This window comes from Lichenostomus cassidix, chromosome 5 (genome assembly GCF_008360975.1).
Source record: "Lichenostomus cassidix isolate B80296 chromosome 5, HeHo_3.0, whole genome shotgun sequence".
In the NCBI taxonomy this organism is placed as follows: Eukaryota; Metazoa; Chordata; class Aves; order Passeriformes; family Meliphagidae; genus Lichenostomus; species Lichenostomus cassidix.
Genome location: NC_139486.1, coordinates 9,654,229 through 9,797,479, shown reverse-complemented (window position 1 = coordinate 9,797,479; position 143,251 = coordinate 9,654,229). Strand labels below are relative to the sequence as shown.

Below are 143,251 nucleotides of genomic sequence, written 5' to 3'. Positions count from 1 at the left end.
AGTTCTCTCTTCTTCTGATCTATTTCATCTTCTGTGCAGCTACAGGCTTCAGCTGCCTTTGAAAAAGTCTAACCTGGTTCCTGACCGTGCCAAGTGAGGACAGTTTTATAGGCTTCCAGCCCTCTTACGTAATCCTTCTCTCTTCTGGGAAAATAATGTCAAAAACTTCATACATAATCTAACCACAACCACTGGGGGAAAACCAGGGGGATTTTTGGTGTTTTCTAAATGATTATAACATCCCTGAACTGCAAGTTATCTAAATGACAATCCTATCAGTTTAATGGAGTTGATTACTAATAGTTTCTATGAAGCATACATCCTTTTCCACCCACTCCACGTGCTCAGGCTGCACCTGAGTTATTCTTTGGCAGAGAGATCACATTTGGGTTTGAGGCCAAGTTTTTCCCATCTCCCAGCAGGCCTAGTGCTAGCCACCAGGGATGTAAAGGCCCAGAGAATGGGTGTCAGTTTCTGTGTTTTAGTAATGCCATTCAGAGGAGATAAGAGTGATCTCAGCCTTTTGGAATGTACAATATTCCAGCAACTATGTGCACTGTTATATATTGTTTAAAATTTATATACACACACATGGATATAAATGGCATAACATTGCAGCATTGCCATTGTATATTCATATGTGTGTGTCCATATGTGTATGGACACATATAGATCTGTTCACCAGCCAATCTCCACAAGTGAAGAAAAAGGAAATGTTTGTCTGCTTAGCACGAGGTCTGTGTTGGGCTGCTGAAGGTTCTGACCAGAAACCTCAGAAAAAAATCCTGCACAGAAAATATCCTATAAATCCAAGAGCTTGCATTTCAAATATTTTTTTGAAAGTCCCTACACTGCTGTGAGAACTTGGAGAGAAGTTGAAATGCTGTCCTTACCACACCCTCCTTCCAAGAGAATTATGAACTGGGTTTAATTCTCCATTCTATTATTATAAAGATTAAATCAAGAACTTGAGGATTTTCATCAGCTGAGGACAGTTTTTATTAATTATTTCAAGCTGTATTGATTCAAAACCATACACTGTGCAACAATGATTTTGGGGATATGATTTTAAGGGGTGATTTTTCCACTCATCATCTAGATTGTTTCAAATATATGAATTCATATTTCTGGGTTTAATGCCTGTAGTTTCTTCCAAAATTTTCTACATTTTCATGATAGTAAAATTCCACTAGTTTCCTACTTGAAAACCAAGTAATGTTATGTTGTTCTGGCTCTTTTATCAGTGCTTAATTCCACCAGCATGTTTTCACAAAGCCGTTTGACTCATTAGTAACAATAGGGAGGAGGAAATAAATACATTGCATTTGGAAAGAGAAACAGAAATTCCAGCAGTGGTCACACATTTGAGCTGCTGCCAGTAGGAAATACTGATGTTGAAAAATGCAGTGTTTCCCCAGCTTGTGAAAAAAATTCAAAATTGAGAAGCTTTATACACATTCTATTTTGACTTTAATATTTTTTGCTATTAATTAAAATGTTTCATTTGGAATGTTATAGCTGCACAGTATATGAGTACAAGATGGAGTAAGAGGGTCAGTGCTGAGAGAAGCATTCCAGGAGTGCTGAAACACTTCAGCGATATTTTCCCATGAAAATTCCAACACAACATGTTTATGTTTCACTTCATCAGCATTTTTGCAGCAAGCCTGGCTCTAACAAAAACCATTTCCCTAGACTTCTCTGTGGAAGGAAATTAGATGTCAAAGTGCCAGTTCTGAAGGCAAGACTCTGCAGTACACAGATTTTGAACACACATACAATTGCAGATCATGCCCTAAGCTGTGGCAACATGATCTATGGGGATTGCTGTGTTTTCCCAGAAAGCTTCTTTCAAGGGAATACAATACAAGCCTGTGGAAAGCAGAGAATGACTGCAGAGATGCACGGACATCCTGAGGCTAGGACCAGCTCTTACTCCATGGACCACTTGACCCACTCAATCAAGGGAATGTCAGCCACTCCCCAAGATGAGAGAGTCCTCAGGGCACAGCCCACCCGAGCACTGCAGCACCAACAACCCAGATGGCTCCTCTGTCCTGCCTTCCCCTCACTCACAAACCAGAGCCACCAGTGTGTGTAGGCAGAGCAGGCTGTGGTCTCCAGGAGCAGGCAGCCAGGAGCACCCTGCGAAGGGACAGCAGGATGGGGATGCTCAGTCTGACCAAGGGTGCTGAGCCCAGCAGCAGCAGGAGGTGATGCCCCAGCAGAGCAGCAATCCATCATCATCCACTCTGCACCCCCCTGCCCACAATTGCTTTGGGCTGAAGGATGTTGTCACTGAGGGGAATGTGCTCCACCACGAGGGGATGTGCCACAAAAGGAGCTGCCCAGGGGCCACCAGTAACCTGCTTTTGTGGGCCTGTGTGCCTTAACAGCACCTGCAGGGTGTACAGATCCCTCCCCTCTGTTTCTAATGCTTTTTTAATGTTCAGGCTAAAATTCTGTGGTTAAAACAAGAGGATGACTTGAATCTCTAGGAACATCATCTACCACAGTGCTGCCATGGATGGTGTTATGCCAAGAGAGGCAAAGCTCACAGGAAAGCTACACCTTTACATAAAAGTGTTGAGACCAAACTAGAACAGAGGCTTTTCACTAAGAGTTTACGTAATGCAAAGAGGATTGTTTGCTGTCCAAAACCATTGTTTTGGGCAGAGGAGTTGGGGCACAGCTGTATTTTATCTGCTCCTTCCATGGGGTCCTGAGCTGCTCACCCAAGGGCAGCCATTCCAAGCAAAGAAAGGCAATAAGAAACAAGGACACAGGACAAAGAACAAGGACAGTTCTTCTGAACAAACTCCTTTGTCAGGTATACCAAATTACTTTCTTCTTCCTCCAAAGCCACTTGTTGGAAGCCAGCCCTCCCCTTCTTCCTGGTGTTTCAATGCCTCTATTTATCCACAGTGGTATGTTCTCTAGCAGGGTCATTCTCCCTGCCCTGACCCTTGCTAGGCTTACTGTGAAAGACGAGCAATTTGTCTCCTAGGAACATCCCCAGCATTCAGGAGTTTCCCTTATTGCCTGAAGCTCCTGGAAAAGTCCACGGCCTCCCCACATCACTGAGACTCTGTCTTCCTATCTCGGAAAAACTGTAACTCCTTTGTCTTTGGGATTTTCCATTAAACAAGTGAATATCTTGGATAAATTTTTATATTGTTTCCGTGTTGACTTAACTCTTTATCTTGCTGTTTCCCATTTCTTCTGCCTATATAGATAAAATCTCTTCATAATAAGTGGATTGTGTGCCTGACTTGAACAATAGCTGTTTGGTCTGGATGCTAATCGGATGAAGTCAGACTATTAGCACTACAAATTAAATGACTTTGCAAGAGTCCAATTACATTAATATTTCAATTCCAGCAATGCAGTGGTGCTCCTGCTTGCTTTGCAGGGACACTATGTGAACACAGTCAGGCATAGACAATGGAAACTTTGTGCTCAGTAGCATCTGTTATATGAAATACACTTGGTCCTAACAGGCAGGCAGATCTGCAGTATCTGGAGAGAGAGGTTTTGCACCTCCTTCTTTATTTCCAGAACATGCTGGTGCTTTCCACCTCTTTGAACCAAAGGCATGAAACATGGCAGAAAGGGGTATTAATTATGATGAGAAAACATGCAGAGCATGGCACAGAAAGATGTTGGCTCCTTAGGATTTAAATCCTAACAAAACCACTCTGTGAGGCTATGCTGTAGTCCGACAATGTGTTCCTCCACCTACACATTGCATCTTTGATTTCATCAGCAATCAAAGAACAAGTCTGTATTCCAAGCAAGGCCGGTTCTTCTGGAGAGAGAGAAAACAAACAAACCAACAAAGAAACAAAAGAAAAGCATCTTCCCCTCCCATTTGACATTGCAGCTGGCATTGCCACCACAATAATATGCAAGAGATGACTTTGTCTATTATGCAGTTAGATGTTTATCATCCTGTGGAAAGTGATATCATTCTTATTTCCTGAGGATATCTCAATTTCCTAAGGAAACAAGACAACACAGCCAGAGGCTGAGTCTATCTCTATATTCATGTGATCACCTGCCCCACTGCACAAGAGTGGATTTTAACTCAGTTTTAACCAATTTTAAAGCCAGTTTTAACCAAACTGACAGAAGGTGGCTGACACAAAATACTACATCCTTACACACTTCATAGACACACATCTGAGACGAGGATAGACCTTCACTGCCCCTGCTGAGGAAGAGAACACAGCATCAATTCAGCCTTTATTTCACATCAGAGACTCCACCTGGCAGCTCAGTCTGAAGGTACACAAACATGGTTTCCCTGCCTCTGTTGCTCACCAAATCCCCTGTACTCTCCAGATAACATGTGTGTTTGTGCAAGAGCAAACAAAGCAGCACAAATATTTAATACAGGCAGCCTCTCCTATAACAACAGGCAAAACACAGTTGCTTCCCTACCGTGATTCCTGGCCCCAGGCTGCAACCTCTCACCTCCTGAGATCTGTGCTACCCCCAACAGGCCACAGATTTTGGACCAAAAGCGAAAGAAGGAAGCTTCTTCCTTTTCCTTCCCAAGTGTGTTTTCTTGAGTAGCTTTTCTCTGTTTAGCCACTGATTTTTATCTCATTTTGAAGAAGTTAATCTGAGACTTCTGTCCTTCTCTGGATTTGTCTGAAACTGGAGGAATTTTGTTTATGAGGAGGGGACAGGCAGATGGATTGACAGAGAGGCAGCACGGTCCCAGCACTTTCAGCAACCACACCAAAGCCCTAAGGACAAGTTCCCCAAAGAATTGGATGCTGCTCTTCCCCCTACCCTGAACACTGAAACAAAACATTGTATGTGATATAAAATTTTGCACCACCTCTGTTTTTCCTCTGATTATGGGGACCTCATTTTGAACTGACCTCAATTTTCATTTAATTAGTAACCTACTTTGTTGTTCCTTTAGAACATTTTTAGCTAATTCCTGGGGATTTTGCCTAATTATGTTTCTTCTTTTCAGAATGAAACAAGTATTGTTTTAAGGAAGATGCTTCCCCTTTTGACAACAATGGCAATATTAGTAATAATGAATAAATAAAACACACAATCGCCACAATTTTGAAGATGAACTGTAGAGTGCCAAACAATAGGGGAGTTTGAAGCAGCCCTAAAAATTCTTGCATTGACAAAATCTTAATCCACATAGTTAGAGAAGACTAAGGCAATACTGCTGGAGTAGCAACTTAGGTTTCAACGAAGTTTTCTGCCACAGAAAACACCACAGTGCTGAAGGCTGCCAGTCTGGTCATGTCCTAGAAGAGCAGTCACCCAACAGCTTGGTTTCTAATCTTATGAGCTATCTGAAGTTATCCAGAGAAGGCTCCAAGGGTAGCTTTGCCAGAGGAAATCTACAGTTTAAATCCTACTTGGTCTCCTAGGAATGGAAAGAGCTTTTTTAAAAAATAAATCATGGATATTGTTTGTGAGTGTGGTGAAGAATGCTTTACCTATCAGGTCTCATTTTAAGATGACCCGTGATTTTATCAAGAGGGTTTTTTTTTGGAAAGTTTGTATTAGGAAAATTCCATCTACATTTGGACAGACAAGCCTAAAATTTTGAGTCTCTTCATTTGCCTTAGATTGACAGGATTCCTCTGTGCGTTTTTACATCAGTTCTTACCAGCAATAAAAACTTTAGGTTCAACTTCACAGGAAACTTCCTACACACATCTGTACCCACAGCTCTACACAGAGCAGCATATGCAGAGACTTGGGACTGAAAATCCACTTGACATCATTTGCATGCTTTTTCTGCTGCCACAAGAGGCCAGTGATTGTGTAAATTCTAGTCTCCAGTGTTTCACCCCCACTGTACTGACAAGGCTCCATAGGCACATCTGCGAGACACCATCTGGAGGCTAAAAATCATAGCTACAGATCAGCTGCCAGGGCAGCCTGAGACCTCTGACAGGAGCTGGGCACATTTCAATATTAACACAATATCGAAACTCAACTGTTTCTCCACTAAATATTCACTGGAAGTGTGTCTGGCTAAAAACTAAAGCAGGAATATTCCATGCACGTGCACTGCCAAAGGGGCTATTGGATGGGCCATATTGATATATTAATATATTTAATTAAATGTATATCCATATATCACCACACTGACGTATGAATATGTAATGTAGTAATGTATAGATATATTAATAAATTTATTAGTATGGGGTGGGGTATATTCACAACATAACTCAGGGCCCTTATCCTCATGGCTGAACAGATTAGGACAGGAGGTAGAAGAAAAGAGTTCAGCTTTTGTATAGACACCTAATATTCAGAAATGCTCAGCACCAAGTATCTCCTGTTGTCACTTCTGGACAGCCTGAGCAAGAACTCCATTCCCACCCCACAGTGAGCAAGAACCTGGTTTGGCCAGTAACCCTGGTAAAGCTCAGGGTATCCAGGAAGATGCCAAATCATGCTGTTAAAAGGTCAGTTTTAACAGATTTTTGCAATCTTAACACTGGAGCTAGCTAGCTCCAGTGAGGGACTTGTTACACCAAGAGACACCCAGGATGGTCCTGGGAGAGAGCTAATCATTGTCTGAAACTACTTCAGAAAAATACCCTGAGGAGGAACTCTGCATGAGCACAAAGAGAAGCATTAAAATTTTATTAACATCAGTTCAGGCTGAATAAAGCAGACTTCCCAAATACATGGTGATAAAACATTTACACAGCATCACTGGGTTTTCTTCCAAAACCAGAAAAGCATTTAGAAGAGAAATGTCACTGGAAAATTCAGCATTGTTTCATGATGTGGAAGCTGCCTGAGAATCTTCAGCATTTTCTGACCCATCCTTCTCCTATAGGAATGAAAGAAATATCAAGAAAATAAGAGATGGGCAAAACCTGGGGAGGGAAGCATCAGGAAAAGGCAAGGTAAAGGAAAGGGAAGAGCATTTGTAATGCACTCATTTGCTGTCAGTATCAGGATGTATCTCATCTTTCTCTTGCTTCCCACATCTCAGCAGAGTGGAAGGAGTGCTATATAAAGATCCAGAGACACTACCCCAGCTCCTGAGAGCTGCACAGCACCAACTGCCAGCACACTGGCACTGTTCCTCTGCCGCCTCCTTCGCAGCCACTCTGCCGCCTTCACTCACAGAAAGATTCTCCCTGCAAAGGAGAAAGATGTGGTCCTCCAGGAACCAAAATTAGGTGACTTGTAAGCATGTTTTTAAATTATCGAGCAAATTGAAAAAGGAATCACTATTTTTTTCCCATCACAAACAAGTATGTTATCTGCATTGTTATGACCTTATATATCCAGCACCTGTTATTTACTGGCTGTCAGGAGATAAGACTCTTGAAAATTAATTTAAAAAAAAATTAAGGCCACATTCCAACAAAGGATTTAAGTAACTGACTAATTTCTTTTGTTTCAAAGAAAATATTCAGCTTCTTAACTGTATACATCTGTTTAGTGAGCAGGACATAGTGGTGCAGAGTGGTGTTTGTATGCTCCATGACTACCTGACAACAAATGCCTTGGAGTCAATAACCTCTGAAAATCACACAAACTGCAAACCAAGTTAAGACAGGTGATCTTGACACAGCACTGCTGGATTTGCAGGCTGCTGCTTTGGAGCTTGTCTGTTTGAATAAATGGGTCATTAATGGTATTTTCTGCATGAAGTTTTAATGTAGAGCTTCCAAGCCAAGTAGTGGTTTTATGTTCACTGAAATCTCCTTGGCTATTACCACACTTTTCACAGTTCAATATACCTTAGGTAGGCAAAATGGGTAAAATAGCAGGAAAGATACAGGCTTCCATGCTCAAAATGTGTTTTATATCAGGAAAAAGACAACTGCACTGATTTTGTTGATGAGGATAAGAAGATGAACGAGGCACTGCCTAGCCCTGATTCCTACTAACCTTACCATGGGTAACAATTGAGGTCTACATAAAAGCAAGGCCAAATAAATATAAAATAACTTCTGGATAAAAATGTCTATGGATCGCACTTTGTACAAGTGGGACCTGAGTCCTTCATGTCTGCAACTGCCTTCTCCCACCCTTTGCATGTATAAATAAAATGGAGAAAAAGCATATTAACATTTTCCTTCCTCTTCCTTCCCAGTCTCAAGGAGCCATCACACCCAGATAAATCAGGAACTCTAAGCTGGACTGTAATTTTATATAAAGTGCATAATAGAACAGATCTTCTGTGGTGCAACTAATTCCAAGAAGAAGCAGATGCACCTTGTGATTATTAATTTATCGTAATGTTTTTGAAAGGAAGAGACGGGGAGAGATATTCATATGTATGGCAGGTAGTGAGTAATATTTAAAACCTTTGGCATTACCATATGTGCTTGGAAATAACTGCCAGTGCTGTTAGTTGCTATCATTGATGACAGCATGTAAATGACTATGTAATCTGCATATACAATTAAATAATTAGATGCCATATGTAAGAGCAGTTATTTATAGGTGCAGAATCAGAGAAAAAGTTCAAATCCCATTTTTATAATGTATGTTCTCACGAATCAGATCCTCTCGATCATAGATACAAATCTTCATAACTGAGTGCCCTGTCTTAGGTTAAAAATCACAATTAATACCTCATAGTATTTATTTTTCCTTGTGATGCATGATTCAGTAATGCCTGCATCGAGCTTGCTGGCAGGATGTTATAGCTGCTGTCCACAAAATGCCTGTCAACTTCTGGAGCTCACTATGAACAAAACAAGCCAGGGAAAAACCCATCCCGCTGAGGGTCTGTCCACTGCATTCAGTAAAGGCTTGAGCTATTCTTATGAGCAGCTGACCTAGATTCTCTGCTTGAATGGGAGCATTTCCCAGCATCAAGGCTGCTCAGAGTCAGAAATTCATGTATCACTTATCATGAGAGACGTGGAAAAAAAAGAAAGAGGATATAATCTTAAGGGAAAATGATGGCATCTGTTTGCCATAAAAGCTTTATCCATAACCCCACAAAGCACTCCAGGACACACTTCTGCTCTCATCTCAGAGTCTGGAAAGGGCTACAGCCCTCCTTACAGCACATGTGACAGGCCAGGCAGCCACGGCTCTGTGGAGAGGCTGAGATGTGCCAAGGCTGTGGAGGACATGACCGCACAGCAGGGTGGCCCGCTTGCTGCTCCGGAGCCACCTGCAGCTTTCCGGCAGCTCAGAGGCAGCTCCTGCTGGCAGCGAGGCTGTGCTGGATCACAGCATGCCAAGAGCAAATGAGCCAGAGAGGCCTGCTGAGCCCTACACTGCCAGGCCATGGTGGGATCCAGCTGCAGACACTGCACATCCATCACCCCTGGGAAGCTAGGGAGACCTCAATGAGGCAATGCCATGTCCTACTGGTGAGCCATGCAGGACACCTCTGCTTCTGCCAGTTCTCCAACACATGGGAAGAACATCCTGTGGCACTCAATAACGTAAAGATAGTGGTAAGCTGAGAGGGACACAAAGATGGGTCAGCCCTGGGGAAAGGACCTTTTCATCCTGCTTCTGCTGCTGATCCACTTTACCCTCATCTGCCCGAGATCCTTCCACATGCCTGTCCCAGTAAACTTGCATATCAACCAATAATACTCACAAGATCAGTGATCTTCAAGGGTGATCTCCAGGAAATCTAAGTGAGTCCATCACTGTGAGGGATGCTACCTTGATACCAGCACTTTATGGCTGCTGTCACTGTTGTCACTGGTGCTGAGCTGCCCATAGAGAACAGTTCCAGGTCCACGCCAGCACTTGAACAACATCCCTTCAGACAGGATGAGAAGGAGCTGGCAGGCAGGGATGACTCTCTCATGTCCCTCAAGGTATAGCTCCTGCTCCAGGGCTATGCTGCCATGCTGACCACAGGGACAAGGACAAGAGCACAGACTGAGTCCTTGGGGTGGGCAGGAGCTGGGCAGTCAAAAGTGGTTTCCTCCAATATCAAAATGTTTCAATCTGCCCCACAGATGAAGACAGAAAGCTAAACTCACATATACAAATTCAGGTTCATAGATTACAGAGATATTCTGCCCATTTTCTGGACATGAACATCCCAGACTGAGGCTGCAGAAGAGGATTTGTGCTTATGTGGGCTCTCACTGACTGCACCACACAGGTGCAGCTGACACATCCAGCCCACACAGAAGGCAAGTGACTGCTGTGGGCCATGCTGCCAGCGAGCATTCCCCTAGCCCCTCTCTGAAACCTCCAGAGGGGCCACCAAGAACCACAGAATTGTGGAATGTGCTGAGTTGGCAGGGACCCACAAGGATCATTCCCCAAGCAGTCAAGTTCCTGGCCCTGCACAGGACATTCCCAAAAGTCACACCATGTGCCTGAGAGTATTGTCCCAAGAAGAGACTATCAGAGCTGTTTAACCACCTCTCAAATCAGATCTGGTTCAGCAAATGCAAATACTCCATCAGGCAATGGGTTTTCCTCATCAACTTTTTTTTCTTTGCATGTGGGCAACATGCAAACTAGGTCAGTATTATTCCTACCAAAACACTTGCTATGGGTGTTATTTTTAGAAAACCATGTGATTGTCTGACTTTTATTTATGAGCACACAGAAAGATCCACTGTATATTTTCCTGTCTGTCTTGTTTGGGGTGGTTTGTTTTTTTAGTTCTTTGGGTAGGTTGCTGAGATCTTGGGCCTCTTTTGAAAAGACAAAATCACACTATCAAGAGACCTTGCAGGTCACATGCCTTGGCGGTCAATGAAGCAAAACACAGGCAGCAATGAGCAAATCAAACCAGACAAGAGCATGGAGAGACTATGAAAAAGCAAGACAGTGACTCAGGTAACTAGGGATGAGGATATGGAGCAGAAAAGATGCCTGGGGTTACGGGAGATGGGGAATCAGGCAGAGCTGGAAGGATAATGGAAAATGCACATCTCCTGAAAGGGTATACCCAAGACCTCAGCAACCAGACAAAAGTCAGCAGGAGAGCCCAGTTCAGAGAACAGAAAATTTGTCCGGAGATTCAAGTTTATTTTCTGAGAGCCCTTCTTACTCCTTGGCACAAACAAAACAAATAGAGGAAACAAAATCCTGCAACAGCTTTTCATTCAGCAGGTTAGTGGTCACAACCTGACACATATCCATCAGACAAACAAGCCAGGGGAGAGGGCCCCAGGAGGTAGGACCTTCTGTGTCCAGGTCTCTACTCACCTAGCTTTCACCTGGCCTATGTGGGGAATCCAGAGTTTTTGCCCAGTGCTTAAGTCATCAGACTATTCCAGTTCCGAGGAGGTGAGTCCTTCCACTAATGGTGCATGACCAGTGTGAAAAAGAGTACATCTCTGTGGATAACCCAGACTGCTTCTATAAGCAGAAAAAAGACAAGAATAGGCAGTGTCTTTCCTTTCAAATGAGTGCAGACATCTAAAATAGGCCAGTCAAGCAGCACACCAGCACTGCCTCATTCTCTTCATCAGCAGCAGAAAGAATTCAGAATGAGTAGCTCAGGCACCAATATGTGTACGTCAGAGCAGATGAGCCACAGTCTACATTTCCAGAAAATAACTGCAACAAAGAGTGTCAGGAACCCATCTCCAGGCCCATGGGGTCTTCTGACTTTCCACTCACGTGAAAAAACCAGATGTATATGATCTGTGAGGGCACAGGGTCAGCTGTAAGGCTGATGAGTCACGGCCACGATGGGCTGCAGATCGCGCAATGGAAGCAGCACTCGTTGCTTGCTAGGGTGAGTCACCTCAGCAGGAGGGAAGTTCCACATAGAATCCTTCTTGCCCACCTCCCCAGAACACCACCACCAGCCCAGAGCTTCTGCACAGCTGGGAAACACCTCTGATTGTTGGTTTCAAAGCTGAGCGAGGGACATTGGAATTTGCTGCTGAGAGGATGAAAGCATGGGGACAATTTTCTCCTGCCACGGAGAAAGGGAAGAGGTTGAGCTGGCTGGGAGAGTTTGCTGACATCTGTTCTGCCTCTGTCTCTGCCCAAGACCTGCTGAGCCAGAATTAGGGCCCTTTTGGGGTCTTGAGTACTTTGGCACCACCAAAACATTGCAGACACTAAAATTCATTAAAGTTGTTTTCATCTGTGTTTTGCAATTGATCTCAAGCCCTGAAGCTCCCATCCCAAGCATCTTTCCTTCCTCAGGTAACTGCTGGTACCATCTAAGTACTTGCAAAAATAAACAAGAACTTCAAAAGAAGCAACACAGGCAAACACAAAGACAACTAGAGAAGATCCAACTCAACTTCCAAACTCCAAAAAACATTTCTTTCTCCAGCAAGACCATGCTGTCACAGAGCATCAGGTACACACTGCAGATGGAGCTATATAAACTATGTCTTCCATGCAGGGCAGGCAACAGCAGGTTCTCCTGCAAACATAAGCAGCACAAGTGAACAGAGAAGGGGCAGGCCCTCTTATACATGGCACAGCATGGGAACTCAACTCTGTGTTTAAGAGGCAGAAAGTGAAAACTATATTCAGGGATGCTCAGGGATATTTTAAGAACATGGGACATATTCTGAAAGTTAGAATGTCCTGGTTGATACAAGCTGTCTGGAGGGTTAGCCATGCTTTGCTACCTCATCATCTAACATTGATATGCTCCCTGTTTCTAATATTGCTCCCAGGATAACCAGTGGTCTGGGACAAACATTATAAAAACAGCTTCTTATACCCCAAATTTTCCATTTTTTCCTCATTCCTCCTGTAATACTCTCACACAGATCACCTCTGCTACCTGTAACCTGCAATACCTCGCATGTGATGTTGCATTGAATTTTCCATAACCATATTTTTTGGGGGATCAATCAATCCACAGATACTTAATCAGTCACTGACACACACATTCTCTATCTATTGTTTAAACCAGAGAGCTAATACTGCCTTGAAAAAGAGCTGAAAGCAGCAATTATTCACTGCACTCATTAGAGGCAAAACCAGATTTCCAGCCATTTCAGTTACACTCCTGAAATTATGCAGTTAGTGGTTGGTGCCAGAGTCCCGTTTAGCTCAAAAGCCTTTTGTAACAACAACAAATAGCTTCTTCATTTATCTGGCTTCCCTTAAGAGGAAGAACTCATGTTACAAGGGAAGGGCTACATAATCATGCCTTACTAGCTCAAGGTACACAGGACTTTCACAAGTCCCTTAGAAATTTCAGTATTCACAACACCCATGAAACTTATGAGTGGCCCAAGGAAAACAGTCTGATCTTGGTAACAGAAGTAGTACTAATGAGTGGAGGACAATGGGCACAGGCAGGCAGGCCAACAAAAAGCAGAACTAAAGGTGTAACAGGAGCCAGGTTATCAGCTGTGCTGTAACAGGAGAGCTGGTGCAGGCCTGCTCTGTAGCCCACCAGCACCATGCATGGTATCTCTGAAGGTCACAGAGCCACCCCAGAAGCTAAAGGTGTTGCAGAGGTGAGATATGCAATTCTTCTATTGCTGCTAAACAGAAAGCACCAGTCCTCTCCTCCTCTTAACAAAGTGATGTTCCCGTCACTGCTACCTTTCCTCATGGGAATGTGCATGTGTCATTCCAGTACAAAGCTGCTGGAAGAGCAAGTCCAAAATCCAACATCCAAACATCCACATCCAACTTATACTTTAAATATCCCTTTTTTCTATTTTTTTTACAAGCATGAAATTCTTTGTGTCTTTTTCAGAGAGGGTAATGTTTTATTTCAAAATAGCCTGCCAGCATCATGAATTTTACATGACAGAAGCTCCATCCCACAACTTATTTAAACCCCTCCTTGTTAGTCATCAGAGCTCTGATGCTTCAGCCAGAAGATGTGGCACATCCCATCAGGAGTCCTGGCACAGGGTCTGACTAATGCTGTTCACAGGCCAATCTCTTCTCTCTAGTGACCACCCCTGAAGCACAGCCTGCCTCAAAGCATTGCCTTAGAGGAGACAGATCTGCTGCATCAGCTCCTGCCTGCAATGTGTCCCACAGAAATGCCCCCCCACCACCACCCCCAGCTGTTCAGAATACACAGATGTGAGCAGAGATTTGGCAGGTCTAGCAGAGCATCCTATCTGCTGCAAGGCCTCTGGAGGTCACAGATAAGCAAACCCAGGCAAGGAAAATGCTGCGGGCATAGATATATAAGCAAAACAAGGCAGGCAGCAGATCAGACATGTTTTCCCATGATTTTGCACGTAGTGCAGAACTCAGTTGATGACTGTGGAGTTATACTTGGTAATGAGTGTTCAGAAAGCTCAGATTTTACAGTAAACCAAATGTATTCAGTTCTCAATTAGCCATGGAAGATTAGCTGGGTTGGGGATTAACCAGACACTCCCTCCCCATAGCAACCACAGCTACAGCACCACAGCACCATACATGAAACACGAGCCCCTGGGCTGTGCCCCACTTTCATCCCAGCAGGTTAAAGCTGTCACCACTCAGCACAGAAACCGGAAGGCTTTTTACAATCCTTTCACCTGTAGAAGACCTGAATAAGTTCTTATCCCCTAAATAATATGTAGCCTGTACTAGCCAGGATCGGTTTCATCTTGGTTACTCCATCCCACATTTTCTTCAACGGCTGAAAGCCGATGATATTTACATGAACCAGCCAACACTAAAACAAGAACACACCATGTAGCCTGCAAAAGCCGTCCCAAGCATTAGGCAGCTGGTGTGCTGACACCATTGCCTATGTGCTGAGTAATGATGTCTCACTATTTCTTTGTGCTCCCATACCCATCTCTTTCCATCTGTTGTTCCTTGGCATCCATTTAGATCATATGCTGCTCAAAGCAGGGCTTTCTGTTAGCACCTAGGACATAATCTGTGACAGGGAACTGCAAAAATCAGTCTGATTGATTCATGTGAGTAATTGGTGAACTGGAGTTGATGCCATACAAGGACGTGTATGAATGGGTTAAGCATGGCGTGTCTGGATGGAAAACGTGACTCATAAGTGTTACTAACATTATTCTTTCTCATGTCCATAAACCTAAGTAAGAAATGGGAGAAATGGAGTGGGTAGAAAAAGACAGCAGGCTGGCGGGCAAGTATCTCTCAAATACAAATGCACTAAATTACGGGTATATAGATCAGATGCTGAGAAGAGCAGAGCATTTGCAACTCCTACACACAGCCCCATTTCTTCTCTTATAGCTATTAGCTTTGCAACCTTCTCCGTTTTGTTTTTGCTTCATCTTTCACATACATAGCCCAGGACTTGGATCTTATCTTCACATATCCCAGTGACTTCCTGGGATATATGAAGTCACATATCATGTCATGTGCACACACAGCTACACCCACATATTGAGGCATCTATTTCTCTGCCTTCTGTACAAGATGATATTGCAACTACACCAGTCACCAGGACAACAGACACAGCCTGTCAAACTGATAAGAAGTTGGTTGGTTGGGTTCATGCTCTGAAAGAGAGCAAGACAGGGGCAATAAATGTAATACACAGCAATGAACTGCAAATGACATTTGGTTTTCCCCTTAGGGAGCTGAAATGAGAACGAACATGAGAGTAACAAAAAAAGAAGAGAGTCTGAAGAGGCTTGCTTTTTAACTTTTAAAGCTCCACAGTTAATGGGAAATGGAAAAGATTCAAGAAAGGCACAAGACTGGAGCACAGACATGGGGCTTACCTCAGCCCTCTCATGAAAAGGCAGATGTTTTGGGTCCACGTAGTCCCAAATTTCCAAAAGTGACCAAAGCTACTGTCATGCCAGTGGGCTCAGAAGTTGTCACTACTGGACACCAAAGTAGGGGACAACTAAAAGAAATAAGTGTTTACATTTTTCGAATCGCCTTTCACTAACAGCAGCCAGGATTCCTAAAAGACTGTGTACCTCAGGCCAATACCCAACATGTCTCCTGGCTGGATCTGAACCCTGCAGGAAGAGGAAGCTATCTCTTCCAGCAAAACAGCCCCACCAAACAGTGCCGAGCTGAACCCAGAATTGGGGTGTCCCATTCAAGAAAGCTATTTTGCCAAACAGGCATTTGACAGTTATGGAAGTCAAGTCATATATCCAAACTTTTTAATTCTGTCAAAGCTCAGGGAAGCACAGAACTGGTATCTCTGATGTTCCAGCTTACAACTTCAAGGTCCAAAGTCTGACCATTTTGCCAGTGCAGAAATAGATATGAAAGATGGTCTGAAAAGAAAACCAGTTGTAACTCGAAGTGCAGTCTTTTTTATCATGTTATCAATAGCCTATGGCAGGAGTAATTTATCGAAGTGTTAAAGCCTTGTCACAACAAAAAGGAACTGCAAATACCCAGGTGAAGTACAAGAACTCTGGTAAGATTATCCCTCTAAAACTGATAAGAAACACTCCCCTGTCTCTTTGAGAGATACTCATGGACACAGCAGGGCTTCAACCAAAGCAAGACTTGCATTAGGTGTGTTCAAAATAAGGTCTGAAAATCCAGGTCACACTGGTCAAGCTGTAATCTAAATGGGAACGGGGAAGCAACACAAATACTGGCAGACAGCAGCAAGTGATAAAGGGGTAGGTGATGGTTAAAGGTCTCCTCCCCACCTTTGCTCCTCACTTCTTCCTAAACACAAAGACCTTGAGTAGATGTATCCTGTCTCTCATCTGTGATTCAGCTGTGAATTCTCATGATGGAAAGGTGCCCCAGCATTCAGACACCCTCTCCATCTCCTAGCCTGCATATAAGGGACAGAGGAGCTGCAAGCCAGCTGCACAAACATCTCTGTTTTGCCTGGGGATGAGATACACGCTATGGTCCAACACATTCAAGGCCTTTCTAAGCACAACAAACAATGCCAAGAAACAGAAGAATGTCATCAAGGCCATATAGTTTGGTTTCTTGCATTTTTTTTGCATCTCACTCAAAACGGGCAGGCATAATGCAGGGGAACAAAGAGGCCTTTCTCAGCAAGCAGCGTGCTGTGTACTCCTGGGTCACCTCAGGCGGCTGTCTGTCTGCCCAGTCCCCTTTACCCTGTTTAGATTGTAGCTGCATCCTTTCAGTATCAAGATGTGGATACTTAAAGCATGCTCACCTTTGCCCCTAGCCACACACTGTTTCTGCTTAGCTAATGCTTTTCTTGGCAGGCTCAGCCAGGCAAGTCAGAGTTCAGCTTGCACCCCAATCAGCTGAAGCACAGATGACTGGCTCTGGGAAATACTGCCGAGGCACGGCCAAAATGAACTGAAGTCGCTTACGAGGAGCTGCAAATTGCCCTGTGTTGGTACTCAGCCAGTTTGATTCTGGCTCATGACTGGGCATCCAGCCACAACCAAAGGACAAATCAAAATAAACAAACCAGAAGTTTCTTCTAGGGACATATTATGAAGAAATTTTCAAAGCAGGATTTAAGTACAGAATACTGTCTGTTCGTGCCTTAGCAGCATGGACAGCACAATGACAGGCCCTCCAGTCAGTGCCAGTGGGAAACGGACAAGATAAAACACACAGAACAAGAGTTAAGACATATATGGCTTTTCACAGCCCTTGCACAGCTCTCCTGTATAAGCAATGCATGCCAAGCTTTTAAAAGTGGTCAGAGGAAATGGCTGAAGCTTAGCTGGTCCTGAGTACAGGCTTAAGACTCTGACTTTATTTTATCTGATATATTTATTTATTTGTTGAGAAGCAGTCATTAGTTATCACCCCATGAAAGAGACCGCTATGGGAAACCCATGACTATTAACTCTCCTTTGATTCATGTGTTCTCATTAGCAGGTCTTTGGAAGAACATATTGCACAGCCTTTTGTGCAATAGCCCTGAGCAGAGTCCACAGATGTAGGGAGACACACCTCCCCAACACTGATCATGTCTTCCAAAGGTCCCTCAGGAGATATACTGAGATAGGTTAGAATCAGTATGGGAAACACAACACTATTTGCAGATCTGGAGCACGATAGGTAAACAGGCAAAAATCAGGCAAACCTGCCACACTCAAAGTAAGCTACAGAGCTGCCTTTAAGCCCTTTGCTAGGGTAAGGGAAGCCCTCCATGGCTCACTCTATAGCAGGTTTGTGCTATAGAGTGACTCTCAAGCAGCTTAGCCAGCAGGCTGGGACTTGGCAGCTCACCACTACTTTGTCCATTTCCCTGCTGCTCCAGGATGTGAGTGAGCTCTGAGTGATCTGCCTGCACACACCACAGCACATGCCTCCTGTGCACCAGAGTTAGCACAGAGATGGACAAGGTGCAAGGGACAAGCTGTTCACTCCCTGCCCATCCAAATGTTTTTCAGGGTGCAGAACTCTGTAGCTCAGGACTCTCTGCAGAGGAACTCAGTGGGACACCTGTCACATCTGTGAGAGAAGAAATTTCAGCCTTCATCTGTATGACTCAGCTGTTTACTGCTCTGTGGGAGCAGCAGTGGCACTGAGATTCACAATTTCTTATCTATAAAACAAAAAGAAGTTTTATCAAATGGCTACCAGTAAACATCCTTCAGGGCACGTAGACCCACACAGAGACTTACCCTCACAGCAGATAGACTAAACTATCAAAACCCCTTGCTGCAGCACTCCTTGTCTCAGTGCACCAGAAAAAAAAAAAAGCAAGTAGCCTTTCTTAAGCCACATTAGGTGCAACCAGTCAATAGAACTGGATACCTGCTAACAAAACATAACCACTTACAAGCATATGCCTTTGAAGACAGAAGTATTATATCTATATGTCCACAATCAGGGATAAATGCATGGAGCCACTACCAGGAAAGATGCCTCAGAAGTAAAGTGTCTGAGTTAAACTAGCACATTATCCACAGGTATAAAATGCTGCTTCCCCATGGACTTGAATGAGATCACATGTATTTACACATGACCTTCAAGATCCCACCTGCACCCACACATCCTTCACAACTTCATCTGGAAGAGACTAATCACCATCACCTGGTCATCCATTAATCTGTCAAATGGTTTCAGCTGGGTTAGAGTTAATTTTCTTTACAATGGCTAGTACAGGGATATGTTTTGGATGTGCAAACAATCAGAAATGAGAGGAGCTGTGTATTTATTACACATTTCTGAATAAGTCATGCCAAATATCTAGGACAAACAATACATTAAGCCCTAAAGAACCCTTTGAAAGCTTTTTGTCTGCTGGAGGCAACAATGAAAAAGTAACATGATAGAAAGGGAGCAGTAAATCATTCATGAGAATAATTAAAAACTAACTGTGGGTGAGAAGCAGCAAAACAACACTGAACACAGCCAGCGTATTTTTTAGTATCTCAGCTTTTAGAGGTTGGAATTGTTGGGAGGAACTTTAAGAAGCCCTACTTTGTGTTCTTTACTACAAAGAAGACATAGCAGATAAAAAAATCTATGGAGAACTGTACAATCACAAGTTGCAGCTTATTCAGATGCCTCATGTCTATATCAGGCACTGAAGGCAAATGCTACTGTGCTGGAAATATGTGCAAATCAGGCTTGAGAAAAAGGCATATTAAGGACACTGGTGAAACACATATAAATTAGACTAAGTGCTGAATAATGCCTTTTACATGTGATTTCACTTACATGCACACAATCATTTTGGAATTCTAAAATCAAGTTCTGAAAGAATTACAGTGTTAAAATGTCCACAGCTATCACATAATGTAATTCAGTTGTTGGTGCCATAGCTTCGCAGATGAGTATGGCAGCCACAAATCATGACATTGGCAGCATTTACTTTAGATCACTTCAACTCTGTGAAAAGACCTGTTTCAGGAAAGCTTATATCCTAAGACTATCCCAAGTAAAAAGCTCAAAAACAGGCAATGTGGATAAGACTTTTTCTTCAAATAATACCCTTGAGCTTCAAGGGAAAATTCACCCTACATTATGCCTTTGAGCCTTCACTGGCCCAACTATGTATCTTAAAAATTTTGGAAAACTAATTTTGGAAACAACTCAAGGCAGTAAAATCCCTCTAAAAGTTTTGCCTTCCGTGTCTCCTGGGTCATTGTCAAAAACAAAAGACTACATTAGGTCAATAAAATCATGCCAGACTTTACATTTTACACCATGTTTGATCTGGATTCATATTCAAGGATATTTTTAGCCTCATTTCTTAAAAAAATGAGATTTATGCAATGGTGGTGTGTGTGTGTTTGTGTGTGAGTATCCACCTGCCTGTGTCTTCAGCACCATTTACCTGTTCCTGAACCCCCTGCATAATTCCAAACACAGTGACATTCACAGGTAGAGTGAGACATTATTGGTGCTTCAAGTCAGCTTTTATTAGGTGTCAAAGGATCCCCATAGGCTAAAACCAGACTTCATTTATTACACCACTCTTGGAAACCATGTGTGTTATTAGCTATTTCAGTATTGTTACTAGTCTATGTAATACCATAAGCATACATAACACTTGGCATATGCAAACCATAGGACAAAGTTTCTGCCTCAATTTTCCTATTTAAGTATCACTCCCCCTGCCTTGCTTTGTAGTTTGGCAAATAATTTACTTTAGTAATATAAATATTTGAGCTGTAAACCACCAGAGCATTCAAAGCCTTTGGCACTGCTTGGCAGTCATGTATTATTTGCTTCATTACAAAAGGTAATCCCTGTGTTTTTATTAAGAAGCTGGCAGTAGCTGTACTCAAGCTGCTGGCCCAACATACCAAACAAGCAGCAAATTCTCAACCACGATGTAAAAATTCAGCACTTTCCTCTAAGACCTGTAGTTCCCTGCAAAATACCTTCAAGGTTGCAAGAGAGGCAACTCTTCAGGGATTTAGAATCAGACTTCGGAGAAAAAAATGTTTTCTGTGATGTGCCTGTCTGTTTACAAATGCACAGCACTGCCCTACCAGCCATGCAACACTTTCAAAGGTTTTGTTTTGGAAAACATGAAGATTTTCCTTTGCCTTCAAAACAGGCTTTTCCTTTCAGGACAAGCATTGGGAATACCTTATCCTCTTCCTAGATCTGCCAGCAGAAGCACAAACTTAATCCCTACATGGGCCTCAGTACTGCCTCCATACCTCAGCTCTCCCAGCAATGCCCTCGTATTGTTCTAAAGCAAAGAAACTCCTACATGCTCAAATGAGCAGAACAGGTGAGCAAAACTTACTGCCAGCAGCAGCACAGACCCCTAGAAACAAGCTCAGCAGCCACATTTCTGCACACAGGACAAGGACCTTGAGAGCACTTAAGATCTCCAGGGTCTCCCCAGACTACAAGGAAGTTTGGAGATAAGGTCTCAATACCAGAGGCTACCAAACATTTCCCTTAGGAAAAGTAAAAAGCTAATAGATCATGCCAAGTGCTCATTACTCTTATTTCCCACTTAGAATCAACATTTGCTGGGAAATCTATACTGATAATCACAGCACTGGCTGCCAGACCATCACAAGCCAAAGAAAAAAGATGAAGGAGGGTTAATCTGTGGAGGAGGCAAAGCACATGACAGCTGCAGAGGACCTGAGCAAGTCCTTTAATGAAATGGAAGTGTAAACTGCTAAAAGGATACAGGAAGAGAGATTTAACACACAGGGAGATTTTGATGTCTGAAGTTTGACTATGGCAAGAAGCAGAGAAATGTAAATGCAGTGGTTACTAGTGGGCATAATGAACAGGCAGGTAGCTTTCAGAGCATGTTCTCAGCTGGAAGCTGACTCCTTATCTTCCACATCCACTTCTTTCAGCAACCATATAAATGTAGCAGGCAGATTTGCCAACCACAGGCATGCAACTGCCAGGTAATGGTAGTGGTTGCCAGTTAGGCCCATAGCCAAAGTGCTACCTGGACAAACTGAAAAAACCTGGCTTCCCTGATTCCTATCATCAGCACATCCACCTACTGCTGAGACACACAGAGAAAAGACAGGACTCCAAGGCAGGGACTTCACTGCCATCAAACACTGGTTCATGTTCTGCAGAGAAGCTGTTTGCCTCTCCTTGCTGAGTCAACTCTCTTACATAGGCAGACATACACTGGAAGAGGGAGGGTAGAGGGAACCTCACTGTGTCTATTGAGATGACAACACCAGATTTGGGGCAGAGCTGAGCTCATGCTGTCAGGGAGCTCATGCCTTTCAGGGCACTCAGACCCAAACCCTAGCTGGGAGATTTTAGTATTTTTGCACAGCAACAGAAGCAACAAAAGTAACTACCATAAGTAATGGCTATATGTGTGTCTAACATCACACACTTGTTCTCATGTTTTTCTCTGTTTATTAATTCCTGGACTACTAGTAATAGCTAACAGGAATGATGGTGCTACAGAGCATGGAAAGGAAAGCATTTCACAAAGTGAACTTCCCCAAGACGACCAGTGAGGTGACAGACAAAAACAACTGTGAAGCTCCGGGACAGAAAAACCAGAATCAACCTCTGCCCTTGTGACTGATCAATGTCTAGTGTCAATCCCAATGGATTTCGAACCCATGCTTTCCTAAAGGTTACCTATTCCAACCTGGCATGTAAATAATTAAACTTTCTCTGCACATTGCCAAGATAGGAAGAAGAAAGGCTATTGCTATTCCACACAACTATAGATAAGCTTGGCCCTCCTTCCATCTCCTGAAATTACAGCCAAAGCCATGAAGATGGCACGACGAGGAATCCCTTACTCAGGTGCTAATGCTCCTGCCTGCACTGGATGAAATAGGAGCTCTGAATGAGCCACTGGGAGATAATATACACAGTGGAGACAAAACATTCTTCAAGGCCAAGGTTACCAAGAAGGCGTTGAGTGGTTATGTTCACAGGGTTATGTTCACAGCCAGCCACACCACCGACAGAGGACAAATTCGCTGAATAAACCACTGACAGGACACAAAGTTGCCAATCAGAGATAAAAAGACATGTGATTTCAGCACCAATTTGTGAAGATTTTAAATATGTTAAGAATTTTAATAGAGTTTTGACTTTGTGCATTGTCACAGTCATTGACTCTTTGTTATTCCTATTGAAAACTGGCCAAGGCAACATAGAACAAACTTGGATTGTTCAGGGCTGAACTCAGCAACAATAAAGGATTTCTGTGATAAGGAAATGCACCCTAAGTTCAACTGTGGAAAACTTCCTATTCGTAGACATGAAGCCACTCACAAAACCTGACTTATTAATGCCATTTAAAATGTCATACCTACAAAAGTATATATAAAACCTACTTCGTTTCTGTCAACAAAATGCAGAGTACACAAGCAGTCTGTATTTTGAAGGCCACACAAGCAATGTGAACTATGAACTTCAGGGTTCATGAAATCATAACATTTTAAAGTGAGAGGAGAGAAGATATTTTTCTCTTATCCATACCATGAAACATTAAAATGAACAAACTGTAAATATTGAGATTCAGTAAACATATTTGGGATCCAACATTTAATATTAATGAATTTTCTCCTCAGGAAAAATCAACAAGTAGGCACCATGAAGTCAATAATCCACAATTTTAGTCTGGTTTGCATAAACCAAGAGAATGTTGTGTAACTTCACCTGGATGAGACCTTTTTGTGGAAGAAACACCATACTGAAAGTACATCTTCAACTTATATAAATTTATAGACTATATATATATATATATGTACACCATCTATTTCTTATTCTACTAATCATAACTGTTCAGAGTTATTCATTATGTCAAATAGTACCAAATCCAGGGTCTCTTTCCCAGCAGCTAAGTGGTGTTGGCAACAGAATACTTTAACACTCGTAATTTATTAACCCCCTAGGTGTTGTAACACTGAGCTAAAGCCACAGACAGGAGGCATTTAGCAAGTTATATGTGCCACATATTTTCACAGCAAAGGATTTCCCGCTGTGCTTTTCTTACCTCCCACTTTTTTTATTACTTTTTTCCCTCATGGTAACTGCCAAGCCTCACATACTTTGGAGCTGCTTCCTTATTTTACCCTAACACTCTCTCTCATTTCAGAAAGTGTTGCTGTGCATTTATCCAGGAGACATTTAACATATCCTGAAGAATTTTTGCCTTTTTCAAATGCTGATAGTGAAGTCCAAGACAAACTTACATGATGGACTCTTGATCCCTGTAAGTGTCCAAGGCCAGGTTGGATGTGGCTGGTCCGGTGGAAGGTGTCCCTGCCCATGTTGATGTGTTAGGACAAGATGATCTTTAAGGTTCCATGATGCTTTATAGAACAGTGTCCTGGCTACAAAGACCAGCTATTCCATATGCTGAAAGGAGACATAGCAAGGACAGCTGCAACAAGGAGGGTCTCGATAGAAAACACTGAGATGTGCACATTTATATCTGGTTGCTCCAGCTGAGGGAACAGGATTTTTATTGTTATTGTGTTCCACTGGAAGTGGCAGTAGCCCAGCTTTTGTGACTTCCAAGAAAGCCTCATTTATCAGCCACCTTCCTGAGGGCAGTTCTTTTGCATATCAGACCAAAAATGTTCAGTGTGTACTCCAAGGTTCAGCTGGAGGGATGTCACCTCAGACCACATCAATGTGATATCAAATTCAGCCAGGAAAACAACATGTCAAAACTAACTTCAGGCATGAAGAAATTTAGAGTATATAACATTATTTAACATCACAACTAGTTTTAGTGTCGCTCCGTCTCTTTTCCTCCATACTCCCACAGAGCCATCAAGAAACTTTACTCAGTAAGACAGTGACAGTAACTGAGGAGCATTGTTCTGCTGGAGAGTGTTTGTAGGGGTAAGAGAGCTGGTTACCCACTCTATTCATAGTCAGGAAAAAAAGATTTGCCACTTGAACATTATTGACACTCTAAAATACCCAAAACATAATTCCTGTGATACTGGAAGAGTGATGAGGGAAGAAGATGGGAAAGAATGGATAACAGGGGGAAAAGGACGAAAGTTTTCTGCTTTTTACGTGAAAATAAGTCCATAGACGCACTTCATTCAGGGTCCCAATTCAGCCACATAGGCTAGCAACATTTCCCACTAAGAACAGAGTACATGCGTGTTGACAATTGTGTCATCCTTTGTAAGGCAGCCCAGGCACCCAGAGCCACCCAACGCTGAGTCTTTATGACACTGGAGTTAAATAACAGGCTCTTTCAAACACCCCGAAAGCCGGCTGTGCAGGAAAAACACAACTTATTCAGCAACTTAATTGCTTTAAATTATTTGGAAAATAACTTGTAACATAGTTTCTGAGATGTCACGCATTGTGTCACAGCCCTCCAGGGCGTCGCTCGCCGCGCCGGGGCAGTGCCTCGGCAAAGCGGGCAGGGTGGCGGGGCCGGGGGAGGCCAGGAGCGCCCTCAGCCCCTCAGCCCCTCAGCCCCGAGCGCGCCGCACCGGCCCGGCCCGCGCAGCCCCGGCCCCCCGCCCCGTGCTGTCTCGCGAGACTCGGTCGCTGTAGACGCGATGTCCTTCGGGGCACTGGCGGGGGGGAGGGCACGGGGGGAGGGAGGAAAAGCGTTGATTGATAGGGCTCTTCACCAATGGGCAGGGGGAGCGGCGGGGTCTTAGCCAATAGCTTCGCTGCAAGGCGAATGGTGAGCCAATGGCGATAGCGGGGGGCGGAGCGCGCCGCTGGCTGATTGATCCCAGCTCTGGCGTTGTTCAGTCGGAGCGAGAACATTCTAGAGGTGAGTACGGGGCAGCCATTGCCGGGTCCCGTCCGCCGCCCCCTCCTGCCTCAGCTGCGCGCCGCTCGCCGCCTCTCCCTCCCCCTTTCCCTCTTCTCCCCCCTCTCCTCCACCCTCTCCCTCACAGGTGCCGCCGCTAACGATGCCCCTGATTGTGTCTTGCCCGCAGATTGCCCGGCACCGCTCTCCCTGGTGATACCGCCCGCCCCAGGACGCCGGGACCCGGAGGCTGCGGCGTCCGCCTCCGCCTCCCTCTCCGTCTGGATATAAGCGCCCCCTCGGCCCTGTTCTCCTCTCACAATCGGCTTCGTCGCAGCCCGGGGCGAGCAGCGTTGGGTTTATGTCTTTATTGGACGAAAACGGTGAGTGTTAGTAGTGGGCTGGGGCGGGTGAGGGCAGCGGGGTGAGGGTGGGGGGAGCGGGCGGGTGATTTAGGCTCGGCTGGGGCCTCAGGCTGCCGGTGAACGGTGGATATCGGCAGAGGTTTTGTGTAACGAAGCGTCCGGAACCTCGGCGGGAGGAGGAAAGAACCAATGCGGGGCGGGGAAACAAACAACAAAAAAACCGCACAACAGAATTCAAACCTGAAAGCCGTAGATCGTCAGCTGCAGGGTTATTGTTTGTTTTCGCGGGGGGGAGAGAGGCTTTCTCTTTTTTAAAATTACTTATTTATATTCATTTCGCCGCCGCCATGCGACGAGACAAGATGGCGGCGGCGGGGCCGCGCCTCCCGCGCTGTGGCGGGGGGGGGGGGGGCAGTGGCGCAGTTCCCACCGGCCCGGGGGGGGGCGCTCGGCCCGCGCTCCCAGGGGCGGCCCCGGGGGGACACTCGGGGGGCGGCCCGGCCTGGGGGGGCGGCGGAGCGCCCCGTCCCGCGGCGCGGCGCATGCGCGACCGGCGGTGACTCCCCCGTGGCTCCCAGCGCTGACTCAGTGCTTAATTGCTGCATTTATGACTCACCGCGAGCGGGGCGGGGACGTGGCGCTGTGCGGCAGGGAGTCGGTCTGCCTTCCCGCTCTCCTCCGTGCACGGCGTATAGGGGGGTGGTGCTTGGGATGAGGTGTCGTAGGGACCAGGAGAGGGAGCTTCAGCCTGCAGCAGACATATGCTGTACTCTGGAAGGAGGGAAAAACGGCACGCTCCTTCTGGGAACTCGGTCACCGAGAGAGCTGCTTCCTCAGCACTTCTGCAAACGCGTGGTCAGGTTATGTGGTGGCTCTTTTTAGACATCCTGGGGAAGGAAACCGTGTGTTTAAAACGGAGTCCGCGGTGTACTTTTTGCTGAGGAAGGGTAAAATTGCATCAGGGCTAATGTAGGACACAAGGCACGTACAAGTCTGCTTATTGTGTAAGGAAGTTGTAAACCTGACCAGAGGGACTCGGATCGTGTTGCACCATAGGCACGCTCTTACACATAAATACTAATAAGGTTTTTTTATGTGTCAACGCTTCTGTCATTAACGATAACAACATGATGACGTGTCAGAATAGCCATGCTCTGTAGTCAGGGTTGCCTGTGTAGTCAACCAGTTGTGACTTAAGTACTCATAGATCTGATTATAGAGGCACGTGTTAATTTAAATATGTAAATACTCCTCAAGGCAACGTTAATAATAGGATTCATCCTCCTTCCCCTTCCTCCCCCTCCTCCCTTCCCCCAAGAAAAAAAATCAACTGGAAAAGCTGCTGCACTGCTCTGTACCTCTGCATTGCTAGGCTTTCTACAGTGAAGCAACTTCTGTCAGACTTTATCAGGCTTATTGTTAAGTCAGAACTCAACAGAAGCTGCTATGAGAATCCATAAGTGAGAGGGAGAATTACGTAATTTTCAATTCTTTTCCACTCCGATCTAAAAACTGGTAAGCCATGTAAAAACTATGTTGGGCTACAGATTGCTGCTGCTTCATCTTATATTTCTCAATGTTTTGGCAGACTTCAGTTTATGTGATGGGTTCATGGTACGATGTGGAATTTGAAACTGATTTCCAGATCTTTCTCCTGATTTTCTGTGCCCTTCAGCCTGAACCATACCACATGACCCTTATGGTGCAAGTCACTGGTCTGCATAATAAATCAAGGAGTGTGCCCTTTCTTAGTGATCCCAGAACTCCTGAGGGAGTTGATTGTACAAAAAGTAGTTCTAAGGTGTTCAGTGGTTTTAGGCTAGTAAGAGAGGGTGGAAATCTTTGTAGTGTAGCTAAGGAAAAGTTCCTTAGCAGTATAACCCAAGGCTGTTACTTTCAGTTGCACAGGCTGAAGAAAGCCATAGCATAACAAATGTGCTTTTACCTTTTTCTCACCCTAGATATAGTCCCTTACATAACTTTGTAGTAAGAACAGATTGATGTACATTAAGATAAACTTAATTTTTTTCTGTTTCTTCACACTTGCAGAGCTGTTGCGCAGCCACTGGTACCTGTATTGGGGAAACATAGCATACAAGCAAGAACCTTACAGCCTCAGTGGCGAAAATTTTTTCATGTCAGAGACCGAGAACTCTTGCAGTCGTTTATGTCATCCCGTCTTCTCCAGACAGAAGATACCAAAAAACTGCAATCAAAGATCTCTTCATCTTATTGATAAAGCTACTAATAAGGCAAAATGTCTGTCAACGTCAACCGCAGTGTTTCAGATCAGTTCTATCGCTACAAAATGCCCCGTCTGATTGCCAAGGTAACTTCCGAAGCAGCAGCTGTAAGCAGGGAGTGTTCTCCCATAACTGCTTTTTCTGGGGGGAAAGAGAGGTAATGGTAATGCTTGGCCACTTCGGGCAGGGAGGGTGTCTGCTCCTTTGGTCCACACTGTGCACGTTAGGTCTTGTAAGGAGATGATCTTCAAAGCAGAATTTTGGTGTAGTTTAACAGATAATGTACACTGGGTCTGGCTGTTTGCAGGCATTTAACCTTAAAACGTTATTTGATTTCTTTAGGTGGAGGGCAAAGGAAATGGAATAAAGACGGTTATAGTCAACATGGTTGACGTTGCAAAGGCGCTTAATCGGCCTCCAACGTGTAAGTAGTAGTGTGGAATGACACAACGTTTTTTAATGCTCTTGTTTGAAATGGTAGTGTTAGTTAGCTAAAAAAGCATTTATACTGTTGCCTGAAGATTTGTAAGAAAGAAATGTGATTATCTCAGGATGAAATAATGAGCAGAAAGAAGTAATAGCCTATTGACTTGCTCTTTAAGAATCACAATGAAGAGAAGTGTTGTAGAGCTTTTAATGCTTTCTTTACAGATCCTACCAAATTTTTTGGTTGTGAGCTGGGAGCACAGACCCAGTTTGATGTTAAGAATGACCGTTACATTGTCAATGGATCTCATGAGGCGAATAAGCTGCAAGACATGTTGGATGGATTCATTAAAAAATTTGTTCTCTGTCCTGAGTGTGAGAATCCTGAAACTGATCTGGTGAGTGCTCTTTGTGTTAACAGTGATGCTGAGAAAGCACTATATTAGATGTTTGTGGAAGCAGTGCTATAAACAGAAAATCACGTACACACTCTTGCACCCTTTGGGAAGGTTTTACATCTCTAACAGTTCCTAACTTCTGAGATAAATCGCTACTTCTAAACTTTCTCTCCAGGGGGTAATACCAAGTATTTAAACTAAATGTGCCTTAATCATTTGAAGATGATAATGTCAACATCAGGTTTAGATTTTAATGTATAATTGTTCTGTAAGTGGTAAATTAACTGGAGGTTGTTCTCTCTTTACAGCATGTCAATCCTAAGAAACAAACTATAGGTAACTCTTGCAAAGCCTGTGGCTATCGAGGCATGCTTGACACAAACCATAAACTCTGCACGTTCATTCTCAAAAACCCACCTGGTAAGTGCCTTTCCTTACTTGTGGGGATAAAGAGAACTTCTGTATTACTGGTGTTACTGAAGTAGAAAAATAAATAGCTTGCATCTTACTGAAATGTAAAAAGGCACCAGCATACTCCTAGAGTATGTTCGGGGATCAAGATGAAGTAGCTGTTCTGGTAGTTTCTTCCCTCCTTCTACTGTGTCCTTCCCAAGTAGAGCTATTTGTTAAAAGCTGGATTTTCTTGTGCAGGACAAAACTTAGGAGGAAGGAAAGCAGTTAGCAGTAGCTCATGGCAGTTGTTCCTTTGAGTCAGTGGGAAGTGTGAGAGTAGGAAGTTAAAACTGTAGTATAAATGCAAACTGTAATCTGTGCAAGCAACACTCTGTAGTAAGCATCTAGTTGCCTGCTGCAATTTAAGCTTGCTAGAATAGAAAAGTCTAACCTATTCCAGGGGTCTCTGCTTTGTGAGGTCACCTGTTATATAGACTTGGACAATCTTTGTGACAAACAAGACTTGGAGTGCAACCAGAGGTTTCCCTACTGGATGAACGTCTTCCCTGAATGTGTTTGGGGATAGGTACTACCCATAAGTTGCAGCTAATGAAAGCATCCAGACCCACTTGGGGATTTGGCAGAGGTGCAGGGACTTTCTAGTTTGCTCTAGTTCATAGAACAAAACATTAAAATTCACTTGCAGAAAGTGGTGACACTGGTACAGGAAAGAAAGAAAAGGAGAAGAAGAACAGAAAAGGCAAGGACAAAGAGAATGGTTCTGTGTCCAGCAATGAGACACTTCCACCCCCACCACCAGAGGAGATTACTCCTCCACAGGTTGTGGTAAGTAGAAGGGAAAGTGGGGAGATAAGGGTGTGTGGTGTCTTGCTCAGATTTAAACCTTTGGAATCACTGGCATTCCTTGCTAGTCAACGTTGCACCTTAAAGGTCTTACTCTATGCAGAACTTAGTGCTGGAATAGAAGGGTCCCTGATTCTTCTCTCTGGCAGCTTTGTCAGCTCGTTAGTACCAGCATTTGTGCTCCTTGCTAAGTGAAAGCTACATATCCTTTATCACTCCTTTTCAGATACTGGGATTGTCTGCTGTGTACTAGGTAGAATGGTAAAACTGCAGTTCAGGTAGCCCTACAGATGTCTGTAGATTCAGGTCTAGCTTCCATTACTTCTTTCCTGTGTTTGTACTTTATCCATGATCTTTGACTTGCAAATTTTACTATAAACATTTCTTTAGTTTAATAAAAATGCTGTCACATCTGTGTCATTTCTATTCTCACCTAAAATAAGCCTGCAGTAATATTGTGTAAATCTCTTGTTTTGCTTTTGTATTTTAGGAGGAGGAGGATGATGATGACTGGGGTGAGGACACAACAGAAGAAGCCCAGAGGCGTAGAATGGATGAAATCAGTGACCATGCAAAGAACCTCACACTTAGTGAAGACCTGGAAAGAACTGTGGAGGAGAGAGTCAACTTACTATTTGATTTTGTAAAGGTAGCTATTGTCTGATTGTTTGCTTGATGTAACCATTCAGCCATAGTGGTACAAAATGTTTGTAAGGAAACTACAAACAGCCTGCGCAAAGCTTCTGCAAAGTACTGGTTCTGCCAGCGGTGGGAAGGGAAGAGTGCAAAAAGCATTAATGCAGACCTCAAGTGGCATTAAAGTGTTTCTCTCTGTACCTGTTTCCCTCTAGAAAAAGAAGGAAGAAGGTGTCATCGATACTTCTGACAAAGACATTGTAGCAGAAGCAGAGAGACTGGATGTAAAGGCTATGGGCCCACTTGTTCTCACTGAAGTCCTTTTTGACGAAAAGATTCGTGAACAAATAAGAAAATACAGACGTCACTTCCTTCGTGTAAGCCATCTCTTCTGCACTCATTGTGACAACTGTTTGGAGGTTTTTGTAGCAGTTGTTTGATACTATGGGGAAGAAGACTTTTTGTAGTGTTTTACTTATAAATTTCTCAGCTAGGGGGAACTGCTGGGAAGGATAGTTATGAACTATTGTAAACTTTGCAACCTCATAGAGCTGCTTCTGCTCTCTGTTCAGTCTGGAGAAGAGGGTAAAAAAGCTCATTCAATCACTTTTGTTTTTATCACAATTCTAGTTCTGCCACAACAACAAGAAAGCTCAGAGGTACCTTCTCCATGGCTTCGAGTGTGTGGTAGGCATGCATCAGTCTCAGCTTATTTCAAAAATACCACATATTTTGAAGGAAATGTATGATGCAGATCTTCTTGAAGAAGAAGTCATCCTTGGCTGGGCAGAAAAGGTAAAGGGCAGTGTGTAATGTACTGTAGCAATTAAATACCTCAAGGTGTAGCCTGTTGCATCTGCCTTCTCCATTCTGGTGTAGCTTGTGCAGTGAGAAGCCTCCTTCCCAAAAATGGGCTGTGGAAGGCAGCAGGCGAGGTTAGAGTTCAATTTAGGCAGCATTTGGGTACAGTCTGGTGTAAACCCCTTCAGTGCTCACACAAAGTCTCTGTCTTTCAGGCCTCAAAGAAATATGTTTCAAAGGATCTTGCCAAAGAAATCCGTGTCAAAGCAGAACCATTTATTAAATGGCTAAAGGAAGCTGAAGAAGAATCTTCCGGTAATGAAGAAGAGGATGAAGATGAAAACATAGAGGTAGGAAAGACTTGTTTACTGTCAGCAGCTTCAAGGTTGCACTGTTCCTGCATGCTTAAGTCATGTAACCTTGTCCTGGTGCACTCTGAAATGGATTACTTGGGGTATTACTGTGCGTGTTTGGAACAGGAGAAAAGCTCCATTTACAGTGGTCTGTCAGTGTTGTTAACTGTTTTCAGTTGTCTACCTGAGATCACTGTAACAACTGCAATTGCACCTGGACAGCCCAAGACTGTACCATTCCACAGTGACAGTCTCTTGCACAGTAGCAGCTCATGTAGTGCAAGGTTGACAGCAGGTATCAACGGCCATGTCTCACGTTCTAAGTGAGTTAGTGGGGGTCTGTTTGTTGGTTAAGCTGATGGAAGAATAACTGACCATTTCCCTCACAGTTTAGGCCTAGGTAAAATCTGTTGGTTGCACTCCAGCTGGCTGTGGTTGGAGTGTCACAGGAGTTGTTTGGGTGTTCTTCTCCCAGTAATATAGTCTCCACTCCTGGGTATGGGATGCTGCTTCATCCAGATGCACGTGCACAGCTCTGCCTTAAAAAGCCCCATGATAAGGGGCCATGGTTAGGAGGGTGGTTGGGTGTTAAAATTACTCCTCTGCTTAGTATAGTAAAACAAAGTGTTTTGTCTCCACAGGTGGTGTACTCCACAACTGCCAGTGTACCTAAAGTTGAAACTGTGAAGCCTGCAAACAATAAAGATGACGATATCGATATTGATGCCATTTAAAGTGATGCAACATAGCTTCCAGCATAGTAATGCAAACTTCTCTGCATTTTCTGCCAGAAGTGTGACTTGTATGTGCACAAGCTGAAATGGCTTAACATCCTGCTACTTTGTACTCTAAAATGTATCTTTTTACTGTGACTGGTCTTGTGTAACTAAGCCTAATACCAAGGAGTCAGCACGTCGGTGAACTGATCTAGTTTGCAACTGGCATGTTCTATTTTGTTTTTCTAACTTGTGTTGGACACATACTTGGAGCACATTTATACAGTTGTGGAAATAAAGGATTTGGTTTTGGTCAATCTTCATTTGTGAGTCAACCCCCTTATTGCTTTTCCAAGTAAGTATTTACACATCTCAATGAAATCTGCAAAGCTGATCACACAATGACAGTGTCTTAAATGGGACTGAGAAAATCCACCTTAACCCTAGAGGCTGTTCCAACAGTGGAGATTTGAAACCTGGGCAAGAAGCAGGTGTTGGGTAATTGGCAGTGTGCAGCTGCCAGTTTCTTAAAACAGGACAGCTGTCTGTATTCTGATCTTTGCAGGCTTGGGTTTTTTTAAACAAACTCACTGGTGTTCACTACATGAGTTGGGTTTTGGCTTGGTTTTTTTTTTCCTTTCCTGTGGTTTTCAACAGCTCCAACTCCAGAATTAAAGCTGCAGGAGCTGGTACTGCTGCAGTTGGTGTGTGCTGCCCTGAGGAGCTGGCTGTTGCCATGTGTCCAGCTGTGCAGTGTCACCATGGTCAGGCCAAGTGGTGTCCAGCTCCATCCTCATTTGGGGAGAGAGCCAGAGGAGGAGATCTGGCACCTTGAGTGCAAAAGTCCCCGAAGTTCACCTGCTTATCTCTGGAACTGAGCGTCCTAGATGTAATGTTGAGGAATCGGGTTGCTTTAGGAACAGGAGAAAGAAAAACATGGTCCCTCAAACTCAAGAAACTGGTATGACGTGTTGTGTTGCAGGTTTTGGCCAGGGAGGAGTTAAGGGTGTGGGTTTTGGGTTTTTTCGTTAGATGCAGTATGAGAAGTTTTGAGAGATCAGGGCTTCAGCGTGCACAGTGAGCTGCTTTTTCTAGTCAGGTTGTCCTTGCAAAGCTTGGAATTGGTTGAAGGCAAAGATTGTGTTTGGATAGTTACAGCAGGGGTGACTTGAGCTGCAGATTCGCCTGTTCTGCAGTGTCTGTTGCGTTGCAGGTGCCCCTGGTAATGAGTTGTCACCTGGCACCAGCAGGTGTGGCAAACAGCACTTGAAAAATGGGGTAAAGCTGTGAAGCATTTGAAAGTGCCCTTTTATCTTAGGTGGATTTTGATTGCAGTAATACAAAACCATAATCTTTTAATTTAGAGACACGTTTATTCCTGGCTTCTTTTGTGTAAAAGAAAATGTGTTTGCTATTGGGTTTAAACCAGGCTTGTATTTCCAAAGTGTCCATTTTCATGCATGTTTGGGAACCTGGAAGATAGATTACTAAACTCCCTGTGTGCCCTCTCAGGAAGACACCTCTTCCTCCTGGTGTGGGCACATGCCTCCCTTGTGTAACTGTTGTGAGCACACCCTGATAAGTGTTTACCTCATGACCAGAAGGTTTCTGTCTGAAGTATGTTTTTTTGTGGTGGTGGCTGCTCCCAGTTGTGACAAAGTGAAGTACTGTTAGGGGTCTTCAGTCCCTTTCAGGGCAGACTTGATGGCAATTGCAAGCTGCCGCCAATGGGGATAATCCCTGAGGTTTTGGTTTTTTCCCTCAGAATGCAGAGACTAGCAAGACACACCTGTTCTTTCCACTAGGGAAACTAGGAAATAAATCCACTCAAAAAATGTTTTTGTAGGGTTACCGAACTGATGGTGTTATACCAAAGCTGTAGGATGGTAGATTCAGTGTAAGTGTGGAGGGACCATGCAGGGAATGAAAGTGTTCTTGTGTGCAGTAGCCCACAGGTGGATCAGAGTGAGTGTATCACTAAGTGGTACCCTAATTTCAGTCATGGTGGAGGCTTCCAGAAGTACTGAGGCTGCCACTGAAATTCCTGATGCTGAGTTACACTTCTGACCCTGTTTTCACATGCATGTTGCTGTTTCTGTCTCAGATCGTTACCCAATGATTCCACTAGCTCATAAAAATTGAGTGTTTGTTATGTGACTATTTCTTTAGGGAAGGAAGTCTGACTTGAAAGTTTCATGAGTCTTTGAATGTATTGCCTCTGCTATCTGATTAACAAGTACATCTTCAAAAGGTAACTTGGAGTTCAGATAAAATCTGCTCCAAGCTTCAAAGGTAGACTTCTGGCACCCGGGAAGCAAACAGTGTTGGGTGATTTCCCTCACTTGGTGCTGTACCATCTCTCTGCTAGGAAACCTCAGTCTGAACACTTCCATTGGGCAGGTGGAGGGTCTCGTGGCAGATCCATCAGCCTCAGCTTTACAAAGTGTCATTTCCCTGCAGAGCCTAAGATCGAGAGCTTTGCTGCAGTTTGGCAGCCTCTGGCAGCAGCTTCTCGTCATGCAGCATGACAAGGAGCAGCTCAGCTGCCAGCTTTGCTTGGGGCTCAGCAGCATCAACCAGTTTGAAATCCCAGCTGTTGTACACATAAAAGTAAAACCGGGCAATTTTTCTTCTTATCAGTTAGAGCCTACCAGTTGTCATTGGAGGCCAGTGCCTCCTCAGCTGGATCTGGTAGGATATGTACTAGATAAAAGTGTGCTTTTGCTTCTGAGCATGCACAGCTCAGGTTTGCGGTGAGGCAAGGACTAAAGATGGGAAAAGTGATTTGAAGGGATTGCACTAGGCGCAGCAATGTGCTCAATGTTTTCTTTCCCCTTGCTGTGGTAGTGGCTTTCCTTGCCAGTGTAACTGTGATGTGGAGCTCCCACAGAGGTCACCTCTGCCTGGCCACTTGCATGAGGCAGTGCCATGAGGCTGTCATTCCTTCCCACTAAGATCTGCCCTGTTCATTGGGGTAAGAGGCTTGCCAAAAGATCCCAATCTCCACCCAAGTCTAAAAGGTCCGTTGATTTGTTGCTGTCCAGATGTACAACAGAGTTTAAAAGGTTGATTTATAACTAATAAATCATGCTTAACATGTGGGTGTATTCCAGTTGTGCAAATTCTGAACCTTGCTGCTTGAAAAGAAGAGGTACCTCTGAAAAGTAGTTAATATAGCAGTCTGCAATGAAATGTCCTTCATTTGAGGGCTGCTACTAAGTAGTAATAAAGATCACAGGACCTCTGCGCTCTCAGTGAAACCAGCAAATGGAAATGGCAAGGAGAGATGGAACAAAAGTAGCTGACCCACCAATTAGTCTTTCCAAACTATGGCAGCTATTTTCTCAAACTAATTACTCCCAAAGAGCTTCAGAGGCCTGTTGCTGGGGATTGACTCCTTGGCATTCAGTAACACCACTGGACCGTGAAGTTCTGGAACAGAAAACCTAGAAGTAAAGACAGCAAAAAGCAGCTTGAAAACAATGCTCTTTTAAGCTTTATCTGAGAAACACTGCATGGTTAAATTTCAGCTTAAGGTTTATAAAGTTGTTGGAGCTGTTGGGATTACTTATGTGCTTGACAGTCTCCTGGCATTGTCTATGTTTTTCATTTTGGAGATGATCAGCACAGCCCAGGGCTGGGCACAGACCTGCCCATGAGGGTGCACAAGCTTTACAGGGACCCTTGCTCAAGTGCCAAGGTGTCTTGATTCCAGATGTCTTCTGCCAGGATTTTCTCACACTGCTCCTTCCACGTCACTCAGCTCCAAGGTTACTCGGCTGCACCACATTGGAGCTTGAACACAGGCAGTCCTGCAACTGCAAGGAGGGAAAAGGGGTTGCAGAGCCTGTTCCTGCTCCCAGATCCCTGACAGTTTCTGAGGCTTGAGCTGTTTTTGATGGTGCTAATCTCACCCCGTTACTGTGGTGTTAAAGGTATTTTCTACACAGTATTTTCCCGAGGGGGAAAGAGATCATTCAAAGGAGACCTCTGGTCTGGGCATAGAGTCATAGGCACTACAGCCCTATATTCCAAATGAGGGAAGTATCAGCACCAGGAAAAACTCAACGGGAGGATTGTGTGGGTGTTTTATTATTCTCTGTGAATTTTTGCTTGATACTGTTTTTTATATTTATCTGATATTAATAAAACCCAGATAACTGCACTGACGTCAATGGAGTTTGGCTTTGATTCTGTGCAATTAAGGTAGACATCTGACATCTTTAAAAGAAACATGAGCGAAGTATACTTCCCCAGGAGAATCCCATCCCTGTGTTGTCAGGGAATTGTTAATAAATTATTTATTAACTAATAATCACTCTTGTGAACAAAGTCACGGGTATACAAATCGTGAACAGAGTAGTTCACATAGGAAAAGACTAACTAAAGAAGTAAAATACTGAATGAGAAGACGAAGGGTGGTCTCTGGGGTTGGGAAAACTGGATTTAAAGGCTTCCATCTCCTGCCTCCTTTGTTCCTTCAGCCTGTGCTCATATTCTGTATCACAAGCTAGAGGAGCTGGTAGTCCCAGCTGGATGTGCTGTTGAACTTGGGGTGGTTGTGGATGGTGGGCAAGCACACTTAGACAAAATGGGAAACAGGAGCACAGCTCCAATGACAGAAAACCTGCTCTGTGTGGGGGAACTAATGGCATTTTAAACAATCTCTTTCAGATTCTTATTTATCAGATGACATTTTTTACAGGAGCTTGCATTCTCCATGCCTACTCCATGAACAGGATTGGCTAGATTTTAGTTTTGATTTATTCTGCTGAAAGATACCTATAAAAGATCCAGAATGCAGGAGGGGTAATTTTAAGCAAAATAAAAAAAAAAAGCCCTTGACTATTGGTGGACTTCATCAAAATCCCAAGAAACAGTCTAGGTAAGATGAACAATGTGGTAGCTGCATCCACTCAGGCTGCTGTCAGGAGCACACCACCTCCAATGAGCAAAGTCCCTGCTTAGGGGAGCAGTACAGAAACAGGAAAGGGGGAAACCCTCTGTGAGGAAAACAGGCTGGATCCCATCCAGTGGAGGTCACTGAAGAACAAACCTTCACCTTGCAGCCAAACGGAGGAGCCAAAGTTTTAACAAGTAGCACAACTTGCTGGAGGTGAAAAAACCCACCACAAAAAGCAGTGACAGATAGAGAGAACTAAACAACTGCAAATGCTGACTAAAAGTCAAGGAGATGGAGGGGTGATGAGTCCTCCTAACCAGCTCCTGGTCAGTCCTGATACCAGAATATGGGAGCAAGGCATTCGACTTGGGGGAAAAAAAATGCCATAGGAAGCAAGAGGTGCTCCTGAAGCCCCCAGAGCTGTGCAGATGGGTAACCAACCTCGGTGAATCTCCTCACTTGCACGGACCTGGGGATGCTCTCAGTTTTGCATGGGCAGGTTTGTGTGCCTGGGTGAAACATCTGCTCTGGACACATTCCTTGGAGAGGACAGGAGCATGTGGAGAGACACAGAGAAGCCAGGCTCAGCACCACAGGCATGGCTGGCTGCATCCTGGTTTGGGTCAGTGAGAGGGAAGCCAGGAAGTGAAGGTAGCTATGGTGTGTGGGTGGTGAGGATTGAGAGGTGATCAGTGAGGCCTTCCTGTTTAGTAACACCAACAGGCTTGTCCTGGGCAAGGGGGTGGTTTAATCTGAATCACTGAAGGGGAACTGCGTGTTCCTGGTGGGAGGAAAAGTGGGAGAGAAGGTACCTGTCTGTTGTGAGAGCCTTTCTGGGGGCGTTCAGGGATGTGCACTAGGGAACTGCGGAGCTTCACTAGCGCAAGGCACTAACTGCTGCAGTTCAGGTTTTTTGCAGTCTTTTATGATATTGTCTCTGCCTTTGTTCCTTTTTTTTTTTTTTTTTTAACCTCAGCACTGTGGGGTGGGACTGGGAGACAGAAAGAAGCAGTGGTATCACTAATACCAGAAAACCTGCTCTGCAGGAAAACCTGCAGATGTGTGCAGGATGGGGAAGGAGCGGCTGCACTCATGACCCAACCTGCCCTGCACGCAGGCTAGAGGGTGATGGGAGATGACAGGCTCCTTCCTCTGTCCTCCCCCTTTCCCATGAACCCATGCTCAGCCCTGGTCAAAGAGACAGCTGCTGTTCAGGGCCTGACTTGATGACCTTCAAGGAAGGTTTCCTCCTGCCTTTCCTGCTCTGTGGGATTTGCTCTGCTTTGGTGCCAAACAGCCTGTGCCTTGGTCCAGGGCTGATCAGCAGCGCTGTGTTTGGAGTCTGTAAGAGGGATTCCTGTAGCTGTCAGAGGTGTCAGAGCTGACATCGTGGGCCATGCCCGGCAGAGGCACCAGAGAAGCCACCGGTGCTGGGAATTTTCCATGACCCACTTTTCCCCCTGAAGTTCTGTTTCTTGACAGTGGCAAAGACCCACATCCCAGGAACGTCCCCAGGCTGCAGAAGGGATCCCAGCCGGGACTGTCGCTGCTCTCCCCATCACCGTAACACGGGCAGGGCCCCTGTATGTCGTGCTGGGACACAGCCCGGGCGGGCAGGCACGATGGGGAGAGCACAGGGACACATTTTGACCCTCCACAAGGCCCGGGTGCCACCCGTGACCCCGAGCGCCCCGCCGGGGCAGGGATCAGCACCCTGTGGGGCGCAGGGATCGGGGATCGTGGCGGGGACTGCGGGCTCAGGCTGGGGGAACTGGAGCTGGGCACTGGCGCGGCTCTCGGAGAGTGCTGTGGGAATGCGGGGTGCCGGGAATGGGGGTTCCCGGGAGTGCGGGCTGATGGGAATGCGGGGTGCCGGGAGTGAGGGTTCCCAGAAGTGCGGGGTCCCGGGAGTGGGGGGTCCTGGGGTTGTGGGGTGCCGGCGATGAGGGGTGCCAGGACTGCGGGGTCCCTCCCAGGAGTGCGGGGTCCCGGCCAGGAGTGCGGGGTCCCTCCCAGGAGTGCGGGTCCCAGGAGTGCGGGGTCCCGGCCGGGGGACACCGCTGGACACCCCCAGCCCCAGCCCGGCGCCGCCCGAGGGGAAGCGGCCGCCAGGGGGCGCCCGGCGCAAAGCGGCCCCGAGGCGTGAGAGACACGGGGAGAGCGAGAGGAGAAAGGATAATAAAAATATAAACCGAACAGAACCAAAACAACGCCAAAACATAAAAACAGGGGGGGGAAAGGGGGGAGAATATAATAAAATAAAAATAAGGGGGGCAAGGAATCACGTGAAAGAGAGAAAAGAAAAATATGAAAAGAAAATAGAAAGAATAAAAAGAAAACAGAAAGAAATTTTAAAAAAACCAAATAAACAAACAAAAATGTCCTCCCCCTTCTTCCTATTTTCACACTCCTGAATATTGCCCGGCTACAGATCTACCAGGGCTGGGCTTCTTCCCAACACCCACTGAGCTCATGTGGCCTTATGCACGTTTTTGGGCAATAAGTGCAAAATTCCCTGTGTTGGATGGACAGGGGGTTCCCGGCCCTGACCTTGCACCTGCCCCTGCTGGGGTCACACCAGTTGCAGGTGAGATGTAGGGAGCCTTAGGACAGGGGGGTGGCACAGTGGCTGCCTTGTCACCCTCATCCTACTTGGCTTGGTCATTGCAGTGATGGAGCTATCTCTCCAGAAGGAAACAGTGGGGAGCCAAGCGATGGGGAAGGGCTTGAGGGTAGTGAAAATAATGCTGTATTGAAAGTACTGTCAAGAAAACATTTGAGAGAGAGAGCTGCAGCTGCCTCTCCATCACACACAGTCCATGGGTATATCCATGTCACACTCAGGGACAACTTGCTTTTTTATATCCTCCAACCTGTGTCATCAGAATGCTCTTAAAACCCTGGCCCATTTAATCACAGTGTACACACTTTGAGGTAAAAATGACGCCTTTGACATCACTGGGGGGAATATTCAGGCCACATGCAGCCTGCCTACCCTCAGCAGCACTTTTACCTGCAGGAACAAACACCTTCATCTCCACATCTCTATGTTACCTGACTCAATCCCAGTAACATGTATTGTAATGAGCCATTTTGCCATCTGCACTCAGCCAAATGTCATGTGAGGAGATCCTGCACATACAGGCAGTTGCTGCTTTGCCTGCATGGGTGCCTGCCCCGCCCTGCTGATGATTTGGGGTGTTCAGATTTCCTCCTCCAGCACGGGTTGTGTGCTGGGAAGAAGCTGGTCCCCTCTCCCATGCAACAGTGACTCACCATGCAACACCCTGCAGCTCCACAGTCTCCCCTCCATCTGCATTGCTGGTACCCAGGATGCTGTAATTAAACACCTCTGAAGAGCTGTGCTAGCATGGGCATACCCAGAGCTGCAGGGAGCCACAGGGAAAATAAAACTAATGACAACACCATCCAGCTTCTGCCTGGCGGTGCAATAGAGTGAATCTGAGAATCCATTTATTTCTCTTCATTCTCCTGTGATGTTATTTTTCTGTGATCATGTTGCTCACAGCAAAACTGAAATGAAAAGCACGAGGGCCAAGAGTATCAGCCATGCAGGAAGGGAGAGCTCCCTACATGATCCTGCCTCAGGCAGCTCCTGGGAAGCAGGATTGAGTGTCTGGCTTTGCTTGGGCAGTGACAGAGGTGGTGCAGGGTGGTGGGGTGGGCTGGTGGAGGCTGAGTTATCCAAAATCTTGCTGTTGGCATCTGGCTGCATCCATCTACCTCTGCCAGACACAGCAGAGAGACAGACCAAGCCACTACTCAAAAATCACCTGCAAATCATCAGTGAGTGCAAATCCACTTTTCCTGATAAATGAAGACACCAGAGGGGTTTGGGTGCTTTTACAGAATTTTTTTTCCCAGTCTTCCTAACTTCTTCAAAGACAAGCATAGCCTGCTTGTGGGAGGACTTTAAGGTAACTGACAGACAAGTGAATTTATGGCCTTGCAGGCGTCAGAGAAGCAAAAACCTGATTGTCTGAGTCAGATTTGGGCAATTTTAATGTATTTGAGCTCATCTTGCTTGACACCTGCAAGATCAGATGGTCACAGAAAGGCAATGTGGCCACAAATCTCTCCCTGGGACCAGCTGGACACCAAAGGCAAAAAGGCAGGTGAATATCATCCTGGAGCTGGGTGATGGATGCTGTTTGCAGGGGTAGAGTGAAGACAGTGACTTGTGTCACCCTCAGCAGCACAAGGTGGCTCCAGGAGGGTCCCTGCAGGCCCCTTCCCTCTGCTCCAGGGCATCAACTCCCACCCCAGGAGGGGATAGCCAGACCCTGCAAATCTCAAGGTAGTCCCCACATTTCTAAGAAGCAGGGGTTTTTTGTTTTGTTTTTGTTTTTTGCCAAAGCAGGAATATGGTGAGACTTGGGTCTCCACATCCCTATTTTCTTGTTTGGCTCTGAAATGTTAAACCCAGGTCAGGGCCTTAAACTATCCTTTGTTTAGGCTTTCTCAGGCAGGTAATTTCTCTGTGCTGGGCTGTTGATGGGGATGGCAGGTTCCCCCTCCCTGCTTTCCCTCCACCTCCCCAGCCTTTGATCACAGCAGCTCTGGAAACTAACCTTTGAAAATACAGTCATTTCATGGATGTGTTGATTAGGAAATGAAATTCCAAGGAGCAAATGACAACTCAGCTGCACTGCCTGACTCTGCAAAGCTGGAGCTCCCCACCAGGAAATGTATTCTCATATTTTTTTGACACATCCAGGGTGTTGTATCATTAATAAAAAATGCAGACAGAACTTCTTAAGAGAAAATGACTTCCAAAGAAACTGCTTTTTTTTTTCCTAGTTTTTCCTGTGAATCTGTAGGCTTCCTTGAAGACAGCTCAGTCCTTTCTCTCTTTTGCAGAGCAAAATGAAGCATAGGTTTACCCTGGAGCAGTCTCTTCTGGGCATAGAGAAAGACCCCAGAGATTTGTCTCTCCTAGCATGCTGTTAATCAAGGTTTTCAGCTTCCTAAGAAATTGGTGTTACTGGGGGACAGAGAGAGGCTGTGGACCCTCATGGTTAATTCTACAGAAAAAATAACACCAGCCTTGCAGTCCTGTGAGGACTGGATTCTGTCTAGTTCAATCAGCAGGGATAGGGAGGGGTCTTGCTGATTTGTCTGCCTCCACAGTAGCCACTCCAAGCTTTTCCTATTCAAACACCCCAAAATCCATCTCTGAGAAATAATACTTTTCCCCTTCCCTTTTGTATTAATAGCACTGTGCTTTTTTGAGTGCTATTCTGAGTATATCAGCCCAGGGTGGGAGAATGCTTTGGGTCTGATCATCTCAGTTTTGTTGCCGAGAAAGCAGGACATTCAACAAGGGTGACGGCAGAAGCTGGGCTGGTTTGGTTTCAAAGTGGGTTCAAGGAGCTCCTTGAGGCTCCTCAAGGCTCACAGAACTGCTGCAGGAAGGGAAAACCCAAAAGAGGCCATGCCTGTGTGGAGCAGCTATGTGTGGGGCTGAGGGGTGGTTCAGACCCACTGGAGGGTCATATTTGCAGCAGGGGGTGGGACTTTGCAAGTATCTAGATTTGCTTAATGTTTAAAGATCAATGGAAGATTGCTCAAGAAGGCCTGAAAATAAGATGGGGTATTTGGAAGGACATTTTTGCAAGGAAGAAATAAATACCTCTGCAGGAAGAAGATTGTTTGCTGGGACACAAAGGAACACTCAGTGTCCGGCTGGCACTTCAGGTTTCATGTGAAAACGTTGTAAAGGGCCTTCCTGTAAAAGGCAGATCACTTTTTCCTGGGGAAAAAAGGAGTAAAGAAGAGCCAGGGAAGTGATACAAAGAAAACCTGTCAAAGCAAGAAGCCAGGAAAAGCAGCTTTACAGAAGTGCTTTGAACTGCTGCACATGCTGTGACAGGGGATGTATCAGAGCCAGAGAGGTTAAAGCATGTAAGATGAGAGATGATGCTGGCCTAGACATGAAGGGCCTTATCCTACTCTTCTCCAGTTTGCATATCCAGAAATATCCAAGCACACAGGATAACAACAATTTAAACACTGTGAACAGAGGTACACGCCAAACATTTATCCCTGTAGACCTTTCTACCCAACACAGAACAGTTAAAACTATTTCCCTCTCAATGGGTTGCCTCCTTTCCCTGGGTGCTGTTCTAAAATCACCCAGAAAAAAATCAAAAACAGGTCAGCTCTTACATCTGTAGCTCGTTCTGCACAAGACATCCCACTGGGAAGGGAGTTTTCCTGGTGATGGCAGGAGATCCATTTAGAGATCCCCAGCACTCATGCTGCAGCAGCCCCTTCCCCTCCCACTGCTCCTGCACATGGAGGCACTCCAGCAATGCCAGAGGCTCATCCCCTGCAGAGGAGGGGGTGAAGGCAGAAGTGGGGCTGGAGGTAGGGATGCAGAGTGGCCACAGGGGGGGAGAAGGCTGAGCAGCCCCAACCCTGACTGCATTCCTACTGCTCCAGTTCCTCTGATTGCTCTCACCCATTCCCATCCCCATGCTATCCCCATCCCCACAAAGAGCAGCTTGCAGGTGACATCTTTGACACCTCCAGCTGTCTCTCTGCACATCGCAGCTTTTCATCTCTGGCAGCTAATAGCAGAGCACTGGGGGAAGGGAACATATGCCAAAGCAGCTCATCTGAGGTGCCTTCTTACTAATCACATTACCTACCTACCCCCTAGCAAGAGAGGGTTTGATACATGGCCAGGGAGGTACCAGAACATCTCTCTCTCGGTGCTGAAGGGGATGCTTTTGCCTCTGGGTGGGTTGCAGGAGGCAGCTCTGTGACAGGACAGGGAATGGAGCACCTTGGTTTGGAGGGATACCCCAAAAAAGCACGGGCTGGAGGCAGCCAGGAGCACACATTCCCGACAGAAGTCCATAGTGGAGTGTTCAGGGTAGGCAGCTGCTGTGCAGCATGACAGGGCTGGAAGAGAGGCAGGGGCTGAATTGATCTGCAGAAAGAGCCACCTTCCATCTCTGCTGCCTGCAGGGCGTTTGCTGAAAGTAACAACTGAATCCCGACAGCCTGAGGCAATTAGAGGGTATGAAGCTTGGGCTCAGCTCAGCTGCAGGGAATCTCACTACCCTTATTCTAAAGGATTCCGTTTGTAGCTCCAAAAAGCTCTTCACGATAGATCCTCGTGATGGCTGATCCTACACAGTGAATGCAGGTGTCAGGGGTGAGTGATTCAGACAGCAGCTGCAAGGTGATGGCTTTGCCCGTCCGAGGGGAGGAGGTGTCCTGGTAGCCTAGAGGAACCCAAGGGAAGGTGAGGAGCTGAGCTGCCAGGTGGTGCTGTCATCATCTCCAGGTCCTGTCTGCTTGCAACTGTTCCCTCCTGATCTCAGCTGCATCCTGTCTCAGCCATAATTTCAAATGGAGCTGGTGCCCAGGACCTGGCTGTGAGAATGTGGCAGTGCTGAGCTGTTGTGCCAATTGGGACTTGGGAGATACTGCAGAGCAGTGATGGGGCTACCTGTGTGGAGTGGCTCATGAGCATCCATAACAGTGCCATAACAGTGCCAAATCCCTCTCCTAGCCTTTCACTGGCCAGCCTGACAGAAGCTGAGTAGCTGTGAACTGGTGGCCCTGTCCATCTCTCAGTGCACAGGAAAACATGATTTCTGCATCTTTTCCTGAAATACATGGGAGTGCCAAATGTGCAGGTTTGCTTCTTCAGAGCCTGTGCTTGTGTGACTGTTGGCTCTGGTGTGCAGCTGCTGGAAGGAGCTGAGGATGAGCCTGCATAGGAGAGAGAAATGCTCTCCAGGTTTGCTTTCCAGCTGGGGGAATCCTGACCTGCTTCTGCTCTCTTCTGATGGAAAACTTTTCCATAACTCCTCCTGCTTGTGTTTGGGACTCCTGAAACCCCTGCCCACAGTGAGTGCTCTCACCTTTGCATGCCTGGAGCCCTTTGGGGTCTGTGTCCCACCAGAGGATTTACTACAGAGGGTTTTCCAGGGGCTGTCCCCTTCCCTACTCTGTTTGCCACTACCCAATTCATTGGCCAGAGAAGAGGCACGGGCATGCACATGTTTCAGTATGTGTCTCTTTTAAATGCATTTATTTTTAGCTTGTTTTTGTGGCCCTTAGAGGATTCCACAGGAAATCCTGCAGCCATGGGATCATGAAAAGCTCAGGTTCCCGATTGTGTTACATACGTTAACAGAGATGTGATCTATACAGGGTTTTTTAAAAAGCAGCTATAAATACTTCCTCCAGCTGCACCAATATCCCCTCGTCCCTCTTTCCTCCACAGCACCTGTTGACACTCATGTACCCAGTTAAGATTAGCTGCTTCACAGGAAGGGGAGCCCTGACTCTGGAGCCATCCCTCCCTGCCCTTAGCAGGAGCACCTGGCTGGCCTGTTTTGGGACACGCCTTGGGCTGTCAAAATTTGTCCAACCCCAAAGGGCTGACTCCCCTGATGGGTTTGTTTGGCCCAGCAGTGGTGTGGGGCAGGAGCCCCAGGAACCAGCCCTGTATGGTGTGGTGGCACTTTGCCATCTGAGCCCCAGGAGCTCCAGGCTCCTGGCCAGGCAGCTCCACCACAGCAAGGAGGTTGTCAGTCCTCAGCCCTGCTTCCTTCCCAAGCCCAGGGCTCGTGTGCACACACACATTTTGTTCTGCAGTCATAGAGTGCACTGCCAAGTACATCATTTCCCTTTCAGCTGGGGAAGCTGATGGCTCTTTCACACAACCCCTCTGGGCTCACCAGAACAAGTGATGCCTGCAGGGCTGGCTGCTGTTTGTGAAATATGGAGATATGCATGTATGGAGCTCGGGTACATGGCACCCAAGCGTGTGGGAGGTATTTGGGTTCTTTTGACCAGAAGAAGAGGGGCTTTTCATTCATGAGAGATGGCTCTCTGTCTCCTCCCTGTCTTTGAGCATTGTGGGGGAAAGGTGTTGCATGGGGTGTCCCACACTGAGATAGAACGTGCCTGGAGGTGACACCTGCCAGGAACATGTCCCACCCATTACATGATACATGCAGCCTCCAAGCTCAACCCTGAAACACTTTTCCATGGAGAGAAAACCCCAGCAAGGTGAGAGGGAGCTGTGCAAGGGGCCAGTCCCTGCTCTCCTGCAGAGATGGCAGCCCATGCTGATGTCCATGGCAGACATTGCTCAGCAAAGTCCAGCTCCAGGCTGTGCCAGTTTTTTCCCAGTCCATGTGTCACCACTCTTGGCTGCTGATGAGTCAGTCCCTGGCCCTGCTGGGTGCCTCCACAGCAGGCGTGCTCTGCTGCTCTGCAGAAAACCTCAGCTATCAGGGGAGACTGTAATAGAGAGGCTGCAGGCAGTGTTCCCCTTCCATGCTGGGAGGGAGCCAAGACTTTCTGAAAGGTTTGTTTATGCAGAAATTATCCAAATCCTGACAAGAGATTCCTTCATTTGCCATTTTTCTCCCTACATAAGAAATAATGCCATAACCCTTCACACTCCTCTGGTCCTGGATTTGCCTGAAGAATCCATCCTGGAGCCAGGAAGAGCTGTCTGATGAAACTTTAGCTGAACCTGAAACACAAAACATTGGCTCTACCATGAGACTTGATGCACGAACTGGAAGATGCATTCAGTTCAAAGTTAGAGCAATCAGAAATTCACCCCATCACTTGGAAACTTTTCCTGATCCCCACCTACACTCTCCTAAACTACACATCTGAGTGTGCCACACTCCCAGGCTGGAAGCTGGGTTGTGTCCTTCTTTGCCAGTGTGCAGGATGGACTGCAAGCTGAGCAAAGCCCTTCTGCCCAGGTAGACCCTTCTGAGATCCTGATGTGGGTCCCTTACAAGGGGAATCACATGTTGTCAGTCCTGCTGTTGCTGTACTCCAGTAGATCCAGAGCTTGTACAGATGGGATGGCAGTAATCCAAGGAAAGGCTCATGAGGAGAGCAGAGAGTGAAAAATGGGATTATGCAGGCTCAGCTGATGGAGAAGGCAGTGAAGTCAAAAGCAGAAGACAGAGGGCTTAGAGGTAAATTAATTCTGTTTATGTAGATCTGAGGTTCATCTGAGGTGTGGTGGTCCAAAACACCACAGTGAAGCCCATCCTGGGGAAGATGTCGTCACACACCATGGGACATACAAGGACCGCCCTGGTCCTCTGACTGACCAAAGCCTCCTGGATCTGGAAAAGGTCTTGCCAGAAGGATCAAATATAAGGAGGGGAGGAAAAGGAACAGCAGTATTTGCTTTCTTCTGCCCTGCTCCTCCCAGGCTGTCGCTTTAGTCAGGGCTCCTGACAACCCTTTCAGATGAAGTGTACTCCAAAAATGTATGCTGGGGTTATGTAAGACTCCAGTACCTTTGGTGACTCACACGCCTTGTCCTAACATGCAGCTCCCCACAGCCGTTGTGTAACCTCACTGGGAAAGCATGCAGTGGCCAGCCCCAGGGATGGGGAGCTGCTGTGGGGAAGGGGAGCTGCTGTGGGGATGGGGAGCCATGGCCCCAAAGATCTTCCTTCCCAGGGAAAGGCAAACCCATTGAAAGACCATCCCATCCCTCTCGTATATGGAGATAAAGGAGTCCTGCTGCAGTGTTGGTCCTGCAACTGGAGGGACAGTCAGGGAAATGAAAAGTGTGAGATTCATCAGACTAGAAAGTTTGTGGTTGGCATCCAAACCTGGGGTTTTCCCTGTTGTGTGCCATACTGAAAGCTCTACTAGTGCTTGTAAAGGAAGGGTTCATTGATAGGAGAGCAAGGAGATCTTCTTTCCTTGTCCAGGAACCCTTCCTCCCATACTGAAGGAGCCTGAGTTGTCTCTTGTTTAAGCATGGAAACATCATGATAAACTTTGCAGCCAGCTATGGAGATACTGGCTGTCCCTCTGGCACAAAACAAGGATCAGGCTCCTGGAACTTGCAGTGGATGTGTGAGCACAGCAAGAGGCCGTGAGGGGGGTGCAAGCACCCAGGGGCAGCAGCACTGGCAGTGGGGACAATATTCCCAGCAGCAGGGTGGGGACAGGACATTCCAAGGGTGTCAGGATGGATAAGCCCATGGAGGCAAATCACATGTGCCTCTGTCTCAGTGTGAGGGGCTGTGAAGGCGAGGGGCTGTGCCTGTGTACTGGGGAGCTGTCTGCCCCAGACTCCTTGCAGACAGGTCCAGTCTGCCATATCTTGCCATCTCCTGGGACTACATCCCCAGCAGCACAGAGCAGAGGGACCTTGTGCAGGCCTCACCTTCCCTCCTATTCAGTCTGCTGCTGTTGGAAGGACACAAGTTTCATCTGGGCAGCTGTACCTTGGCATTTTGTGTGGCTGTGGTTTGGTTTGGTTTTTCACCCTGCCCATAATCTGTGTTTGAATGTGTGTGCCATTAATCCAGCTCAAACATCTCAGTCCCCCAAGGCAGTGGAGTTACTGTAATGTGGGTATGTTCGAGGAAGGCTGAGAACTGGCAAGTCAGCAACAACCTCTGCTTCTCTGAACTCACACTGCCAAGGAAGTTCAGACCTCATCCTGCCTTGCACTCATGTCTCTCAAAGAAATCAGAGGCAATGAACAGCATGCTGCAGGTTTGGGTGCTGTCTTGTGACTTCAGGGCCAGCTCATCAGCTGGGACAAGTGAGGGTAGCTGCCCTGAGGCAGTCCAGATGAGCAGGTATTTTCCTGACATCTTGCCAGTCCTTGATTCCCATCCAGGACTCCACACCTACCCCAGCCTATCTTCTGGCACAAAAGTGATGGGTTTGAATCATGCAATGGATTTACAGCCTGGCTCATAAGCTGAACTGAAAAATAAAGTTAAAGAAACTCTTCTTGTTTAACTGGGGATCTGGTTTCCACTGTTTTGTAGTTCTGCAATGGAGAGACAACATATTAGGGCTGAGTCTTAGCTTCAGGACTCCACTTTTAGACTTGTATAAAATCACAGTAACACAGGCATCAGACTCATTATTTATGATACAGTTATAAATTATACAACTTTGCCCCCTCAGTCCATAGCTAGAAATCACCACTTCCCACATACAGCATATGCAATGCTTTATTTTTAAAAAATAACTTCCATCTTTCTAGAGAGTAAAGGCAGAGCAAAAAGATGAATTAATGTGACCTATTATTAAGTTATGAAATGCTTACAAGCCCACAAAATCATGCATGGATTCAGCTTCCTCAGGAAAGAGGACAACTGCAAAGGATTTCAGAGCCAGCACCTTGCCTGATGGAAAGCAGAAGCCACTGCTTTCAGCAGGAATGTCTAACTGCAGAATTGGCTCCCAGAGCCAGCTCACCATGAAGCCCAGCCCTGGTGGTGTTGAAGGACACTCATGAGAAGCAAGCCAATTATTTTCCCCGATTAATAAGGCAGAATGATCCACAAGTTTTGTTCTAATGGCTACAATCACACAGCCACCAGGAATCAAGTCTGCAGGAGCATGCCCTGCCTTTGCCAGCCTCGCAGGCTGCTTGGGCACAGGATGTCTCTGCTGACTGGCAGCACTGCCTGCTGTCACCATGGCACAGGGTTCTTTCTGTAAAACCTGTTCCAGACATATTTTGCCAGACTCTAAGCACCAGGGCTGGCCTCAGATGTGCCAGCTGGCTGCCATGCTGGGAGATCTTGGTCAAGGTAGCTTGGCAAGGGTGAGGCTGGCAGATGATACATTTTGTCCCTGATGTCTTGGGAAAGCTCTGGGATGAAGAGGTAAAGAGAAGACATGTGGGCATCCTGGGAACAGAAGGGGATGGGGTAGGATGGGGTAGGATGGCTGAGGATGGGCAAGTTGGGGTAAGGAGCTGGGGGAAGGGAAGGAGTGGACCTCAGACTACATGGGGCAGAAGGAAAGAGGAGTCCCTTCTCCACATTAGGATGTGTCCCCTGCAATGGCTGGGAAGAACAACATATTCCCATCTGTGTTTCTCCTCCATTGTCAGCTGAAACCTTCTGGTCCTACCTCTCACATTGGCTGATGCTTTGTGGATGACAGCCTTCCACTGGGGCAAACACATTGTTAGATCCTGTCACACCTCTCCCTGGTGGCCTCTGCACTGTGGCTCTGCTGCTGACCATCACCAGGGCATAGTGGGCCTGCTGGGGACTCTTGTGTGCTTTGCTGGAACCCAGGAGTGCCCCTGCAGAAGTAAGCATGTGTGCAAGTGACCTTCAGAGAGCCGAGGTTACACAGCCGGCTGCTCCAGGGGTAGGAGAAATGGAGCAAAGCTGCCTCTGCAGGTTTCCCATTTCACTGTTTCCTCAAGGCTCCCCACCCAGGCTCATCTCCGTGCACATAATGGATGGTTCATACCAGCAGAACAACACCTGAGCAACAATCCTGCTCAGAGAGATACCTAAAGCAGCCCTGTGCAAGCCCTAAAGCAGTTCAACTGCTGAGTTTAGAGGAAACCAGCCCATTCTGTTGTGCTAATATTGCATTTATACTGCTCCTGGTAGAGGTACCCACTGTAACCCAGCTAACCCAGCAAAGGGGATTCCTCTCCCACACACAGCTCTGTTCCCATGCTGGTCCCGTGTGCAGGGGCCTCTGCAAAGGCAGCATGCAGTCCTGTAATTAAAGCCTGGATCCTAATGTGCAAGTACAGAGAGGCCACATGCTGGCTGATTTTCTTTGTAGCTTGAATAGAGTTTCTTTAATGTAGGTGGGTTGTTTTTTTGGTTGGAGGGTTTTTTCGTGCGTGTGAGAAACATAAATAGGCTTCATCTTTTATGCATTTCCTTGTGCCTTCCAGACCCAGAGCTCCATCATTTGACATCGTTTCTAGTTTTGAAAGACGCATTTACTAGAAAAAGATATAAGGGTGTTTTCATTGCAGTACATCATATTCACATACATAAAATATTAAAAGCAATATAGATGAACCCAAAAACAATGCAGCACTTTAGAAAATAGTATTAGTCCTTTCCCTAGGTGTTAGAGAATGTGATAAATCCTACTCTGCCAGACATTACAGTCTCCATGGACTCCCAAAGGGAGTGTGTGTCACACTTAGAGATATCAGGAGGGTCTGTTATGAGGGGAGGAGATTTCCTTCTATGTGCATGCTGACACAGAGGAATATAAATATATTTATGTGAGTGTATGAATGCTTACATAGCATTTGTCAGCACTGCCAAGGTGCATTGGTTGTGTCTGCCCCACACCTCTGTCTCCCAAGGACAGAGTGCCTTTCCTGAGTCCTCTCCCAGTCTGTGATGGGTTTTCCCAGAGAAGCCCAGAGGTCCTGAAATCTGTGGCACAGTGCCACTGAGAGGCCTATGGGACATGGCAGTGAATGGCAAACGTAGCACAGTGGAAAAAACACATTTTCCTCTAATGGGCAGCCCCATTAAGGGAGCCCTTCAATGTCCTCCAAACATCCTCGCTCAACTGACTGCAGTCAGACTTTGGCCTCAGGTGAGCCCAGGCTCAGTCTCAGGTGACTGCAGGTGATGCCTCTGACCTTCAGCTGTGTCGCCTGGAGACAAGTGCCCTCGCAGGTTATCTCCCTCATATAAGAAGGCAGAATTATTTTCCTCCTCTTAAAGGGTGTCCTAGAGCCTCAGCCCCTCAATGACCAAGTGCAATATTCACTGAAGCCCAGCAATATGAGGAAACAAGAACTCAAACCATGCAGGATCACACCCAGTGTGGGACCTAATGTGGCCTCTGAGTTCACTCCTCTTTGTGAGAGGAGCAGATTTACTCAAAAGGAAAATTCTCCCAGGGTTAGTGCCTGCATGTTTTTCCAGCTGCTAGCTCTCTCCCCATCCCTCAGATCCATGTGCCTTTCCAGTCAGCCAGCTCTTCATTCATGTCCACATGTGTGTTCCCTTCCTCCTCTCCCACTGGGAAGCCTCCCACAGCCCACCCAGCCCCTCCAATGCCATCCTTCCCTTCCCCTCTTGGGGCAAGGCAGCAGGAACCAGCACTACTCCCATGTTCCTGCTTACTGGGTTAAAACCATCTCATCTGCTAATGTAGATACACAGAAGTGCTTTCAACAAAGCTGTTTGAAAAATAGGAGCAAGCACTTACTAAATATTTTAAAATCTGCAAACTCTTCTCCATTCTGTTATCTTCCACTTTTTCAGTCTTCCCTGTCTCCCTTCTCTTTTTTCTCTTTCAAATCATAAAAAAGTTTTATATTCATAATTATGGGTGTCTCTTTTTCATGGGTATTTGATTCCATATTGCTGCTGAAAATAAAATGGTAAATATAAATGGTTCCTAAAGCATTCAGAGTTCTACACCCCCATTTCTCTCCAACATTATCTTGCTTTTCAAAGTCAGACTGAAAAATCTATAATTATTATGAAAATTTTAAAATACATTTAAAGGTCTGATTCCTCGAAGTTCAGGTGGTTCAAGCTTCAGTAGCCACCAAAGAAAGTAAAACCAGAACTGACAGAAAATATGAAAATCCTTTTACAGGCAGAAAATGTTAATGGGAAAAATGTTAAAGGTGTTAATAGTACCAATGCCATATTCAGCATCTCCCATAAATGGGGAAGGGAATGTTACTGTTGGCAACCCTAGGCAATGACAGGAAGTATTTATTGGCTCAACGGGATCCTATATTTGCAAGGGTAAATCCTGCCAGCAAGAATTATCGCTCCATTGACAGACTAGCTAAGGGGCCAGGGAGAAGGTAGGTGGCAAAGTGGGCATTCAGTGAGGGCAGGGGAGGGGTGCAGAGCCCACAAAAAGCAGCACTCTGCAGGCAAGAGGGTTCCCAGGGCTCCCCTTCTGCCCTGCTCAGAGCAGCTCATGGTCGCTCTGATGGTATTTTTATGAATGGTGAAAGGAGACTTTGGTCCAACAAGTCATGGGAGAAGTACTGGGCTAAAAGAGAGCAAGGCAAAAGGGAATAAAATCAATGAAAGGCAATTGTTGCTCTGCAGTTGTAGCTAGATGCTTGCCTGTAAATCATGTGATGGTGTGTAACATGAAAAGAAAATTGATGCAAGTTATTCAATGGGGAACTCCACAACACGTGGAGAAAACTCTTCAGCTGTACATCACAGGCTTGATTTTCTCTGCTCAGAATATCTGCACCATGCATGGACTTCACTGCCAACAGGGACTAGTCATTTATTATGGTTATATAGCACCAGGCACTTGAAGCAAGTCCTACAAAGCTCTGTGATTCATACAGACCACAGACCTAATCCCAAAACATTTATTGTCATCAATGAAAAAAGGCTAAGCTGTGACAGGCACTCTTGGCCAGGAAGAAGCAGAACTGGTGCCCTGACTATTTTGGGACAAAGACATCCTGTTCCTCCAAAGCCTGATCTGGGAGGACATCTTTCCCACTGGGAAGCACCAGCCAGGCTGGCTGCAGGGGCGGCCAGGGGGAACCTGGCCCTCTACAGTAATTTCAGATGCCTGCTCAGATAAATACAGATGCAGATGAATAAAAGACTCAAATTTACTATATGTGTGAGTTTGAAATGATCGTCTTAATTCTGGTTTTTTATTTTGATAATGTTAAAGCATTCCTTCTAATTCATTTTGCTCTTCTATGCATCTCAAAAACTGTCCCATACTTAGATGATAAAATATCCCCTCTCTGTCCGAAAGTGTTTTTATGTTCTTGTGTGATGTGAATTATAATCAGGATCAAGGCAACAGCATTAATGTGATATTTTTCCAATTCAATTTGAAGCTTTTGACCTTCTACCCTTTGTAGCCATAACACTAGGTTGTGATACAGAAACTCAGCATAAGCATGCAAATAAAATATTTCTTCTTTGCTTTTGCAAAGGTTGTTTATGATTATAGAGTTAATTCATTGTTCAACCCCCTGTTGTTTCAGCAGCACATATAATGTCGCTTTGTCTGGGTAATTATCAAGGATGCCTTCAACACATAAGCACAGCACTACAGCTGCCTGTGATATCCAGTCAGTTTTTGGGCAGTGGGAAAGCTCCAAAGGAAAGCAGATATTAGAAAAGGTTTCAGAAAAGGTAGAGAGAAGGATCTAAGTAATTATAGGCCTGTCTCCTGACACGAGTCCCGGCAGTATAATGGAATGACTCATATGGATCTAGATTAACAAAGAATCAAGGGAGGAAAATATCATTAATGCCAATCAACAGGAGTTTATGGGAAGAGACCCTTTCAAACTGACTTGTTATCTTTCACCAAGGAGATTGTGAGGTTGAGTGATAAACGCAACACAGCTGATGTAAAACACTTGGACTTCTTTAAGACCTTCAACTTGTTGCAGCAGGACATGGTGATTAAGAAACCGGAACAATCCAAAGCCAACGTGACACATATAAATTGGTTGTCTAACTAATCATCCCTGAGACACCACTGTGGGGTTCCTGGAAGGGTGTTCAGGGCATTGTGAGCAGCAGGCACTGCTCCCTGGGTGCCACCCTGGGACCTTTGGCTCAGTGTCCTACCCCAACCATTTACCCAGCCCCCAGCTCTTGCACTCCTTCCCTTTGTTTGCTGGCAGACACTACTAATCAGCTGTGTTTTCTCAGAGTTGTTTATTTTTTTCTTTTCTCACCCTGGATGGCCTGCGCATTGTGTGAATTTTCAAGGTGGCAATTACTCATGAACAATTTTTTAACATCAGAAAAATGCAATATGGTCCTATAACTCTGCATAATTGGTTCTTCATCTTCACCAACTGATATTTTATCAAGAGCTGTAAAGAAACAAAAGGATTACTGATAAGGTTTGTAGATGACACCAAGACAAAGAAAAAAGGTAGAAATTGAAGGATGTGTCACCAGTACAAGCAAACCAGTTTGCAAAATTGCATTCAGATGAACAATACACATTTGAGTACAACTAAAGGTAAAAATCACACCTGTAGGAATAATAATAAAGGGTAGTTTCAATATAGGAGATACCATATGGAGGAGAAGGGTCAGAGGTACTGAAAATGGCACATGAGACACAGCTGGATGTGAGCTTCCAGAGTTCAGAGCTGAGGGGGCTAAACGGGTTCTTTGGCTGTGGCATCAGCAAAATAACCTATGTCATCTCTGCATTTGGGTTTTGTGTTATTACAGCTGAAAAACCATGTTCACATCTTGTACCCACAGCACAAACCAATGGATAAGGTAGAGGTGAATCAGAGGAAACATGCATACTAGTGCTTACAAATTGGAATAGGATGCCTTTTGATGACAGACACCAAGACTTCAATCTCTTCAGTCTCTTAAAGAGATGGATGTGGCCTGAGCTGGGTCCTGCTTTGGAGTAAAAGTCTGATCATCGATGAGACAAAAGCAGAAAAGATCCCATAGCTGGAAGATGTCATTAGCAGGCATATCTACAGCAGAAGAAAAGCTTTCTAAAAGTGAGGGGGAACAATCACATGGACAGTCTTCCTAAATTGTTCACTTATTCCTTGCCTCTGGTAATATTTAAATAAAAGATACGATACAAATCAAACACAAGCTACTTCAGGGAAATACACAGAGGGACTTCAGGGCTTGGTTCTGCTAAAAGTTGGGAGACTGTATGAGTAACAAGCTGTGTTTTCACCTAAAGTGCCTTCAGAAACTACTGAGGCTCAGCCCATGTCTGGACCTCAACACACATGCTTGTATTAACAAGGTGGATTTAACAAGTGTGGGCTATACCAACTTTTAGAATAACCTGTACCAAAAAGCCCTAGAATTTATCTTACTGCTACAAAACAATTTCTTCCCACTAATGCTTGGACATACCAATACTTAATTGGCACTTGAAAACATGACAAATTCTGTAGTCATCTATTCTTTTCCCATCATTGTGAATGGAGTCTTTGATTCAGTATCAACCACACAGGAAATTGCATAGGAGGCACAGTATTGTGCCTGACTTAGATGGCAAAGTATCTAGGATGTTGCTTTGGTGGGGTCATGTGCTGGTAGGAATGGGAGAGGCTTGCTATAAAACATCTATTCTAGCTTCAAACGTATGGAATCCAATTCAGAGCTAGCATCACCATCAACTGGCTACTTGCCCTTTGCATTGCCTTTGTAACCCACATGGCATCAGGGTCATGGAAAGCAAAGGAGGTATTTTCAATCCTCTACTTCTCTAAACACTGACCTCATGCCAACCCATGAGAGCAGTGCTCTCCCCCATCTCTCTGCAGCACTGTGATTCTGTCCTGGAGCTATGATCCATACAGGCATTTGCGTCAAATGGTGGTGGAATTAGTGCAGGTCAGGCACTTGATGGCGATCCCATCATGAAGGTTCACATGTCATGCACCACACCATATGGCTCTGCAGGCAAAACACAGCATGTCTGGCCCTACAGGAAGGGAATTAAATGAGGTGTGCAGTTCAGGAAACACCACTGTTCACTCCTGTTTGCCCACAGTTGCAGCCCAGCACCTGAACCTCTACTCACCTGAGGAATGCGGAGCAGTTGCAGTGCCACAGCCACCCTGCTGTCCCCAGGCACTTGTATGGACCAAAGCGAGAAGTTAACACATGCAAAATCTTCTCCCACCTTTTAGATCTCAGTCTCTGTTGGACATGAAGCTGAGGAGGAAGATCTGTTCCATTTCCAATGTTTTCTCTGCTGTCAGCACCACATTTTGATCTGGCCTTGCAGCAGGTTGCACTTGGGCCTCATTATAACTGAACATGGACTATTGATTCAGGTTGCAGACATTAACCAGTCCTTTTCTATCAATAGCTTTGTCATCAACATTTTAAAAATCACACACTTCTTCATATCATAAAACACTGTTAAGATTATGTATGGTTTGGAAGTTAAGATTTTAAATCCAAATACAAATACTGATTTCAAACACAAGGAACGACTTCAGTTCTAAAGACCACAATAATGGCAAAACTGTCCTGGAAATCTTTCACTGCATGGTATTACCTTAGAATTTCTACAAGAAAAGAAAAGGCATTGGAAATAGAACAAATAATATTAGCTACATCCCAGTGTATGTGACATATTTTAAAATGTGTTTTTCAAAGGCTTAAGCAAATAAACCAAAAAGTTTAATCGGGGCTAACAACTATCAGTCAAAACTGGAAATTTTGTATAAACTAAAATGATTTCATATCTAAGCAGACTCCCAGCTGGTAAGTATTGTCATAGCTGCAGAACACAACCAAGTACCTATAACAATTACATTAGCTGATTCTCTACTTGCCTCTACCAACTGATGTCTTTCAGTCCCCAGCCTTTAAAGAGAGATGAGTGGAATACAAATTCCTCAGTCAGTTCTGCATTTGTAATCCTTCTTCCAGAATTGAGATTCAAAACCTGTGCATATGAGTACATTAAACTTAATCCTTATGTTTTGCCCAGCAATTGTAATCAAGTTCAACATTTTTTGCTCTGATTGCAAATGCTGTTAGAGTATTCTGAGGTTCTTAGTGTGGCTTTTAATGTCCAGAAGAAAAAAAATTCTAAATTCTTCACCACAATGATATTGTTCTGTATCACATTGTTTTCTCTGTGTGGTGACAGCCAAAAGAGTGACATAAAAAAGGCACCTAAACTAGCAGAATCTGCTTCCTGTATGTTTTTGAGTCATATTCTCCAGCTCTACTGGCACAAACAAGTTTTTATAACTGCCAGCACCATAGCCAGTACAGCTGAAAGAGCAAACTGCAGCTTATTCTGGTAATATACAAACATTACCATCTAAGTCCGCCTTACAAAATCACTGTCACTATCACTAGTAATTAGCACAAGAACCAGAAAGCAGGATATGATTACCAAGCTGCTTCTGAGTTTTCAGAACATTTACATAGGAAAAAAATCAGCTTCTGATTTGTAAATATGGCTTAAGTAGTACCTGATAATACACAGAATATTTATGGACAACAAAGAAAGAGGAAACCCATGCAATCAGCTTTTTCCTATGGCCCAATTTCTAAGAAGAGCATGAATACACTTTGAAATTAACGCACCAGTTTAAATGGGAGAAGCAGAATATAGCAACAATGAAATATAGAAGAAAGCACCTGCTATGCAGTTTGTCATTCCCTGTGCAAGTTTTGCTACACAGTAAAACCAGCTCCAATCAATGTTGTCCTTTAATGGCAATAAAATAGCAAAATCAGCTACTGTTATTTTTGTGGTCTCAAGCACTTCTTCAAAAGTTCTTACTTCAAAACCACTTTGCCAATCAAAAACATGACTCTGAAAGATACAGTCATTCCCCACACCTCCCCTGCTCTCTGTCCCCTTTCCCCAGCCCCTTTAAATTTGCATTGCAAGTATGATGTGGACTTTATCAAGGGCAATAGTGGAACTCCTGCTGTATCAACAGGCCGAGGAATTTCATCCAAATATCCACCATTGTCCAGTTTGGATTTCATTGGAGTGACTACTGCTTCCATGGAAAGTATGAAAGAAAGGCAAGTATGTAAAACACAATGCTAAGTTTAATGCCTCTTCATGCCTGTGCACAGAACTTCCACAGATCAGGACAGGCACACTCCTAGGTGCAAACAGCATTACGTGTGCTGCTCACCTGCTGCCAATCACCCCAGTGCAGGCAGCCCAGCCTTCCCATGGTGGCTGGAGCTCCCACAAGTGCAGGGTGAGAGCACTAGGCTGGGTAACAACCTAAGGAAACCTCTGCCCATTTTTTCTCCCTTTTTCTGACTCTGTCATAACTCAATTACAATTTTTTACAAACACATTGTAAAGAACATATTCTACTGGCAACCAAAAAGAAAAAGATGAAGCAGCAGACCTGTGGCAAAAGCAGAGTCAGGAGATCTGGATACTTTTCCTGGCTCTGCTTTAGACTTCGTGACTGACCTTGACAAGCCAGATAGAGACAAATCCCACTCCTTGCTCTGTGCAAAGGGTCCTGCCTGCTTCCTAGGGAGAGTGGCTCCACTATGAGTATGTATTGTCTGAGCAAATGCACACATGGATGTGCATGTACACACGGAAATGCAAACGTTTCCACAAGAGGTGAGTCCCAAAATCCAAAATTCCTGCCATTAACACAGAGTAAGACATCAGCTTAATGAGAGAGGTAGGAAGGAAGATCTGCAGGTCAGGTGTTGTGGAGCATTTTGTAGTCCTGTTGATGAAGTAACAGACATGCAACTTTACAGGGTGGTGTTCAAAGGCCATCTTTCCTTGCTTATGTCTCTAAAAGCAAGGGAAATATTACCTACATCACAGTATGGATTTCAGGGCTAAACTGGCAAGTATTTATGAGAGCCATAAAGTTTGTCAGAGAAACTACACTTTAGAAAGACAAAATGTTACTGCTAGGCTGCCAGATCTGCAGATATGCCAAGTTTCTACAAATCCCACCAGATCCAGGTTTTTTTGTTTTTTTTTCTACAGAGGTTCATATTTTCTCTGTAAAAAAACCCACCAAAAATAATAGGTTTGGTTTTGAACCATCTACATATCGAATATACAGAAGTTATTTCTCTTTCTTGTTTTTCATTCAAAATTAGATCTGCTCATGACTATACCTATACGATTTCAAAGGGTTGTGCAGAGTAACTACTGGATATACAAAGAATGTTTTGATAATCCAAGCTTCCACCCTTCTTCAACAAATGAGCATCAAGCTGGTATGAAAACACAGTACTGTAACACTGTGCGGGCATCTGACAGCACCAGGTGAGATCTGCCAACACAGCCTCAGACCCCCGCCAGGTGTGAGCTCCCTTCTGTACCACACACCACCCTCTGGGCTGGGAAAACCCAAGAAAAGGGAGGACATGCTTTGGCAGATTGCCCAAGGACCAAACCCTGAACATGGCTGACCTATTCCTGGACTGCCCAAGCCGGTGTCCCTTCCCCTGGCTGAGAACAGGCAGCAGGGTCTGTCCCCTTCCCCAGCTGAGGGCTGGCTCTGCAGGCAGATCTGCCATACCTCCAGCCACTCTTTGCGGCTCCATCCCCTCTGCCTGCCCCAAGGTGCTCCCTGACACCTGAGCTCCCCACTGCACCTAGCACGTCCTCTCACGCGGAGGAGCCTGCAGCTCCCTGAGGGCCTGTTTATAGAATCACAGAATGTTAAGGGGTTGGAATGGACCCCAAAGATCACCCAGTTCCAGCCCTCTGCCACTAGCAGGGGCACCACCCACGAGACCAGGTTGCTCAAAGCCCCATCCAACCTGAGCTTCAACATTTCCAGGGATGGGGCATCCACAGCTTCTCTGGATAACCCGTTCTGGTGCCTCACCACCCTCACAGTAAAAATTTCTTGCTAATATCTAATCAAAATTTCCCCTCTTTCAATCTGTACCAATTACTCTTTCTCCTATCACTACAGTTCCTGAGGGAGAGTCCCTTTCCAGCTTCCCTGCAGCCCCTCAGATACTGGAAGGTTACTGAGCTCCCCACAACCTCCTCTTCTCCAGGCAGAACAGCCCCAACTCTCTCGATCTGTCTCTGTAGGGGAGGTGCTCCAGCCCTCTTAGGAACTTCGTGGTCCCCTCTGGACTTGCCCCAACAGCTCCATGTCCTCCTTGTACTGGGGACACCAGAACTGTGCCCAGTGCTCCGGGTGGGGTCTCACATAGGCGAGCCCCACTCCGAGCTGTACCGCCACGGGGCTGCTCCGGTCGCCGGAGGACGCGGGACCGATCCCCGGGAGGGCAGGGGCCGATCCCCGGAGGACGCGGGCCGGCACGGAGGGCAGGACCGGTCCCGGCCCCGCGGCCCCCACACACGCCGGGCGGGAGGCGGGACCTTCCGGTTCATGTCGGCGCTGGGCTGGCGCGGAGGAGCAGCGCGGCCATCTTGGCTCGTCAGGGAGCGGCGGCGGGGCGGGCGGGGGGCAGGCAGGGAGGGAGCGGCGGGCGGGCACCCACCGAGCGTCCGCAGCCCGCGGGGCGCCGGCCTTCTCGGAGCCTGGGGCGGGCCGCGATGCGAGCGGCAGCGCGGTGAAGCGGGGCCGCGGCGGGGGAAGGAGAGGGCAGCCCCCCGGGCGGCGGGCCTGCGCTAGCCGTGCCCCGGCGGCCGCGGAGAGAAGCCGGGCTGCGCGGCGCCCCGCTGCCGCCTCCTCCCGCCCGCCCTGCGCTCACCCCCTCCCCCCCGGAGCCGCTCCCTCGCCGCCTCCCTTCCCCCGGCTCCATCCCTTCTCTCGGCTCCATCCCCTCCCCGCTGGATGAGGCGGCCCCCTCCCCGCTGCTGACCCCTGCGGACCCCGGCTGTAGGATGAGCCCGAAGGACTCGGAGGGGGCGAGGCCGCTCCGCTCCCCGAGGAGGATCTAGTGGGGGGGCACCGACGCGACGCCGCCCCCCGCCAGGCACCTCGTCCTTCATGGTGGCTCCCTGCGACCACCATCTCGGAGCAGACGCGCAGCCCGGGGCCCGTGTGTGTGTCTGTGCGCGCCGCCGCCGCGGCCGCCCGAGTGAGGGAAAATGTCCACTCGGACTCCATTGCCCACGGTGAACGAGCGCGACACCGAGAACGTGAGTACCGCGGCCGCGGGGGACCCGCCGCTCCGCACCGCACCGCACCGCACCGCGCCCGGCCCCGCCGCGGGGGCATCGCCCTGTCAGCGACCGCGCTCCGCCCGTGCGCTGCCCAAACTGCCGATTTATTGTGAATTTATAGGGGTTTTAACCCCTCTACAGCACGGCTCGCCTGCTCCTTGGCGTTTGCGGGCGTACCTCCCCCCCGAACCCGGTGTCCCCTGTTTAATTCCCCTTCTGCTATTCGAGTGTCGCAGGGTTCGAGGAGCGGGTTGGTTATGTCGGTAACGGGGATCCGCGGCGGGGTGGGGAGCTCTGGGGGGCTGCTGCCTTCTCCTGATACGCCAACTTGCTGCTAAAGCACCCGAATAAACCTCTGGTAAACAGATGGGAATAATTCTGCTTGGCTAGGGGTGGGCTAGGTGACCTAGATAATAGGCCTCTTCCCTGCTTAATTTGCAGGGTTCTCGATGGTAATGACGCTGTTAGGCTAGTCACCTGTTCAGATGACATTAAAAGGGTTTCTTTATTGGAATTACCCTTTGCGCAAGGGAGCCTGTTCCCTTCACACTATACACCCCCCCCCTTTTTTTTTGTTTTGTTTTTTTACCTTGACAAAGCCAAGGTTTAGGAATTGAGACTTTATTTACAAGATTAAGTCAGTCAGTAACAAAGGTCGTATGTTAAAGGAAGAAAGAAAAAAAAATAGTCCTACCACATGAGCATATAGCAACAAACGAAGCTCGGTAGGAGACTCCCTTTCTGCAGATAGAAACTGCGTTTCTCCTAAGTTAAAACTTACTTGATCCTGGTGTATCCTGTCTAACCATTTTTCTGCATAGGCTCTGACACATCCCCAAATGATAAACACAAGGGAGTTGTCACTGTAGTCTAAAATGAGTTGAACAGTGAACTTCGTATTCAGCTTTTTGTAAAGGGTATCTGGGTATCTGATATTCTTTACAAGATAGATGCTAAGCTTGACAGTGGAGGCTTTTTTTTTTTTAATTGCAAGGACTTCTTATGTTTTGGACTGGCATAAAAGGTAGAAACTTTGGTTAAAGATCAGGAAAAACTGTTGGATTGTTCCAGACCATAAATAGTCCGAGAAAAGTGATGGTAGCCCCATTGTTTAAAACAAGACCAGACAAAGCGTTAGAAAACATGCTGCATGGAACAATTACTGCATTACTAGGGATTTAGATTTTATTGACATAATAGGCACTTCTAACTTCTGTGATCTTTATTTGTTTTAGCACTACATGCAACCTGCAGGCTAAGGGCTGTATTGAACAAAAAGCCAACTAAGCATATTTGGTTGTAAAATCTCAATGAGCTTCCTGTCTTGTGGAAGAAAATAATTAAAATATTATGCGGCCCTTCCTATGCCATGGGGAGAGTTGAAGTTGAAACATACTCTACAAAATATTATGCAGAGTTTATTTGGATAATTGTTTTAGTCTATAACAAACCTGACTGGGGTTTTCAAGCTTCATGTGAATGCGTGGAGTCCACATAGTAAATAATTTTAGAAAGTGTTCAGATCAGATTCCCCAATTAATTCAAGCTCTACTGTGGATAACTTAGTCAGTGGAAAGACTTAATATGTGCTCGAGGAAACATAATTATTCACATGCTGTGTGTTCTAGCACTTGAAGTTAGATTTTTACATGTCTTCCACTTAAGGCACCTTGTTCTCACTTCAAAATATTGGTCTAACACTTCTGTTTAGTTATCTTCATAATTTGACATACATGGATTGTCTTGCTTGCAGATGAATTGCCTTAGGTTTAGAATAAGGCATATTTTTCAATTACTGTATTTTATGCTGGTATCCACAGAAATACCTGTAGGTATTGATATTGACAGAGAGTGATTAATCCAAGTACTCGCCAGAGCCAGTGAGCCAAGTCCTCTGGTACAATACCATATACCTCAGGAAGCTCTCTGATGTTTTGGCCATCAGCTATCTAGAAATTTACCAAACTGTATTCTGTTCAGCCTCACCTAAAAACGAAATTTTAAATCTGACATTTAGTTTGTCTGAATTACCCCTACAGCTGTGGACACCAGGTCTCTTTTTTAATACCAAATGCAATAATTTTGATACTTCAGCTAACTGTTCTTCCACCCCAAACCTGGGTGTGTTGTGTTGCCAGGTAAATTGAGCCCTTGATTCATTCTCTTTCACATAAGAGAAGTCTATTTAGTTAATATTCAGAGGGCTCTTTGAAGAGGCTTAGGAGGTGCCAAGGTATTCAGCTAGCCTTTAGGCCATGGTTGTGGACCCCATTAATGCCTTCTCTCTGCTTGGAAGGTTACCACTGCTGACAAAGGCTTGGCTGGTGTTGAATCTGGTTGAAGTGTGCTGATCATAGCTTATCCATGCCTATACTTGCAGTTTTGAAAATGAAGTTAGCCTCCAGAATGACAGTGAGCGTAAATTATCATTGTCTGTGCTTGCAGTTAACCACGTTCAGCGGTTGGCAGGTCCTGTTGAACAAAAAAGGTGTAATTGCCAGTACTTGACTTTTTTATTTTTTTTTCCTAAGGGTTCTTATCAAGACATGCTGAGGTGGAAATACTATCACAGTGACTTTCCCCAAAAGCTGCTCAGAGCTACCAAGCCTTTAGTGCCTTTGAGCTTAAAGAATTTGGCTCCAAGTCACCTGGTTTTGAGAGGAAAGGCATCCCAGATGATCTGTGATCATAGGAACTTCACACTTGGACAGTTGGAAGCTGGCTGTTGGCCTGCGATGAGCTGGCTCCTCACCGCAGACAGAGCGGTTCCTCTCTGGCCATGTCTTGTGCAGCACTGGCTGCCAGCTGCTTAGGGGACAGAAGTGCAGGAGAGGATCAGATCTTTTCTGTCTTTTTCAGAAATATGTGCTGCATGTGAGAGAGAAAGCAAGAGACCTCCTTCATGCAAATCTGGGAGACAGGATAGACACAGAAGAAGGACTTTAGATGACAGAAGAATGAGTAAACCTGTTTTACTAGTGATGAGAAGGGAGAGAAGATGGAGGAGAAAATAGTGTGGAAACACAGTGGGAAAGGAAGATAGAAGGTGGAAAACAAAAGATGAGAGAAGTCACAGATGAATGTGCATATGGCAGGATGGAGGACAACCAGTGACAAAGAAATAGGAGCAGAAGGAGCAAGATTGTGAGGAGTAGGACAACTATTCATTAAAAAAAATATTCAAAGAGTGGGAAGATGATAGCAAACTATAGATAGAAACAAGGAAATACAGGTGGTATGGAGGTTGGAAGATTACTTTTTTTAACAGCACAAAATAGAAAAGAAAAATCTTGGATTAAAGAGTTTAATTAAAACCTCTGTGTTCATTGCACAGCTGTGGTTTTTTTGGGGGGAAAAAAGGGTAACTGTTTTGAATGTGTTGGTTCTGCAGGCCATTCTGAATTAAAAATTTAAGTAATTTGAGGAAAAACAAGACTAAAATATACTCTTATCTCCATGACTGTGCCTAATGTGAAAAATTTGCTATTGAAAAATGCCAGCATGATGGCAACTGTGCTTGCACAAAAGGATTCTGTGCAGCAGAAGTATTACCTTTTTTTTTTAAGGTTTAGTGAAGGCATGGTTAGGTACAAAAATGTAATTTTAAGATACTAGGAAGGTTAGTGCAGTATGTCTTGGTTTATTTCCAATTAACTATGAAATGCATTAGGGCATTTGCAGACAATATGCAAGCTTGCATTGTTCTATATATTATTTATCAGTCTTCTCCTATTACAAATAGATCTGTAATTGGAATGCTTTCTTCCGTAGCATGAAATCCTGTGGGTTTTTTAAGAAGGGACTGAGGAGGGAAGCGTTCCTGTGGCCAAGAGTTCTGACAGATTTTCTTCTACAGGACCATCTACATTCTTCCATATTTTTCACCAGTTGTAATAAATGTTCTGGTTTGAATTAAATCAGGTGAAGGTGGCAAAATAACTAGAAATAAAAAATATTTTAGGAATTCACCTGGGATGTATTTTTTTTAGTGCCAGAATTCCACAGAGCAGAAAAAAATGCTGATGCCCGATAGGCCTGGTACTGTGTACTCAGAAAATACCTGGTAAGGCTGCGTGACATTGCAGGTCACCAGCTGCTAGTATTTTCACATTTTTACAGTGAGACATTTAATTCTTAGCTGTGCTGAGCAGCCTGAGCTGCGGTGTTTAATCAGTTGGTTTAGTCCACTCACGCTGATGGGAGGCTGCTGGGGGCATCAACCTCGGGTGCCTCTTCCCACCCGCGGTTTGTGCCAGCACTGATTATCACGGGCTTTGTGACGAGTCTGGTCAGCTCTGATCTGACTGAAATAAACCCTTAAGAAAAGTGGGGTTATCCCCGTTCTGTGTGGCTGCAAACACAGTGTCCAGTTCACGTGGGGAAGGTTAGAGATGCCTTCCTAGTGGTTTTGTTTTGGTTTGAACTAAGCCAGTCGGAGCACAGCACCTTAGGGCTAAGGTAACTTGGATTGTGCCACAACTACAGAGATACATGATTACAACAGTGTAAAGACTGATTTTTTTGTTCCTGGAAACAAACATTTCCCCCCCCTTTTTTACATTCTTTCAATAACTCAGATACATAATTACAACTGCAAATTGTGATGATTGTTCCTGGAAACAAATTTTTTTCCTTTTTTATATTGTTTTAATAACTCAGAGAAACTAGGTTGTAGGACCTTACTCCAGAAAATGTTACAAGGTTAGACCAAATTCATTAGCATCACTGAATGTGACTTAACTTGTGGCCTTAGAAGTAGCAGTCTGAAAAACAGAGCACAACTGCAGAACTTAGTGAAAGAAAATGAATGAAATACAGTATTTAGTACACTGAACTTCATAGACTTCTTTCTTGCCTTTGTTACCCACTCACCTGGTATCCTTACCTGCTCGATTCTCCATTTTAGTTCTAGCCCAAAGACATATTCATGTTGATGTAAGCGGACAGTTCCTGTTGACAACATGTCTCAGGTGACTCAAGTCAAAGGAATTCAAAGAGTGGAGGCATTTGTCTCTCCAGATCTCCATTTCATATGATATATAAGTAGCATGTGTCTGTAACTTCCTCTTCTCAGTCAAGTAATGCTGCCTCATGGGTGTCAGCCAGGTCAAAAATGGAGGTCACTTTTTTTTTTTAGACTCATGGCATATCAAGGTTGGCTCTGCTTAGCCTGGAGATCATCTGCCACTAAAATTCTTTAGAACATGTGATAAATAGGTGCTTACTGCTCCTCAAATATAAACCTGAAAAATACTGAGTATACCTGTGGTAATGCTCCAGTCAGTCTCCTGGATGAAAACCTTGGGTTAAGAGGAATTCTTGGCCCATAAAGCATCAAGTTGCTGAGCTCTGTATGTATGTATATACATATAAACAGAAATTGACTTTCAAATAAAATCTGTTCCTGCAGGGTTAAAGCCTAAGCAAAGTTTTCTATCTGCAAGCTCAATGTGGTTTTCGAAAACCAACTGTGAGGTGGTTGGGTTTTTTTCTTTTTTGTTTAGCATGTAATTACTGACAGTGATGATTCTGGAAACAACTTAGTTGGCAGTATTGTTGATGAAGAATAGAATATGGTTGGCTCTTTAGCTATTATTCCCCAGGCTGATGTCAATAAATATCCATTTTAATCAGCAGTAAAGGAACTTTGGCTGGAAAGATATGATGAATGTCAGATCTTGATAATGTGAAGCAACAAAAGAGCTTTTAAAGAGCTTTTCCAACCGGCACCAGACTTATCTTTTTGATTATATAAGCAGGATTTCTTCACTGTTGTGTTGTTCAGTGCTAATCACGGAATTACAGATTCACTCACTTTCATATGCTGTACAGACTATGAACCAAATAATGCCAAACACATCGCAGAGGCTGTAGTGGTTTTACATGGAAGGACTCTTGAGCCAGACCCTGTGTGTCTGCAAAGGGGAGCATCCTTCCTTTGCTGAGGACTGTTGGTGCTTTGCTGTCAGCACTTCCCCACTCTGGTCTTCAGGGCAGTGCTGCATTTCTCACTAGCAATTGCTACTGCAATTGCCACTACTGGTCAGGAGCCAGAATTAGGAGTATGCAAGTGTTGCTTTGGGTAGCAGTGTTCCCTCTGCCAGGTGGAAGTGTCCCTACTGTCCATCTCCACCAGGCTGCCCAGTGTAGGGAGTTGCATTTCTGTGCTTGGTTTGAGCTGGAACTGTTGTGTCCTGAGTGTTACTCCTCGGTTTTTTCCTTTATTTTGCCTTCCCCACTGAAGTGTGGAGGAATTAGGAATGTGTGCCAGAGGTATAGCCTCCATGTGCTAAAGGCTGTTTACTCTTCAGGTTCCCCCTTTAAACTGGTTGTTTGACAAATCTGACCTAATTAAACTGGCCACTCGTTTTCGTGAATGTCATACCAGTTACATGAATGAGCACTGTGATAAGCTGAGAAATGTGCAGTGAAATCTTCCCCTTTTGACAATGGAAGCATCCAAATTAGTGTTTTCTCTCCCTTAATGTCTGTATTATATTTCTAGAAGGTCTGCTTGTCTCCCTTGAGGAACTCTGGCCCTTTCAGGTGTTCCACTTGATCACAACATCCATAATGGGTGGGCTGTAACCCACTTCAGTGAATAAATCTGCCCTCATGGGTTGATAACCTCAGTGCCACTTTAGGTGGATAGCATTTTTCTTTGTAGGAGACCATTTAAAATTCTGTGAGATGGAAGCCATGACTGTTTACCCTTAATATTGATTATGTAGCAAGCTAGTCTAAAAACTGCCTTTTAATTATATGTGCTGGAACTAAATAATGGGTTATGGAAACATCAACATATGCATACTAGGTCTGACAAAATCCACCTCACTCCATATCCTGATTTGTGCCCTGATCACTGGTAGGAAGGAAGTAAAACAGGACATGTACAGGACATCTTCACTTGATGTATTCCTGTTTTATAATCTAGGAAAATAATATAATATTTCATAATATATGATGATTTAGGGAATCCCAGAGCAGTAACTGATGTATAAACAATTGTGGTTGAATGTTTGCTGTGACACCTTTTGGTGGTTGCCAGAAACTTAAGTCTCTGTTTTGGCTTTCCAGCAGAATTCCTTCGTCAGCAGTTGCAGGATGCCCTGCTGTGCTGTTTCAGGGATATCTGTGCTCAGTAAGATGCTACCTCTATGCATATCCTTAAGGCTACCTTTTTTCCTCTTACACTGAGTAGTACTCAGCAGTCTGTGTGTTCTTAAAGATGTTGATGAAAATGGAAAATAAAATGCAACACATTATTAGGAAGGGCTGGAGTGAAATTTTGTCTCTGCATTTAAATTTTTTTTTAGTTTTCTAAAAAAACAAACTATGGTATGTTTCCTGGTAAGTTTTTCTATAAATAAGAGTGCCAGTGGGGAGTGCATAGCTAGAAATTACCATGTATTTATATATTGTGTGCCCAGGCTAAGGTAATGAAGCAATTTAGTGTCTCAAATGTTCATCATGTCCTGGAATGTTTACATTATTAACATTATAAGGTATAGGCTTTAAGTGCTGTTTTTTCTTATTACAATTAAAAAAACAGAATGAAATGAGGTTGTCATGATTGTTACTGATCTGACAGCTTTCCAAGAAATTCTATAATATCACTTTGTAGTATTTCTTACAGAGGTGAGGTAACAGCTAAGGTAACAAACATTCCTAGAGACTTTAGTAAGATTAAATTTTATTAGTTCATTTTGGCTGATTATAAGCTAGTTCTCACTATTGTATTAAATAAATACTTTTTAAAAGTTGATGCCATTTGTCCCCCCCCATTTCAGAAAGAGTTTCCTATTTACTGTAATTAAATATGGATTTTTGCAGGTCTTGGACATTCTAATTTCTTACTGTTTTTCAGCTCTTCGATTGGATATCAGAGTCTGTCTCTTTCAGTTTTTCGTCAGCTTTTGGCACCTTCTTAAGCAGTGCAAGAACTTTGATACTAGTTGTCCCCTGCCCTGTGTGTTCCTAATGCTCTGAATGTTAAGATATCTGAAACCATATAGATACTGGATAAAACTAACATCTACCAAAAAGATTTCAGTTGTCAGCACCCTCATACTTCATTTGCTTTTTACTTTTTTTCCTTTTCTTTTTTCTTTCTCTTCATGCTAATCATTATCTGGCTATGAAAGGATGTCGGCTCATCATTGGGGGAAGGCTTTTGCGAAAAGGTGGGTTTTGTGTTGTGTTCCAAATATAGTTGTTCTTGGGTTCAGTCCTTCCCTTGCAGTAAGGTCTCTCACAAATGGAGATACTTTACTTCATTTCCTTCTGGGTTGAGTAATAATAGGGTGGGGCTGAGGGGAGGAGGAGAAGGTTTATTTTGGGGCTTTTTTTTATGACAAAGGTTGTCCTGTTGGCTTGAAGATGGATGGTGCAAAAAGAAAAAAAAAAGAACAAACCTTTAAAGTATTTAAAAGATTTTTAAATGGAACCTGATGCATGCCAAGATATGGAAGAAAGTGTGTTCTTTTTATGAGTGGATTTCAGGAGACCTTTCTTTTAAAAGAGGTGGTGACTGGCAAACCTGAAGTTGCATGAAGTACCCAGTCTAGCCTCAGTTCCCCTCTATAGTGTAATGGTTTTGCTTTACACGAAGACAGATATTTTGGGAATCACTCAGACAGGGTGAGTTCATTAGCAAGTGTTATTCTTAGACAAAAAGCACCTCACCTACCACAATGGATGGAAACTTATCACAAATAAACACATGCTTGTTTTAAATCTTACCTTTTTAAGACAAAGCCCATTTCTTCTTGAAGCCATATAAACATGGACCTGGAAAAGACGCCTGAAATTGAACAGAGTTTGTGGGGTCAGTGAGATGAGGGAGGCAAAATCTGCAGATTTGAGGGTCTACTTGGGAAGAGAAAAATGACCTGCATCTCATCTTGGAGAGCAGAGGATGCTATTACCATTTCCTTGGGCTGAGATTGGCATTGTTAGTGTGTTTGCTAAGGAAACTGCCCTGGGAAGTACTTGAGTACAGCCAGATGTGATACAAGCCAATGCATGATTTGAGCTTTTATTGGACCATTATATTTTGCTTTTTGCCTACACCATTTAGCTTTCCATCTGCCTGTCATGGCTTCTTGAAAATTATTAGGTTGGGAGAAACACTTTCACTCAGTTTTGAGTTTATGCTCTTCCTTCATTTCCATATGCAAAAGAAAATCCATGTTGAAATGGACAATCTGTTTTCTGTGGTTTTTAGAAAGCTTGTTGTCTGTTCAGTATAATAATGTAACTGACAGAGGAAGGACTTGCTGATAGATTTATTTATGTGAAGTGGAATATAGTCCAAATTAGATATGGTTGCAAATGGCTGGATTTCTACAGAGTGAAACATGGCTATGAGCAAGTCATTTGGAGAGAACTGAACTGCTTAGGAACGCACAGCTTGATACCCAAAACCCGCAGCTGAAAAAAGTCATATATTCTTGAAAAGAAATAATATGGGTTTGGGTGGAAATGCAAACCTCCATACAAGGAGATTGTTCAGTTTATCAACCCTAGTCCCAATGAGTTCACAGCTGTTAATTCTATTCTTTAAGTGCAGAGCTAGGCAGCATGAAAAAAATTACAGGACACAAGAAGTCATTTCTCAACAAGAGGACAGCAAAGCTCTGAAGACACATGAACTGGATGGTTTACTTTGTGGAATAGGGTTGGTTAGTATAACAGAATCTTTCTTTTACCTGATGCTGTTTATGTGAAATGGGGTGTGAGTAGGATGAGTTTTGACTAACTTGTTCTCTGGTTTGGGAATACACAGTACCTGATGCCCACATCTCAATGCCTCCTAGGCTAGCTCAGGACTAACATCGTGTATTAGCTGAGCACAAGACAACACAGCTACTCTGTTTTCAGAGTCAGCTGTGTGGTTCAAAAGCTGTTGAATTCAAGTTGTTGAATCTGTCTGCTGGAGAGCCTAAGCTAACAAGCCCTGCTGGGAGGCAGTCTGGCTCCTGCTGAATCCAGCTTGTGCTGAGTGCCCAGGTGTGGAAGGGCTGTAGTTTAAATAGTCCTGATACACTTCTTTTTTCGAGGAAAGTTATCAGCTCAGTGAAGTGCAGTGTAAGTAGTACAGTTGTATTCCTGGGATGCTGTGCTTGAACTCAAATGAACCTTCCTCTAATATATCCAAGAAATATTCTCATGGTCCTGTACAGAACATCCTGGCACCTGATCACCATGGGTAGCAATGTAGGAGGATGTTAGCATCTAGCATCAGCAGTTGCTGCTTTTTTCTAGCTGGTCTGAATAATTTGACACTAAAAGGTGTGAAAGGAGCTGACAGAGAAGTTCTCTGCATTTTGTGTTGCAAGGTTTGTTAGAAGTCAAAGTTTAGAGAAATACAGAGGATTTGCATTGCTGTGCCAGTACACACAGCGGCAACTAAGGTGGCCTAAAAAGCCAGCACCAGCCTGACATTAAGGACACGCAAAAAACTGAAATTGTTGATACAGGATTTCACTGGCTTTCGTAGTTCCTTTAGCTGGTGACTGCTTGTCCTTCCTCTCCATGAGAATTACTGATTGATAAACACTTACCCAGTCGTTGTAGGTCTCAAGATGTTATTGAGAACATCAGTTGTTATCAAACCTTGAAGTTTTACTGGATATTGTTACGGATGTGCTTCTTCTTCTTGTGCCAGTTGTTAGTGGTTTGGAAGAAACGTGAACTCTTGCTCCTGAAAACTGGGATAAAATTGCTAGAATATGAAATAGGGCAGGATGAACCACTCATCAGGAGCACATGATATTCTGCATGAAAGGAAACTTTCCATTTCACTTCAGCCCAATGTGATCATGCATGTAAGGATCCAGGAATGGAAAGCAATAACTCTTAAAAGGAATTAGGGTTGGTGTTGGGTGGTCAGGTACAGATGGTCTTCTGCAAAGAGGATTTGTTCTGCCCCTGTGAAATCAGTGGGGTGTTGAACAGAAGATGCAGCCTCTGTGTTTAGTCCTGCTGCACCTACTTGTGGTATGGCAGGTCCATGTCTGCCATGAACCCCACAATAAGTTGTTGGAAAAATAGGAGAGAGTTCTGAACGCAAGTACAGGAAATGTTTCATTGTCTTTAATCATTCATACAGCAGCTTGTTTAGGGAGCTCAATATACATATCACTTACTAAAGTGAAGAGGTATTGTGATCAGAGAAATTAGGTACCTCTCTGGGAAGTGCAAATTTCATGGCAATGCTGTAGCCAGGCAGTAAGGAAAGCTAAAGCCAGACTGATACTTAAACATTGTGTGTGTTTTTTAAAATAGTAACTATCGAAACAATTTCCCAGGAGTTTCTACAGACTCCTATCTGTAGCATTTCTTAAATGAAAATAGTGTGTTTTTAAAAACAATTTGATCACAGCTGTTGCACAGAAATTAGCAAATCAAGGAACCTAAGATGTGAGAGTATATGGTCACAAGGTTGCATCAGGCAAGTGAAGTTTGCCAAGTGTCGTGCAAGCATGGAGTTGTTCACTTGTGCCTGTGCCGTGGTTGTTAGCTCTTGAGGTATGATCTCATCCTCATGCTACAATGATTTTTTTCCCACTGAATGTTGCTGTATGCCAGTTTCTTGCTTGTCCCCACTGGGTTTCAGCAAGAGGTGTAGTAGTAGAAGAGCAAGATCTGTAGTTTCTGGGATGACTATGAATTTAATGTGTCATCTTTGGTGGAGGCCAGATTTTTGCTCCACATTTGCAGGCTCCTGAGCATTTCTAACTAATATTTTAATTAGTGTGGTTGGTGTGTGGACCTCAACCATGATTTAGGAACATAAGAGGGCACCTACTCTTTCATAAACAGGCTCTCAGGAAATGAAAAAATACTTTAATCTTAACCATGTGATCTCATGAATAAAGACTGTTAGGTATAATATATAACCATTCCTTTTTGCAATTAGTAGCTGTTCAGGGAAATGGAGTGAAAGGAACTTTACAGATTGCAAACAGTGTCTCAGATCTCTGTAACTGTTTCTCAGCCTTTCTCTATCCAAGGTTTTTGTACATTAGGTAAGATTTCTTTCTTTGTTCCCCAGGTCATCCTGGGTATTTTCAGTCATGTGGTTTTTTAGGAACACACGTTTAATACCACAGGAAAGAAAAAACCTCTTTTATTATTTTAGTAGTATAAGTTGTCCAATAAGGGTTAACAGTTTGTCATCTTGGAAAAGCTTTTATTCGTGTTTCCTTTCCAAAGGCTTTCCTGCACTAGTTAGGCACAGTGGTGCAAATGGGAAATAATATCAAACACCTCCATGTTTTGTAATTAATTTGGCAGTCCATGTAAGTTACTTAAAAATGCTCAACTGTTGCTGCAGTGCAGGTGATGTCCCACTGTCTTTACCAGGTGATGAAATGGATATTGTTTTATGAACTAGGCACCACTTTATTGCCCCCATCAGAACAAAGTTCAGTGTGAACGCGAAGTTTGAGTTTAATCCTTTGAAGGTTTCTTCAAAGGCGTTGCTGATGTTTTTGAATGTTGTGTGCTTCTCATCATTGATGTGTTTTGTCTTTATTCCCCAGCCTTACCCATGTGTGTTTTTGTTGCAGCACACGTCCCACGGAGACGGACGGCAGGAAGTTTCCTCTCGAACTGGGCGCTCTGGAGCTCGCTGCAGGAACTCCATAGCCTCCTGTGCTGATGAGCAGCCACACATTGGAAATTACAGACTCCTTAAAACTATTGGAAAGGGGAACTTTGCAAAAGTGAAACTGGCAAGGCACATCCTAACTGGCAGAGAGGTAAAGTGGTATGGGTGTAAAGAGCAGTGAATTGCTGTAGGTGTGAAGGTTCTCTTGGAATAGCATCATCTAAATCTGTGAACACAGAGCACATTTTATTAGAGATATTGCCACTGATGTAGAAAAAAGCAGAAATTGAAAACTATTTATTAGTAATGATTACAAAATTATTTCTCTTGGAAGTGGTCTCTTAAATTTGTATTTTTGACAGGCCCATGTTCTGCTGAATTATGTTAAAGTTTGCTACTAATATCCTTGGATAAATCCTCCATTTTCAAAAGAGGGATCAATGTACAGCAATTAAATAAGCTTGTTGGAAAGACTACCTCTGACTGTCTCTATACTGCAGGGCTGTATTGGAGGGGAAGTTGGGAATGAGAACTAAATGTCATCTTAATTATGTTCCAAGTAGCCCAAATGCAGTATTTTCTTTTCAAAGCAATATATCTCCCAGGAATCCTGCTGGTGTCTGCACAAAGTGCTGGGCAGCTTTGAGAAGATGCTTAGTTTGTTCAGTTTGTGTGTCAGTGACAGTTTGCTCAATGTGTGTAGTATAGACAAGCTTTCTCCTGCATCTCTTCTCAGAGTCTAACTCAGCTCCATATCTAGTTTCTGCATGCCATTGCATTGCAATTAATCACTGGCACTTAATGGTGGTTCTGGTTTGGTGAGCTATAGTCCTGTTTGCTTGTTACAAGAAGGTATTTCTTGGTGCTGTTTTATTTAAAGCAACTCTTAAGTACTGAAAGAGGGAGAAACACCTTGCTGACCTTTTCTTGCCAAACCTGTCTGATGAAGTAAATGTTTGCTGATACCAGCAAGGACTTTTACAGAAGCTGTGTCACTGACTGCAGTGCTTTAAGGGAATTTCTCTTTTCTGAGCTAATATGGAATTCAGTAGCAGGAACAGAGGGAAGAACAGAGAGGACATCATTTTGCAAGAGCTGTTGAGATGGATTTTTTTTTTTTTTTTTGGCTGACAGTTCCCATTGTCTTCTGATGTTAAAGTTAGTTCTCATTTGTAGAGAAAGTTTTTGGTGAATTCCTTTTCGCTTAAGTTCCCTTCCCTTTTTACTGATACTTAAGACAGGATATGCAAGTATTTGATTTGTATTTTTTTGCTGTTATTATAGGTATGGAACTTGGAGATAGATATGTGTCAGACTTTGCAAAAAAGCAGAGTACATTTTCTTTTACTTGCAGATAACTATGTTGACCTCTGTTTCATTATTTTTGTTTGAAATTTCAACAAATAAAAGCTAAATAAATAAAGTAAACAAAGTAAAATCTTTGGCTAAATTTGGAAAGGTTCGAGTACTAAGTTAGTTCCACTCTCATGGAATTGATGTAGTTCAATCAATTGAGAGCATAAACACTTTCTGGGATGTAACCATTGGAATGAGTGTCATTCCTTAGATGGGAATAATTAAGCTAGTTTTATAGGAATATTTTCAAGGTATTTAATTTTTTTTTCTTAAGAGGGAAATGCGTAACATTTCCCTTCTTGCTAGATGAACTGTACAATGTTGATAATTTTAGATATCTGTGACCAGAACTGTTCACAATATTCTGGATAGCAATTTCCCCAATGTCATTACTTCACCCTTGCCCTTAGAGAAGTATTTATCTGATCAATCTTTTAGATTGTGATAGCCTTTCTCGTGGCTGTTAAATTGATGTGTTTTGCTTGTGATCAGCAACAGCACCAACCTTGTATGTTGTTGAATCTCAGTTTCATTGCTAACTCATCTCCAAGGTTGTTTAAATCAGTTTTCCATTGTATTTGATGGTGTCTCTTAACTCCTTCAACAGACTTAATCACTATGGTTTGACATCCTGTGCCAAGGCTGCTGATACAGATATTAAACAAGATTGGTCCCAAAATCTTGTCCTTGAAAAACTGTTACTCATTTATTTCCAACCTGATATCTCTCTAGCCATCTTTCTAGGGAGAAAAAAAGCTCTGTGCACTTTCCAGCTTATCTGAAAAATTTCCATGCAGCCTCCTAGATGAGACTTTACTATAGTCTAGGTAGCCATATCTTGTGTATTTCCATAAGGCACAGTTAACTGTAGGAAAAAAATGCAGCGTTTAACCCTTCTGTTTCCTTGGTTTTTCCCTGCCAGTTTCGAGCTCCGGAATTTTATGATAAATTGGAAAAAAAGAAAGTTGTCTGATCATTTCTAAACCCTGCTCTGCAGTTTTGTTCTTGGTAGATGCTAGAAACCTGTGCTGCAAAGATGCTTTTTTCTCTTTTCTTTTTTGTTTAAAAACCTGCTTCTTGTAAGAATTCCGGGATCATGTTCTCAGCCAGATGACACTTACCTTTCTGAATTTGTGATTTCCTCCTTTACACACTTGCTCCTGCTGCCTGTCCTGTCTTTGTTCCTATTCTTTTTTCCATCTTATGTACCAAAACCTAAACTAAGTGGTTAGTTTTGGGAGTTACATGTAAATGTGTTTTCATCTTTGCTGTGTTCTTGCTGTATTTGAACCCCACTTACCTTCTCCTTGTTATCTGTGTCTCTGCTCTGAATGTCGTTTTAAGTGACCATGTCAGTTTCACTTTATGGCAATTCCTTCTTTGTGTCTCTATGCTGAGGAGCTTCCAAATCTTGAAGGAGATCAGCACTTTCCTGTCACTTCCTGGGAGGAGGAGATGTTTGTTTAAGCATTCTTTTAGGGCAGTTGCTCATCTCCTTGCATCTGGAGTCCTTCCCTGTGAATTTTCCTGTTGCTTGAGATGAAGATTTCATGTTTCCAACTGGAGTAAGTTCTAGGACTCTTTCATTTCCATTTTTAGTGTGTCTGCAGGATGCATGATGAGAGCCCAGCTTCAAATTACAGAAAGGAAGGGGATGATTAGAACATCAGCCTAACTTGAGGGGGTTGAATTGTCCTGCAAGGAGTGTGTGGCCAGAGATTAGCTTCACTGCAATAGAGCTGGTGCTTGGAAACACCAACCTTCTTGATCCTCTGCCTAGGACAGTGTTATTTGTAGGCTGTCTGCCCTTTTGAAACCACAAGTCTTCATTGTCAATCTGCTTTTCTTAATTCTTTGACTGCAATCCATGTATTTTGTGTTGTAGTTTCATCAAAGGGTGTTTGTTTCCTCTGACAAGTTTTCCATACTCGCCAAAATGAATCTAAAAGATAAAACTACCTTCTGCTCTTGCTGAGGTGGCCAAAAATATTATGGATCCTTCTGTTCATTAAAGGCATGTGTTCAGTTAATAGCCAAGGAGTTGAAGTTTCCCAGTGAGGCTGAATTCTTTCAGGATCCAAGTCTGACTCCAAGGAATCTATTGTCATCTTCTTTCTGTTCTTCTCTTGGAAAAAGTGAAATTTAAGAGGGAGAAAATTTTCTGAATAGTAGCAGTTTGGCCGATTTGCTCAGTGTCTCAACTTCTGATTTCTTTAACTCCCTTATTCAAATCACGTAGGAGGAATGTTTTAAGTCATGTTATTGTGAATGGTGAAAGCAAACTCAATTTTAATTCTACTAACGATTTCACACAATATCATGGCTGATGCAGCGGTGTAATAGTGTAGGTGGACTTGCATTCCTCCAGCATTGGCCCTAGCTCACTTGAAACCTTTCCAAATGCACTTTATGTAAAGAGAGCAAAGTTTCTGCTTTGAAAGGCAATTTAATGTTTTATTAACTGTGCTTAGAAAATCCTCCATTTAACTTTCTCAGGCATATCAGAGCTATTCCTGAGGGCAGGCTGCCTTTGCCTGTGATTTGGAGACCTTATCAAGGCACCTGAAGTTGTTCCCTGTTCTGATGATGGGTTCAAGCTCTCAAAGTCTATGGTAATGCTTTGTACTCTCAGTGTTCATGTGGATAGGAATTATCTAAATACATCCTGCCTATAAGGCTATAATTAGTGCACTGAACAGGCCTGAGAGTCTGTCTTTTGGAAAACTGAGGTGTGTATCTTCCCTGTATCTCCAGGGCTGACTTTGTTTGACAGTGTCAGAGACCTCTCTGGTCATCTGGCACCAGTGCACACTGAGAGAGGGGAGCTGGTTTTGCAGAAACATGATAGCTTAAGACTTGGTGGGTTGAAAAAAGTTTACATCTTTTAAAGATTGACCACAATGGTACAGCCCAGAACACAAATGCAGCCTTTTCTGAGTGGAATGCATTTACCAAGTGAACAGCCATGGGTAGTCTTGGACACCAGGTCACTTTCAAATAACATTATCTGCTGTTGACAAAGGCAGGGGTCACTACATCCAGCATGGAATTTTGAGAGGTTGCAGGAAGCAAATAACTTTGAACTATTGTCACAAAGTTAACAACAGGCATAAAGGTAGAGATAAAAATCTTTCTTGGTTTCATACACAGCTGCTAATATAAAAATACCTATTGCTTAATGTTTTTCTCTCTTGTTTGTATTTTGAAGTGATTTCTCAAGGTTTTGCAATGGAATTTTGCCTCAGGAAATAGTGATCTTTAATTTCAGTAGCTTGCCTTAGAAGAAAATACTCCCCAAAGTAAAAGCATTCTTAGATGGTTTCTCAGTCATGTCTCATCGTATCTTGCATCTAGAAGAGCTCAAAATAAGTCTGGAATATCAGTTTCAGAGAACACCATCTCCATTATATAATTCTGTGATGCACCCAAGCCTTGAACACTGCTCCCCTCTTACCCTCTCCATCGTGACAATCCATCCCTGTGTTTTTGCACTTGAATGTAGGGATATAAATTTGCTTTGCTGTAAGATATTCTTTATTCCATATGTCGCCAACCCCAAGTTAATGAGGTGACAAAGATAGCACAAAGTGATGCAGGGAAATGGGAGCTGTGGCATGGGAAGGAGCAGCATCTACTGTTCAAGCCAAAAATTGAAGGGGAGTTGAAAGCCTTTGCTTTGCACCAGTGAGGTACTATAATCAGCTGAGCTGCAGCATCTTGCCTCTTTGAGAGGCACCATCTCCTTCTGTGGAGCTTCTTCTGGTGTGTTTAGTCTCTAATTTAAAAAGGAAAAATACCAATTGGCATGTAATTCTAGAAAGATTCTCATTTCCTGCGCTACTTCATCCAGTATCCAAATTGCATTGTACTGAAGACTCTGTTGCCTATTCATTGCTTCAAATCTTCAGGTTCTGACTAGTTAGCACAGTACAGAATTCCTCTTTCGCTTATTTTGTGAAATTTTTATTTTGTTCTTTAATATTCCTGTGCAGCATTTACTGCAAAGATGAGAACAAGTAAAGGGATGTACTTACCCAAAGTGTTGTACTACAGCCAGCATGTTTTTGTTTATTCCCAAGTGATACTTTTTTTATTAACCATCAGGGATCAAATTGACACAAATATTTAGTGAATTTCCAAATATGAACTTACTTCTTGCCAAATTTGTGCGGAATTGCTTTCAATATGCTCTGAAATCTCTGCTTTTAGAAACTGCCAGTGCCCAGTCACTACTGTGTAATCTGTTGTGTAATTATACTGTGTAAATATTATCTGTAGGCACACTTCTCTCTATTGGGGCACTGTCTGGTGTTGGAGCTTCCACTGTCATGGATGTGATGGTCTTAATGTCAAGTAAAAGACTCAGCAAGCTTCTGGTCTTAATATGCTTAAAATACCAGGGTTTTTCCACTCTCCTGCTTCTAGTTTAAACACAAGTACATAATTTGCAGAAGGAACTTAAAAGCTTTTTGTGTAATTTTCGTGTTTTCCATTTCTGTTACTGGATTTGAGCATGTTGTAATAACGCGGCATTGTTCCTATGGAAAATACTGATCATGAACTCTTCCTTTAGGTTGCCATAAAAATAATTGACAAAACACAGCTGAACCCAACTAGTCTACAAAAGGTATGTTTTTACGTTTAATCTCTCAACTGTATTATAACTTGTTCACTTCCCCACCTCCTTCCATTAACCCTGAATGCCTGTGCTGGAGAATCCGAAGCATTGCATACCTTGCAGACGTCTGACTACTGTATTTAATAACTGGTTTTGTAACAGATATTTTTGACAACCCTGCAGTTGTTCAAGCTGAACTCGTGCAGAGCTGTAAACTGAGAAAACAGTGGTATTTGCCACTTCCTTTGTCTCCCAAGCAGAGCTGACTCTGTAGAGAGGACAGAGTTTGTGGTTTGGTGTCATGCCCCCATGTCTCCTTTGTGCCGGTCACTTTGTTAAACTTAGAAATGCAAAACTTATGTTCTGTCCTCTTAAACCAGCCTTGAAAAATACTGCCTGTGGAATGAAGGCCAGGCAGTATCTGTGCCTTTCATGTAGTTTGCAGCAGGAGAGGTGATGCAGTTGTATGAAACAAATTGGGCCATGGCTGTTCGGGTTTCTTCCCTGTAGCTCTGAATGTTTAATGTGCTGTTACAGTTGTATCGCCTTATCTTTTTTAGTAGAGTGATAAACCCTGCTTTCATTAAGCAAGCCAGTCTGTTTGGGAGTCCATGCAGGAAGTACATTTAAATGTTACTTTTGCTTGGGAGTTCTCTAGCTCTGTCCTTTTAAGTGCTGCAGTCAAAGGCTTTTTGTTTACTTTTGAGTACTTTGATAAAAACCCCCTTGAAATATTTCTGTTTGAACAGGAGAATACTCAGAATTTACCTGCAAACAAAATGAAAGAGGGTAACTAGAGTAAACTGGAGAACATACACATTTGTATTTTATGCAAATAATGAAAAGATCATGTGACTAGATGTTTTTATCAAGGTTAATGGTGCAAAAGTAAATTGGAAAAACACACAAGTTCTTACATTGTACGGTTTGGTTGAGAGGCAGAGAATAACCTGTGGAAAAAAGGTTCCATCATCCGAGCAGGCAGCAACTTTGTGTGACTCTGTAGACTGGGTGAAAGTAGATAATGTGGTTCTGTTTTTCTCAGAATTTTTCTCATCTTGATCCCTGAGGTTATGGGTGGTTTCTGGGTAAGCAGGGTGAAAATAAAGTGCAAATTAGGTAATATGATGGATTAGATAAAGTTAATTTCTGTGGCAGATTGCAACTTGGAATACCTAAAAAAAATGGTTCAATTGAAGCACTTGAAAGTGAAACAAAAGCTGTGTGATACAAAGGGGAAATATCAGGAAGAATGGTTAGAGATAATTAAAGAGGCCATGTTTTCAGTTAAAAATGTAAAATTGTAGTCCTTCAAATGGTTTTACTTGAGATTGGGGTGTAATGCCAGTTTGAGCTCATATCAGAGGACAATACAAACCTTTTACAAGTCACAGGTGTTCAGCTGGTAAAGCCACAAGCTGGAAGTGTGCATGATGGGCCTTTGATTACTGGCTTTCAGTCAGCTCAGTGTCCACTCTTAGCTCCCTCTCTGTTGTAATTTAATTTTTATTTACAATTTATAGAATTAGATTATGAAGTGTGATTTGTAATTTGATCTTGTCAACCACTGGATTTCTTGACTGGGAATCTGGAAGAATAGTACAAAATAGCAGGGTAGATATCAGATCAAATTTGTGAAGTGAAATTACTATGTATTCTCCTCTCTAAGCTCATTTGTTATACAAGCAAAGAAAAAAATTAGCAAGAAATATTAGCTTTCAGTTCAAAAACTGAAAGCAATTTTATTGAAATTAAATGCCTGCCTGCCATAGTAAGCAGAGTGAATGCACAACATATTCTTTGCCAGCTTTGCCTGACCAAGGCTTTTTATTTTGCAAGCCTTTGCTCCTTTCCCCCCCAGCACTGCCGGCAGTGCCTTTGGAGCCAACTGCACACGCGACCTGTGGATGCAGGGGAAGCTAAGATGGAAGTGCTTCTGATCTTGCACTTCTGGAGAGAGAGATAAAATATTTGAGGTATGGTGGGAGGGAAGGGCTGTGCCGAGAAGAGGGTGTGGTGTACAGTGTCTCAGCTGCGGTGTAGCTGCATACCCGAGTCATCCTTAGGTGGGGAAACAAATGGTGATTAAAGGCTGCCAGTTCTGATTTCTTTGTGTTCCATCTTCCACATCGATACTTCAGCTGCCAGGAAGAAGTTAACCTTGTTAAGGACTTGCTTTGCTTTCCGGAGCAGTAATTCTTGGTATGCCCTCTCTGCAGCCCTGACAGCTCAGTGCTGATCCTCGGCAGCGCAGCTCTTCGGAAGGCTCAGGTTTCTTGTCTGCTGCTGAAGAAGTTCTGTGGCAGCCACATGCAGCTACTCTTTACTGTTGTTTTAGGACCTAATTACTGCTCTGCTGCTCTTGCTTAGTGAAGAGGAAGCTGTAACCGGTACTTCCCTGCTTTGAAAGAAAAGGGAATTCTTAGAGGTTTTTTCCCATGCTGGCAGTGTTAGTCATAATCACTGTTCTCCACAAATGGACTTGTGTACGCAGTTCCAGTGAATATTGGTCTCACTGCAAACAAGTGCTGATGCTACAGAGTTCACTTCCTCCTAGACAAAAAAAAAGTTGTTTGTTTTTTTTTTTTTCTTTTGAGTTAGCAATGCCATTACATGCAAGGATTTTTTAGCAAGCCCATGTAAGAGCACTAAATCACTTCTCATTTTCCTGTTTTAGAACTTGGCTCCTCAGCCAAATATTTTTGTTCATTATGTGCAGGTGTTTTGCCACTTACTTGGGCAGTATTGTTAAAGCATTTAAGGGTTCTTAAACATAAATTTTAACATGGTTCATGTCTTTTCTGACTATGGGTCAATCAGTGTTTTAGGAACTGCAAGAAAAGGACGAGAATTAAAAATGCTCAGTCTTTACTGTTTGTAATGAGTATCCCTTTCTGTTTTCAAGTTGTGCTTAGTTTGAGGCAAACTTGTATTGTGTAAAGGCTTTTTGCTTGAGGCTCTTTATTATATGTAGGGCATATTTCAGTGAGGAGTTAACCAGGAGAAGCCTAATACACAGGTGAGGCTTGAGCTGGCTTGGGACAACATCCTGTGAAAAGCCTCCTCCTTTAGGGAGAAGGTGACCAGGAGAGGTTGGTGCTCTGCAGCTGGCACTGACTTGCTTTTTAGCAAACTTTTTCAATGTGTTTAAAATAATTTGTTACTAACAGTCTTGTGATAGCTACTGCAGGAGCACTTCTGGTCTGTCTTTTTGTGTTCAAAGAGAGTTGGCCTAGAAGAACCACCTTCCGCTGTTGGTTCATTGGGGTTTTTTATCCAGTTTTTTGGCTCACAGCATTAATTAAATGTCATTCTTTTCCTGTATCTAACATGGCTTACACTCAAAGGACCAGACCACAACAAAGCTGAAAGCCATTTGTTTGGCAGACTAAGGATGTTTGTCTTTGCCTGGAAACATTTGTAGAGCTCCTGTTGATGGAAAATGAGCTGTTTAACAAGCTGGGAGTACTTTTTAATCTCAGTATTAGAAATTAAACTGATGAGAACTGTTTTCAGTTGTTTGTCTGCTTTTATAATCTCAGAATGACAAGTAAGTTCCTAAAACTAAGAAAATAGTTTTTTGTATTGAGAACCTTCATATTACATTTTCTGATATTACACTTAATTCTGTGTTCCTGTGAGCAAGGAACCTCAGAGGTGTGAGGTTTTATCATACCTAGCTGTTTGCAATGAATTTTACTGGGTGATGATAGTTACTATGTCATTTCTTAGAAACTGATGCACATCATATTTTGGGGGAATGAAATCTGTAAAACCTTTTTCCAGCATACATTGGGAAAGTTGTATGATGCTCTACATTTTATTCCTCTATCACAAATACAATGTCAGGCATTTGCAGATATCTCTGTGGAAGTTTCTGTCTGTGTCAAAATGCCACAGATAAACTGACTGAGGGTTCACAGTCTGAAGCACATTCATCTAACTGAAATTACAATTTGGTGGGGGTTGTATCCTATTCTCAAGTATTTTTATTTTTAATTTCCTCTGAGACAGAAATAGTCTGTTTTTTAAAAGAGCTTGTTCCAAGTCACCCACTTGAACAAATGGCTCATAATGTAGAAGCTGTTTTTTGACATGCTTCATTTGGGTTAGTAAAGCAGAGTAGTCATTTTGTGGACCAGTATTTTGGTGAGAGTGACCCAGTAGGCTTTATCTGGGTATTGGGGGTGAAAGATATCATCTATCAATTGAGAATAAATTAAGCAAATTGTCTTCAAAATTCTAAAAACTGATAAGAGGCTTGCAGTTATATAAGCTGTGATTAAAAGTATTAATGGAGTATTCAGAATATATTATATACCAGTTTAGCTGAAATGAATGAAAAGCAAGAAAAAAATAGCTATAGATTCAACTGCTCTTAAATTTCTGATGATCAAGAGAGAGATGATGTAGTCTGCCTTGTCTAATTACGTATGAAAAAGCTCCAGAAATAACATAGTTTAAAAAAGAAAAGAAGGCAATTTTACCTCTCTGGAGAATAAAGAAAACATGCATGCACAGGTTTTGAAACTATTTTGCATGGCCAATAATTTACTTGATCAATCAATCAATCGTGATTGCATTTAAGCAGCTTGTCATCTGGCAAAGTGTCAGGCACAGACCTGGATAATAAGATAATTAAAAGCATTTGGAGAACTGTTTGTTTTTCCTCTGTGTTCAGGTAGTGTGCCAATCCCAGCTGTGGCTGTAGCAGGGAAGGAGAATGTCTCCTGGGCAGTGCAGTCAGATTGCTCCCCAGGTGTTCCCCTTTGCAGAAATTCTATGATTCTGAAATATCAGAAAGCAGAGAATGGTTAGAACAACAGGTCTGGAAATTGTGCGTTTGCCCTATTGATTTATTTAAAACCATCCCTTGCATTTTCTTTTATTAAAAATCACAAAGGCGTAAGTATTTTGTTTTGTTGACTCTTTGGTTGGTTTTTTTTTTGTTTCTAATGTTTCATCTTTTTTTCAATAACAAAGTTTCAACTTTTTTTTTTTTTTCTTTTTTTGAGTAAATTCACTTACAAGTTTTTGAGTTGTTACTAATATGTGTAGACATAGCAGTTTTTTTCACTTTATCTGAAATCTGACCTAAGGCAAATCTTGCAGCGGCATTTTTTCTTCCTTACTGTTAATAACAATGCAGCTATCCCATATTTGCAAAACTCTTGGGTTTTTTCCTCCGTCTGCATTCCCTTGGAGCTGTGGACTTCCATTCTGCTTCAGTCTCTTTACATTATGTTCACTATGATCTCTCAGGTTATTGGTATTCCTGTAGAAATTTGCATTAGGTTTCTAATAAAACCTCTTGGTTACTCCCACTTTTTGAAGCATGCTGTTAGAAAATAATTGACACTGAAGAGCATCAGCCCTCTGGAGTCTTGGGCTGGCATGGGGGAGCTGCAGAGGCAGAACAGCTACACACTCGACTGCCATGTAGTGTAGTGCATAAAAAGAGATTTCTTTGGTTTTCTGAATATAAGAGTATTTGTGCTTCAAGTTTTTTGTAATGATATTTTATCTTGGAATTGCTTCTAACTAATCTGCTCTTTACCAGCTTCATTAAAAGCACTGTTTTATATTGCAGTAACACCACCTGTGGCATTTTTAGAATTACAGTTACAAATTTATGTGTATCTTACAATGGTCTTTTGCAGAAGAGTTTTGAGAGGTGAAAATAATTAACAACTGATCAGAAATAACTTTGCTTTCATTTGTAGTTTGTAAAATGTCACTCCATATTTTCATTCAGTTGCAGAAGGACAGTTTGCTCTGTGTGACAGGCAAAGTTGAAATCTTCAGAATAGTTACTCAAGCAAAGCCCTCTTCACATGAGTATTGGCAGTGGGGGAGGGACAGACAGGACATGGAACATGACAATATCCTTACAGTCAGTACACTGTCTCTGGATTTAGGACAGGGAATATAATGTCATGCTGCATCTTGAAATTAGTTGTTGAAACAAGTTGTCCCTCACCACCATCCTGCTGGGGTGGGCTAGAGATGGAGTGCTTTTATATGGGGGTGTTATGTGTTCTGTGAGATTTTGGTGTCAAATTAGTTCCTGGACCTTGTGTGTCAGCCAGGGTTAACACCAGTGCTTGCATAAAGAGAAGCAGCATCATGGGGTCAGGAAAACACCGTTTGTGTTCTGCCCTATTAATTTTGGCAAGTACATTCAGCATGTTGCCCTGGGCGGGCAGCTCGAGGCTGTGTCTGGCAGTGAATCAGTGGAGCTGTGCTGACCCAGGACTAGATGCTGCTGTGCCTCAGTTGCCTTGCAGGAATGCTTCTGCAGGACTGAGGGGTGGCCTTGCCTTCCCATCTCTCCTTAGAAATTGCTGCCTGCTGGTGGATTTGGATAATGTGATTTTTGCACAGTATAAGCAGCTGATTTTTCACCTGTGAGCTGCCATTGTAGCACAGTAATTCCTGGGCTTTAGCAAAGTACTGAAGAATGCTGAATTCATACCAGTAACATACTGCAGTGGTCCTCTAAAGGTGTTCTGGTGGGGATTTGCCAAACTTTGGAACTGTACTTTTTGTGAGGGGAGTAAAAGATGTGTGAGGTGTACTGGTCAGCAAGAAGCTGTGTGGGCTCTCAAGGGTCTTCTAACCCCAAAATTCTACCACAGGGCTAAGGTCACTTCTTTTCTGAGCTATCTGAAGTCCTTCGTGGGTGTTTTCAGGTTTTGAGGGTTGGTTTGTTTGGGAGGGGTGTTAAGCAGGCATTTAAGCTCTTCCCTTCAGTAAGTGCTTATTTCATGAGTGTCGTTGAAATGCTAGTAATGTTTGCCTTTTGTGTTTAAATAACTATACCAAAATCATCAGTCTTTAGGAAGAATGGCCATTTGCTACTGATTTCATTAACTTATTTCATGTTTTATGTTTCTTTCAGCTCTTTAGAGAAGTAAGAATAATGAAGATCTTAAATCATCCAAATATAGGTACCTTGTTTCTTTCACATAATTTCCATTTCTGGAGAAATTTTAGCTTTTTCACTGTTACGATTGTTGTGGTATGAATTTAAAGATTATTTTGCATAGAGTGTGAATTTACTGTAAGATAGCAGTAGTAAATGGTATTTCAGAATTGTGCATAAAAAAAAAAATAAACATTTTGGTCCCTTTGCACAGAACTGATATTTGCATAGCTAACTGATAATTTTGTCCTTTTTGAGTCCTTATTGATTTTTGACTGAATTCAGGTTCTCATTAAAAATTAGCATATACACGGAAACCAGGAAGTGGTCAAGATTTTTTCAAGTTTGTACGTTGAAATGATATGATATTGCTATGGTACTGTCAGCAGACTGACTGATAACAGCTTTGTCACCACCTGTGTCAGTTCTCTGCACATAAATGGCTGTGGCTGATGCTCAAATCTGTGCAAGTTTTGCTTAGTTTAGTTACATTCCCATGTAACAGAAGCAGAGTTTTGTTTCTTGAGAATATGTTGTTCTGTATGAGTTGACCAAATGTGTTACAATATTCTGTACTTAGGAACATTAGAGAGAAAAAGCTTCTTTAGAGTAAACAGTCTGATATTATCAAGTGGTAAGCAAATAGTTTGGGTATTTTTCTCTGACAGAATTCTCTGGGGGTTTAATATAATACTTCTGCGGCTAGTTAACTGATGACTAAACGTCTTTCTTTTCTAGTGAAGCTATTTGAAGTCATTGAAACTGAAAAAACTCTCTATTTAATAATGGAATATGCAAGTGGGGGTAAGTACCTCGCTGCTGCAGTGACACACAAAAGTAAATTGCCGAGTGAGAGGAAGCACTTGTTTTCTTGAAAGTTCTACTTGCTTTTTCAGCAAATATTTATGTCAAAGTAGTGTAAAATATTAAGCAAAATATTTAATATTCACTGGGATTTGTTTGGCCAACATAAATAATAAATGTAACTTGTAAAAACAGCTTCTAAACTTACTACAACTTGGTAATATTTGCTTTGTTTTCACAACTCAAATTAATTGAGAATCTTTTCTCAGCCACTGATTGTTCCTGCCCATAACAAATACTAACCATCTCAGTTTATTGTATTCAGTTCCCTACCTCTGATGTCCTGTTTTATATAAGACACTTGGTAAAAACGTGTTCAGATGAAACATTTCTGTGTTTCTTTAACTGTTGCTTTCAAAAGCATGAGCACTGCAACTTCTGTTTTTAGATGTTGATGACATCTTACATATCTTAATCACAGGCCTTCTTCTGTCAAGAATTGGTAGGCTTAGCCTTATGCCATTTTAGGAGGAACTTTAAATGCTTTTCCTGATTGTAGAGGGAGTGGAAAAGTGCACATCATGCAGTGTCAGATATTTTCACCACAGCCAGAATTAAGGTATTCAGGCTTAAGTTACTCCTTGCTGGCTAGAAACTAATAGCACTCAGCTTGTCAGTGTGACCCTTTAGCATCAGCATCTGGGAATCTCAAACAGTTGAGGTTCTTCTTTAGTTTTAAGAAGGAGATAAACTTTTTTTTTTTCAGAGAAAAACAGCATTGAATTCAGACTCTGATGTTAGATTATGTGGTGTTTAATCAATTGCTACAAATAAAGAAAGATTCTCTACCTGCCTGTTTTCTCCCATCAGCTTCCTAAATGCTCAGCCAAGATTTGCCTAAACAGGAAGAGAGTGGGTATTATACCATTAAAATATTGGCTAGTACAGGTGTTTGGGGAGATATCTCTGTGCTGTTTGATGGTACTAGACTTAAAAGTGAAGTCCTATTGCCATCTAGTGATTGGCTTCTAGGAGGTAGAAAGGCCAGTGGTTCTCTAAAGCAATGAGGACCTTTTCTAGGGTGGTAAGGGAGAGATAAATACTGTACTGGTCTAAAAGGCCGAGAGCAGTACCTTTTGTTGTGCCATGCTGTGCAGGACAGGAATGGCTGGCAATCACAGTGGCAGGCATCAGTTTCCCATATTTTGTCTTTATCAAGTTAAAGGTCATCATGATGTACATGAACTCTGGCTGCAGGATGAAAACCACTATTGCTACAGCTGCAGCGTTTCACACAAATTGGGGATAATTCTTTCCTTGGTGTCTTTTTCCCTGAATTGTGAAGAAGTGTTTGGGTTTGCTGCTTCCAGGTTTTTTAAGAAACAGCAGTGAAATATAGCTGAGAGAGTTATCTGAGTTGAGTATTAAAGAATACACTGCAGAGGGAAGTAAGACTATTTTATAGGAAGTCCTGACGTTCCCTCAGATGGCTCAGTTGTTGCTTTTCCTGCAGTGTGACTCCTTTTTTATTGCAATTTGGTGGAGCTGCTTCTTTTAAAAAAATAAATATGGTGTTACTCAGCTCTTCCCTTGTGAGGTGGCTGTGTACAAAACCATGTTTCCTTGCTCAGTAGGGAATGTTTAAATATTTGAACCACTTCTGAAGTTTTTATGGTTTTTGCATACTAGAGAGGAATTTTTAAGACTGTGTTATTATTCTGTGTTTATAGATATTATGTACATGACTGTTGGTTTGTAGTAAAGGAAACCTCCCATGCTTTCACAAATGTGTCAGTGTTTTATGGGCCAGTGGCATCCACAGCCATACAGTGGGCTTGTTCAGTGTATTTTACAGGTATGATGGTTGTGTGAGGGATTATATCAATGTCCTTCTATACTCTTCTGACCCTCCTTGTGAGTACTTCTTCCAAGCTTAGGTTAAAGCCAAGGCTTCTGATTTTGTTTAGAACTATGTCATACACATGCACAAATTAAAATTCTGTTGTTGGTATGATGTTATTTACAGACATCATCAACTGTTCTTATATGTGAATATGAAGCTTTTTTTTTTTTTTTGTGAAGCAAAAGAAACTCTTGTGAGAAAGTCTGTGAAGGGGTACATGTCATCTTTGTTTACAAAACAGAAGTATGCTACTCAGTTTCTATCCTAAGTAATTGGAAGGAAATGGTTTCCTTTGTGTATGTCCAGTCACTCATTATTTCCTTGTAAAAGAGATGATGGTGTAGTAAATTGCACAGCAGTTGTCCCTTGTTCTCTTGAGCAGTCCTGTAATCATAAACTTGAAGCACAGTCATTCCAGTGAAGCTGCTGTGGGCAACTGCTGGAGAGGAATCTCTACATTCTGAAATTGGCATTAATGTATCTTGTTATTGAATTGTAGGGGAGGTGTTTGACTATCTGGTTGCGCATGGAAGAATGAAGGAAAAGGAGGCTAGAGCTAAATTTAGACAGGTACGTATAACATTCCAATACATCAGCTTTCCCCCCCACCCCTGTTTTTAATGCTGAAATGAGTAAAACAGCTGTCCTTTGCATTTGACTTATAGCAGTGTTCAGCATGTTGTGGGCTTGTAGCTCTGAGTAAGAAAGAACTTAGGTGACAGTAGCACTTTGAAGGAGTCAGTAGTCTGTTCAGTGGTGCTGCTTTCCTTAGTGCTGAGTGCCAGGCTGTCCACGAGTGCCAGAACGCAGAGACTGCATGGTTTGGAAGTGTATTCCATTCCAAAATGCATTTCCTCTGGGTTACTTTCATATGTCCTTAGCTCAGCAGGTCTGTAGCATTTTGGAAGTTGTTCAAATGTAACAGGCTACAAAGAGGCCAGTTCCAAAACGCAGACAGTGCATTTCATAGGGATCCATTCACATCCATCTGCTTACATGGGAAGAGACTCTTTAATAGTTGTTCTAAAAAGTCACAGAAAAGTAATTTCTAGACTTGTTAGTTTAGCTTTCTTTATGATGGATAAGCTAAACCTGCCAAGATGTTGGAATTTTATTGATCTATGAAAAGCATTTCCATTCTACAGTAAAGCTGTACTGAACAGATATTTTTGCATAACTAATTTAAATCCAAATGTCTGCTCTTGTAGCATCCAGAGTTTCAGATCTGACCAGTCTGATCCCCTTGTTTTCTGCTCTTGTGCAGAAATTTATAAATGCCTATTCCCTTTGGTCACTTGGATAGCCTAGGTAATGTTGTGAAAAATAAAAAATGTCAGAATAATGCTCCAGCTTAATGACACTTGAAAATGAGCAGGGACAAGAGTGTTTTATTGAATGGTATGTAGGGGTTTTAAACTGCTGGATCATGGCAGTGATGTGTCAGTTTTCCTGTTGGAAGGGGAGGCTCTGATAGTTTCACTTCTTAAGCATAGCCATAAATAACAGAAATTTTATATAAGATATGAGACTTTCAGGAACTAAATTAATGGCTTTCCTTCATTTTCTCTCGTCTCTTTAAATCTTTTATTTACCCATTTAAATATTTTTGGGGAAAAAAACCACACCAAAACCACCACCACCAAACAAACAACCCAAAAGCAGCTGCAGACTTCATATCCCCAGAAGTCATTTGTGATTACTGGAGTTACACAGCTTGATAGTAAGGAAAATTTTTCTTACTCTTCAGCAAAGTCTTACAGGTCTTTTTACAGCTGCTTCCTTCACTTTCATATTCTGGTAGGTAGAGAGCTTTCCTTTGTGATTGAAGGTTTCTGGTTCATGCTTATGTGCTATGTTGGAGTAGAAGTGGTGGGATGTGGAATAGTCATTCCCACTTCAGCCATCTCTTCTAAATCCCAGGCTGTTGCCTTTGTAATGTCACTTGAAGAGCTTCAGAGTAACTTGAGAGGATTGACTGTTCTCTCTCAGATGTGAATATTGAAAACTTCTACTGATGCAGTGTCTGCTCTCAGTCCTCAATTTCTTTTATCAGGAGCTGTGTGGAAAAAGATCTTGCAGTAATTACCTTGAAATTACATGTTTCTTCAACAAATACCTATTTTTTCTAACAATTTGACTCTCCTTTAAGTGATAACTTACAGAAACAGGTCAGACATGTTTTACAGGTACACTCAGTGTTTAATTTTATGGGATAATGTGGATAGCACAGGATATATGTAGCTTCATTTTCAAAAAGAAATGTGGAGGAAAAGAATTTAAAAGGGAATTACCTGCTGATCTGGGTATTTGCCTCATCAAGAATTGGTTTCATGTACTCTCAGCTTGAAAATTCTTTGAGTTGGTTTGTTGGAGTTTTTTTATTTTATTTCAGTAGAATAAATGTTGTTTATAAAGATATATAGATGGCCTCACTTGTATGCACTGGAATACACTTTTCAGTTTCTTCTTGCAAGTCTCCTGGTGCAGACAGCTTGTGCTCTGTCCTCCCACAACAGCTGACTTCCTGGCTGCTGATCTCAACCAGTTTTAGAGGACCTTGATCTCAAAGAAGTGAGGTTCTTGAAAGCTTCAAAAGCCTCAGTTCCTGGGAAAAAGAGAGGACCCTAGAAATATGCAGAGGAGAGAAACTGTAGCACAAGCTGATTGGGCTTTGCTAGAGAGAAGAGCATTCATGCAGGACGAAAGTCAGGTAACTTTGATCTGAGCTTGGCATTTTATTAGATGCTAAAGCTCAGGCTGAGGGACAGTGTCAAAGGAAACGAGATCTTGCTGGGTTCACAGGTCAGAAAACTATTCATTTCACCTTACTGTAGTCCTGGAATAGCTTCGTATCGCTTTTGGCCATTGTTGAAGGAAGAATGCACTCTGCAGACCTTTTATCTGATGCAGTGCAGCTGTTCTCTGTTAGATAGAGACTTATGACATAATAGTCTTTTTTTTTTTTTAATTTGTTAACTGTTTTAGCAGACAGTGGCTCTTTCTAAACCGAAGAAACAGTTGTGCTGTGGTATTGAGATTAGTTCTTACAATAGGTTGTATTATATCTTGTTTTCAGATCATGTTTCTTCTTTCAATAGATCCGATTTCTGGATCAAACACTTGTGTTCTGTCTGAGGAGACACTTCCTCTGTAGCAGGCAAAGAGCAGAATTCTGTAATTCTCTCTTCTTTGCTTGTTAAAAATAAAAGGAAACTATTTTTTAGACCATTTTGTTACATATACGTAAGGTTTTTAGCAGGAAAATGGAATGTAAAAGACAGTAATCATATTATTCTAGTTGCACTTGACAAGGAACACAGGAGAAGGTACAAAGTCTAAAAATACAACTATGCTATACAGTTTTTCATTTCAAACTCCTTTTGTGTAGCCATGTGTGAGAAATTCAAATTGAGAATGTTTTGCATTCTTAATGTCTCCTTGTTCTTCTTCCCCATTACAGACTTCCAAGCAGTTCTGCTTCAGTCTCATCCTTTTTCCACAAAAAAATCTGTGAGGCAGAGCAGCAAGTCTTCTTAAATTTGTGTGTATTAATTCCCTCTCTTTTCTGCAAGCAGTAAGATCTGGCCACCTTCAGTGTTCTCACAGTTCCCCTGCTGAAGCAGTTTAGACTTCTAAATGCTGCAAGATGTTAGGACAGATGTTGGAAAATTTAAAAATCCACAAAATCCATCTTATTGGTGTGTTCCAGTAAAGCATCTATTCTTTTGTCATTTAATCCTTACAGAGAATGGTTCCTCTGCCTAGAGAGAACTTCTTCAAAACCTATGTTTATACAGGTTTTAAAATCACTCTTTAGAAAAGTATTTCACTGCTCCAATTGTTACTTCTAGCAAAAAGCTCAGATGCTTTTTGCCCTCTTCTCCTCACCTGACAAGTGTCAGAGAATTCCTCACACAAGAAGGTTAGGAGTGAGGGAGCCATCAGTGGAAGCAGTGATGGCAGGTGGAAGACAAGGGATTCAGTCTGGTGCAGCCGTGCGTTGTGCTATTTTTCAATCAGTTATGACTGCTGTTCTTCAATTATTAATGTCTTACCCATTGCATTATTTCCCTTCATGTGGGTTGGAGTCACCCCTGCAGTCTCTGTGCCATCCTGTTGCAATGCAGAGTAGTTCAAAAGCATCTCCAAAGGAAACTACTGATTGATCATCTGCTCAACCTTCCGCTCTTAGGCAGTCACAATAAAGCAGTTCAGGACTAAGTGGTAATAGTGCAGTGTCTCTGCAATCCTGAATAAAGCCTGAGGTGTGTTTGTCATGCTGTCAGCCCTGGAAACCATGCAGAGTGAGCTTGTGACTGGTGCTGAGGTAATGGTAGCAGAGAGAAAAGGAAGGGAAACCAAAAGGATGGGACAAGTGGTTGTATGGGAGCACGTTGGCATTTCAGTAACTGTAAAAAACTGAACTTGGAGTCTGAAAGAGGGAAGCAGTACATAAAGGAACAAGCAAAACCAGAATGAAGGTGTAGGGAATGGAAATAGTAGTTCAACTTTCCATAGACTGCTTAGTTTCTAAGGTGACATTTTGCATGTGAGTGATTCAATAACACAGGGCACAAAGATCACTTTGGTCCTTGTGTTTCAAATATAAAACTTACTGGTGCGTGAGTTATTTGACCTACCAAGAATTTTCACTCTCTCTAAATACTGAGGGAGAGAACCCTTGCTCCTTACCAGTACAGGAGGATCCTTACACTAAGCTGGTGATCTGATCATGAGTTATTTTCTTGTAACAGTAATGCTACCTCATCTTTCTGCTGGGGAAGTCTTCTTACTCATGAATGAAGACTGAAAATATATTTATTTAAAAGTAGTTACTATTTTTATGTGCAGTTCACTTATTTTAAGAAGTCATAACATCTGCCTCAATTCTGACCATGCATGCATGATAATATGCATTTGACTGCATTTGTGATCATGTAAGAATAATACTTGATCCAGCTTTTCCATACATGTGAAGTTCTGCAGCAATGCTTATGACTCTAAGAAGCAATGTGCTAGGACACTGCACTGTGTAAAGAGCTTGTATGGTTTGCTATATAAAGCAGGAAAAACTTCATGTTATTTGGAAATTATGATGGAAGAAATTATTCCATTACACATGAGAGACATAAGGGAGTTTTTCCATTGAGCTTGCTATCGTATGCAAAATACACTAAACCATATGCACTTGGACAGCAGATCTCTGTCAGATGCATAGTTGCTTCTCATTGCATAAGTTTTGACAAACAGGCTGTTTCCCAGTAGTTTCTCATGTAACTAAAGCCCATTTCTTACTCTTTTCTGTCTGACATGGCATGAAAAATCACCTTTGGAGAGGGCCTGGCAAACCTCAGTCCAGGGGGAAAGCTTTTATAGCTGTATACACTATTGGAATGGAAATACTTCAGTAACCTTTCTGAAAGTCATTGCTTCTACTGGTCTATAATTAGCCACACAGGAAAAACAAAATCCTCGTTCAAGTATAGGAGAAACCAAATAGATCAAATAACATCAAAGTTATTCAGCAGCTTTTTCCCAAATATGCTGGTCACTGTAGTGGTTGGTTGTGTAGCTCTGACTGGATAACTTTGTCAACTTCAGTAATCAAAGTTGAATTTTTTGATTAAAACTCCTGCTTCTTTGAGATGTCACTTACATAATTTGGCTTGTTTTCTATCCAGATAGTATCTGCAGTGCAGTATTGCCATCAAAAGCATATTGTTCATAGAGATCTTAAGGTGAGTAGGAAAAAGTGTGTGCCATGTATGTGTGTCAGCTTCTGTACCTATGGGTGTGATCTTTATTGTGTATAAAATAGTTTATACTGAGCTTCCTGATTTATTTATTTACATGTGTCAAAGCAAGTTTTGAGAACTATTCTCAGCTTAGAACCAATTTAAATAAAAGGAAGAGGATTTATAAGGCTTTTAAATACAGACATATAATGGCTGCTGAAAGATAACCTCTCACCCAGTGGTCACATTCAGATCTGGTACAGGTCAGTATTAGCTGAGAAATCTTTTTTTTTTCTTTTTTTTTTTTTTTTTAGAAAAGGTAGTTTGATAGAGATATGGCAAGAGTTGGTGTCGAACAGAATGAATTACCAGTAGTGACAGTGAAACTGAAGTATGGCTTCTTTGTAGCTTGGCATGAAACAGCATATCTCCTCTTTAAACTGTGCCTTTTATATTAATAGTATTGCTACTTAATTTGTTCAACATGTCATAGCTTTGTAACTTAAAAAAGGAAAAAAACAACACCACCACCAAAAAAAAAGAACACTTGAAAACAGTTTAAAGGTTATGTTTATTACCAAACTACTGCAAGAATACCACATGCTGTCAAGTATGGATAGTGAGACTATATCTTATTTTCATCTGAATAGATCAAAATGTAAGATGTATTTCTGTGGAGAAAACAAATACATGGTAATAAGTTTCCAGGCAGTATAACAGCTCCCATAGTCTGAAGCCATTGAACAGAGATTTTAAAAACAGGATATGCTAATGATTGACTAAAGCACACTGAAGACCTTGCAAGGAAGGGAATGTTGACAGGTATTTCAGCTTTCTGCTTTTTAAGAATGAGTAAAAGCAACCACTAGCATTCTAAATCAAGTATTGTATCCGTCTTACAAACCATTCTTTCTCTTCCAGGCTGAAAATCTATTGCTAGATGCAGATATGAACATTAAAATAGCTGACTTTGGTTTTAGCAATGAGTTTACAGTCGGAAATAAACTGGACACATTTTGTGGCAGCCCACCATATGCTGCTCCAGAGCTCTTTCAAGGGAAGAAATATGATGGACCTGAAGTAGATGTTTGGAGTTTAGGTGTTATTCTTTATACTCTTGTGAGTGGATCTCTTCCCTTCGATGGACAGAACTTAAAGGTAACTTTTTGTAGAATATGTTGGCCATGTTTATCTAATATTTTATCTAATGTTTTAAGTGATTTGCTGCTTACAACCTCCTGTCTGTTCTTGCTCTGTTACCAAGGAACTTAGAGAAAGAGTGCTAAGGGGAAAATACAGGATTCCTTTCTACATGTCCACAGACTGTGAAAACCTCCTCAAACGCTTCCTGGTGCTAAACCCAACAAAAAGAGGCACTCTAGAGGTAATTGCACAAATAAGGTGCATCAGAAAGCTAGACATTATATTTTGCAAAATACACGTTTGAGCTGTAACTTGTTATTGCCATATTGTTCCTGTTCATATTTGGAGTGGGTTCTGGAGGTGGGATTGTTGATGAAAACACATGACCCTTTTTAAAGATCTTGTTTACTGGGGTTGTAGCACACCTGACTCCAGTTGCTTTCAAAATCAATGTGTCACAACACTTTCTGTCATATAACTTTTCTTGGTGGTTAGCTTGTGGATTCCTGCATTAATGGATTATCTACCACATTGTTTTCCACATGTTCAATTGTAAACTGGAGGTACTAACTGTTGTAGTTGCCTTCTGCCTGCCTTTTGTACCATCATGGAAGAGAAAAGGCCAAAACAGAGCTTCCATGGACTTCTGTTAGTGGAGCTTGGAATTCCAAGGCATGTCAAAGTTGTCAAACTGCTCCTAGTCTGCATTGCAGGCTTTTGGCTCTCAGCTGTGAGCTGGAATACAGCTGACTGGGGAGCAGCTTGCCTTGATGTGCACAGTTGGTTCTCGTCACTGGAGCAAAGCAAAACTGAATAGATGCTGGGAATGTTGTGGAAAATAAAAACTAGGAAGGACCTTAGTGTTATATAAAGAAATTGTTCTTCCTACAGATTGTTTTCGTTGCTGGTAAGTGTACTTTACTAACAAAACTTTTTTTTTTATAGCAAATTATGAAGGACAGGTGGATCAATGCAGGGCATGAGGAGGATGAACTTAAACCTTTTGTTGAACCAGAATTAGACATCTCGGACCAGAAAAGAATAGGTAATAGAGTACTTTCCAGAGCATGATGCTGTTTGCATGATGTGGGAGGGGTTTTTTTGTCCACTACCACTCTGTATTTATTTGCCATTTGGAAAAAGTAACTAATATTTTAAAACTGATACTTGATCAGCTTTATGTTCTAAAAATGAATAATTCTGTTTTAATTCTTTAAATGTTCCATGCTTTCTCTTGAACACTCAGCCAGCCCAAACATCAGAGTTTCTGTTACTTACAGAATATCTGTTTGGTTTTAGATATCATGGTAGGAATGGGATATTCTCAAGAAGAAATTCAGGAATCCCTTAGTAAAATGAAGTATGATGAAATCACAGCTACATACTTACTTCTAGGAAGGAAGTCATCAGAGGTAAGTACCATTCCTAAAACTGCAAAGAAGCAAATCAGAAAGTGTCCTTAGCAAAGTTAGAAGCAAAAATTAAGTCAGTTACAATAGGCATTGCATTCCTGCACAAAAACCCATTGCACTTAAAGTCATGTTGTTCTAATCATCAGCAGTCCAAATGATGCAGATTTGTTCTCACCTGATTTTGAGCCAGTAAATTCTTGCCTTTAGACTCTCCAGAACTGCCCTGTTTGCTCAGCAGTTACTCCTCTGAAGGATTTTGTATGCAGTTACTGTCCTGTCTAGTCTAGGAGCTCAAGTGTGAATATGCCAGCTGTAACTATTTTAAAAGAACCAAGGAGCAGGACTGACCAACCTGAAAAAGTTCTTGCATTGTAGATTACCTTTCCATATGATGCTGAGAGGGCTTGGCATCAATAAGCTGCTCTTGGTTCCTCTGCTGGAGGAATTGGTGTGGTGGCCTCTACAAAGTGTATCCTCTCTTCCTGTTAAAACCTCGGAGAAGTCTGAGGGGAGAGTTCTGAAAGGACAAATGGATTTTCTTTACTGATTATCCTTTGAGGAGCTGCAAATTCTGCTGAGTTTTACCTAAGACAGTCGTACAACAACCCAGAAGAAGATGGGACCTCTTAGCAACTGCCTGTGCCATCACTAATTTCCCATGTAGCAGAGCCATCTTCCGCCTCCCTGTTCCTTCTCCCATAATGTGGTGGATGTTTTAATTTGTTTTGTCTGAACTCCTTGTTTTAATCCTCTCATTTGTATTGTAGTTGGATGCAAGTGATTCAAGCTCCAGCAGCAATCTTTCACTTGCCAAAGTTAGGCCAAGTAGTGATCTTAATAATAGCACTGGACAATCTCCTCATCACAAAGTTCAGAGAAGCATATCTTCTAGCCAGAAACAGCGGCGGTACAGTGATCACGGTGAGCATTTCTCATTTTCAGTGTTGCAGAGTACAGTGGCTTCCAGTTCTGCTCGGTTTCTGGATTTGTCTCCATCCCCCAAGTATTAGGAGGATGACAACAGCGTAGTTTACAGCATGGTGGTTAAATATTTTAGTGAATAACTGATTTTTTTTAATTGGTTTTGTTATAAAGCCTTCAAAAGAGCTTTTACAGGAATGCTGAATACACCAACTTAATTCTCTTGTTCTGCCTTGTGTTGTCCCTTACATTCCTGAATGTGCTGGCAAAGTCTTGTTACACAAATTGAAGAGAATGTTGCAACCCCCTTTTTCATGAAAAGCACAGCACTCCTCCCCCATGCTCTTGTATGTCTGTTCAGCTTTTGTTTTCTTTTGACACTAGTAGGTCAGCTTGTGTCTAAAACTTGAAGAAATGTCAGTTTGCCAATATTTCTGGTTTCCTGTTTCCTGAGGGTAGTGTCACTTGGTTGTCCTGCAGGAATTCCATTTCTAAAGAACAATGACTCTGACAAACTTACAAATCTGCTTAACGAAAGTGCAATATAGTAGATTAGGATTTTCTAAATGTCCTAAACATCCTCCTGCTCAGACACTTAACTCATGAAAGGAATCCCAGTTTAGACCTACATTGAAATACCTTGAGTGCATTGAGAGGTTGCTTTCAATGGTGAGTCTTCTGGGATGCCAGTTACTGGGTTTTTGGATATTTTTAAAACGTGTTTTAGCTATGTATTATATACTTACATGTTTATGTATTTATATATATTTTATATGTCTGTGTATATACATACTTATTGATTAATTCTTATTAAAATACCTAACTACAAAGTTGGTGTAACTTGGTGTATCCTCTTCAGGTGTAATTGAGTTGTCAGAGAGCACAATCCTGACACACCCACAGGCTTTACCCAGTGTCCAGGAACCTGCTAAAGCAAGAGGGAGCTTGGGACTGTTGAAGGGGCTTCCTCATTGTCAGGTGTTATGTTGGTGAATACATTTCCATTGTGGTGAAAAATAGCTACTGAACTTCTGAGAAGAAAAATCCTTTTCCTGTTTCTTTTGTTTGTTTAAGCTGGACCATCCATCCCCTCAGTAGTGGCATATCCCAAAAGAAGCCAGACTAGTACTACAGACAGTGACCTCAAAGAGGAAGGAATTCAGTCAAGAAAATCCAGCAGTAGTGCTGTTGCAGGAAGAGGAATTGCACCAGCTAGCCCAATGCTTGGAAATGCCAGCAATCCCAATAAGGCTGATATTCCTGAACGTAAGAAAAGTTCAGCTGTCCCTAGTGTAAGTATAAATGTTTATTTACCAAAACCATGGAATTTTTGAGGTGTAAAAAGGTGTTAAACATGTGATTTATCAGTGGTGCTGATTTTACTTTTCATTTATCAAGAGTAAATGTAGGTATTTTTCCCCTTGCAGTGTCAGCTGCTCAAGTTACCTCTTAGTAGTCTGGAAGTAGTCAGTATTCATAATTAGTAGCTCTTAGTAAATAGACACAATTTAGGTTTTAAAAAACGTAAAACAAAAAAAAAGGTAGTCACATTACTCCTGATATCTCCAACTATTCCTCTGTGGCCTCTGTACAGAAGAATGAAATCTCTATTTTTGTTATTCTCTCTTATAGTTTCATGTGTATAAGGAGTCACCTAATCTTTGTCCTCAAACATGCTATTTTAAGCCATAGTTATGTTGTTAAGATTATCAAAGAAATGTAGTTCTAAAAACTCTTCAAAGGTGTATTTCAGTCTGTATTCAAAGCAGTGTGCCTGGCTTTTGTCCTTGTGGGCTTCCCCCACCTGCCTCTAAACCACAACAACAACAAGAAAAACATACAAAAGGAGCAAAAGTAGTGAATGTACATGGTTTAGCAGTAGGCAGTGTGCCAAGAGAAAGAAAATCCTTTGTTCAATTTGGATTTAACTTGCGGTCCTTCCCTCAAAGGCAAAATTGGAAGATAATAATGCTTCAGTCTTGTAACATTTAATTTCAAAAACTTTGGGATTTTGTCTTGAAAAGCTTCCTTCTTTTCAAAAGAAAAAAAAAAATCAGTCCTTTGTTCAAGTTGCAACAGAGTGATTTTTATTTTTTAACTTATCCCACAAAGCTGTCATATTTGTTTGGTCATAATACTCAGCACCATTACTTACAACAAATGAGAACAGAACTTCCTGAGCTGCAGCCTTTTGACAGACTGGAGCAAAAGAAGTAAAATGAAAATTGTTTTACATTATTGGTCCTGTATTGTCAGTTGGCTCAGTGGCTAGTTGTGACTTGGCTCGACGATATCAGCACAAGGGTTTCCTTGGAAAAACACATCTTCTACTGTAGCAGCTGTTATTCATAAATGTGAACAAGAACTCAGGATTTTGGGGGACTCTCTTTTGGTTTTTGTGGTCCCCCACACTTTCCCTTTGTTCTTGATCAGTCCAGAAACCATTCAGATTTTTTTTTTTCTTACATGACAGTCCTTAGCTATTGAATCTCAAAATGGTAGGATAATCAAATCAGTTTTGTCCTACATCTGACTTTACTTGGTATTGTATGGTGCCTTATTCAAGAGATTTGTGTCACAGTTACAACATACTTTACATTCAGTATCTTTTCATCTGCTGTTCTAAGCCACTCCCAAATCTCCAAATGGAGATTTATTCCAGTAGGCTTATTCCAAATTTCTTACTACTGTACCTGAAATAAAATTTCAGCTCATAACCATAGGATACTTCCCTGACTCAGTGTGCAACTGTTCCAGCTGATCTTTTGCAAGCAGTGATACCAGGTGGTGAACATGAAATCAGTCTTATGCTGTCACTCAATAATTAGTGTTTAAAATTGTCTTTATAGCTTATATTTATAGCTCTTCACACCAGACAGTGCAAACTCTCTTATTTTTTTTCTTTCTTTCCCCCTGCTGAAGATGAGTCTTTGGCTTTCTGGTTGTTGGGGATGAAGGGAAGCGCTGACTTTTTACAGATTTCCTGCAACTGATTAGGGAATTCTGTTTCTTACAGTGTTGGCATGCATCTAGATGGAAAAAGATGATTGGAGTTACCATATTGTCCTGAGGTTGAAAAAAGTTTGAGGTGAAGAGAGTTTCTGTTCTACTGAGCACTGAAGTTCTAAAACCTGTAATATGATGGAAAAAATGCTGAAGAGATGGAAAAATGCTCTATAAAAACAATTACTATTTTGACAGAACAGCAAAAGCAGTAGAACCAGTCCTTGCTGGAGACCCTTAGTCAGTTGTGTGCTACTCTTATTAAATAACAAAGCTTACAAGCATGCACTTAAGGATAAGAGTTGTGCTTGTAGAGCAGATAGCTAAGTCTGAGACTGGAGTGAGTGGCTCCAAGCTGTACTTCTAAAGTTGACAGAGTGTTTAAACTCTTGTAAACCAAATAGTTCTGCAAGCTGAACAAGAACACATCAAAAATCTTCAAGCTTATTAGGCAAATACCAAGTTAATAATAAAAACCTGCTACAGGCATTGGCTATTTAGCAGGAATTGGTAACTCTGTGTTTTAATAATTCCTTGTTTATTTCTTAGCACTTTGGATTTTTCCTCAATGTTGCAATAAAGCTGCCCCAGAACCCTTAGAATAGCCTTAAGAAAACTGGAAGAGGAGACTAGGTGGTACATTTGGAAAATCATCCAGGACCAAGTACTATACTTGTGCTCTAAGTAAATAGCTTGGTTCACTATTGTAAGTCAGAAGCTGGTTTTCCTTGCCTTGGTGTCTCTTAATTGGAAAATAGCCTGCCTGAGCAGTGCACACAAGACTCTCTCTAGGAAAAGAGGAGGACTCTATGGCACAAACCCATCCTTTGTGCTGTGATTGGACCTTGTGCATGTGCTCACAAGTCTCAACGTGTGCTTTTGCTGTGTCAGCTCCTCCAGCAAAGAAGGCAGACGATGCCATGAGGATGAACTTAAGCAGCTAACCCTGACCCTAGGGGTTGTCATTCCATCAGGGAGTGGGTGCTGTTGACACCAGTTTCCAGTGCTGTGCACCTGTGCTGTTTAGTCATGTCCAGAGATTAACAGTCTGTAGATTGGCTGAACAAAAAAGTCACAGCTGAAGAGCTTCCTTGATGAATTGTGAAAGGTCATATACTTTCACGTATAAGAAAGTGTAAAGGCCCCACTACCAAGACTATTCTTGCTAAAACTGAAATTTGAAACCTTGAAATGCTTAAATCTCTTCTCCTGACCTCTGAAATCTGAGCCAAACAGGAAAAAGAAAACATACTGATGCTTCCATTTTTGCATTTCAAAATGAGCTGGAAAAGTGTGTCCTTGCAGTCCTCTAATTTCAGATATGAATACCAAAACTTGCCCTCTCCCAAACCTTAAAATATATAGTATTAAATACACAGTCTCTGTGGTCCAGCACAGAGATTGCAGTCTTGTCTTTCCAGATGTGCAGCATGACAGTACATTGTTATGTTATGTGATGTCTTCTCAGGGGAAACCAATATTTCATGTTCAAAGGGAGCAGGTGGAAAAAAGGAAGCCTCTGATTATTGTGCTTATTTCCCACCAGACGACCATTGTTGGATATTTTAGGTGCTTCATTCTCTTGTATGTTCAGAACACTGTACAAAATGATCTGCAAATACCACTAAGCAATACTTTACTGCACCATTGTTTCGTGAGGCCTCCACAAAATGTCCTGCACTGTGTGACCTCCCAAGAGCATATAAACAAAACCTCACCTTAGGTGCACAGCTTTCATTGCTGGCAAGCTTAGTAAAGAGAGGGGAGTTTGCAGAGTGATAGATGTCAGAGGAAAGTAGAAGCATTATTGGTGGGGGTTTTTTTAAACAAGTAAACATATTTGAAGACAAGGGATATGTAAGGAATAAAGTACAAGGAAAGGGCCAGGAAGATTTCTGCTGGTGCTTGGCACATGCCTATCCCTAAGGAGTATCCAGTGAAGAATGCTTGAGAACCCTTCAGACAGCTGTGCATGCATCTTAGGATTTAATTGATTGTTCTACTGATCTAAAATACTCTTGGTAGTCTTTGTACTTTTTAACACCAGGAGGTTGTGCACTTCACTGTTGCATTTTCATTTGTAAATTTTGTAAAAAGATGTGTAACAAACAGGTCAGCAGTCTCTTAGACGAGATGTCTTCATTGTTAAATATGCAGCTCAAGGACTGTGTTGCTTGAGCCTCCCTAGATAGCAGATATTTTGCTTTAAGGCACTGGAGGAGCTTTTGCTGGTTATTGAGAATACTCCACTTTAACAGTTTTATTTCAGGTTTGGAAACAAAAAAGGTTTGGCTACTCTGCTTTTGTGCTTGAACTAGTTTTTCCTTTCTTTTTTGTTTTAATCCTTCTTGCCATGACTCTCTCCTGTGACCGTTTATGCAAAACCTTTTCTTAATGCTGTTTTTAAAATCCGCTGAGTTTCCCTTGTCCATCATAGCATAATTCTTCAAAGAGCTCCAAAAGGTTAGTTGAGCATGAAGTCCCCTGCCTGATTCTTAGTGGCCCTCCTTACTCAACATGTGCTTATCCAGGTGCTGACCAGTCATTCCCTTAAGCTGGCCTCCTCCAAGACTTTCCCCAGAAGTGATGTTTGAAGTTAAGAGCCTTTTTTTGCTTCCTGCTTTGCCCCGTGATCCTTTTCTTTAAAGAAAACTTTTAAAGGTTTTTTTTCCACTTTTTCAACCATATGCAGTTTCCTGTGTTTTGTTCTTGGGGTGGGGAGAAAAAATACAAAGGCTTGCCAGCTCTTACTTCCTCTGCGACCTGGGGGTGCATGTTTGTCTGGACCACCATGCTTTTCCTACAGTAATTGCATCTAACTCTTTATAATTCTGTTATCTGTGAATTACCTATAGCTTCTCAGTCGTTCCTGGAAAATTGACCGCCAACTTGGGCATATCTCCACCCTCTTTCTCTGTAAAGACAGAGGCAAAGTAATTCTATTTCTTTTCTCCCCTCTAAAGTAAGGTCTGTAGTTTAAGTTCCCCTGGTACTCTTGTCCTCAATGTATTATTCTTGTATTTAAATGTGTATTTTAAAAAATGTCTTACTAAAATTCTCTGCAATTTGTCTCTTATTCTTCCCTGTTTTTAAAACTTGTCTAGTGTTTCATAGTATCTTAATATTTAAAAGTCCATGTTTACCTTCCCACTGAATTTTACCACATTTGTTTGTTAAGTCTTTGCTTTTCCTATCTTGTTTAAGGGTATGATTTTAACTTAAAGGAAAATTCTCCAAGCTACAAGTGGTAAAGTATTTCGAAAATAGGCTATAAAGACACAGGCTATCCAGATGTAGAAGAATGCTATGTATGCTGAGAATTTGTAATTCAGAATATTTGTAATTAATGACTTTAAGGAATAATAATTTTGAGCCATGAATATGAAATACAAGAACTTGTTAGAATTATTTTTTCTGATTGTATTGTTCCTTAAAAATACTAGATGGAGTTTGTATATGAAGTCATTTAATTATTGTACGTTTTAGAACTGTGTAGAACTAGCGTTAAGTAAAAAGCCTTCAACTGTATGCAGACTTAACCTCAGAAAAGCCTTTTGTGGGGAATAACAAGCCTATGTTTTTTAATTGTAGAATAATACTACCCCTGGAGCAATGACACGGCGCAACACATATGTTTGTAGTGAAAGAACCACTGCTGATAGGCATTCAGTGATACAAAATGGCAAGGAGAACAGGTATATGAAATGTCTTCCTATGGTGTATGTCCCTTGTCTTCACCTTTCCAAAAAAATTGTAATGCCTAATCTAAAAATCAGTAATATTCTAATGTAATTCTTAATGAAAGGTGAGTACAGATCTTTGATTATGGAGCACGTGTAAGTATGCTGGTGTTTGGGTTTTTTTCCTCTGTTTAATTTTATAGTCTTTATACTTAGAATGTAAAAGGAAGTTTCTAATTTCTGGTTAAATACATTAAATATTTGTAGCAGCCTTCATCTTAAATCTGTTGTGAACTCCTGTGGCCAAACAGCATACACCTGCAGAAGACCCTTGTTTAGTGTCAGACTACAAAATCCATCTCTCTTGAGCCATTGTCTTTTTACATTTCACTCTAAACTCTGCTTCATTGGGGTTATTTAAGGTACCATTTTTTGCTGCAAAGTCTCAGGGAGAAGGTAATTTTTCTGAGCAAAGATGAAATAGTGGTAGGCCATTGTCTTGGACTAACAGTGTTCCTTGCTGGTAATCTGGCAGTCTAATTGTTTCCCAGGATTTACAGAACTCAGCTGCTTCCCTCCTCAGGGTATCTCCATATCTTGAGTGAAAACAGAGAAATAACAAATCTCTTCTTACTTTACTGAATGAAAGCCTGACTAGAGCATGAATAGAACTGGAGCTAACCACTTCATGTGTTGGCTCTGTGGTCACATCTGTTGCCGTCCTCTGCAGACTGAGAAGAGCTGTCAGAAATCATGTAATTGTGGACATAGCTATCAGGTATAGAGTAGCAACTGGGAGGAATGCCACCAGATTTCCTGGCTGGCTGAGGAATTTTAGGTTCCAACCCTTCTTCTCAGAATTTTACTGCTGTCAAAAGCTGGTAACAATTAAGTAATTAACCCTTACCAGGAAAGCACCCAGATTGCTGGTACTTACAGGAATGTGTACCCCTCTCCTGCTCTTCCCAGTTTTCTCCACCCCTCTATAATTTCATGATATTTTGTAAAGGGTGGTAGGAAAATACCTATTTTCTAACTTGTGTTGATGTTGGCAGAAGATCTGCCATTTTTTACATATTTCCCCCCCTCCTTTTGGCAGTTTATGAGGAAGAGGGGCAAAGTTGTGATGTTGAATGGAAAGCCTGTCTGATTCCTGGAGCCTAGAGGGATAAGGAGCATGATTTCAACCCAGTCTCTTCCTCCTAGCTTTCTGCAAATGGAAAGTGTATCAGGAAGGAGTCAAGTATAAGTTTAAAGAGTGCCCAAAGTGTAGTTGGCCAGCTGGGCCTGCAGTCACCTGTCTTGTGAAGTACAGCACAGCTATTTGGTACTGTCTCTTGGTTTGTCTGTCTCAGCCTTCACTGGTTACTCCTTGTTAATGTTACAAGTTGTTTAGGGTGAAGCTTACCATCCTTTCTCTGATTTGATATGTTAATAGCTTTTTTCTTTCCAAATGCTCTTTGAAAAAATGAGTCTTTCTGTCCATAATAGTTTTGGTAATTTTTTATTACTTGATTACTTGGTTTAATACCATTTTTGTTCATCCTTAAAATAATATCTTTGCAGTAGCTTGTCTACAATTTATTTGTTACATTTTTAAAAGCTGTTAGATACTGTTTACTAGGAATGCTTGAGATTTAGATGTTCCCTTAATTTGGGAGTAACTTCATACTCATAAGGAGCTATCTTTTGAAGTAATTCTTTTTCCTCAGCTTTGAATTTCTCAGCACACTGATGTTTTTCTGGTTTGTCACATATAGACCTTAATCCCAAAGTTGAGTAGCACTTGGCATCTATATTAGTTGTACTTTATATTCATATTTGGTTATCCTTGTGTAATTTACTTTTTATTGTCTGTATGATATTTAAACATCATTCGCTCTTTCTACAAACTAGCCTTATTTGGGTCATTTGAAATGTCTGAGAATTTGTATTTTCACTGTCAGGTAAAAAAAGTCTTTATAGCTTTTATCATGTTTTTTTTTAATTACTACATTCATTACTCTTTATAGAAGGTTAAAAAGATAAAAGGTAATGAGAATGCATTGCTAATTGTATTACAGTTGGAGACTTGTCATTGTCTGAAATGCTTCAATACTAAACTGCATGTTCATTTTGGCACACTTTCAGAATTACTGTGATCTGGCACAGAATTCATAATTTACATCTGAATGTATTTTGTTGCTGTAACTGGGTAAAGCATTGACTGGTTACATGAAATGCAGGGACTTTAATGCAGGCAAAATCAGCACAGCCAGTGATGGAACTGGCTCTTCAGAATTAATCTTAAATGTTATTGTACTCTCAGCTTGGGAGAAAGTAACCCAATAAACTTGTTCTTTTTTTTCTTCTATGAAGCAAGATCTGAAGTTGAACCTGGGTTTTGTACATACCCAAAGTTTCATTTAAATTTACTTCTGTGCTTTTGAAATATCTGTTGGTGGCAAATGTTACAGGCTGGAGTAATTGCTGTAAATTACTTGTTACATATTGGATTTTAGATTTTCCATAGCTTGTCAGATATTGACTGTGACCCAGTGAAAACTTGGGAGACTTACCCTAGAAGGCAAGATGCACATATTTAAAATCTCTATTTTTTTCTGTAGAGAAAATGTTAAAACATTGCTTGTTCTGTTTTTTGTCTTGTACATTGAATTCTGAGAAGGCACTGTTTCTGAAAGTATGAAGACTTTAAAGAATCAATAGTCAGTAGTCAATAGATCTAATGTTGGAGAAAGTAGTCTTGAAGACCAGTGCCAGACTGGTGGAAGCAAAGAGTTGTAAGTCTCCCATCTCTACTTTAACACATTGTGTGGCTGACACAGGCATTCTGCTGGAGACGACTGTTGGCTTTCCTCCAAAGCCTGAGCATTAATTAATGCACTTGGGGACTCATGAAACACTCTTCATAATGATAGGCAATTGCTTTAAATCATTTGTAACACAAATGATTTACAACAGCTTCAGATTTTTAATAAGCCTTGGCACTAATTGGTGATTGTTAGTTTGCTGTTCCTGTGTTCCCAGGCTAGTAATCCGAGGAAGCTGATGTCTGGCAAAGCATCAGAGGAGGTCCCTTATTGATACCTTTAGATGTCACATCTTTGGAGGCAGGTGACTAAATAAATCTTGGGTCTCATGTTGTAAAACTAGATTCTTTTGCAGCAAATGTAGAGGAAAGGAGCTGGAAGAGCTTGAGAGGCTAGTGACCAATTACTTGACTTCAGGGTATTGAATGTTCATTTTCTTAAAATTTCTGAATACCCTAGGGTAATGTAAATGCTGAGCCTGTGTTGAAGGCTTCATTGTAAGTAGTGCTTGTAGTTCTCATCCTGATGGATTCAGCATTGGTGAGATGCATGCAGGGCTCAGATGGAGGTTTTTCAGATCCCAAGAAGTTAAAAACTAACCAAAACCAAGTATATTTTGCTAACCATTTTAGCCAGCAGTTCAGATGTCTGTGGTGTTTTGTACTGGTGCTTTGGGAGAAGTGGGTGAGCTGACACTTGTAGCTGCACTAGCATTCTCCTCTCCAAAGTCTGATATGCCAGAATTCAGTAACAGGACTGGAGTTTGTATGTGTAACCTTGAAGTAAGTTGGAAGTGAACATGCAGTGTCATGAAACTGTCACTGAGAATTACTGATTTCTTAACCTCAAGCAATGTTCCTGAATTACAGTTGTCTTACTTTTAAAGAAAACTTCAGATGAATGGCATGGTGGTGTGGTCTGAAAGGCCCAAAGCATCTTGTGACTTCTCACTTTTCTCCTATCCTTATCATTACTATATAATATCATTACTATATAATGTGAAGGCTGCAAAGAGTATTTTGGCCTAAAGAAAGAAATCAATTTAATGCTCTTATTTGCACATATTATACAGCTGGCAGCTTATGGGCCATTCTGCTAAGACAGTGCTCTATACTTTCCTTCAAAGCCTGAGTGGTAATTTGGAGAATTTAATGTTCGTGGTCAAGCAATATGAGATGCTCTTCAACAGTCATTCCTCTCTTCAGAGAACAGCAAGTGTGTTCATTGCCTACTATTTGTACAGGTTCATTATTAGCAGCCTTTTTCTTTTGGCCTCTCTGGAGTTGTTAAAGATCATGATATTTTTGGTTTCAATTATACATGAGGTCCCTCAGTTATCTGATGTAGATTTGACAGCTCGCCCAACTTCCACTAATTTCTTTTAACATCGATACATTCTAAAAACAAAGGATTTTGCTGTAGTAATGGAGCTATTATGAGTCTTTTGGAAAGTGCATTTGGTGGGGGTTTTAATGCATTGTTTATTGTTAAGAGCAATACGAGTTACATCTGTGCCTTATTCCAGTGCTTTGGCACAGAATCCTGAGTTATTCAGGTTCTGTATGTCAAGGAGGGTATCACTGCAAACTAATGCTGATGGTAAGAGCATGGTCACTTCATAGATGTCCAGTGCCATGTAAAGTAAGGATGCTTTTTAAGGGGAGTGTAGGGTAGTTACTGCTGTTTACATAGAAGAGGGCTATTAGAGTTCGTGTTCTTTGATAAACCAGTTAATAGAAGGAAAAGTTTGCTTTTTTTTTTCTATGCAGTAGTTTGTTGTTGGTCCATCATGCTCTTCTTTCTGCCTCTGCCTGAACCCAAACCCCCTCGCAGCCTGACAGAAATGTTCGCTTACGCAGCTAGCCCTGCTTCAGTTTGTACCACATCCTTCTCCAGTGTTCGGCTGCGACATCAGAAGTCGATGTCCATGTCAGCCTCTGTGCACACGAAGATGATGTTGCCTCCAATAGACAATGGCGCAGATAACTTCAGGCCTATGTAAGAACCAGAAATCGTTGTGACACTAACTTATACCCACTGCTTCTTAACTTTGTGCTGTGGAATTTTAGTCCTAGATCGTTCTAGTATATTTTGCCCACAAGATGTGTGTTTCCTCATTTTTTTAGTCTTGTTTACATTTGTCTTGTGGTGTGTCAGGCTGTCTGTGACATAATCCTGCAATAGTGAACCTTAATTTTTTTCCTATTGTTAGGAGTATTGGACATTCCCTATTGTCAAAGTTTGTGGGAGACTTTTAACTGTGTATCCTGAAGGACTTCACTACTTGGAGCGGTTCGCTTGTAGAGAATTTTGTGTAGGATACTTTCAAATTAGCAAGACTTTCAAAGATGTATGTATAGAATGTGGAGGGAGAGACATTAAAGTTACCTGTTCTCTTTCCTGGGAGGAAACTTTACCGGTCTATTCTTTTATCAGTCTTCTCACTGAAACGTTGTAGGCCTGGTTTATCTGGTCTTTTCCAGGATACTCCTGTTGCACTTTTCTACCTATGTAGGTTTCTGTTTCGGCAGCCTCTTAATCCTAACTTCTTACAAGTTTTGGTTCCATACAGTGCTGTAATAATGTTGGTATTTCCAACCCTGGCCTATATAAAAGTGTCCGCTTACGCTTTACTGTAGAACGTAGTGTTTTGTGTTTCCTGCTGAGCCGCAGTGCCCGCGTGAAGGCGTTCTAGCATTGTTTCTCTGTTTGTTTTCTGCCCTAGCACTATTCCCGATCAGAGAACTCCCGTTGCTTCAACTCACAGCATTAGCAGTGCGACCACCCCTGACCGTATTCGTTTCCCCAGAGGAACGGCCAGCCGGAGCACGTTCCACGGGCAGCTCCGCGAGCGCCGCACCGCCACCTACAACGGGCCGCCCGCCTCGCCCAGCCTGTCCCACGAGGCCACGCCGCTCTCCCAGACCCGCACCAGGGGCTCCACTAACCTCTTTAGCAAACTAACTTCAAAACTAACCAGAAGGTAAGCCTCTTCAAATGTTAATGTAACGTTTCTGGGGTTTTTTTCTCTTTTATAGTAGGAATATCTTGTAGCTCATTGCTTAGGTGGTTTAGTCCACATTCCCTGATTAATGGCTTAAATACTGCAACTTAAAATGCAGTTGCTTGTGATTTTTTCATACCTCTATTTTAGTTACTGAAAACATTTGTTTTTAAGAGTTGAATCAAATGGGATTAAACGTGAGACAGTTTGGTCTGTGCTGTTTCTTCTGTGCTCTTCAACCTCATGTTTGAGGTATGAATGCTGCAGAGATGAAACATTTCAGCTGAGTTGAAAAGATGCTCAGTGGCTGCGTGGTCCATCAGTAGATGGTGTAAACTAAGATCCCAGTCTAGATATTTGATGTAGCATTAGAAGCTCAGGTTGTGTTCTCCACTCACTTAGTCCATCCATGTTTCCAGCATAATTTTGCTGGCAACACAGAAATAGAAATACCACAGGTGGAATGGTAGGGACAGAAGACAGAAGCTCCTGTTAGCAGTAGTGCTGCCACAGGCCATCTTAAAATAATGGCAGTGTCAGGGTTTCAGTCTAGGCAGGAGTCTGGTCAAACCTTGGAAATCTTACTCCTGTTTTGGCTTTTAATTCATGTGCAGTTTCTGTGTTTGGTGTGAAGGTGTAGTGGTCTAGCCGAAGTCTAGCTTCAGCAGGTGTTGCTCCTGCACTAACAGTTTTTATTCTAATTCAACTTCTAGTTTCAAGTCCATGTGTTATTTAGATTAGATGCTACAAATCCTGAAATTGAAAACCACTTTTCTTTCCTTCTGTATTTAAAACCTGTCAGTTCCCATACCATATACTTCAGACCACTGATCTCCACAACTTGTGTTTGCAGAATTGAGGGCTTGTTTGTCTTTGCTTTAAGATAATCACCAAGCTTTTGTACACTCCTTATCAGGTGAACTTTTTTGGACAAGATCATTCTGATCTTGGCCTGCTAGCTTTTGTTTTAAGCTAATACCACGTCAGCAACAAGCCATTTCCTTCCTGTCTGTTTTATGAGTATAGATGCCTCCCTGTCAGTATCCTCTGTAGTCTCCCATTCCTACAAAATAATGCTAAGCGAGACTTCAGTTTTTCACAAATGGCTGATTTCAGTTTAGAAAGTGAATTTCTTCAAAAATGTAGAAGTTGCTTCTGTGCAAAACAAAAGTACAACAGTCTGGCCTTTGATAAATGTTTTAATTTGCTCAGTTCTCTGCCAGGTAACACTTCCCTGGGAAATACTGTACTGTAGGAAATTTGGTTTGGGTCTTTCCCCTTCTTTCTTTGTTGCGAGAGAGAGAAGTTTAATTTGAATATTTTTTAAGTGTTAAGCCATCTGCTTTATGTCAAGTGGAGTCTTAATCAGCCACATCCTTTTGGCACTTCTTTCTTTCTATACTTTTGTTTGTAATATCCTTACTTAATTTTCCATTTGACGTTCCAAATGTGGACACTCAAACTGTGAACATGCAAACTTTTCACTCAGTTGTTTAGGCAGTATTTAAACTTCTATCATTACCTCAGAGTTTCAGCTTTTGCAGTGCAGTGTGGTTTTCTTGAAGAAGTTTTTCCCCACGACTTTTGACAGTAGTTTAAATTCCATCTGGACTTGATTAAATAACATGCAGTTGTAACACAATAGCACAGTTACAGATGATTAGTTTGCACTTGGAGGATCTCTTGCAGTTGGGGCTCTGTTATATTCAGTACTGTACAAACTTACTGAGGAGGTGGATAGTGCCACTGAAGGACATGGTTATGTTTCTTCCTGTTAAATAAGTTTTTAAAACCTTAGAACTTGTTAATTTATGATAGCATTCTCTATGGGGAATCAGAAATCTTGGTTATGAGCTACTTATGTTCTGGTGTAATTGTTACAGCTTCTGCAACTAAAATAGATAAATATTTGAGGCAGTTTTTGGCACAACATGGCTGACCTAACGTTATGAAGAAAGGAAGAAACCTAACTCTGAAGATACTCAAGATATAATTATAGTAGAGTTACTGATTTTTGCTTTCTATGGGAAATATATGAAGAAAATCCAAACATATTTTTACCTGACCTTGCAGTATTTGAGTTTTAAAGTGTTTTGACACCAGTTCATATTTTAATTCATAATAAATACTGGTGACATATTTCCCTGAAAAATTTGAAAGTTGCAGTGCCAAGAGTTTGACTCTTCAGACCCTAAATCATCTGCCTAATCTGAGAATGTATTGAAGTGTAATTTAATTGTGCATTTAAAATGAGGTCTTTTTGCATGTTTCGCTCTAAATGCCTTTTTCAATTTATTTTGTACAAATTTTTTGTTAATTATTATTTTGGCTTAATTTCTTTTAGAAACATGTCATTCAGGTTTATCAAAAGGTAGGATTTATTTATATTTAAAAAAAAGTGGCTCCTGCAATTAACAACAGATTTGGCTTTTCTAGCCTTGGTTTTCTGAAAACTAAACTTCCTGCTGAGAACTAAATACTTTCTTTCTTCAGAGGAAAGCATAGAATAAATCCATTAACTCATGATGATACCTAAGAATCTGTGGCACCATCTGTGTTATATAACAAGATGCTAAGCATGCTTTGTGAATTCTTCTTTCTTTGATAGAGTTGGTAGTGCCAAAGTAATTCTGTTCTCTGTACTAATACACTTAGCATGCTTATGTTTGAAGAATGAGGTGTTTGATAACAATGATGAAAGTATAAACAAAACATAAGGTTACAAGCAAATAAAGGTAAGTGATGTTATATTATCTCTCTGTTTATGATATTTAACAGAAAAAAAGGTTTGAAATATTGCCTGCAGCTGAGCACAGTTTTGAGTTGAACAGTTTTGTGTGGAAGATTGAATGAAGATTCAATAGCTGTGTATTTATTTTAAAAAGGAGTGCATTTTTTGAAGTGAATTGCAGCTGAAGTGCAAATAGAACACTTCAGTTACAAACAAAAAGTACAACATTTATGCAAATTTATTAACAAAAGGGAAAAGCTGAGAAGTCTGATTCACATTTCAAGCCAAAGGATTTAATTTAGTTTTGCAATCTGGGAATGAATCAAGCTGCTATATATCTCATTAATCCACTATGATTCATGAAAATCGCTTATACAATTTTGATGTGCAGGTAAATTTTCCAGCAGAGTTTTGTAATAGCCTGTTTACTTGTACCATGTATTGGAACTTCTTAAAGGGTAGTACTTCCAATTTCCCACTAGTGATCAAAACCAGGGAGATGGAGCCAAAACCAGACATCTGGTTTAGCTTTCAGAATACAAGGCTGTGCACGTGACTGTAATCTGAAGTTAGTCAGACCATTTCAAGGAAGTGCTTAGATCAGGGAGTCCTGAGATATGTAAATTGCTGCCTGAGTGTGGATTTATTATGTACAGTGTGAGGCTAAAGGTACCCTACCTGATGAACTGAGTAAATTCCATGCCATGGTGATAATAATCAGTGCTCTTCCAAACATGTCTGCGTTTGGAACTGGTGTTGGTTGGCTTGGCTGGCATTGTCACAGCTGACTTGAGAAAATGCAACAGCTTAGTTAGGGAAAGAAACATCCAGCACAGCACCCAGCTGGAACTGAGCACTGGCAGTGGCTTTAACCCATCATGCATCATGAGCTGTGGGGTGCAGACCACTCCTAAAACAAAGGATTGTGATCTCTGCAGCCCATCACAGCTGGATGCATCTATGTTTGTTCTGAAGAAAGATGGGAATGCTAATATGAGTACAGTTTTAAACTAGAAACCTACTGTTTAAATTTGAGACTTTTTGTAATTTTTAGACAATAATAAAAAAAATTACCTGTGACTTGAGGCCAGGGGTCTTAGACCATTGTGGAAATACCTGCTACAGCTTCCACAAATATGTCTTTTTGAATAAGAAATTTGCAAAATCTGACACCACCTAAGCAGCACCAGAGTGTGCTTTTTAAATTCTAAGTGTCTGTGGAGTCCCTCCATACCTGATCTGTGTGTAGGTATAAAAACTGAAGTTGCTGGAGCTTTTGGCAGTTTCTCCTGGGTATATATGCTATGAATCCTACTGAGCTCACTGTTCTGAAAGAGCTACAGTAAACCAGTAGCACATATACATAGAGCCACATTAGGGCAATAAATGTAGATAATCAGTCACTCCTTGTTAAACTGCTGAGTTTTAATATTGTACTCAGTACACAGAGGTATCAAATATATATATATATGTGTGCGTGAGTGTATATATATATATCTTTTGTACTATGCACTTTCTTTGCCAATGTGCATATTGTGGAAGTCTTTAACTTTCTTTTTCTGACAGCAAAAATGACTCAATGTTCTGGATTTTATTGCAGCATCATTTCTCCATTTCCATAAATTGATCTTTTTTTATCATCTTGCACTTTTTGTTGGTTTTCAGTATCTTTTTAGACAGTTTTCTTTGTGTTTACTTGGATTTTTAAAACACTATACAAAGATGTAAAGAACAGGAAGCACAGCATAACTTGGGACAGATGTGTGGAAACAATCAGATTTGTGAAAGCCCTTCACACACCATAAGGTAGATGATGTGCAAGCATGGCATAACAAATGAAAACACAGAACACAGAACTTGTCTATGTATTTGTTCCATTCTCAACACCAAGGAGCATCTTGGTCCATAAAATCAGTTTATGTAAAAACACAAGCAGAAAATTTAGGGTGTAAACTAGCATGGAAGTGAAGATTGTATTAGCAAGCAAGAAGGCCTCAGGGCTGCATCTGACTCACAAACCCCAACCAAAACAATCCATGCAGTACAGTAAGTGGCTGTTCCCAGAGCAGCAGTGCTGGGCTGTGGAACTGCTCCATAACCATGTCTGTCATGAAGGAAGGAGCACCTTGAGGGATTGGCACAGCTCTCCTAAGCTTGGCACAATGGCTCACATTTGAGGCTGCATGTCACTGAATGCAGTTCCTCCTGCTCAATGAATGGAATGTTGATGCATGGAAAAACTGAACAAAGAGGATTTTCTGAGGGGCTTCCATGAGAGAGTGTTTATTCTTTCAAAGTGGCAGGTATATTGTAAATAATGCCCTTTCTTAGATTTAGAGTAGAGTGGTTTACAAACTGAACGTTTTGGCTTAATTTCAGACTGAAAAGAGTGTCAGAACATCATTAGGGATTTTTCCTTACAGACTTCTCTGGACAGATTCCAGTAACAGTAAGGCTATTCATTGTTGGGAAAACTGGTTGTGCTCCCATTTTCTGCAACCTTTGGCAAGCTTCAGAACAAAACACAAAAAGTCCCACAAAAATCCATAAATGTTTGCAGCTCTTAACAAAGCTGCCATCTTCCACTACGTAGAACACAGAAGGCTCTTTGAAGTTCAAGTACTCTTAATTTTTCAGTGGAGGAGTGTTTTCTAACTTGGTGGTTGCTTTGCCCAGTAAAACAATCATCTGAAAGGGCTGGATTTGTTCAGCTGATACACATGGTGGTTCCTAGCCACCCTTTTTTTTTTTTTTGGTCCTGTAGAGCTGTCACAGAGGATGACTTTATGGACTCTGTATACACAGACATGAAAAATCTTTTTCCACGTTCTCCTATATCCACCATAGAGAAGTAGCGCAGCATCTCATAAAAATAGCTACCATAACTGCCCACTTTGCATTGGGACTTACCAATTGTTTTCTTCTCATTTTTTCTGTATCTTTTTTGCTTGTGGCAGCTGTTTATTTGTCAGTGACACTGTCCCCACTGTACCTCAGAGAGCAGAGTTCTGCTCAGGTGCTGCCACGACGAGGAGCTCACAGCTGAGCACCTTTGTACTCTCTGAAGTTGCAGTTGCTTTGCAGTAGCACCTGAGTTGAATTTGGGCCAGCTCTGTGACCCATGCAGCCAGTGCTGCCACCCTGTCCCTCACAGTGCCAGCACAGCACCTGCTCCCCTGGGACAGGGACTGCCAGAGTCATCTTGCAAGGCTGATCCCTCACCACAACCCTCAGAAGGAAGGAAAGGAGGAAATCACGCCTTGTAACACCCTACACACCCCGACAGAAATATCACTGTGCGTCAGAAAATAAGATTACTGTCTTACATTCCTGTCCCTAGACACCTGCCACCCAAACTGCTGACATAGTTCATGTTGCTCAGGGGAGCCATGCACTGCCTTAGTCTGGATAAGAGTGTTTTTACAGGCAGCATCCCTCTGAGCAGAATTACTGCTGGTATGTTGAATCATCCTTCTGCAACAAAGGGAAGGTAGAGGAAAATAATTTTCCCCTTAATTCTGCTTGACCCTGGGCTTTCAGTAGGCGGTAGTGATCAGCAATGTAGCTTTAGGCAGTGCAGGAAGACAGAAAGCTTAAGCTTGCTCTTGGGTGGGGAAGATGCCCCTGTGTGGGAATTAATAGGATGGAGCTACCACAACTAGAGAAATTTTGGATTTACCTGTTAATGTTCTGTTGAAATGTATATGCATCTTCTTCTTTTGCATTAATGTATTTTCGTATTGTTTAAACACCTCAGATCTGATGTGCATTCAAATACAGAAGGTGATCAAACTTGTCTGTAAATAGTTTTGGGTTTTTTTTCAAATATATACTTTATTCTAGATAAAATTTTTAAATAACATCAGCCTAAAAATAATTGGGAGTTATTTTTCTTTTAGGGGGTACTTACTAAGTAATACAGTCTCTTCAGTATGCTTTGTAACCTTAGTTTCACATTTTCTGCTTTTAGAACTTCAAATTTATTCAGTGAGTTCTACAGATCTACTACATAAGCATACACTGTTAAAATTAGTTATGGTCAGTTTAAAAACTGTAGTTTATAGACTTCCATTTGGTTTGACAATATGTTACATTCTGAGTTTGGCCTAACCTACCAAGTTCTTTACATCTTTGTTGTTTTGTATTTTAACACACCTTTGGTATGATTGCAGTATCTTTAGCAATGACTCAGATATTGTATATTGTAGTGTAAGATTTGTCTTCTCTTTCCCACTTCCTTTTGCTTCTGCACTCTTTTCATTGAGGCTCCCGACTGAATATGAGAGGAACGGGAGATTTGAGGGCTCAAGGTGAGGGTAAAATTTTTGTTTAAAATGTTACTTAGGTGAGTTTGAACCTTTCTCCCCTTGATTATGTGGCATAGTAGCTTCAGGCAGCAGCTTTTGTTTTATGTGAATCATTGGAACTAAACGAAGAAGCATTTCTGTCTGCAAAACAGCTATTAAAGCACTGATTGACTTGGTTCTAAACTTTCATCTTTCCTGTTGCCTTTTCCCTTGTGTGGTTTTTCCTTTTTTTTTTTTTTTTGCATTTTAGTCATTATAATTTGCTGTTGTCGTGTAGATGTGTAGATAAGTGGTCTCTAGTGAGGCTGCAAATGTGTGGAATAACCACTGAAAGGTGATAAGATATTTCTCATCTCCAAAATCACAGATAGTGAAATATTTTTCATGTTATAATCTTCTTCCAAAATTAGCATATCAAAAAATACTAGAAATTATCAAACTGCTGGTTTTGCCAACAGTTTTCAAGTAGAAAAAGCTTCCAAAAATAAAATGAGCATTGAATAAAAGTTGGGGTTTTCTCTGGCCCTTTACAGCCTTAATAAATTAAAATCTTAAAACAGAATACTCTTCAATTTGCATGATGAATTTTACAACATCTGCAAATCACATTGCACAGTCCTATGACTCTCACAGTCACAAGAAGTCTTTTAATAGGAGAATTATGAAACGGGTTATATTTGAGAAATATATTTATTTAGTTGTGGCCTTGCTATCACTTTTTATTTAACTTTTTCATTATTGCCTGCTTAATGGTAGTAGAAAAAAAACATGGTGTAACCATTGCCATCTATTTCAAAGAGCAGCTTGGCTTATTATGGAGGCTCAACATGAGACCTAAACTGCATGGTTTGGGGTCAGTTAGGTTAGCTATTTTCAGAAAATAGTTAAGTATGACAGTCAATATATTTAACTAAATTTGAAGAGGTGACTGACAGTGTACAAATATTCACAAAGCAAATCTGTATTTTGTCCCTGGGGGTCCAAATGTACTTCCTTATTCTTTAGCTGCATGACTAGTGATTTTAATTGAAGTAGAAGAATGATTGCAGACTAGAAATTTCTGGAACGTTTCTTTCCTTTGTCCTGTATAACTTTACTTCTCCATAACAAAGGAAAAGCTTTTTTATTTAAACCAAAAAAACCACACCCTCAGTATTTCGTGCTTCATCTCCTAAAACTGTGACAATAATGGTAACCCTCTCACTCACCATCTTTACAAGCAATGTTGAAGAGGTGTCTAACAGTGACTTCCAGCTCTCTTTGTGCACATCAGCCTCAGAGGCGCTGAACTGCAGAGCTTGCAGCTGCAGAAGATTCCATCACTTGACCTCTGTCAGTCGTCAATTTAATGAATGATTGACCAACTTACGAGGAAGCATTTCCTCTCTGAAGGCAACCCCCAGAGCCTGCAGCGCAGTGTGTCCCTAGGGATCATCTCCAACACACCCCAGCCATGAAGGCCAGAGTGTGACTGAGCTAGGCCAGTCTGGGGGTTCATGTTGACCCTGGGCAGCAGGTGGGTGACTCTGGTCCTGCTGGCCTTCCTTCTGCTTGCAGCCAGCTGCTTTGGGGCTCCATGGGCTCTCACAGGGCTTGGTCTCCCAGCTGCTGCACAGGAGGAGGTGCAGAGGAACCCCCAGCACCTTTGTGCATGGGCTCAGCCCATTCTGTGTAAGTGGGCACCTCCCTTGGCCTGGGCTGAGCACCCTCCTGTCACAGGGAGCTGTTATTTGAATGTTCCAGAAACTTCTAGCACAGAGCTGGCGTTTCAGCCGCCCATGTGGCCCAAGAATACAATTTTGAGCAGAACCTGCCTTAAAATCAAATCATAGGTGCTGCATGTAGTTCTGCCTCCAGAAGGTCACTGCCCTCCTGCTCCTGAATCCAGTGACTGCCAGCTGTGTCACACCTCGTGCCATACCTTTGTTTCAGCCCCAGCAGCTAAAGCTTTCCCCCAACTGTGTGTGTACAGCAGCAGGGCTTGGCTCTCAGCCGGAGCCCCAGTGCTGCTCTAATGGGGTGCTGTGAGTTGAGTGTTGCCTTGACTAACGTGGCCCCTGGGGAGGGGGGCTGGCCCTGCTCACTCCGAAATTCCTGTCTTTCAGCCGCAATGTAGCTGTGGATCAGAAGGACGAGAACAAGGAAGCCAAGCCTCGGTCGCTGCGTTTTACCTGGAGCATGAAAACCACCAGCTCCATGGATCCCAATGACATGATGAGGGAAATCCGAAAGGTCCTGGATGCCAATAATTGTGACTATGAACAAAGAGAGCGTTTCTTGCTTTTCTGTGTCCATGGAGATGGGCATGCGGAAAACCTTGTACAGTGGGAGATGGAGGTGTGTAAACTGCCAAGACTGTCCCTGAACGGAGTTCGCTTTAAGCGGATATCGGGAACATCCATAGCTTTCAAAAACATTGCTTCCAAAATTGCCAATGAGTTAAAGCTGTAACAAGAAAAAATAGTTAAGTTGTAAATTAGTTAGCAATTTAAAGTGTTTTTGAGAATTCTGATGGAAATGTATAGAATAACATTTAGGCAATAACTTCTGCATCCTTCTGAATAGTGATATTAAAAAAAAGCTGCTGAGCTGGGAGGGAGAGTTGGACTTTTTTATAAGTGCACTACAGCATTAAAGTTGCCTACTATGTAAAATATTACCCCTTCTGCTTTATTTCCATTGCTCCTAAGTCTTTGACAACGAATTGAGACACAGAATATATTCATTTAAATATGCCTCCTGTTTGTGTGGATGTGTGAATGTACAGTATGTGTGTATAATATATAAAGTATTATATGTAAACAATTCATTTACAACATCGAGCTGTACCAGTACCTCTTTTTGGGCTAATTTTGGTGCTAAAAATTGAAATGGCCAAGGAGGAAACACTTGAGTTAATATTTAAAATGACTGAAGCGATAACCAGTAAACGCAGGTTTACAGTTCACTGCTGTGTTAAGAAAAAAAAAAAAGTGTGTGAAGGGTTTGGATTTATGGTTGTGAACATTATTAGTCCTGTTTTCTAAGTAGATCTCATGAGATGATTAAAAATTCACTTTTACTGAGTAAGTCTTGCATTATATTTTGCCCACCTATTTATTATTTAAGTCTGAATCAAATTTTAATAATGTAGTTAATTTGTGCATTAATATTTGGGTAAACGCTTCCATTCTTCTGCTTCTGCTAAACTACTAAAATTGTATCTTTGTCCTTTTGGCTTGTGAGTATTGATCGCAGCTAAGAACATTTCTCTGTTGTTCCTCTAGGGAATGAGGCAGTGTAAAAGGAGGTGCTAATTGCTGAGTAGTGGTTTTCTTTCAGAGCGAGTTTTCCACGTTCGAGTAGGTCAGGCTGACACAAAGCACAAAGGGACTCTCAAACCATGGCCATGCTCTGCCTCAAGCCACGTCCAACTCAGTGCCCTTCCGAGGCCTTGCTGCACTAGGGCAGTGCTGTCCCTCGCCTTCTGGGCACCCTCAGCACTGAAACCCAAAAGTGGGAATCAAATTGGCCACTGATCTACTCTGTCAAAACGTCCAACTTGCTAAACTCCAGCCATAGGCAGGAGCAGTTGAAGCTTTTCCTTGCAGCTCTCTTCCAGCGTGCTTCCCCTTGGCTCCGGTTGTGCTGCTCTGGACAGGTCTGTGCCAGCTGTGGCTGTGGCTGTGCTGCCGAGGGAGTCCACTGTCCCCTGTCCCCGTGCAGTGTGGAAGCTGCCCCTGATGAACTCTGATGGCCAGCTAGCTCTCAGTAGGACGTGAAGCTGCTCTGGAATAGCCCCCACTTTGTAACCGTCACAGCGGTGAACCGGATTTGATTTTGCAAACTAGAATGAAGAGATCTCTTCATGCGTTGTTTCCTACCGATACTCAATTTATTTCATCGAGGACTTGTGTAGATAATACCCTGCATTATCTACTCGACTTTTTGTATTAATGTTTTGTGGTTATATTTCAGTGAAGCACTTACGCATGTACTTAACATGTGCTTTAAACTGGAGCCTAAATTTGCATTTTAAATTTGCAGTGAGCTAATAGTTACTCATAGTACACAGTTCAGATTTGACCCGAGGTGAAAATGCAAAGTCCTTAATATTTTGCAAGTTAGCTCTTGTGATCTGTAGTCTGTGAAGGCAGCAGACTTCCCCTCTCTTTCCCCCTAAGCATTGATATTGATTATGCTAGTTTAAAGGGTAATCATAGTTGTTACATGTAGTAAATATTCCTGAATTTGCATTTTATTCTCTGTATATTCTGTATCATGCCATGGCTTGAGAACTCCAGGTGCTACCGGAGTTCAGTTGGCTTTCAGTGCTCTGCCCGTGCCTGTGCTGCTCAGTATGGGTTTTTTCCATGAAAACTCCATTTTGTAATAGCAATAAGACATTTCAGGGCAGTCATTGTACTTTCTCAGGTGAATGGTCACCTATCCTTTCACTTCCTACATTTTAAGCACTCCTCCAAATGTATTTTTTTCACCTGGCAGTGCACTTTGTTGTCTGAACTGAAAAAGTGTTCTGATAAATTATGTAAATCTGTATTCGATGGAAGTTCCAAAAGGTTTCATATTAAATGTTTTCTGAAATACTCTCTTCCTACTTCACCTGTTAAGTATGTAAGTGTTTCTAAAAAGTGCACCAGTATCATACTTTGAATATTTAAAGTTTGTACTTTGGTATTTTTTCTTAAAGTGTTCTCAAAATGTTCTTTTAGAGTAAATCTTTATTTGAGGTATTAAAAAAAATCACTTATTAGAAACAGATTTTTAACAGCTTCCTTCCCAAATGCCTTGTAAAATTACCGAATTGTGGGAATATTTAGCACCCTGCATGCTTGGTGTTCAAGCCTCTGGGAGCTGCCTGGGAAGGAAAACTGCATTCTTCATCTCTCCAAACCAAAGATGAACTGCTTCCTCAACACAGGTTTTTTACCTGCTCATATTCCTTGGGGATCTGTGTAGGTTTGCAGGCATGGCTGCTGGTGAGACTCTACTGAACCACAGTTGGTTTTTTCTCACCTTAAGGGGCAAGTTTTAAAAATAATCAGAGGTCAGTGTGTGGTGAGTAGGCAGCAGCAGGTCTGGGTGTTTTGAGGCACGTGAATAGCAACTGAGAAGTGTTTTTATTTAATGACATGACTGCTGTCCTGGAATGTGTGGTCCAAGTGGTGTGTTGGGGGTTGATTGTAATGGGCTCATGACTAAAGATTTGCATCACTGAAACCTCTGTCATCCAGCTCTAAAGGTGTCTTGGTTGCTGGATCTGGCAGAGAAAAATGTCGTAAGAGTTTGGGTTGTGGGGTTTTGCTTCATTAAATAAAGGCATTTGAAGATAACTTACATAAAACAAAACAAGGAACACTGAACAGGAGCAAACAAGTTCAGATATGCTTTTTCTTATGCAAACCTTCCCTGTACTTAGGATTTCTCAAACACTTCAGTCTATTTGACCTCTTTTTAAGACCTGAGGTCCTTGACCATGTGGAGAAGCAGAGAGAGGCAGGCTAGAGGAACAGCTAGTTCTGCTGGGCTGAGTGTTTTGCACACTACTTCCATTCAAGCTACAACATCTGGTCCAATCTTTGTGGGTTTAAAGATTTATAGTACAGATTTGGGCAGGGTTTACCTTTATCTCTTGTATTACAGTGATCAAATATAGCAAGATACTGTATCCTAATTTTTTTTTAATTACAGAATTTTGTGGCAAGATAAATTAGATTATTTTTAAAAATATGAAATTACTATCCACATATTTATGTTGCAGAAATGGAGTGCAGGGTTCAGGAGTTCTCCTAGTCAAATGAAAAGACTGTGGCAAATCTGGAATTTAAATAAGAGATCTCTCCAATTCATTTAAAAGCTCAGCTATACACAGGCCCGTTGGGATAATGTGTAGAGGCTTTTAATCAGTATTTCCCACAGCTGCTGTGTCATAGACCATGTTGTGGGTTGCAATTTAATTAGGCCTGCAGCCAACCCAGAGAGCCATTCTGTCTGTGCAGCCCTGGTGTGGAGCAGCAGTGTATGCACAGCCCCTGGGGTTGGAACCTGCTTGGTCAGGGTGGTCACTGTCCCCAGAGGGCTCAGGTACCCCCTGGGTGTGGCCCCTGTGAGCCACTGTCACTCTGTGTTTCAGGGAGGGGCTGGTTGGGTGCTTCTTGCTGTCCTATCCAGGACCATGTCTTTTCTTAGTAACCTAAAGTGTTAAATATTTAGAGAATTTTGGTAGTAGATGGTATTTCTGCCATCTGGGGCGGGGGGCGTCATACTAATGTAAAATTTTGGTTTCTAATTTACATTGCATATGTTTAGGAATAAATAGTTTTGGAAAGCAGATACCACTATGGATTAACATTTAATTTTAAACATGTAGATTTGTAACTGTCCATGCAATCTCATTTCTGTAGGTTTTCACAGAAAAGCCTTGGAGCCTTCCAGTAAAGACAGGCTGATGTTATTACAGAGCACTGGTGCTGCCAATTAAACCCCTGATTTGACATGCTGATGAAGTGGGTTTGTGAAAATTCCACCTTTGACTGGAGTTTTTTACCCTCCAGTAGCAGTGAGTTATTTCATTGATTTCTCCACTGACCATTACTCCATCACTTCAGAGAATAAATGGTTACCCAGCAGGAAGGGGCATGAGCTGTGAATAAAGCTCAACCTAGTGCAATTAATAATTTTTTAGGAGTTCAACTTTTCCATACCCAAGGCCTATCAGAGTTCTGCATTACAACAGCAGTAAATTCTTAAAGAAAACCAAGAACAAGGGGGATACAGGAATTGCTGTCTCTGTGTGTGCTCCTTACTTCTGGGAAACTTAAGAGCAGGAAAAGGCAAACCAGTAAACTTAGTTGGATAACTTGATGGTTTTTTGTGTTCCTGTTACTGCCAGTCTCTTTTTGGTGCACTACAAGGTACTGCCTACAAGCAAAGGGGCTGGATAAAATGAGCAAAACCATGGAGGAGCAGTCTCTTCACCACTCAGTGCTTCTGAAGTTGACTTCGGTATTTGAAAAAACATAATTTGAAAGACCCTTAACTGTTCTCTTTTAGCCTACTAAGAATGTTTTAACCTTTGGTACAAACAGCAGGCTCTTGTTCCAGCAGTAACAGAAAACAGAAGGGTGTCAAAACGAACACTGCAAGTATCTCTGCACAGAAGCCATGCTCAGGGCATTAATTGTCAGCTGTTGAGAGTTCACCTTCACCTACAAGTAGTGGTTGTGACTTAGCAGGTAAGATGTTTATTGCAGGGGGAAAAAAGTGCTTTTGCTTGGTTTTTGCTTATGTGTGTTGAGCACTTGGAACAGCGTGTTCAGACTCAGATGTGAAATCCATGCAGAGTGGCCATGGTTATGGTTGCTGTGGGAACCACAGCATGGAATTTTAAGGCATAGAAATGTTGCAGTTCTCATTCCATTTATACCCTTATGTTATCATTTAACATCCTAAAAAAATTCAGGGCATAAAACCAAAATACTTGTACAGTTCATGTTTCCTTGTAGTTGCTGATCACATTGAATGTATTAGGTGAATAAAATCAGATAACAAAATACCTCACCACGAAAATAATTCTGTTAAAACACGTGGGGATGCAAAATCAGAAAGTAAAATTATACTGGTGTTACAATCACATGGTTTTCAATCATTTGCCTGTCTCAAGGTAAAGTCCTGTTTGCTTGGAGGTGCCTCTTACCAAGACCTCAGCTCGGCACAAACACCATAACAAGCAACAAACAGCAAAGTTTCTAAGCATGGAATAATCTCCTCCCCTGGTTCACCCAGCCAAAAGGCATGAAATGAAGTGTTTTCACACGTGTTTCCATATGGATGGGAAAAACACGACCTGATAGGAGCTTGGAGGCTTTGTTACAATGGTCTTGAGCCTGTGGTGCCCAGAGCAGCAGGGGCTGGTGGCAGGGGGTACCCCTGAAGTGTCGGGGATGGATGGATGGATGGTCCCTGCTGCAGGGCAAGGCGAGCTGCAGAGGGGTGTTGCAGTGTCTGCAGCAGCCACAGGATGTCTCCCAAACGCAGACACAGCTCTGGTTGGAGCTCACTTGGAATGTTTTTAAAGAAGAGTCCACGGATCGCTCACTGCCTGCGATTTCTCATCAGTTATCGATGTTGCCATCCTCTCGGACAACTTTGACTTAAAAGCATTAGGGAACGAAAACAGACCACAAGGTATTGATGGAAGCTCTGTATTTTTCAGCTTGAAATACACTCTCATGCTACATTTCCATTTCCATTAAGTTTTATTGCTTTCTGAGCTGAAGTGTAGTTCCAATGGGTTTTACCTTTGCCATGGAAAACCTATAGGGCTACAAAACCCTTTTTCACTTCTTTGTTAAGCCTTGTTCAGTCTTCTTTCCTAGAAAATGACCATGTCAGGCAGCATGCTCTTCTGCTGAGAAGGGCGAAAGTCATATTGAATATTTAAATTCCTTTGCAGCTCATTTTACGAGTAAGAATCTTTGGTTTCCTCTTCGGAAATTTAATTACTGAAGTTATTTTGCAGTTCATCCTTTAGTAATCATTCTAATCAAGGCTGTAAATTGCAGCCAGCCTTTTCTAAAATAATCTGGGATCACTTGCCATTTATGTTCCACTGCACTAGTAACTCTCTAAAGCTTTATGCCTGGCATTTTCCATGCCTGGAGTATATTTTATTCTTCAAACAAATCATGTCACATGTGCTTCAAGTAGGCAAGAAGCGAAACTTCCTTATTTGCTCAGGAGCTCTTTTCAAATCACATATTTTGTTCCAGCTTTCACTTTTATTGTAATCCAAGTTTTGCTGTTGTGGGATTAATAGTGACTGGTACTAATAGTTATCACTGGGATGTTTGGATGTGGCAAGTGGGAATGGAGAGGCTGTTCAATTCGGCTGATCTCAGCCTCCTCTGTGCTTGTTCTGTGAAGGAGTCCTGTGTCTCATCCCCTCCTTCCTGCAGTGCCAGACCCATGGGCTGCTGCTGAGCCCTTTCCTGAGCCTCCCGAGGCGATGCCTGGAGTGTTGGTTGCAGTGAGAGGCGTGCACAGGGCTCACCCTGTCGTGTGTGACTGCAGTGGGAGCAGCAAAAGCAGAGTTCTGCTCTTGGGAAGTTCTGTTCCTCATCACTGGTCTGGGAGCAGCCACCCGAGTAGCTTTGTTAGGTCAAATGTATTTTAGTGGTTTTATCTAACTGACCCCTTGGTGAACCTCTTTATCCTTGGCTTCTAAAACTTGTTGCTTTCTGCTTATCTCCAGAGACAAGCCTTGGCTGAACCCTTCTGAGCTAAGTCTCGCTTCAAGGGACAGTCCCTTTTTGTGGTCTCCTGTGGTGTCAGAGCTCCATGAGTCTCTGCAGAGCAGATCTGTGAGTGTCCTTCTAGCTGGAGAAAGAGTACAAGTGCTCTGGGGCCCCTGAAGCTTCTCCACGCTGGTTTGTGGCACAGAGCCTGGCAAGTGCTACAGGATCTCATCAGTGTTCAGTCCCTGAAGTGAATCCAGAGCTGCAGGACATCTTAGCTCAATTAAAGTCAAGGCTGTAATGAATCTTGAATTTAGAGCAGTCCCTAGGATAGGGGAAAGGAGAATCATCAATTCAGAATAACTTAAGTTCCTGGGCATTTTCCAGGCCTCTCATTACGGAATCAAATACCTCACCAGAATGCTCTTTACTGGGTGTATTCTGTAATGTGTGGGGTCTGTGCAGTGATGGGCAATGTGCACATCACCAGAACATCCCAGCAGGGCCTGTGAGGGCTCTGGGTGCTCTTGAACAGGGGCAGAGCTGTCCTGCTGTTGGGGCTCTTCAGGGAGCAGCCTGCTCTTGCTGTGAAGCTGCCATGAGCAGGAGGAAAAGCTTGTCTTGGCCGTGTTGCTGTGGGAAGCCACATCCAGTTCTCTCCCTGGTGGCCTTTTGGCTCCACTTAGACATTGGAAAGAATATTGCAAGGTGAAAAGGGAAACACTGTGGGAGCTTACCAGTGACAGAAGAGCTCAGTGAGCACCACTTCAAAGGATCCCTTGCTTGTGTGGATTTGAGTCTGCAGCTTGGTGCACTGTTTCCCATATTGTCTCAGTCTATTGGAACAAACAGCTCTTGGAGTGAAGCTGCAGCCCTCAGGGGCTGCTTGAAGGGGTTCATTCCTCCTCTGAGCTCTGCTCAGGGCATGAGCAGGGAGGTTTATCTCTGACCCTTCCACCTTGCTCACTTGCAGGTGCCTCAGCTCCAGGGGGCACAGACTGAGCACACACGAGCCCAAGCTCTCACACACAGAGTGTGGCTGCATTAGGCTTGTTTCTGTGGGAAACCAGCCCAAAAACTGTGATGGGTCACAGCAGGGACCAGAGCTGCCAACCAAGAGGCATCTCATCTTTAAAGGTCACTTTTTGGGTCAGAGCTGCACTCAGGGTGAATCCTGATGGAATACGGGAGAATTCTGCAGGGCACAAAGGGGGAGCTGAGTTCTGGTTTGTGCACCAAATAACTTGGGTAGCTTAAAATATCAAAGACACTTCTCCAGTTTTCTGTCTACTGCTGACATTATGAGCTGGGTCTGCCAGGGTGGGCGTTGCATGATGCAAAATAGTCAGGAAAAAATGGTTGTATGTCTGGCTAATTCAGCTGAAGAACTGGGGAAATGTGGAACTACCTTTACAAAGCAGTAGACGTAAAGGCAGTGACAAAAGCATTCATCAAGGATAAAAATAAAGCAGAGGGATGAGAGCCAAGGTTTATGGGGATAGACACATGCTGTTTATTTAACCAGCATCCAGCTTTTCTCATTAACTTGCTGTTACCTCTACCTTACCCTCCCCTTCTGTCCTCTCACAACATGTGAGAATAAAGAATGTTTCATCCTTTCCTTTTTTTGTCACTCAGATGATGCCTTTTCCCAGTTTTCTGTCTTGGAAGCAGTAGCATTCTGCATTTCATTGCAAAGCTGAGTTTCATTGATCTAGCAGCAGAGTTCAGGGAATGCAGGGGATGAAAACAAGTCCTAAATTGGGACTGAACCAAAGATAGATATGCTGCTAAATGAAAAACCAAAAGCCTGGAAGTAAAGCTCTGGATCAGCATGGCGTTGCATTGAAATTTGTGGTTATGCTGATTGCACCTGTTACACTGGCTATGCTGGAGGATTTTCTGGATGCCTCACAGCCAGGCTGTAGGTGTGGAAGTGCAATGCAGAAGAGGAGGCACCTCCAGACCTGATGGTGACTAACAGAGGCTGGCATGACATTCAGGCTGAGAACTAAGCCTCAGTCTCTTCTCAGAGAGGACTGAACACCCACCTGGCTGCAGAGCACCCTCCAGCCTGGCTTCTGGTGCAAGAGCAAGAGTCTGAGGCATACGAAAAGGTTGCCTGTGGAAAAGGTTGCCATCTCCAGTTGTGGATGCCCTGTCCCTGGAAGAGTTCAAGGCCAGGTGGATGGGGCTTTGAGCAGCCTGGTCCAGTGGGAGGTGTCCCTGCCCATGGCAAGGGGGCTGGAACTAGATGGTCTTTAAGGTCCCTTCCACCCCAAACCACGCTGTGACTCTACGAGCAGCTTCTTCAGCTCATAGACCCTCTTTGTGCAGCTTGGGAGGACCCACTGAGCTGCTTGTGCTCATTTAGAAATCAGTGGACGTGCAGAGAGTCTGCAGTCACTGGCAAACCTGGGCTCCCAGACCAGTTCTTCAGGCCGTAGCTGCTGCTGCTTGTGTGGTGCTGTAAACTTGCTGTTGAGCCTGAAGGGCACAGAGCCTCCTTTCCTCATGATTCTGGGGCAGACAGCAAAGGAAATGAGGTGTTAAACCCAGTAGGAGCTAAAACACAGCCCTGCTCAGCCTTGATGCCACCGGAGACAAAAAGGCCTGCCAGCAATCCCACTCACCAGCTGCCATGTGGAAAATCCTAGAGTGTGCTGAGATTCAGGAAAAGGTACTAAAATCTGTCTTTGCGGGTGATGGGGGTCCCTAAATAGGCCATGTCCTGACACAGGAGACTGAGCAGAAGTGGAGGCAAATCTAGAGGAGGAAAGGTTGGGGTGATCTGATCTTGGCTTCTATTTTCAAGCAGGATGGATTTGAAAAGGGAGTAGCAGCAGTTCCTTCCCTTGGCACACTTCTCTCAGGCATTGCTGGCAGGAGGATTGGGTCAGTTTTTAGGACAGTCACTTGCTTCTCCCAGTGCTTACAACAGGGAGACCCCCAGTGCATGGTCACAGTGATCACCACTGCCTGCAGCAAGGGCCCAGCCTGGCAGGTCTGGGGGAACACCACAAGAAATGAGACCCCCACTGGCACATCCTTCTCTAGGTGTGCTTTTCAACAGAAGAGCACCCTGGTCTGCTGCTGTCTTACCTTTATCTCAGAGCCCTGGCTGGCAGGGATGGGAGCAGCTCCAGACAGGGGTGAGCTGGAGAGTGAAGGACAAACTCTGTCTGATGGTAGCAAAAAGTCTCTCCCTGTTTCAGCTGGTTTCATTTCTCTATTCTGGTCTGAATACAGGCTAGATTGGGGCCAGGACAATTCTTAGCCCTGGTTTCTTGTCTGGCTGCTAAACCAACTTCTCCTTTGGCTGGCTTGATGCTCTTCTGCTGCCCTTCCACATGTCCCTGTGCAAAAGAGGAAGGGAAGGTCCTGCTCTCTTCACACAGAGGGAGTGGTGCAGCTTGTGCAAGTGTCTGTCACAAGGCAGGAAGAGTAGGAGTCAGACTTTCCCAAGCCTCAAGTTGGATCTCTTTCTGGCCACCGCGGTGAGTGTGGGTAGGCTGACGTGTAGGACAACAAAAGCTCTCTGTTGGTAGATGTAAGTGTAGTTTGAGAAGGTCCCAAATTTTCTTCTCAGCAAAGTGAGGTGATACATTTTCACAGTGCTGTGAGAACCTTCCTGAAATTTTCTCTTCTGGAGAAAATTTTTTCTCCTGGAAGAAATTTCTTCTCCTGCAGAAGGGATTCACAGTATGCAAGGAGGACCTTCAAGTTTGTTTTGTAGTCATAAGACTCACCAAAGAACTAGGAGGAAGCACAATACCACAGCCCTGTGGTTGCTTGTCCTGTGCAGAAGCTGCTGCTCTCCTTCCTGGAGGCCATAAATATTCAGTCAGCTCCAAGGATCAGCCAGTGATGTCTCTGGGGAGCCAGAAAGTCCCTTGGATCTTCACTGTACAGTGCTGGTGTCTGTTTGAGGGTGCTGAAAGGGACTGTGCATCTCATTGACAGCCCTAGCTGTGGCTGAAATGTGGCCACCTGGGTCAGCTGGAGCCAGGGTATCCTGTGCATGTCCCAGGGAGGGAGCTGGGGGATCCATGCTGAAGTCTCCCTGGATGGATAACTGTGACCACCTCACTGCCCCTGCTGAAGGAAGCAGCAAGCTGTTTTGTTTATTCTCTTAGCCTGCAGCAATCCACAAAAATCTCCAGCACTGGCTCCTGCTCAGACTGTCATATGCTTGAATTCAAGGGAAGCTTTCTCCTTTGGCAAAGAAGCAAAGCCACCTCTGGTTTGGTGCTAGCCAGCAGCATTGCCCCTTCCCCTCCTGACCCAGCCCAAGCTGTTCCTGAGCTGGCTGCCAGAACTCCATCCCCCTTGCCATGACCACAGCCATGGTCCTGCTCTCTTGGGCAGCTCCTCCCTACCTGTGACGTGCTGCAGACATTTTCCCCAGAGAATCCAAAGGAAGGAGCACTTGTCACCAGGAAGGACAGGTCTTTCAGACATCTTTTGAAGCCTCACAGCCCTGGGAGTGGGCAGGGCTGAAGCAATGTGTTCCTGGAGCCAGAAGTCTGCAGGAAAAAGTTATGGAAATAATAACAACAGTGACAATCAGAATAGGTGGGATCGAGCTCAGCACAAAGACAATGTGTCGGCTGAAGCAGGCATCTGTTTCTGTGGAAAAAGTCATCTGCTCCTGTGATGAGCCTGCACCCCTCCCTGCCTTTGGGGAGCCGGGAGGAGGAGGAGACAGGAGGGACGGAGGTGGCTCAGTGTGCTGGTGGCCAGACCTGGCTGTGCCTGAGCTACAGGTGAAGCTCAATGCCTTGGTGTGTAGGTAGGAAAAGGCAAGGGAGCTCTTTGCCCCTCTCACTGCTCCTGCACAGCATCAGCTATGGTTTTTGTGAACCTCTGGGCCAAGCTACACTTCAGTGAGGTGAATACATCAGCAGAAACCCTAACTCTGCAGGATTCATCATGTCGGGTTTGGCCCCCCTCATCTTGGTGGACTTGGAGGTGACAGTAGGGACCATTCATGGTTTAAAACAGGTCAGTCACAAATTGCAATAACTCATGGTGGCCCCAAGTGTGTGGCCTGCAGGTGGATGGTCTGGAAATAGAGCTTCAAAGGCAAGTGGAGTCCTGTCCACAGCCTGCTGCTGTGGGGTCAGCCTGGGCTTGGAAAGCAATGCAACCATGAAATCCTGGTCAGGGAAGGACTGTGCCCTTCCTGCTGGCACTGTTCAGTCATGGCCCATGGTGGGGACAGCCTTCACCTGCCAAGCCCTGAGCCTGGCCTTGATCCAGCTGGTGCACCTGTGTGCTGTGACTCCTCCGTGTGCACTGGGGCTGGTGGGTGCTCACCTGACCTGTCACCCCCGTGGTGTGGGTTGTCCTGCAGGACCTCAGGGTGCCACGTCCCCCTCCCCTGACCCATGGTCTTGTCACCTGCAGAGTGGCGTTCAGGCTCACAGAGCACCACTGAGACCTGCAGGTCTTGCAAGCCCACAGCAGTGTGGGTCTGTGCCAGGGCAGGGCAGGGGTGATGCCCCATGGAAGCACCACACAAGCAGTGGGATGGGAGCTCAGCACCCTTGGCTGGAGCAGCAGCACCCTGCTTGTGTGGCATCCCAAAACAGACCTGATGTCCTAATGAGACTTGCCAAGGATTTCTACTGAGCTGCAGCTTCCAGCCTGCGTGAGCATCAGCCCAGCTGGAGATTAAACAATATCCTTTAATAGGAACAGGCAGGCACCAGTTTCCAGCGCAGGGAGCAGAGAGCACTCCCCACTGAGGCTCGCACAGCGCCAGGGCCGAGCGGGACTGGGATGCCCTGATTTGGAAGTCTGTTGCTCGACCCAGCTGCTCCAAAGGCAGCTGTTTTCTGCACAGGGGCCAAGGGACGCTTTTTATTTAGAGGATGCTTCGCCTGCTCAGTGTAGAGGGGAAGTCGAAAGACACCAGCTCGCACTGCTGGGCTCTGCCGGCTGTGACTTTGACCTAGAGCAGACACAGGAGTCACTCCCGCCCTGCCAGAGCCTCCCCGGCAGCGGGGCAGGGGTTTGCTGCTGCTGCCATTTATGGGGCTCCTGCCTCCTTCCCGATTAGATAATGCTCGCCCAGCACAGGGGCAGCTCTGTCTCCTGTGCCCGGGACTGCTCTGCTCCTCCCCGGCCAGGGGCTGCCAGAATGCTCCTCTGCGTAAGCAGGAGCTGCCTTTAAAAATAAACCCAGAGAGCAGCCAAGCTGGAGGGCATCGCTCCTGTTTCCATGAGAACCAGGGAACACAGCCTGCCAGGGCAGCTCAGCTCTGGCCTTGGCTTTCTGACCCTGCTCTCACCCTGCAAGATTTCTCCCCAGCTTTTCCATGCTTTTATCCCCTTTCCTTCTCGGTGCTCCTTTGGGTGGACCTTGCTGTGGTCCCTGCTCTCTGCAACCATTCCTGCTCCTCCCAAGCCCTCTGAGCCCTCCTGGGGCAGCAAAGCCCCATCCTGCCTCTACCAGCCCCCCAAGGTGTGCAGCACAAGGGGTCTCACCCCAAAAATGGCCCAAACTTGGAGGATAAAGCCCAGTGCCTGAAACAATGAGCCTGAGGGCTGCAGACAAAGATTCAGCCACATCTATAGTAGGGTGATATTGCTGCCAGCACTTGGGTTGGCGCAGGGATTTATCCTGAGCTGGACTGGAAGGTGGGATCTCCTTTGGTACTCTTCTCATGCTTCTGGGAGGTGACCTGAGGGAGGGACCAAGGTCTCCAGCTGGCAGTGGACCACAAGGCTTTTCACCTCTGATAATGTGCTTTTTGCAATCTTTTCCATTCCCAAGAGAAATTCTGCAGGAATTATTTTCTATTTCTGCAGGAAAGGCAGCAGGGAGAGGAAAGGTTGAGCTCTCTCATGACCTTTGTACTTTATTTTTACTTTTCTTGTTGTTTTTATTTTAATCTTGAGGAAGGAACAGACTAAAAGGGGCATAAATAAAATCCAGCTAGTTGGGACAAAAATACTTGGTTGAAATCCTCACCCAGCACTGTGGGTGACTTTGTACATGAGAGAGACACTCAGATAAGGGATGATTTTGTATATCAAGCCAGGATTTTTTTATCTTTTCTCTATGTTCCATCTGGAAAAGAAGAAGAGTGACCAGGTTAACCTTCACCTCCAAAGAGGGTGAGCAGCACAGCAGAGGATCATGTCAAAGAGCCACCTTTGTCACACTGTCCCCAACCTCAGCAAAGCAGCTTCTTCCCTGCTGTGAGATGGAGCTAAGATACTCTCTGAGGGCTGGTTAAAAGCCTGAGTGATGCAACATTACAGAAGAACAAAGTACTATTAGGACTAAACCTGGCATAAGCTGAAGGAGCAATCTTGTTTTCTTTTCCAAGACAGACTTTGGGGTTTCACTGGAGGTTTGCTTCCCCTGGGTCAACATCACATCCCCTCACCTGGGGGTGTGGCAGGAAGCTTTTCTATCTTGGAAAGGAGAGAAAATGCTGTCAAGCTTTCACCTGCTTCTAAAACACATTTTAGCTTCATGCTGCATGCAGAGCCTAGTGCCAGTCCTCAAAACAAATATACACATATCTAATTTTCTTCTTTTCAAGGATCCCAGTCCTAGTATGGCTTGGCAATAGTCTCTCACCACAAGTTATCCTCTCCAAGGGGTTCATTTCCAAGTCCCAAAATATCTCCCACAAGGGTTCGTTTGGAAACTGCAGCCCCTTGGCCACAGCCACTGTGTCCTGGGTGCCAGTGAGAGCCCAGGCTGGCCACCTCCACCAGCTCTCCAGGGCTTTCTCAGTGGGGTGGCACGACAAGACAGAACATGTTGAGAAATAGCAAGGAGAGAATTATGCCAACTTCAAAGATTAGTGGTTGGCTTATTAGGTTTTACCCTAAGCTCAGTATTAAGTAATGCTAAATGACCCACACAGAAATCAGAAGGGAGGATTAATAAAATTTAATGGTGGAGGTTTGTGTTTGGAAGTGTCATGGGACTAAAAGCGCTGGCAAGCAAGAAAGTTTTTCCTCCCTCCACAGTGGTAGATGTTACTTAGTATCTTAAAAATTGTTTTACCTCACTTGCTAGTTTTATGAGTCTTTGTATTAAGTTTTCCCATGCCCATTCAGCCTCTAATAGCTCTTTGGTTTATAAATGTATTATATTGTTTTTCTGTGTCTTTTTGATGAATTGATTCCAAATCCCTTTTAGGTAATCTAATCTCTGGTTTTGGTGGTCCCTGCTCAGGGCTGGCTTTAACTGGAAGTGAATAAACTGAGCTGAAAGGCATATCGAGTGAGTATTTAATTCTTATACAAGATGATGGCTCTCCAGAGGAGTTGTTCTTGGTGGAGGCTTTACTCTTGAACTAAGCTGCATGAAAAAAGTCTCAGGGTGGCCATGTCAATGTCAATGGAAATTAGCTTAAAAGAGAAGAAGGTTGTACAGGTACCCCAGGAAAGTACAGGCTAATGGGGTACATATGCTAACCACAGACATGTCATTGCTGGCTTTGACACTGATTTATAAAATAAATTTATTTGGAAAAGATACACTGGCCATCTGCCTCTTCAGCTGACCCACAGCTTGGTGTCATTTCTCACAAGTGCTGTTCCAGGGCCAGTCCTTCATTCTTTGTGAGGAAAAACAAACTACAACTTGTGTCTGCTTTTAAAGTTGCATTTTATACCATATCCAAGGGTCTTCCGAGCCACATGTTCTGGGGTGTCATGGCCAAGCAACAGGGCCACCTGAGTCAATTCAAAGCATTTCCAGGGAGCAGGAGGGGGCTGCAGGGAGGGATGCTCCACCTCTCAAACATCCTGGTCTCCCCAGGAGAGGAGTGGGACACAGCCTCTCTCTGACAGTGGGCAGCAGCTGAGGGTTACATCCCAAAACGTGCAACCCTGCTGCCTGTGTGAGGACACAAGTGACCACCAGCATGAAACACTGCCGAGCATCTGCGACTGCCAGCAGGGAGAGAGACTGAATGCTCCAGGGGTGGCTGCTGTGGCCAGACTGATGATTCCCACTGGGACTGGAGCCTGCTTTTGTCCAAAATTTAGGTTACTGCCAGGAAGGGAGGCACACAAGCCAGGGCAGAGCCCCGCGCTGCCACAGGGACCCTTCCCCACTGACAGACTCAGGATCCAGCCCCCCCTGCCAGGTGTGCTGCCCTGCCACAGCAAGGGACAGGTCTGGCAGAGATGGATTGTCTCCATCCATGCTGAAGTTGTCCTCTGCACCTTGATTCAGCTCACCAGAGGCCCAGGCTGCTGCCTGCAATCTGTGTCAGGCAGCTCCTCCCATGCTAGGCTGCAAGAAAAAGAAAAGGCCAAACCACCAATTAACAGAAAACACACAACTTGGGGCTCTTGGCTGGCTAGTCCCTGCTTGCTGGCTCAGCTTTGTGCCCAGGTGAGCCCTGCCCCACTTCACAGCACCCCAGGGAATGAGTGTGAGCAAGCACAGCAATAAATGGGCAGCAGGCAAGGTGGCTGGTGCTCAGGTGCAAGGTGTGATTCTCAGCAGCTGCTGCATTAGGTGCCTCTCACACAGCCCTGGCCAGGGCTCACTGGAGCAGCACCTGCTGATGATCATCTATGTGGTTCTCTTCCACTGAATGCAGTCAGGAGATGCCTTGCATCTCCTGCAAGAGAAAGTCTGTGTAGTCACCACTGGCCAGGACCTTTGGGACTAGAGAGGTGCACCCATCCCCAGAACTTATCTCCTGCTGCTGCCATAGGGCTTCAAAAATAGCTGGGAGGTGGGGAGCATGGACATTGGGGTGCTGTGAGCGCTGCTGTGGGCTGGGGATCAGCCTCTGGAGAGCCACAGGCAGATTTGGGAGGTGCCCAAGCACCTGGTGGGCACTGAAGATGAGCACTGGGGCAGCTGGGCACACTGCAGCCCCTGCACATGTGGCCATGCATTCCCTCCTCAGGTCTCCTCAGCCTCTAGGATAGCTGTAAGAAACCCTCAAGCCTCTTCTGAAGCTTTCAGCAATGGGAAATAGCTGAGCTGTTTGATTGCTCATGGCCCTTCCCATCCTTTAGGCAAGTGCAATGTTTGGGTCACTGCTGGGGCCCCACCAGCCATCCCTTGGTGGGAACAGAGTGCCACCCACCAAATGGAGAAGGGGAGAGGGAGCTGACAGGGGGGAAAGAGGGGACGTGCCAGAGTCAGAGAGAAGGAGGTAGGTACTCATTCCAGCCATGAGGGAAAGAGCATTCTGAAGATGCTCAATGACATTTTGTCTTAAAATAATAGCTTATTTTAAAAACAAACAAACAAACAAACAAAAAGGGGCAGCCATCACTCTCCCACGGAGAGGAGCTGAAACTCTGGCGCCATGAGCACTCCCATCCATTGCAATCCTCTTCTCATGCATATTCCCACAAGTATTTCTGGAGCCATCTCTCCGAGACAAGTTCCAGCTTGGAGGCTGTTACAGCAACGATCAAAGGCGATGCTATCCCGATGTCCTTTGCTGAACACAGCCCACTCCCTCATGGAGCAGAGTGGTTCCATGGTCCCCCTGTGTCCATTCCCACTGGAGACCTCTCCTCTCCTGCCCACCTTGACATCTTCAGTCACTTGCTCCAGCACAGCCTCTAGATCAGCACCACCAGCACAGGATGGCTGTGCCAGCTTCCCTGTAATCGCTGTGCCCAGCAGCCCAGGAATGCTGTCAGCCCGAGCAGGGATTAGTGATGATTCAGGGATTTCAGCACAGCCTGCAGGGAGATCGGTCAGTTTCTGTGGGCAAACCGCAAAGCCTCAGTGAAGCACCAGCTTTCCTGCCCGAAATGACTTCACCAGCCATGCCCCAGAGCCACCTCGTTTGTGTCTCATGGCCTCCAGCCTGTCCCTGGCCAGCTGGGACAGCAAAGCAGGAGAAATCACCTCTGTGCTGAAGCCAGTGCCCAACCTTCATCTGCACTCATGGGCAGAGCTGGCACTAGAGCTGAACCTGCCATTGGTTTTCCCTCCAGCTTCGCTGCAGTTTGACTGTGCAGCAGCATTTGAGCTGCAAACAGACTCCATTTACACCCCAGCAAACCTGTCTTTGGTGTATGTGCTCACTGCTCTGCTGCACAGGGCATGGGGTATCAGGTGAGTTAATTCAGTAATTTTCCAGTCTCACTCTTTCCCAAGTAATCCAGGAAAGCTTTGCTGTGCTCGAGTGCTACCATCAAACACCATCACGGTTAAGTTACTGCAAAAATATAAACAGACACTTTCAAGGTCTCTTCAGCCAGGTTATTCTCAGTTTCACTCTCTGGTCATCAATAATGGATATGGAAAAAGCAACCAGACTGCAGCTGTCAGCCAAACCTCACACCCACCTGCACGAAACACAGGGAAAAGCTGAGGTCTTTGCAAAGATCTGGAGCTTGCATGTGTTTCTGTAAATTAAACTTCAATTCTGTTTTTATTCTGAAATTGTGTTGAAGAAAGCTCAGGGTTGTCCATTCTTGTCTATTTTTAGCTGAACTTTTCACAATCATTAAAAACTTCAGTGTTCACACTTCTCTACCCGTTTTCCTGGATGTTGAGCATGAGGCATTTTGCCCTTTGAAAGTTTATTTCACATATATATGTATATATATATGCATATATATATATAAACAGTTTGTCAGAGTCTTACTCACTGGCTGGAAGAGAAAAACAAAAATCTTTGGTAGGTTTAGATGCATCTGAGTTTATTTTTATCCTGTCTGGTACTGCAGACTTTCCCTGTTAATTGTCAATCCCAGGCTGAGCTCACGCTGCCAATCTAATCACTAGATGCACACTGTGGGTGTAGCAGGTACTGCTGTCTCACCTGGCAACTCAGCCTGGCTCTGGGCAGCATTCAGACAGAAAAGCTCCTGATGGTGTTTCAAAATGTGGGGGAAGCCCAGTGGCTCAGTACCAACACCTTGGGCAGCCCTCACTGCTGGCCAGTGGCTTGTGGCCAGCGAGGTGCTGGGGGACTGGGAGTCCAGGGCAAGTTGCCTGTGCCTCAAAATGCAGCTGGTCAGGGGCTTGTGTGATTTCTGTGCAAGAAAATAAATCCTACTATGTCATAACCAGGGGAAGAGGGTCAAGCAATGCAAGAGGCCCAGTGGTGATTAGTCTCTCAGTATCTCATGCTGCAGGGTGTCCTCCGTCACTGGGCTGGGGTCCCCCATGATTGTGGGGAAGTGCCCTGTCCCCACTGGTGGAGAGCTGGAGAAAATACCACCCAGCCTATTTTCAGCTTTGTAACTATGTTTTTTTAGGAGAGGTTGGAAGGCAGACTAGCCAAAGGAATGCAGAGCAGCCAAAGGAGCCTACTGGCCTGCTGCATCCCCAGGGGAAAAGCAAAGCAAACAGGAGATGAAAAGCCTGTGATGCCATCTCCATCCTCAGAAGAGTGCCCTGCCTACCACACTACCACATTCTTTGTGTGTGGGTGGGTGGGTGGAGAAAACAATAAAGATCACTCAAAGTCTTCTGCTGAAGTTATTCCATGTTGCGTAAAAATATGGTAATGTTCATCTGAGGACAGGCTGGTGCCTAAACCCTCCCAGGTGAGTGCTGGAGTTATTAGGCAATAGCACCTTCCTTTTCCTTTCTTAGCCTAGCAATGGATGCTGAGCAAAATGGAAAGCTGAGGGAAAGCATTGCCCTGCCCTCGGCTGTGGTTGGAGCTGAGCAGGAATCCTCTGCGGAGAGCAGGACTTGAGCAGGAGCCTCCTGTGCCCCAGGCAGGGCACTCACCAGGCACCCAGCAGGTAAAACCACCTTGCTCCATCCCTTGTTTTTGTAAGAGGAGGCACACAGTTTGGCTGTCTCATCCCAGGAAGTAGGAGGCTCCCTGGAGGACCTGGAGCTGCTTGGGAAGCAGTCCTTCTGTCCCCTTGCCTGGCTGGAGTCACAAGAGAGCGTGCAGGGAGCTTCAGCACTCTGCTGAGGGCTGGGAGCCTCCCAGGCCAGGGCCAAGTGCCCAGGGCCGGTGTGTGGTGCTGAGTCCACAAGAGAGTGAGACAGCATGAATCATTTTCCAGTAGATAGCACGGAAGTGGGATAAGGAGCATTTATGAGCAGTCTGCTTCCAGTGAGTGTAACATGAGAGGCAAATGGTTTCCCAAACAGCTTCATTTCTTGAGCAAGGACCCTGGGGTGCCAGCAGGCAGCGCAGTGCCTGTTCCATGCGTGTCCAGAGGCAAGGCTTGGCACCACAGTGGCCAGGGCTGGGCAGCTGCTCCCTGAGGGTAGCAGAAACAGTCAGGAGGAAAAGATAATGACAAACAGAAATTCCCCTTGAAAACATTATAAAAGTGGTGCTATGAGAGACAACATGCCAACCTGTGGGAGCAGGCATAGTGAGAGAGGCTCCCACTTGCAGCAGCAGGATGGCAGCAACATCCCTGCTCCCCAGTCTGTGCAGGAGAAAAGCTCAGCTGAAATGGCACAGGAAAACCCAGAAATGGCCCAAAAGGCTCCCAGACCCTCTCCTCCCCCAGCACTATTGGGGCCAACTGAGGAGTCCCTGCTCCAGGCCTGGTGAGAAACACTGCCATCAATGTGGGGAACACTGCTCCTTTCCAAAAGCTACAGGACACACACGGGTAATTGCAGTTTCCCTGGATAAAGCACAGCGCTGACTGATAACCTCCCTCTCCTCCCCTGGGTTTAAGGCTAAGCACCCTGTCCCATGGCAGCCTGCCACCACCTGGCACCATTTTGGGTGCCCAGGGCACAACAGTGAGTAATGCCAAAGATGAAACCAAGGTTTTTAAGGTGAAGGACAGGATTTTCATTTCTCTCTGGAGCAGAGGTTTTAACAACCCCACCTGGCCTTGGTCACAGTGCCCAGCCTTTTGCCAGGACATATTCTTTCTCCGGAATATTTGCAATTGCTTTTTACAAGCTGAAACAACAGCATGGTCGCATGGCAGCAACAGGAGGGAACACAGCAAAGGTGGTGGGTGGGAAAGGAAACCAATTTAAAAGAGATAGTTTTCTAGTTGGATGCAGGCATTAAAAACTAGCTTGCTGCTTTGACCACAATTGTTTAGTCAGCTACAGGTGCTGCCTCAGACAGTGGGGACTCGGGCTGAAAGCAGACATATATAACAGCTCTGATGGGTTAAGAACATAGGAGGAACAAGATGCATAGAGAGAGAAATGTTTTTATTAGTCCAGCTGATATAGCTAGAAAAAAATAGACAACTTTTCAGGCAACTCCTTCCATTAGGTAATTGCTGTGAGCGCAGTAACAACGCTGTGTTGAGGAGAGGCACCACTAAATGAACACTCTCTGATTACAAGAAGCAAAACCAGCTATTTGCCAAGCATCTGTGAACAGTGACATGAAGCACAGCATGGGGGATCTAAAGAATATACAGAACCAACCGGTTGTCTCTTGCACCATTTTCTCTTCCCTGCTCTCACAAGCTTTGTACAGAAAAAGTCCTGTGCTGATTAACTCAAGTACAGGAACACTCAGCACAAAATAAAACTCTTACATATGATCTCCTCTCCCCCACCCAGTTAACTTTGAAACACATAGAAAGCTGTATTAAAAGAAAAAAAAAATCTTCTCTGAGATGTTCACTCAGCCTTTTCTCACCAAAATTAAATTAGCTTACCCCAGCTGGAATCATCTCTTCAGCTAAATGACAGCCTACAATCATAGCCTTAGAAATATCACAGCCTTTACAAAAGAAAGCTTCGCTTATCTACGCAAACCTATATAAAGCTGCATGCCATGGAGCTCTGCATCAACCTCTCATCATGCTCCCTCCATCAGAGCTGGGTTTTAGCAGTGGGTAGAGCTGTTAAGCAGGTGCATCTGCATGAGCTGCAAAGGCTGTTCTTTCCAAGGGTCTGATGCTCCTAGTCAGCAATACTTGTGGAAAATGCTGCTCTTGGATGTTAATAATGTGATGCTTCCACACAGCAAGCACACATGTACAGCCATTCCGGAGAACAGACCTACTTGATGCAAACTTCAGCTCACACCCAGAGAACTACCTGAGCTTGCAAGCCAGGCCCAGATTGGAAAAAACTATTTAGCATGTTTTAATTTACTATACTGCTCATTTTTAGGTTCATGGGGCAACAAGAGTCAGCTGACTAAAGCTAACTAGCTGGTGTTTTCCTGTAAATGGTAGCTTCCAGCCC

General features: G+C 43.3%; 3 protein-coding genes and 1 non-coding gene across 16 annotated transcripts in view; 3 read left to right on the top strand and 1 right to left on the bottom strand.

The window, feature by feature from the left end:
- LOC146435921 (exocyst complex component 3-like protein 2) overlaps positions 1 to 108 on the bottom strand; it is a 24,470-nt gene extending 24,362 nt beyond the window's left edge. For both annotated transcript variants that reach the window (XM_085061292.1, XM_085061293.1), the window contains exon 1: positions 1 to 108. This exon is cut by the window's left edge and continues 391 nt beyond it. The gene's annotated coding sequence lies outside the window, so the exon portion shown is untranslated.
- Positions 109 to 25,328: 25,220 nt separating this feature from the next.
- EIF5 (eukaryotic translation initiation factor 5) lies at positions 25,329 to 32,977 on the top strand. Of its 3 annotated transcripts, XM_085061290.1 has the most exons (12): positions 25,329 to 25,480; positions 25,650 to 25,842; positions 27,874 to 28,153; positions 28,410 to 28,491; positions 28,719 to 28,891; positions 29,200 to 29,311; positions 29,991 to 30,130; positions 30,639 to 30,797; positions 31,000 to 31,161; positions 31,415 to 31,579; positions 31,801 to 31,935; positions 32,580 to 32,977. In XM_085061290.1, exons 3-12 carry the CDS (start codon positions 28,082 to 28,084, stop codon positions 32,670 to 32,672), a joined length of 1,293 nt encoding a protein of 430 aa, XP_084917416.1. In that variant the 5' UTR covers positions 25,329 to 25,480; positions 25,650 to 25,842; positions 27,874 to 28,081; the 3' UTR covers positions 32,673 to 32,977. The 3 variants fall into 3 exon arrangements, with proteins under 3 accessions (XP_084917416.1, XP_084917414.1, XP_084917417.1); XM_085061288.1 differs by lacking the exon at positions 25,329 to 25,480 and having other exon boundaries at positions 25,509 to 25,842; XM_085061291.1 differs by lacking the exons at positions 25,329 to 25,480; positions 25,650 to 25,842 and adding an exon at positions 27,182 to 27,339.
- Positions 29,666 to 29,789, top strand: LOC146435920 (small nucleolar RNA SNORA28). Its single transcript, XR_014852951.1, has one exon. It is a non-coding gene; the product is annotated as a small nucleolar RNA SNORA28 (small nucleolar RNA).
- Positions 32,978 to 61,279: 28,302 nt separating the features above from the next.
- On the top strand, positions 61,280 to 121,559 carry MARK3 (microtubule affinity regulating kinase 3). Of its 10 annotated transcripts, none has more exons than XM_085061283.1 (20): positions 61,280 to 61,911; positions 70,080 to 70,118; positions 74,511 to 74,702; positions 80,481 to 80,534; positions 87,427 to 87,475; positions 88,189 to 88,254; positions 90,657 to 90,727; positions 95,839 to 95,895; positions 96,814 to 97,050; positions 97,157 to 97,276; positions 97,981 to 98,080; positions 98,335 to 98,447; positions 99,215 to 99,368; positions 100,443 to 100,660; positions 105,963 to 106,066; positions 110,695 to 110,859; positions 111,671 to 111,844; positions 114,210 to 114,236; positions 118,862 to 118,906; positions 121,009 to 121,559. In XM_085061283.1, the coding sequence occupies exons 1-20, from the start codon at positions 61,861 to 61,863 to the stop codon at positions 121,352 to 121,354; spliced, it is 2,382 nt and encodes a 793-aa protein (XP_084917409.1). In that variant the 5' UTR covers positions 61,280 to 61,860; the 3' UTR covers positions 121,355 to 121,559. The 10 variants fall into 10 exon arrangements, with proteins under 10 accessions (XP_084917409.1, XP_084917404.1, XP_084917406.1 ...); XM_085061278.1 differs by having other exon boundaries at positions 61,281 to 61,911; positions 111,587 to 111,844; XM_085061280.1 differs by lacking the exon at positions 70,080 to 70,118 and having other exon boundaries at positions 61,281 to 61,911; positions 111,587 to 111,844.
- The last annotated feature ends 21,692 nt before the right edge of the window (positions 121,560 to 143,251 follow it).

What these genes read in the sequence shown, in the direction of transcription:
- MARK3 (XM_085061278.1), top strand. Translation starts at nt 61,861, where the DNA reads ATGTCCACTCGGACTCCATTGCCCACGGTGAACGAGCGCGACACCGAG. An exon ending in AATGGAATATGCAAGTGGGG is followed by an intron (nt 88,255 to 90,656) that starts GTAAGTACCTCG and finishes ATTGAATTGTAG; the next exon opens with GGGAGGTGTTTGACTATCTG. An exon ending in TCGATGGACAGAACTTAAAG is followed by an intron (nt 97,051 to 97,156) that starts GTAACTTTTTGT and finishes TCTGTTACCAAG; the next exon opens with GAACTTAGAGAAAGAGTGCT.
- EIF5 (XM_085061290.1), top strand. Translation starts at nt 28,082, where the DNA reads ATGTCTGTCAACGTCAACCGCAGTGTTTCAGATCAGTTCTATCGCTAC. An exon ending in GCTTAATCGGCCTCCAACGT is followed by an intron (nt 28,492 to 28,718) that starts GTAAGTAGTAGT and finishes CTTTCTTTACAG; the next exon opens with ATCCTACCAAATTTTTTGGT. An exon ending in ACAGACGTCACTTCCTTCGT is followed by an intron (nt 31,162 to 31,414) that starts GTAAGCCATCTC and finishes TCACAATTCTAG; the next exon opens with TTCTGCCACAACAACAAGAA.